A 144179-nucleotide genomic window follows, 5' to 3' on the forward strand; every position below is an offset into this window, starting at 1 on the left:
GCGGGCGCTCTAAGCAGCTACCGAACGCCGGTCCAGATCTATGGCAGTGCAATGCGAAGTCCGCTGCGCAAATGTATATCAGCCAGCCGGGGCTCCGGTATTCACTGGCTAAGATATGTTTGTGATGTGGAATTTATTATCCTTTTGATAAGTATCTGCCCTTTTTGCTGGAATAATGGCTGGTAGCTTTCTATTATGTTTGATCCGTGTGATTGGAATACTGCTGCTATTTTCTTTTGCAGATAGTCTCGTTTACTGGAACAGTAGCATAATCACTATCAAATATGGTTTTATGAACTATATTATATAGGATTCACTCTAACAGGTTATGACGGGAGTGCATGCGTATGTACTGGCATAGCTGCGTTCACGAGAATCCACGCTAGTTCCATTGTATAAGTGTTTGGTAGCCATTTTAGCAATAGTGCATGGTTCCTTTTTCACAGAACAGCTGGAGACTCCTGCACACGGCTCAGTTGGTTCATTTACATACATTCCCTTTTTCTATTGTACTTTTGAAAATATATATGTCTGTGATTGGTTGTGTTGACTCCCCCTCCCCCTGTAAACACCTTTTCAGTACAAGCTGCAGCACAGAAGGTTTTGCACCTTTAGTACATAGAATGCATTAAGGTGAAAAACCTTGAGGCTTTACAACCACTTTAAAGACCATTTGTGTATTTTATATCTGACTGCAGTTCAGAATGCTGGGTATATAAGATAAAAGTGTGCTATTTGATGACAAAAAATATAACTTGCACTATAGTGGTGAATTCAACCCAAAAATTGTTACTTAAAATAGACAAATGAAAATCAAAGAAATGTGCAATAAACTTCCTGCATCCGCATAAGTGACAAAATGTGCATCTGTTGTCATCTATTGCCACATTTATCGCATGAAACAATATGATAAATTGTCAAAACAAATTATATACTAAAACCTACACTTAGGCCCCTTTTACACATGTGCGACTTGTCATTCAACTTGGGACTGAAAAGTCGCATGACAAGTCTTAGCCCATGATTTCCAGTGAGTACCATTCATATCTGTGCGACTTCAGAGTAGTCCCTGTACTACTTTGGTCTGACTTTTATGCGTTTTGAGGTCTATAGACCTCAAAATTACACAGGCATTGCTTCAAGTCCGGGCAAAATCGCACAAATTTTAGGTCGCACAAGTGCGAAAGGGGCCTTAAAGTGTCCAAATAATTAAACAAAGTAAAATAAGGTGCTATGTTTCCAGTGTTTCTTGATACTTGAATCAAACACAGTGCTTCAAACACCAGTGCTCAAAAAATAAAGTTCACCTCTTACCAAAACTCCATGATCTCTAAATTGTAGATCATGAACAGCGTGGGATGTAGGATACTTTCAATCACCCAGGATCAGCTGTATACCGGCGCTGTGTGGGAGTAAGATTTTTATGTTCCACCATGGATGTCTCCACCAACAATCCAGATCTCTTTTGGCTGATATCTTTGTGCATAATCGCTTTATTATTTAGAACTAAACTCGGTTCCCATCCCTCTTTGACTCTTTCTTTTGTATGACGGCAATGACCTTCTGTAGGAAATCTTTAGAGGTTTGGATTGGAGAAACTGAGTGACTTCAGTCATATTTCATATTAGTTTGTTCTCACCTTGTTCCTCAAAACATTCAAATGCACAGACATTCAACTGTGGGAAGTGGGGAATTGAGTATAATCTATAATAATATTAACTCGTTCTCTTATAGGACTTTGTGGAAAGTTTTTTTTTTTTGTTTTTTTTTTTTTCTTTTTTTTTTCATCTCTGCTGAATGCCAATATAGTTTGTTGTATGCCTGTCTGCCACTGAACATGTTGTCCTCTCCACACCCCTATATCTGGGGAAGTAATCCACCAATTGTGTTTATTTATCTTTTCTTTTCTTATCCAGGCATAATTGACCTTATCACTGTGAGCCTGTACTTTCACCAAGTGTCATTCAAGTCTTATAGAACTCTTCATACAAGAGATCTTCCACAACTGGTAAGACTGGATCCTGCCTACAAATGTTGACCTTTTACACACATCAAAGTATTTTTTTTTTTTTTATTAGAAAATGAATGTGCACCTTTTAGAGGGAGTGTATTATCTTTGCAACTTTAAGCCTGCCGCTGCAGAAAAGTGCTTCCTGCTCCTAAAGTAAAACTAAAGGCAAAACTTTCTTTGTTAATTTTAGATAGGGTTGGGGTTATAACCCCTGCCAGGTTTTTTTTGTCATCTATGTACCTTTTGGGGGGGGGGGGGGGTTCCCTTCTTGTTTCATAGCCACAACAGTAGGTGAGAGGAAATCCCTGGTTGTTACCGGCTGGCGTCCGCTGCGGGATCACTTTTATGGGCAGCTGGAGAGAGGTGCCCACCCCCCGCCTGCTGCTTCCCGGTTGTATTCCCCGCTTACTGGAGCCGTCGGTAGCGAAGTAGGATCCGATCCATTCATGTCCCAGGCTGTTAAGTCGAGTGAGGGCAAGATGTCCCCTAATCCACTTTATGGCCTTGGAGGACCGGAGCGACATCATGCGTCGCTTCCTCCCAACCGGCTTAAAGGGCCCATTTTTATTTTTATTTCTGAAAAAAAGACATGTATATATATTTATCAAAACCATATACAGTGCTGCGCCAGAACAAATATATATAATATGAAATTGAAAATAAATAATGTAAACAGGTGCTATTAGTGTCCTAAAAAATAGATGATGTATGCAAGTGCTTCCAGTGTCCAGAAATTGTGATAACTTTGTATCAGTGACTCATAAAAAAACAATCTTCTGTGATCACCACAAACGCAATCCGTGATGTGCTCCACTTCACCACCACCAGAAATCAAAGCCTCTCACCTTACACACTGACCCAAGAATCAACCCAGGTCAGAAACCGCTTTTACCCCACCTGGGTCACAGAATGGTCTAGAGCAGTGGTCCTCAACTCCGGTCCTCGGGGCCCACTAACAGGCCAGATTTTAAGTATTACCTTGGGGAGATGCAGACTAGAATACTGCAATCACTGAGCAGCAAATGAGATCACCTGTGATGTAATTTAGTTATCTTGCAAACCGGCCTGTTAGTGGGCCCCAAGGACCGGAGTTGAGGACCACTGGTCTAGAGGGTCTTCAATAGGACACACATAGAGAATCTCAAAATAAGTTCCACTCTCATCAGAGGCAGATGACAGGCATAGGAGGGAAAAAGCAAACAGATCTAATGCTCTCCTTATGGGTAAATCAACTGGGAGTTTATTAAAATAAAGTACTCCCAAACACACACTTGGGTAAGTGCATATATGATAATAGCTCCGCACCGCTGAGAGGATGCAGCGTCCATCAGGATAGGCTCCGCCCTCTATACGCGTTACGTCGTTAACGATTGGACACTGACTTCCACAGTAGAGGTGTATGTATGTATATGTATATGTATATATATATATATGTATGTATGTATGTATGTATGTATGTGTGTGTGTGTGTGTGTGTGTGTGTGTGTGTGTGTGTGTGTGTGTAATTTTTTTTTTTTTTTTTTTTTTTTGCTTTTAAGGATAGATCTGAGGTCTTTTTGACCCCAGATCTCACATTTAAGAGGACCTCTCCTGCTTATTTCTATTGCAAGGGATTCTTCCATTCCTTGTAATAGGAATAAAAGTGATCAATTTTTTTTTTTTTTTTTTTTTTAAGTGACAGTATAAAAATAAAAGGTAAAATAAATAAGGAAAAGAAATTTAAAGTGCCCCGTCCCTCCGAGCTCAAGCGCGGAAGTGAACGCACATGCAAGTTGTGCCCACATATGTAAACGGTGTTCATATGTGAGGTGTGGTAGAGTGAGAGCAATAATTCTAACCCTAGACCTCCTCTGTAAGTCTAAATTGGTAACCTGTAGAAATGTTTAAAGCGTCGCCTGTGGAGATTTTTAAGTACCAATGTTTGTCGCCATTCCACAAGCGTGCACATTTTTGAAGCTTGACATGGTGGGTATCTATTTACTTGGCATAACATTATCTATCACGATATACAAAGAAGTTGGGCTAACTTTGTTTTCTTATTTTTTATTTAAAAAAAAGTGTATTTTTTGCCCAAAAATTACTATTGTAAGACCGCTGCGCAAATACAGAGGGACATAAAGTATTGTAACGATCCCCATTTTATTTTCTAGGGTCTCTGCGAAAAAAAAAAAAAAAATCTATTACCGTATTTTCCGGCGTATAAGACGACTGGGCGTATAAGACGATCCCCCTAATTTTCATCTACCGCTAATACTTATACTTAGGTTACCTTGGAGATATTATACTCGGCGTATAAGACGACCCCCCATTTTTGGGGGATTTTTTTGAGGTTCAAAAGTAGTCTTATACGCCAGAAAATACAGTATATATATAGTTTGTCATTTTCTTGTAAAAAAAATACTGATTTTTAACGTGTAGTGTCAGAAATGGGCCTGGTCCTTAAGTGGTTAAATAATCAGAATGATCCAGAATCATCTGGACTTTCATTTGTTCATGTATATTGAACACGCCAAGCCTGTAAAACTTCAATGACAGGTTGTCTGCAGCTGTTCACGGCTGTTAGTACAGCCAGCATTTACCTGCATTGATGGCTGCTGGATGCACACAAAATGGATGGAGGAATCCCCCTGTCAGCATGCACTGATTAGCAGCTGATCAAGCAGTCAGATTCTATCGAGCAGGGATGACCACACAGGTTCGATTCACACTAGTGCGGGCTGTGCGTCCAGTTGCAGGAATCGCATTGATACCCACAACTGAACCACACTGCTCTTGTGAGAAGTGTGTGGCTGCCATTCATTCTCTATGGCACCTCCACGCATCTCAGCGCACAGTGCCATTGTGGGTGTGGGAAACGCAAGGAAAGGTCAAAAAAGTCATGCGGTAAAAAAAAAAGTAATTCGGTTTCCCTGCGGCCGCATTTTTTAAAAAGGTGCAACACACTTTTAAAATTCAGTCCATCTCTTAGTTTGGCAGGTTACACAGTGTTTTGCCACTTGCTGAATGTTGTAAATTATTTCAAAATTCTGCAAAGTAAATTTATAAGGAGGGTAAAAGTTTTAGTAGTAACCAAAATGTCTCTGCTGCCCATAAATTAGTACATTTATCTGGAAGCGTTCCTTTGCAATTAATGAAATCTGATTTGCATATCTGTTAAACAATGATTTACTGTCATTATAGGTTCAAAAGTACATCTAGTCAGCTGCCCATCCCTTCCTGTAAATTATGCCAAATGTCGCAGTCATATGAATGGCAAATACTGTATATTTAAATATCAATTTCAATATGTATGTAAATGTCTCTGCTTTAGATGCTCTGCATTTTACTTTGTTTAAAGTGATATTAAACTCTGGGGGGGGGGGGGGGGGGAGACCCTTAGCCCCTAAGCCCCTATTCACATCGTTGCGTCTTGTCATGCGATTTGACAAGTCCAAACCGCATGACAGGTCACACCTTATCGGCAATGGAACTGTTCAAATCGGTCCGATGCCGACTTTGTGGTGCAGCACCAATTTGAAAAAAGTTCCTGCACTATTTTTGGCGATTTCAGTTGTCAACCAAGTCTCACCTAAAGCCGCACTGACCTGCAGCTTTGAAATTGTGGGACTTCAAAGCCGCATTCATTGTTACCCAGGTCCCCTGCAGGTTTATACCATAATGTTTCCCCCACAGTTATTGCCTTTTAGTTTGACTTGACCCTCCCTTCTAGATTGTAAGCTCTAACGAGCAGGGCCCGCTAATTCCTCTTGAATTGTATTGTAACTGTATTGTCTTCCCTCATATTGTAAAGCGCTGCACAAACTGTTTGGGCTATATAAATCCTGTATAATAATAATGTGCTACTACACAATGAATGTGCGTCTCAGCCTATGTGATCGCTGACAGGTAGGCTGGGACATTCATGACAGAAGAGACCGGTAGACTTTCAATGGGGCTGAAACTAATGGCGGGAGCTTTCCTTGGGGTTCTCTCATCTTATCGGAGTATAGGTGCATTTGCGGGTGTGAATGCACCCTAATTGTAGATTGAGGGAACAACCAGGTGTAGATGTGGAGTGTACAGACAAATGGCAACCACCCCAAACTATAACTGGCCTTTGCAGCAAGGAGCATACGGAAGGGCAATGCGCCTCAAACAAAAATTCCCAACTCACTCACCAGCTAGCCTGCAACAAAATCAAACTGACCCCGTCTAAGAGGTCATGTTTAAAAAAAAAAAAAAAAAGGTTTAGTCTCACACATTTGCAAACATTTGCATATGTGTGTGACTAAACCCCTTGTTTTTACGTAAACTATTAGACAGGGTCAATTCGATTTTGTTGCAGGCTAGCTGGTAAGCTAGTTGGGAATTTGTTTTTGATGTAGATGTGGAGTTCCTGGATGAAAATCTGAGGGCGGCAGCAATTTAACTAGATCTTTGGAGTCTGTTGAAGTGTATCCTTTTCATTCTTGACATAGATGCAAAGAGTGTGAAGTTCATGTTTTAAGGCCTCGTTCACACTAGGTTTGCTCTCCAAACACTGTTCCGCATTTGGGTCTCTCTTCAGAGAGCACTTGACAGGCAACAGGGAATATAATTCCCGCTGCAATATGTATACTCTGGTCGCTGTGGTTAGGGGTGGGAAGGTTTAAAAGCATGCCATGCCTAAACCACAAGGTTGGTGGCAAAGTTAAGTGTTTGTGTAAAAACTGAAGTGCATCTATGAAGTTTACTCTGTTTTTAACCTTGCTCTACAAAGTTAGTTAATGGTAAACTGGCCTGAAAGAAACTGGTGGCCCCCACCATCATGGCTTGGAAGACATTGATAAAAATTCCATACAATCGGATTAGCCAAGATGAATGCCTGATGGCCGAAACGCGTTGGATTTTTATTTGACTGTTGTTCACATGCTACAATAAAACCATGTTCTAGCCTACATCCATAGCACCAGCCTTTTATTTTATTTTTTTTGTATGGATTATATGGAGGTGTGCAGAGATCTCACAGGCTGGGTGCTGTGTTCTTGAGGCTTACCAGGTATTTCACAGAAAGGTAGTCTTAATAGAGGGCTCACACAGTAATTAGTGCAGCGCTAATAAAACTAATAAAATGACATAAAAAGTCCATATAGAAAATTATAAGCATAGTCCATAAAGGAGATCCAGGAGATCTGTGAAGTAGGAGTGTATAGATATTAGACACAAGTGCTCTGTGTGTCGACCACTACCACAAAGATTCACCTGAAAGCCAAAGAACAAGGGCGTATATCTCCACTCAGCAGCCTTAATACACGAATGGTACACTCCGGTAAGATAATGACCCCACAAAGAAGGCTTGAATTAGCCAGACAGAATACCTTTCCTTAGGAACTGAATGAACTCCACGGTGATATATGGAACAAGAATGGACACACCATAGCATAATACTTCATCAAACACTGGGAGCTGTAGCTCAGCTCGGGTGCCCCCATAGCAAGGACTCAACAGGAGGGAGGAGTCAGAAGCACTGAAGAGGGACCCGTGAAGAGGAGGAACTGAGCTGCTCTGTGCAAAACCAACTGCACAGAGCAGGTAAGTATTACATGTATTTTAACGAAAAAAACAATATTTTGGTAGCACTTTAACATGCTGACACAACCAGCATCTGCTGAAAAGAAGTCCTATGCAAGAGTGGCCAGTCAAAACAGCTGAAGATCAGAACTCGAAAATGTCTAGCTAAAGATGTCAGCAGCCAGCACGGAGCTCCTGGGCACCACATTTCTGGAGCCGCTGGATCGCTTATACAAGCGGTGGAATGGAACCCCCCCCACCACTGCCTTCTCTGGCTTTCTTGTCCCACCGGGGAGCCCGGGACTAAAGCCGGTGGGTGACCATGGAGATTACCATGGACCGGTACATCCTTGATCATCTCCTCTATGAAGATTTTTAAGTACGGTTGTTTGTCGCCATTCCATGTGAGTGCGCAATTTTAAAGCATGACAGTTTGACCTGTTTACTCGGTGTAACATCCTCTTTTATATTTTACCAAACAATTGGGTAGTATTGTGTTTTTTGTGCATTAAATTTCACAAATTTTTTTTTTTCCCAAAAGAATTGTGTTGGAAAAACTGCTGTGCAAATACCTCCGAATACAAGTCAATCTTAGAAGAAAACCTGTTAAGAGTCTGCAAAAGACTTGAGACTGGGGTGGAGGTTCACCTTCTTGCAAGGCTATGACCCTAAACATACAGCCAGAGCTACAATGAAAGGGTTTCGATCAAAGCATATTCATGTGTTTAGAATGGCCCAGTCAAAGTTCAGACCTAAATCCAATTGAGAATCTGTGGCAAAACTTCAAAATTACTGTTCAGACGCTCTCCATCCAATATGATAAAGCTTGAGCTATTTTGCAAAGAAGAATAAGCAAAAATGTCACTCTCTAGATGTACAAAGCTGATAGAGACATACCCAAAAATAATTCCAGCTGTAATTTCAGTGAAAGGAGGTTCTACAAAGTATTGACTTGGTATGGGGGGGGGGGGGCTGAATACAAATGCACACCACACTTTTCAAATATTTATTTGTAAAAATTTTGAAAACCATTTAGCATGTCACTTTGTGTTATGCCTCGTACACACGCAACGATTATCGGCCGACCGATCGGCCGACTTTTGTCCAGTGTTGTTTTGTTGGTTGGAATGTGCTCTAGACTGCACAAACATTTTCTCGGCCAACAAAAACCAACTTCAGAAGTGATGTCATGTGCTGGTTTACTTTCCATGTGTTTTTTCTTCTCTGAGCATGCCCAGTCTTGCTCATCAGATTTTTGTCTGCCGAAATCTGTACTGACTGATGGAAAATCGACCGTTTGTGTTGACAGCCAACAAAAACTTTATAGCCTGCACACCAGATTTTATTCAGCGGAAAAGTCTGAGTTGGTTGTCGAAAGCATCATACTAACAAGCCGAAAATCGACTGATCGGACGCTGGCCGAAAATTCACGGCCAACTATCGATGCGTGTGTACGAGGCAGTCTATCACATAAAATCCCAATAAAATACATTTACGTGTTTGGGTGTAACATGACAAAATGTGGAAAGTTTCAAGGGATATGAATACTTTTTTCAAGGCACTGTATGTATGCATGTATGTATTTATGTATAAACATATGCATTGGGTAAGGTAGATATGGAAAAAAAATGTTCCTAATTTTGTGGTAAAGTAAATTTAAATATTGTTCTGTAACATTTGCTGTTTATAAACCATTTGTTCTCACTACATCACCAGGTTGATATACTGCTGTGCTGATCATTCTTTTGTTCTTTTCAGTCAACATGAGTGCAATTTTGGAAACCCCTGAGATGCCTGCCGTCTTTGACGGGATGAAGCTTGCGGCTGTTGCCGCCGCCCTTTATGTTATTGTGCGCTGCTTGAACTTGAAAAGTCCAACTGCATCTCCAGATCTCGTATACCAAGAAACCCCTTTAACCCTCTTTCTGGTGAAATCTTGTCCTTTGCTTACCAAAGAGTGAGTAATCGGCTGTTACTGCCTGTTTTATAAATTTATTTATGGTATGATATGAGCTCACCATTCAATTATTAATGCTTCAAATCATTAGTGGTTCTTAAAAGTTAATCATTTGCAGCAGGCTACACTTTGAGCAAATACATTGAGGGCTGAGCAGTCATCTGTTTGCTGTATCTAGGTTTCTCTTTCGTTCAACAATGGACACAGCGCTACTTAAATCATAACTACTTGGTTATATTAATATGTAAAAGGGTGGGATGCGCCAACTTAAATAGGGGAGCAGCAACTAGAACTCCCTGAACTTGGGGAGAAGAGACTAGAATGTATATGTGCTAGTTCGCTCTAAATAATGTTCACAACTTAACATATAAATAAACTGTAGCAAATGCAAGAACATACAATTAGAGTTCACATTGAGGCGCTCCGACTTCGGGGGGGGGGCGACCTGTGAAGTCGCGTGCACCGCGTCTTCGGTGCGACTTGCAGGGACTTCACATAATGGAAGTCTTATGCAAGTCGCCCCAAAGTAGTACAGGACCCTTTTTCTAAGTCGGGGCGACTTGTGTCGCTCCTATTAGAACGATACTCCTGTACTACTCAATGGACCGCGACCGACCGCGACTTGTCAGGCTGACAAGTCGCCTGACAGGCTCTTGCAGTGAAATAAATAAAAATTTAAAATAAATATGGCATTACATCAGTGTTCAGACTTTGTGCAAAAGAACAAAAAGAAAGTGCTGAGTGCTAAAGTTCTTGTGCACCAGTGCATATATTAATAATATTAAAAAGTGTCTGAATTCATAATTCTTCAGGAAATATGTGCAAAAAAAAGATTCTTTTTAATAAGACAGTCTTGAAGTCCTTATTCAATTAAATCTTGTGATGCGTGATCTCTAGACTGGATCGGCCTCACACTCCATGCAATATGCAGTGCTGCATGCAACCCCAGGTGTCCACACATAAGACAGTTGGCTTCTTACCAGAAGGGGGCTTGTAATCAGCATATATAACAAAGAGAAACACCCAAATTGGGAGTTCTTCTTCACACAACAAGGAATCTCTCCAAAATAGTCGCTTGATCAGGACACAATGTTAATGAAGGAGCTTTCAAATGGGTCGATGCAAATGACATATAATCCACCTGTAAAAGATGAAAAAAATACAGCTTGTTACATATGTGCACGGCCGCCTGCCAATCTCCAATCTCAGTGGATGCCTGTTGAGGAGAAACGTGCGTCGGGAAGGAGGAGTAGCCGCATCGTCACTCTGCACGGTCCACGCTGCAGGCGGCCGTGCACATAACTAGCTGGATTTTTTCATTTATTTATGTAAGTGGAACCTTTTATCTTCAATAAACAGTTTTTAAGGGTAATACACTATCTAGCTTTCATTTCATCCACATGTAAATCGTTACCCTATGAAATATACCAAGGATCTATAGGAGACGGGGATTATATGGCATTTGCTCCACCTATTTGAAAGCTCCTGCATTAATCTTGTGTCCCGATCAAGCCACTATTTTGGAGCGTTTCCTTGTTGTGTGAAGATTCCTTCCAATTCGGTGTTTCTCTTTGTTATATATGCTGATTACAAGCCCCCTTCTGGTAAGCAGCCACCTGTCTTATGAGTGGACACCTGGGGTTGCATGCAGCACCGTATATTGCATGGAGTGTGAAGCCGATCCAGTCTAGAGATCACCGTTGCCACAAAATTTAACTTAATAAGGACTTCAAGACTGTCTTATTAAATAGAATCTTTTTTTGCACAAGTTTCCTGAAGAATTATGAATTCCATGAATTCAGACACTTTTTATTAATATTAATATATGCACTGGTGCAAAAGCACTTTAGCATTCAGCACTTTCTTTTTGTCCTTTTGCACAAAGTCTGAACACTAATGTAATGCCATATTTATTTTTATTTATTTCACTGTAACTTTGTTCTTGCATTCCCTACAGTTTTTTAATTATTTGTTAAGTTGTGAACATTATTTAGAGCGCACTAGCACATATACACCTGGTTATATTCCCTCCTTCAGGAGTAGGACTAGGCAGAACAAAAAACACCTAGCTATGCCCATGGGCCATCCTCAGCTTGGTATATAACCCCTCTCTCTGCTCTAGGTAATCCAGTTTTTAATCTGTCTAGTCAGTAGTAAGGACCTAGGGTCCCGGCTGGGATCTCTGGTCTTAGCAATTTTTTTTCTCCTTCCATACATTTTTTTTTTTTTTTTCTCTTGGGAGATCTACAATCAATTGCCGGGCTGGACGACGTGCTGGATAATCTAGATCCAGTGGTCCCCTCAATCCAGTCAGCGAGCGTGTGCAGACCGCAGCTACACGCTAGATTGGCTGTGACATAGCCTCACAGACAAGTGAGGTTAAACGTCTCGCAGGGTTGCATATGACCAGGCTTGGGTCTGAGTTGCAGCAGTCCCTTGGTCGACAGCTCCCCCTACTTTGGTGGCGAGGATTCTGTCTGGAGCATTACCCGCACCATGGAAGGGTAAGTACATTTCCCCCTCTACTCTTTTTTGGCAGTTTTTTTGGGGTGTACGCAGGTAACCTCCAGGGACAGTCGGACCTGCCTGCAGGTTTCCTCCTCACATCCCTTAATCCCTCAGTGAGCTAGGCTTCCCCCCTTTCCCCCCCCCTGTCTAAACCTAGAGTCTGATGGGGGTCCCAAGGCAGAGGATGCAGCGGAAACCCCTGGGGTCTCCCCCGCTATCCCCACTCTGTAAGGGTTGGCAGGTCCATCGGAACCCCAGCTTTCCACGGTTGCACTGACTGCGGTCTTGCAGTCCTTTTGTGTCCGGGGTGGAAGTGTCGTGTGAGCAAAGGCTCAGGAGGAAGCGTCCCCGCCTTCCGTTGCTCAGTCTGTCTCATCTGATTCTGATTCTGAGCCTGCTGCCGCTGTGGACGCGGCCCGTTCAGGGGTGCTTAATAGCACAACCCCAGATCCATCTGAAAGTGAGTATGATTCCTTCATGGTCGCAGCAGTGAATGAAAAAATGCTGGTAGACTCACTTATCACTGCAGTGTGTGAGACTTTTAAAATGGTGAATGCAGCTGATGTAGCCATGGACGTGGCTGTGTCGTTTGGTACCAATAAGTCACCTCGTGCTCTAAAGGTGTTTTCTTATGTGCCTTATTTTGACAAGTTTTCCTGTAAGGAATAGGAACAACCAAAATTACCCTTTGTGGTCCCCAAACATTTTGCAGTACGTTACCCTTTTGAGGAGTCCCTTTTAAAAAAAAGTGGACTAGTTTAACAGTAGTGGACACCCCTGTTTTCAGGTTGAATAAAAACTATGATCCAAGTAGAGGAATTCCTGTCCTTTAAAGACACGGCTGACAGGAAAGCGGAGGCTGTGGCACACAGCATGTTTACTATGGCTGATTCGACATTGCAGCCAGTCTTTGCCTCAGCCCTGGTGTCTCAGACCCTAACTGAATTGGCCAAGCTTTTGTGCCAGGGCCTGGGGAGTGAGCAGGCCCTTGTTGCCTATGTTGATTTAGCGGACCAGTTGGTCCATGGGCTGCAGTTTATTTGTGATGCAGCTTTGGTTACAGCTCCTGTGCTGTCCAAACTTTCTGTTTCAGCGGTGGTGATTAGGTGCGGGCTGTGGCTTCAGAGTTGGTCTGCAGACCAAGCTTCTAAGAAGGCTCTCATTGATCTGCCCTTTCAAAGCGATCACCTGTTTGGGACTACCCTGGATGACCTCATTAAGGGTATCACGGGGGGGAGAGTACCTTCCTGCCACAGTCAAGGAAAGGGAAGGAGCCTCATCACAGATGGGGCCCTCCTCAGCCCATAGAAAATTATTTTGTGCTTCTGGGACAGAGAATAAGTGAAATAGATATTTTTAAATCTTCCCTGCAAGGTTCCAAGCAACCTTGGTCTGGTAAACCTAGAGCTAGCTTCTCCAGACCAGCAGACAAGACCCCTTCAGCATGAAGGTCTGCCCTCACCCATTTTTGGGATGGGGGGACATCTTCGCTGGTTTCCGGCCCAGTGGCTTCAAGGAGATCCACAAAATGTTTCTTTTGGGGGTACCCAGAAAGTATGTTCTCTTCAGGGGTTTTTTTGGTCCTGAGTCTCCTTGTTCAGATTTTATTCCTGCAAAGGTTGAGGTAATGTCCACCCAAGTTCCCTCCTATCCTTGTCCAGGGAATTGAATTGCCTAGGTCTGATTTTAATTCTGATCAGGGTGGTCCTTCCTCGGACAATCTTCAGGAACCACATTCCGTGATTCACCAGCTGCTGTCACACAGATAGTTCTCTCTCCGTGTTTGCATACAGGTTCGGAGTCTGGTGGTATCCATCTTCAAGACAGTACTGTTTGCACAGTCCTACATGCAGCTCCTTTAGCAGGTTTGGCTGCACAGGAGGATAGTAAAGTTTGTGGTGAGATCCCGGGTTCATCTGGCAGACACTGACACTGGCCGTAAACGCCCCTTGAGGGCTTCCTCTCACAGAAGACAAGTTATCCCAAGAGCTAATCTACCATCCTGCTTCACAGTAGCTGGTTTTAATGGCTTAGATATTGAAAGCCAGGTACTGAGGGATAGATGTTTGTCTGGATCAGTGATCCCTACTATAGTGAAGGCGAGGAAGTCGTCTTCCAGCAAGATATACCATCGTACATTTCTTGGTGTGAGTCGATTGGCGCTCATCCTTGATCCTTTTCTGTAGCTCCGATCTTAACCTTTCTTCAATGGGGTGTGGATCAGAAGTTGCCCTTGAGTACCATCAAGGGCCAGATGTCTGCCTTGGCAATCTTCTTTCAGCGACCCCTAACCACGCAGTCCTTTAGTTCGTACCTTCATTCAGGGGGTTCGACATGTGACTCCTCTCTCTTTTGCCACCATGGGATTTAAATTTAGTGCTTTCCATTCTCAAGAAACCTACATTTGAGAATATTCAGGAGATACTCTTGTCTACGTTATCCCAGAAGGTGACATCCTTGGTGGCTATTACCTCAGCCCGCAAGGTATCGGAATTGAAGGCATTATCCTGTCGCAGTCCCTATTTGGTGGTCCTTAAAGATAAAGTGGTTCTTCGTCCCTGTCCATTATTCCTTCCCAAAGTTGTCTGGCTTCCATATGAGGACACTGTGTTGCCTTCCTTGTGTCCAAGGCAAGCTCATCGGCTGCCATCTCCAGATGGATCAGACGGTGACTCAGGCCATATTCCTTGACCTTTCTTCAATGGGGGGGTTGAGCAGAAACTGGCCTTGAGTACTATGGTCAGGTGTCTGCCCTAGCTGTCTTCTTTCAGCGGCTCTTGGCCACATACTCCTTGGTGTGTACTTTTTTTTTTCCTGGGAGTTAAGCACTTGACCCCTCCAATGCAGTCTCTGATGCCCCCTTGGGACCTCAATTTGGTGCTCTCGGTCCTCCAGAATCCTCCTTTTCAGAATCTTCGGGAGATTCCCCCTGCTTACGCTGTCGCAGAAGGCCTTTTTGGTGGCTTTCACCTCTGCGTGTAGGGTTTTGGAATTGGCGGCGTTACCCTGTTCATCTTACTTGGTGGTTCACAGTGATGAGGTGATTCTTCGCCCCTGTCTGTCGTTCCTTCTTCAGGTTATCCTCTGATTTTTCATTTGTGTGGAGACATTGTGTTGCCTTTCCTGTGTCCCAGGCCAAAACATCCGAAGTAAATTACTTTGCACGCCTTGGATGTGGTCCAGGCGATTAGGGTGTACCTGGCAGCTAAAGAGTCTTTTAGGAAATCAGACTCACTAGTTGTGCTTACGGATGGACCTTGGAAAGGGTTGTCCGCTTCCTCTGGGACCATTTCCAGATGGATCAGACAGACGGTGAATCAGGCCTATTCCATCAAGGGTCAGGTTCCTCCTTTCCCTGTCAAGGCGCACTCTACTCGGGCGCACAGTGCCTCCTGGGCCTTCCGTCATCAGGCATCAGTGACAAAGTTCCATAAAGTAGATGTGTTGGCATTTGCAGATGCTTCCCTTGGCCTGGCCTCAAGGTTTTGCAGGCTGCGGTTTAGAGGACCTTTTGAGGGTGTATTGTTTTTTTCAGGTGAGCTTCGGTTGTTTTGGTTGAGTTCCTGTTTACCTAGTTGGCTATAGTTTAGTCTTGAGAATTTTATTTTTTGCTTTTCCCACCCCGCTTGTTTAACACTGCTTTAGGACATCTCCATGGTTAAAAAGATCAGGAGCTGTGTCTGTCAATGAACGAAAGATAAAATGGATTTTACGGCAAGTACAAACAATTGGATTTTTGACTTACCGTAAAATCGATTTTCACTGATGTTCATTGATGGACAGCACCCACCCCTCTATGGAGTTGTAATTCTTCGGACACTGCTTGTAACCAAACTGAGTACCTATAGCAGAGAGAGGGAGTATACCCCCTGGGACTGCTCATAGGCGTAGCCAGACTTTTTTTTTTTTTCTGCCTAGTGTCCTACTTCTGTAGGGGGAAGTATAACCCAATGGTTTGGAAGAGCAGGAGCTGTTTCCATCAATGAACATCAGAGAAATGGATTTTACGGTAAGTCAAAAATCCAATTGTTTGCACTTGCCGTAAAATCCATTTCTCCGAGTTCGACGGACACAGCACGCACCCCTCTGGAATTCTGATACTTTTAATACTGCTTGCTACTAAACTGATTACCTAGAGCAGAGAGAGGGATTATATACCAAGCTGAGGACAGCCCATGGGTGTAGCCAGGTGTTTTTTGTTCTGCCTAGTCCTACTCCTGGAGGGAGCAATATAACCCAGGGGTTATGATTTATGGAGTGCTGTCAGTCAAACTCAATTTTTTTTTACAGAAATTAGAAAAATCCTATTACAATACCATTACTCATAAGGTTTGGGCAGGGCTTTTATTCCTGTTATTTCATGTTTTTATGCTTTTTTTTTTTTTTTTTTTTTGTAGTGGCTCATAAAAGTCCCAAATTTAGATCAATAACCGTGTTTAGTGTTCATTTTAAGTTGTTTGTGTTTTAATTTTATAAGCCTGGCATACATGAGAGAATTTCATATGCAATAATATTTTCATTCTGCATGACTAGTGACAGTTACTGCAAGAGAGATTAGGGCCTCTGATATACAAGTAGTTTTTAAAGAGACCGTGTCGTCTTAAATTAAAAAGATGCCGCTCTCCGGACCAGCCACAATAGTGTAGAAATCAAATTGGCTGCAACCTACAAGTCTCTGCCAAAGCCTACGCCCCCTGACATGTTTTGCCCCCACCACCAGGGGCTTAATCATAGAGTGGAGAGCCTGGAGCCAGATGGGGAAGGATTTATGCAGCATCAGCCGCCAAACATCGCAAGCGCGACAGGTGAGGAAAGTAGAAGTAAAACAGTAAAGTGATGAAATAGAAACCAAGGAAAAATGAAAGTACAAAGATGAAAATAGAGGAAAAAAGTAAGTGCTATGAGAAAAAATGAAAAATGTTAGGAAATAAATAAAATTAAAGAATCGGAAAAAAAAAAAAAGTGACCCAGATGTTAGGTAGAAAGTAAGAAATAAAAATAAATAAGGATCTAAAAATAAATTTAAAAATGAATGAAGAATAAAAAATGATAATCAAAATAATAAGTTAAAATAAGAAAGAAAAAAGTGAAAAACCAAAGACAAATAATAATGCTGAAATAAGAAATAGATGTTCCACAGAAAATGACGTAGCCTCATACTAATTTTGTATATAATACTTTTAGAAAAATAGAAAATATTATTTTCAAAACAAATTCTATGTGGCATATTTTTCGGGGAAAGATTCTTCCCAGAGAGAGAGCTAGAGAGTATTTAGTAGTGCACAGTTTTTACTGACATGTAAAGAGGAAGCAGTAATCTAGGTAAGAAAACCTGGAAGGAGACAGTGTTGTCTTACCCATACAGCACGAAGTGACAATATATCTTTTATTGTATGCTCTGTCTTTAAGTGGTTGTACACCCCTACAGTACTGGAGTGACCAGCCTTAGGTGATGCAGAGATGAAACCAATCCTCCTGCATAAGTTGTACCTGTTTATGTGCAGCCCTTCCCACGTACATCTACAGCTGTTTAAATTGAAGAGACAAGAACTCACTGCTCAATGTGGTGTAATTGCCTGATGACTCACACCGGTGCATGCCCCGGCTCGCCTCCGTGAAACCTTGATAAAGGAAAAGGAATTGGTAGCACTCCAGGTTGAGTCAAAATCCAGATTTATTGACTGGACATCCAAATGTGACAATCGTGACAAGGTAGATGCGTTTCACACACTGACTGTGTGCTTAATCATTACGTAATCATTAGGTAATGATTAAGCACACAGTCAGTGTGTGAAACACGTCTACCTTGTCACGATTGTCATATTTGGATGTCCAGTCAATAAATCTGGATTTTGACACAACCTGGAGTGCTGCCAATTCCTTTTCCTTTGTACAGCTGTTTAAAGTACTGAATTTACACAGCATTTCTCAGCTCCAGAATGCAGGGGGCAGGGATCTGATATCACACACTGCGCAACATACAGCAGGGAGCTGAGTGTAATCTGAGGCATGAGTGAAGGAGATGGGCACACCCCCTCTATACAGTCTCATACGGAAACATGCACAGCTGAGGCTGTCAATCACCTGCTGTGTGCTGGAGGAAAGGGGCATCTCCTGGCATTTCGGGGGTGTCAGCATTGACTGTTAGAAGTGACTCATGCATATAGCAGAGGAATGATAGTGCAGACAGAAATCGATTTTTCAGGGTTTTGCAACCAGTTTGAAGTAAACATAGACTTCAAGCAAAAATTGTCCAATCTGGCTACTTTGGCCCAGATTGAGAAAAGTATGTGGGTAGCCCATGGCTAGCTAACTAATGTCTCAGGTAACTTTTATCTAGCAATTTAGAAAACCTGCCCCATATGCTATTGTTTCTGGATGAGATTATCAGCCCCAGTGGTGTCCTCTAGCAACAGACTTCTACTCCATCCTAAGGCTGGCCAAGATGATGCAATTTTCCACGGTTGCAGGAAAGAAAATTGCTTGATTTCCCTAATAAACAGTCAGTGTTGATGGGGCAGTCATCCCTGCCAGGAGAACACCATGATTATTGCGAACGGCTATAGCTGCTAGCAATTATCACATGGTAGAAATCCGACATTCTGGTTGTACCAATCAGCCTGCCCATACATGTATCTAATCTTGGCTGGTCCCCCCTGGATTGGCCTATATTTGAACGGTCTATGGCCAGCTTAACTTTTCAATTCACATGCTCAGTACTGAATAGACAAATAAATAAATACATCCTAATTTAAATGATAAAAAAATGCATAAAAATTGTGAAGTCCATATATAATCCCACATGTGAATAGCGTCCTCAGTGAATATAGGAAAGGTTCCTCTCCATCAGTCAAATTGCGCATATAGGAAAATCCAAGATGTGATACATGAGGTATGATTTCAAACCGCTGCCGTCATCCATTCAATATGTATATAAATAGCATATTCAAAGCTCCAGTATTGCCATATAGAGAGGGAGAGGAAGAAACACTCTCATGGTGCAGTATATCAGATCATTTATTTCAAAAAGGTTGTATTACACTTACATTAAAGAAGACCGAGATCAGCATGTATTGCATAGGAATCACCGGTTTGCGATCCACCTGCATTCCAGCTGACCAGAAATTACTTATCTGGAACACCACCCAATGCTGTTTCGTCAGTCTATGTCTGACCTTAGGGGTTACCACTGGGTGGTGTTTCAGATACGTCATTTCTGATCAGCAGGAACGCAGGTGGAGCGCAAACCAGTGATTCTTATACAATACATGCTGATCCCTGTCTTCTTTGATGTAAGTGCAATACAACCTTCTTTTTTTAAATAAATTGATATACTGCACCATGAGAGTGTTTCTTCTCTATCTCCTCTATATGGCAACACTGGAGCTTTGAATATGCTCTTTCTATACATATTGAATGGATGACCGCAGCAGTTTAAAATCGTTCTTGTGACCTCATGTATGACATCTTGGATTTTCCCATATGCGCAATTTGATTCCCTGTAATAACGGTCAATTAAGTCTGGAGTGAATAGTGCATCTGCATGCTGATAGAGAGGAACCTTTCCTATACTCACTAAGGATGCGATTTATGAGTGGGATTATATATGGACTTCACAATTTTTATGTATTTTTTATAATTTAAATGAAGATGTATTTATTTGTCTATTCACTATTGTTATTTCACCATGGTGATATGTATTTTATTATGTAAGAGCGTGGTCTCTTTGTTTCTTTTCACAGTATAGGTTTTTTTTACACTTAACAACACACAGCTCTTTATTGTAGTTTTGTTTTTTGGTTATTGATTTGCACAGGTTTAGAACCCATTGGGTTCCTATATTTTCTTTTACATGCTCAGTACTAGCAGATCGAGCAAAATATTGTTGTTCCTGGAATCCTCACCAGGGGCTTAAGGACAGCAGGCCCATTTATGCTTGTTTGCCCATCCTCTTAAGTCTGAGTGGCTTTGGTCCAACTCCTGCTGTTCCATCTATTAAGTAGAAAAGTAATGTTGATATTTTGTCTATTGTAAGTAACCGACAATTCCACATTTTTCCAAACATCCTCATTCCAAGAGCTGATTTTATTTTATTTTCATCTGACCCTATGCTTAAAAAAAAAAAATTGCTGCAAGATTTGTGTAGTTTTCATTGTATGTGCTTTTACATTACTTAAAGTGATATTTAAGGTTCCTTTTTATATAACAAACGTGTGATTCTTACCTGCTCTGTGCAATGATTTTGCACAGGACAGCCCCGATCCCCCTCTTCTGGGGTCCTCCTCTGCTGCTCCTGGCTCCTCCCCCCTTGACCAGTGCCCTGAATAGCAAGCCACTTGCTATGAGGCACTGGTGCGTGCTTGCTCCCGAGCCTGGCTCTATAAGTCCATAAGACACGCAGACCTGTGGCTTGGCCCCGCTCTGCCCTCTCCTCCTTGGTTCACTGGCTGTGATTGAAAGCAGTGGAAGCCAATGACTCGGCCAATTATGAAAGAGAGACCCGGGACAGCTGAGGCTGTCGTGCACATCGTTGGATCGAGAGGGGGCTCAGGTGAGTATTAGGGGGGCTGTAGAGGGAGTAGCACTCAAAGATTTTTTACCTTCATTGCATAGAATACATGAAGGTAAAAAACCTTCCTTCAGCCTTTACAACTACTTTAAGCCTTAATACTGATTATAACAGTCAGGACTAGGATCCAGTCCCCCAGTGTGCGAGCCTGCCAGGAAGCTTTCACCTGTAAGGGCCAATCATCAGCCAGGGCATTGTCCACCCCTCACACGTATTCACTCCCCTTGCATACATGCGGCTGAAAGACAGGGAATGCCTTGGCTGGGGGTGATTGACCTATGAAAGCTTCCTGGTGGGTTTGGATTCTAGTCTGAACATGACCAACCTCCTCGCTAATCAGTCGCTAGTCATTCTTGACAAATCTGACAAATGTGCAAACAGAGCAGAAGGTATAAGGGTAGATACAGGTGAGTTAGTGCTGTTCTGGAAGCGATGGAAGATGAGCTATGAGTGATGCTGGACTTTGTGTTTACACATACATTGCTGCCTTATACATTTTTTTTTTAAAAAGTTCCTACAGCTGTTTGGATGTTAATATGTCTAAATCCTTTGTGATTTATATACATTTTGGTTTGATTTGTTAGGTACATTCCACCTCTCATCTGGGGAAAAAGTGGACATATCCAAACAGCGCTGTATGGAAAGATGGGTCGAGTCAACTCTCCAAACCCATACGGTCTGAGGAAGTACCTAACTATGCCTGATGGAGCCACGTCAACCTTTGACCTCTTTGAGCCTCTAGCTGAGCACTGCACTGGAGGTTTGTACATGCATGAAGCAGTGGATATAAATATTTATAGCCCCATTTCCAAAACAGTTGGGACGCTGTGTAAAGTCTACATAAAAACTGAATGCAATGATTTGCAAGTCTCATAAACCCATATTTCTCTTGCCTTCATTAACACAGCTCTGATGATATGAAATTCATAACCATTGGGTATACTGCCCCCTACATAAGTAGGACACTAGGCAGAAAAGAATTCTGGCTACACCCATGGGCAGTCCCAGGGGGTGTACTTTCTCTCTCTGCTATAGCAATTTTTTTTTTTTTGTTCTGCCTAGTCAGGATTATGGACCCATTTCCTTGCTGGGATCTTTGGTTCTGGCAAATATTTTTAGATATAACATTTTTTTTTCCTCCCTGGATTTTTTCCTGTGAGATCTACACTGCCGGACTGGGCAACTGGCTGGATAATCTAGATCCAGTGGTCACCCCAGTCTGGCCAGCGAGCGCACGCAGACCTTAGCTCTGTGCTAGGTTGGCCACGACATAGCCCCACTGGAGGGGGGCCAGCCTGCGAGTTAAACGCCTCGTTAGGTTGCATATGACTGGGTCTTGGCCCGAGTCGCAGTGTTCCTCCTGGTCGACAGCCCCCCTATTTCGATGGAGAGGGATCCTGTCTTGTGCAGTGCCCGCCCTGTTCCTGGTATGGTGAGTAGCTGTCCCCCTCTCCCCCTGGAGGGTTTTGGGATGTACGTGGGCCCCTCCTTGGGACGGTCGGACCTCTGGGTTCCCCTCCTCCACAGACGCCCCCCTTCTACGCTGGGGCACTGCCGGCGACCGGACGATCGACTGTGGGTGTGTGTGTGTACCTGGTGGGTTTTGTCAGGGCCCCCCGTTCTGCCTGGGTCTGTCCTTGAGGCCTGGTCTTCCTCCTGGGTCCCTGTAAGCCTCAGGGTGCCTCGTGGGGCCGCCATTTTGTTGTAGCCTGGGTTTGTCCCTTACCAGTGTTTTACACTGTTTGTGGGATCCCCCTGGTGACTCATGGAGTCTTTGGAGCACGTTTCCAAACCTGATCTCTGAGGCTGCGGGGCCCTCCGGGTCCCAACCATCCATCCATGCACTGATAGTGGTCCTCGAGTCCCTTGCCTTCCCCTGCCTCATTGGTCTCCTCAGATGCTGAATTTGATGCGGCCGTGGGTCACCCTGCTGGGTCTCCAACCACGCGCCCGGAATCCTCTGATAGTGAGGATGATTCCTCCCATGTCTGCGATCGCGCAGGAAAGGTGCTGGTGGATGCGCTGATTGTATATGCGTGAGACCCTGAAGACGGAGCTGAAGCTGAGACTGAGGTGCAGGTGCCCTTTGGCACTCACAAGCCATCCAAGGCGGCAAAGGGGTTTCCTTTCCCTGCCTATTGACAGAATTGTCGCTAAGGAGTGGGGATGACAAAAGAGTCTCCGTGGGGTCCCTAATTGCTTTACTAGGCTTAACCCCTATGAGTAGTCCCATCTTAAGAAGTGGACTGTGCCACTGGTGGTGGATCCCCCAGTTTCCAGATTAAACAAAGCAACCATGATTCCGGTTGAAGAGTCCCCGGCCTTTAAGGATCCGGCTGACTGGAAGGCATAGGCTGTGGCCCGCACTATGTACACTCTGGCTGGCTCGGCAATGAGGCCGGTATTCATCATTGCCCTAATGTCGCAAACTCTGACCGAGTGGGCTAAGCTCCTGCATCGTAACCTGGAGGGAGAACAATTCCCCCTCCCTTTGCCGAGCTGGTGGACCCAACTGGTCCAGGGGCTGCAGTTTATCTGTGATGCTTCTTTGGATGCGGCTCCCCTGATGGCTCACCTCTGTTTTGGCAGTGGTCCTTTTGGCTCAAGTGCTCGTCTGCGGATCAGACTTCAAAAAAATGCCTTGACTGATCTTCCCTTTTTAAGGAGATCCCTGTTTGGAGCTACCCTGGATGGTCTCATTAAGGGGGGGGGGGGGGGGAGTACTTTTCTTCTGCAGGCTACCAAGGGCAAGGAACCTGATTGTAGATGTGGGCCTGCCTTCTCAGCTCCATAAGATGTTTTTTCGTCCCTCTGGGTCAACTGACAAGGGCTCAAAGCCTTTCAGGGACTCTTCTGGAGGATCCAAACGCACATGGTCTGGCAAGCCAGGATCGGGCTTCTCCAAACTCGTGGACAAGGCTCCTTCTGCATGAAGGTGCGCCCTTACCTGTGCTGGTGGTGGTGGGGGGGGGGGGGGACATCACTGGTTTCAGGACCCGTGGACGTCCCGGGTACAAGACAAGTGGGTCCACGAAGTCATTTTCCAATCCCGTTCTCCAATTGGAGTCTCCAATCCCAGTGGACGCCTTCGTAAGGGGAAACGCGTCGGGTGGAGAAGCTGCGCTGTCACTCCTCGTGGTCCGCGCTGCAGAACGGCCGTGAACATCTGATACATCTGTCCGTTTTTATCCTACCCAATGTAAGTGTGTTTCCTTTTAATAAAAATCCTATATAGAGGATAATGCACTATTGCCTGTCTTCATTTTTTTTTGCTATGTGGGGAGCTATTCTGCGGATATCCTCTGGAAGTGACCCTAGGGAGAGGTGCTTATTCCTACTACCAAGAAGACAGGGCAGGATTATCTAAGGAACGCTTATTCTTGGACAGCGGGGGAATCCAGATACCTATCCCTAATCCTTTATCTGAACATTGATTATTTGATATCCGGTAAGAGTCCACCCATACTTTTACACGGGGTGAAGGATTGGTCAGTGGGAAGATTCTTTGCTGTGCCTAATGGGTCTATAACATCATCACATGTGCATGCTAAAGTTGCCAGTTGGTAAGGGTACCTGTTCCTCATCCACACGTGGTTCTGCGGGGGATTTGTGTATTCAGTATCTGCACCTTGGTTCATTTGCATCAAGAATACTCACATGCACAAGTCTTTGGATTTCATTGGGACTTTTTGCATTTGTCACATTTTTGCACAGAGACTGTTTTAATAATTTTATGTAATCATTTATGTTGCATTTTGCTGTGTAATTTTTGTGTATACTTTTGTAGACACTATATTCCACCTTGCGTTTTTTCAACTCTTACAGTGATCTTTTCAATATATATCAAGCACACCTCACATCTTTCTTCTCATTCACATCACTCCATCTAGGTTAGAGTTTCGGTAGCAGCTGATAGCCCCATCACTTGTTTGCGAACCTTTTTTTCTTTATCAGATCAAGGATGCCTACCTTCACACATTATGTGCCAGTCACCATCATTTTCTCCGCTTTGCTGTGGGAGAGGAGCATTATCCGTTTGTGCCATTACCCTTTGGTCTCGAATCTGCTCCTCGGGTCTTCAGAAAAGTGTTAGCCCCGGTGCTAGCTTTGCTACACCAACGGGGGATCGTGGTACTGGGCTATTTGGACGATCTCCTTTTGCGAGCGGAGTCTCCCTCTGCTCTGGTGGAGAACCTGGAGATCCCAATACGAAATCTGTGGGAGATTGGCTGGATTCTGTTTTTTTCAGAAGTCTCCTCTGGTTCCGTCCACAAAGCTGGACTATCTGGGCCTGACTCTGGACTCGGCCTTAGCCAGATGTGGTCTGGGCAATTAGGGTGTACCTGGCAGCTATGGAGTCTTTCAGGAAGTCAGACTCTTTGTGCTCACAGATGGACTTCGAAAAGGGTTATCCACTTCCTCTGCATCCATTTCCAGATGGATCAGACAGACGGTGGTTCAGACCTATTCCATCAGGGGTCAGGTATATTCTTCCTTTCCCTGTCAAGGCGCACTCTACTAGCTCGCTTAGGGCCTCCTGGGCTTTTTGTCATTATGCGTCAGTGATGAAGGTTTTTAAGGCAGCTACCTGGTCGTCATTGCACACTTTTACAAAATTTTATAAAGTGAATGTGTTGGTATCTGCAGATGCTTCTTTTGGCCGCAAGGTTTTGCAGGCTGCTGTTTAAGAGGACCTGATCCTCTTTGAGTGTGTTTTTTTTTTTTTTTTTTTTTCCCCCAGTGGGTTTCAGTTGTTTGTTTGAGCTCCTGTTGCTTGGTTGGCTAATGTTTAACCTTGGGGTATTTTTTTGTTCCCCCTCCTCATGTTTAACCTCTGCTTTGATATGTCCCAATGGTTATGAATATCAGGAGCTGTGTCCGTCAATGAACGAAAGCGAAAATGGGATTTTTGTCTTCCCGTAAAATCCATTTCTTTAATGTTCATTGATGGACACCGCACCCACCCCTCTGGAGTTATACTTTTGTGCTCATAAGTTTGTATACCCTGGCAAAAATTTGATTTCTTGGCCATTTTTCTGAGAATATGAATGATAACACAAAAACTTTTCTTTCACTCATGGTTAGTGTTTGGCTGAAGCCATTTATTATCAATCAACTGTGTTTACTCTTTTTTTAAAAACTTTTTAGAAACCAACTACCCATATGACCCTGATCAAAAGTTTACATACCCAGGTGATTTTGGCCTGATAACATACACACAAGTTGACATAAAGGGGTTCGAACGGCTATTAAAGCTAACCATCTTCAGCTGTGATCTGTTTGCTTGTAGTGTGTGTGTGTGTGTGTGTGTGTGTGTGTGTGTGTGTGTGTGTGTGTGTGTGTGTGTGTGTATAAAAGGTCAGTGAGTTTCTGGACTCCTGACAGACCCTTGCATCTTTAATCCAGTGCTGCACTGACGTTTCTTGATTCTGAGTCATGGGGAAAGCAAAAGTATTGTCAAAGGATCTGCAGGAAAATGTAGGTTAACTGCATAAAACAGGAAAGGGATATAAAAAGATATTCAAGGAATTGTGAATGCCAATCAGCAGTGTTCAAACTCTAATCAAGAAGTGGAAAATAAGGGGTTCTGTTGAAACCAGACCACGGTCAGGTAGACCATCTAAAATTTCAGCCACAACTGCCAGGAAAATTGTTCGGAATGCAAAGACAAACCCACAAATAACTTCAGGTGAAATACAGGACTCTCTGAAAACATGTGGTGTGGCTGTTTCAAGATGCACAATAAGGAGGCACTTCAAGAAAAATGTGCTGCATGGTCGAGTCGCCAGAAGAAAGTCATTACTACGCAAATGCCACAAAGTATCCCGCTTACAATATGCCAAACAGCATAGACACAAGCCTCAAACCTTCTGGCACAAAGTCATTTGGAGTGATGAGACAAAAATTGAACTTTTTGGCCACAACCATAAACGCTACATTTGGAGAGGAGTCAACAAGGACTTTGAAAGGTACACCATTCCTACTCTGAAACACAGAGGTGGATCGCTGATGTCTAAGGTACAAAGGCACAGGAAATTTGGTCAGAATTGATGGCAAGATGAATGCAGTATGTTATCAAAAATACTGGAGGAAAATCTGCATTTGGCAGCCCGGAAGCTGCGCATGGGACGTACTTGGGCATTCCAACATGACAATGATCCTAAACACAAGGCCAAGTCGACCTGTCATTGGCTACAGCAGAATAAAGTGAAGATTCTGGAGTGGCCATCTCAGTCTCCTGACCTCAATATCATTAAACCACTCTGGGGAAATCTCGCGTGCATTTCATGCATGACAGCCCAAACATTTACAGGAACTGGAGGCTTTTTGCCAGGATGAATGGGCAGCTTTACCATCTGAGAGGGTAAAGAGCCTCATCCACAAATACCACAGATGATTTCAAGCTGTCATTGATGTAAAGGGGGCAATACACCATATTAAGAACTGGGGTATGTAAACTTTTTTGATCAGGGTCATTTGGTTAGTTTCTGTTGTCATTATGATTTAAAAAGAGTAAACACAGTTGATTGATAATAAATGCCTTCAGCCAAACACTAACCATGAGTGAAAGAAGAAAAGTTGTTGTGCTATCATTCATAATCTCTGAAAAATGGCCAAGAAATCAAAAATTCTGCCAGGGTATGTAAACTTATGAGCACAACTGTAATTCTCCTGACACTGCTTGTAACAAAACTGAGTGGCTATAGCAGAGAGAGGGAGTATACCCCCAGGGACTGCCCATAGGTATAGCCAGAATTATTTTCTGCCTAGTGTCCTACTCCTGTAGGGAGCAGTATAACCCAATGGTTATCAATATCAGGAGCTGTGTCCGTCAATGAACATGAGAGAAATAGATTTTACGGTAAGTCAAAAATCCCATTTTTATTCACAAAAGAAAATAGAAAACATGTCAAATGAGAAAATGCACCCTTTTTAAGGGGGAAAAAAAGGTAATTTTGAAATTGGTGGCAGCAACATATGTAAAAAGTTGGGACAGGGCAACAAAAAGCTGGCAAAGTACAACTCCAGTTCCAAAAAAATGCCATGTTTACCACCGTGTAGCATCTCCTCTTCTTTTTAACACTCTGTAGTCTGGGAACTGAGGATATATCTTTCAACATTGATCGTGCCTTTCCAAATATGCAAGCTGTCTATTTCATATGCACTAATGCATCCCCTTACCATCAGAGGGATGACCGAGCAGAGGAGAGGGATCCTTAGCTTGTTATCACCGCTCAGTCCAAAATCCTGTATTTCTGATGATATTAACCAATGGGCTGCAGCTCTTATCAGTGTATTCTGATGGCAGGGGAGTCCCGCTGTCAGAACAAAGTGGGGAAGATTTCCTTATCTACCTCAAATGTGTGGATGGGGGATATCTGCTCAGTTTTCTTCTTCTTTTTTTTTTTTTTACCAATATTTTGTAGAACAGAGAGAGTACACAGATCTGCTGTTTCATATGTTATACATCCCATAGCTGCAAGTGTCTGCAGTTACAAATGTATAGTAAAAGTGTCAGTAAATGTTTACCATATATGGCCAGCTTTAGCCTTAATGCGGAGTTCCACCCAAATTGGCCACCATTGGCCCTTGCCGGGGTGGGGGGGGGTAGCTTTTTTTTAACAGGTACCTTTTCCCACTTCCGGGAGACAGCGCCGTCCCTCAGAAGTTCGGCCCCCCTCCTCCTTTGACTGCTGCCGAGCCAATTAAAATGCGCGGCGCTTTGCGCATGCGCAGTAGGGAACCAGCTGTGAAGCCGAAAGAGCGAATCGCGGCGGCAGCACCTGGCAACCCAATCTGAAAATTGGCCTGGGGTGCTGCCATTGCAGATTTCCTGGACAGGTAAGTGCCTATATATTAAAAGTCAGCAGCTACAGTATTTGTAGCTGATGACTTTTTAAATTTTTTTTCCCAAAGCTGGAACACTGCTTTAGGTTTCATTTATACATGTATTTAAAGCGGAGTTCCACCCAAAAGTGGAACTTCCGCTCTCTTTTGCTTCTCCCCCCCCCCCCTCCGGTGCCACATTTGGCACCTTTCAGGGGGGAGGGGGGGAACAGGTACCTGTTTTTGACAGGTACCCTTCCCCACTTCCGGGACACGGCACTGCAGCCGTCCGTCCCAGAAGTTCGGCCCCCTCCTCCTTCCCCCGCCGCCGAGCCAATAAAAACGCGAAGCGCGCTTCACTGCGGGGTTCCCTTACTGGCAATGGCGGCGGCAGCACCCGACAGCCGATGGAAACATCAGCTGCAGTGCCGACATCGCTGGATTCCAGGGCAGGTAAGTGTCCTAATAAAGTCAGCAGCTACTATATGTGTAACTGCTGACTTTTAATTTTTGGAGGGGAAGGCGGAACTCCGCTTTAAAGATAGAATAATTTTGCTAATTTTACTATCAATACAATATGCAAAAAAAAAAAATGCTAGCAAAGCAAATATGCTTTGCAGCAGTGGCAAAAATGTTGCGTTCAGCGGGCTGTGCTGCCGGTGAGCATCACTCATTCAAGTAAAAAAGGCTCCACTTAAAAAAAACTTGTTATGCACATGATTGTGTTGTGGACTTCTCAGGGTTAAAACGGGCAGTAAGAAAGCAACATATTGCCCCTCATCTGCCTGTCAACTGCCCTCTTAAAGTGGTCTACTAGGGATCATATTTCATGAGGGGCCACAAGGGCCTGCTGCAAAAATGAATAAGCCCTAAAGGTAAGTATTGGGTCCCTTTCACATGGGGTGGACTCCCATCAGCTCAGCTGGGATAATGACAGGTTTGTGTCTGCTCTGCTTATGCAGAGCGGACACAGACACAGTGGATTCCTCTATGGGCAGTCAGATGTAAACAGACCGCCTGTCCGTTTACACCCCACTGCCAACTGATTCAATCCGCCAGACAGATGGGTAACGGATCCCCCTCCTGTGTTTGGTAGACAGGATAGGATCAGATGTCAGCGGGTGTCAATGAACACGTCAATGACACCCGCCGCTTCATAGAGGGCAATGGATGGTTCGATTTGGGTCTGACTAAAAAAAACTGACAGGCAGACCCGATCAGTCCACCTGTGTGAAAGGGACCATAGAAACTGTAAAGTAAAGTGTAAAGAAAAGGTAGGAAAGAGGTGTGTGGGTGTGGGGGGCAGGTCATGATGATGAAGAGGGGGTTTATATCTGCTTTAAAAAAATCTAGAGAATAATTTCTTCTTTTATCCTACAGAAAATGTCACTATGGTTATATGTCCTGGAATAGCCAATCACAGCGAGAAGCAGTATATTCGGACTTTTGTGGACCATGCTCAGAAAAATGGATATAGATGTGCTGTTCTGAATCACCTCGGAGCCTTACCGAACATTGAGCTAACATCTCCACGCATGTTTACGTATGGTAAGCAGGGTTAGGGGTTTTAGAGGACAGCATTCTAAATGTACACTAGCCAAAAGGGCATGTTCAAGATATAAAAATACAAAATGACATACTGTATGTTATACAGTATAGAATGTATAAGCTAAAAAATAGCCTTGTAAAATAGCAAAAAGGTGCAAAATGACAAAAAAACGTGCTTGTGCTCGCCTTCACCAGTGAAAGATGGCCGCTCACCTCACATTCTGGCCCCTGATGTGAATTGAGCAACCATCTTTCACTAATAATAATAAAGGAGTGAAGAGATTGCACAAACCATCACAATTGCAAAATAAACACTCACCCTGCACTCTAATATACACCGAGATAAATACAAATGCACATATAAGACCTTAAAGGTCTCAGCAGCTGTTATAATCAAAAAAGGTTTGTAACAAAGGTGTAATAGATAATCTAAAGATTATAGATAAATCCACCACACTAACAGCGCTAAATAGCGCTGTTAGTGTGGTGGATTTATCTATATTCTTTAGATTATCTATTACACCTTTGTTACGAACCATCTTTCACTGGTGGAGGCGAGCACAAGCACTTTTTTTTTTTTTTTTTTTTTTTTTTTTTTTTGTCGTTTTGCACCTTTTTGCTACTTTGCACATTTTTTAGAATTGTTCTTATGGACTTGATTTTCAACCACTTACAGATCTTTTGGACTACACATAATCATTTTTAATAATTCATTATTCACACGTTTTATTCTTTGCATTTTTTGCACTGTTCGTTTCTTTCATTGTATGTTATTACATTTGATTGTGTTCTGGTACACCAAGTAGCGCATCACTTACATTATGAATATATGGTAATGTGATGTTGTGAAAGTATTTTCAGTATTTTTTAGGATTGTTGCACTAGGATTGCGCTGATTTATTTCTGGGTATATTTCCTTCTGGAGGTGAGCATGGGAGGAGGTGACAAGGGAGCTAGAGGAAAAAGGAGGTCTTGGGAGGAATGAAGAGAATGATTTAGTTGATATTTTGAGATATTAGTGATGTAGCTGGGGGCAGAGTTGTGGATGCCTTTTGTAAGTTGTTAGTATCTTGAATTTAATTAAACCCATGTTCCATAATATCAGGAACATGAAGCAGCCTATCAAACTTTCACAGTTCAAATCTGTAGTCAATGAAAGAAGAAGGCAAAAGAAAAATAGGGGGAGAAAAGGGAGACCAGGGGATCTGGTAGGTACGGTAACCAAGCAATAGCCAATTATAGAATATCAGAGGGTAGTTCGATAGGTATACAATCAAGGTTCCAGTAGTGATTGATCAAAGTCACATGGCAGGTAACTGTCTATCCAAGGCCCTATATTTTCGGGTGTTTAGGGATGAGATCATGTAATGTGGCCTCAATTTTTCTTTAGATCATAAATTGCATTGGGCTATGTTTTGTCTCAAGAACTGTTTTTTATTTTCATCTGTGACAAGTTGGTTGGGGCTGGTTTACACTTTCAATTGTCCACTTAGTGATTGTAAAGTTTGTTTTTTTTGTTCTACTTCCCTCCTCTGTGCAGTTAGTTTTGCACAGAGCAGCCCTGATCCTCTTAAGGGTCCTCTGCACTGCTCCTAGTCCCTCCCTGCTGTTGAGTGCCCCCACAGTAGGCAGCTTGATATGAGGGAACCCGAGCCGCAGCTCCATTTGTCCATTCAGACACCGAGCTGCTGTTCCGCCCCATCCCCTCTCTCTCCTGATTGACTAACTGACTTTGACAGCCACGGGAGCCAATGGCTCCGCGGCTGTGTCTCAGCCAATCAGGTGGGAGAGTCCCGCACAGCTGATGGGGGCTGAGGGCAGCTGCTTCACACAGAAGGCTTTTTGTCTTAATGCATGAATTGCATTCAGATAAAAAACCTTCTGGCTTCTGACTTTACAACCTTCTGACTTTACAACTTTTTTCAGCTGCCAAGGCAGTGGAAGGGGGTGTACACATGCTGTGGCTGCAATGCTTTGCTACAGGGCCATGGCAGAAATGATCCATTTTTTTGTGTTTGTAGTACCACTGCTGAATGTGACCCATTCAAGTGGATGGGGCTGCAGCTACATGCATTGGCGCATAGTGGTTCAGCTTTTTCAGGGTTAAAACAAGTGGTGAGGAGGGGTGACATGTCGTCTCCTCACTGCCTGTCAAACACCTCTGAAAAGCAATACTTTTCATATGTGCAGCAGTGACAGGCGCTGGTGTAAATGTATCCTTAATCCTATTTTGTCATTAGACTATTTGCCTTTAGATTTCCCCAGGGCAATGTTTGCTGACAATGGGACAACACTTAAAATATCTTGTGTCACCCTAACCTGCACATGTTATCTTAAAAGAACACGTCGACCACATTTGTTTATTGCATGCTTTATCACCAGCTGTAAGGAATAATCATTTTTTACCTTTAGTACCCAATAATAGGAATTAATACTAAAGCTGAGCTTCAGTCCTTTTGTGGAAAAGTCAGAAGCTACAAAAAGTGTAGCTGCTGGCTTTTAATAAGCACACTCACCTGTCCCAGGATCCAGCGATGTTGTCACCTGAACCGTTGCCTCTCTCCCTCTCTTCTCCCCAGCACCGGCATTTCAACTGTGGACACTTGGCTGTGACAGCTTACAGTGTCAGCCAGGTGCGCACTTCACATGTGCGCGTCTCGCTGCGCCTGCTGAATAGTCTGGCAGTCTTCTGGGCCTTGTGACGTGTCTGAGAAGACAGCAAGGAGCGGCTACCTGTCAAAACTAGGTACCCCCCCCCCCCCCCCAATAAATGACATGCCAAAATTGGCAAGGGGGGGGGGGGGGGAGTGCTTAAAGCATAACTTCCCTTTTGGTTGTAGCTCCTCTTTAACAGCACTCCATTTCATAGTGATTGTGCTGCGGCTCTCAAACGTAAACGGCTATGAACACCCAAAATTAAATGATCCATGAGACCGCAGCATTCTGTGGACAGTTCTGGACATCTTATGCCCCATACACACGTGCAGATTATCTGCAGACTTTTGTCTGCAGACTTACCTTTTCTATGTAGTGCAAGGGCCTGCCGGATTGCATACAAATTGAAAGTATTTAGGTTTGACCTCATATTATATGGTTTTGGTAAGTCTGCAGACAAAAGTCTGCAGATAATCTGCACGTGTGTATGGGGCATAAGTTTGACAAACACACTGCAACATGTATAGCTGCTTAATCACGAGAGAATGAGATTACTTATTTTATTTATTGCATGCATAAGTGTACCGGTCATTTTATGCATGCAATTAGCAGGCTTGCAATTGGGTAGGTAAATATTTCAGTTGACAAGAATTAAGGGAAGAGATGTTGTCTGATAACTGCCTTTTACAGTGGTGTTCTTGTGAGCAGGCGTGTGTGTGTGTGTACACTGCTCACAAAAAATTAAAGGAACACTTTTTAAACAGAGAATAGCTTCAAGTCTAGGTAAGTCCTGGGATATTGATCTGGTCCGTTAAGTAGCAGAGGGGTTTTTATTCAGTTGGTGTTATAGGTGAACTAGATGGGCAACAATGAGATGACCTCCAAAAAAGAAATTATTTTACAGGTGAAGGCCACTTTTTTTTTTTTTTCCCCCCATACTCCACTTTTCTGGCAATTTTTCACTGGTTTTGCATTTGGCTGGGGTCAGTGTAACTACTGGTAGCATGAGGCGATACCTGGACCCTATAGAGGTTGCACAGGCAGTCCAACTCCTCCAGGGTGGCACATCAATAAATGTTGTTGCCATAAGGTTTGCTGTCTCTTCCAGCACAGTCTCAAGTGAATGGAGGATATTCCAGGAGACAGGCAGTTAATCTAGCAGAGCTGGACAGGGCCTTAGAAGGTCCTTAACCCATTTGCAGGACCAGTTCCATTGTGCAAGGAGGAACAGGATGAGCACTGCCAGAGCCCTACAGAATTACCTCCAGCAGGCCACTGGTGTGAATGTCTGACCATACAGTCAGAAGGGTCCAATGTCCTCTAGTGGGCCCTGTGCTCACTGCCCAGCATCGTAGTGCTTGATTATAATTTGCCATTGAACACCAGAATTGTCAGGACTGCCACTGGCACCCTGTGCTTTTCACAGATGAGAGCAGGTTCAACCTGAGGACGTACGACAGATGCGAAAGGGTCTGGAGAAGCCATAGAGAATGTTCTGCTGCCTGTAACCTCGTTCAGCGTGACCGATTTGGTGGTGGGTCAGGGATGGTTTGGGGAGGCATATCCATGGAGGGACGCATAGACCTCTACAGGCTAGACAATGGCACCCTGACTGCCATTATTTTGGGTTGAAATTATTGGACCCATTGTGAGGTGGTGCAGTCGGTCCTGGGTTCCTCCTGGTGCACAACAATGCCTGGCCCCATATGGCAAGAGTATGCAGCCAGTTCCTGGAGGATGAAGGAATTAGTACCATTGAATAGCCCCTCGCTCCCCTGACCTAAATCAAATAGAACACCTCTGGAACATTGTTTCGGTCCTCTGACACTGCCATGTTGCACTCTAGGCTGTTCAGGAGCTCAGTGATGCCCTGGTCCAGATCTGGGAGGAAAAACCCCAGGACCGTATCCGTTGCCTCTTTATGAGCATGCCCCAACATCAGGCATGCATACAAACTCGTGGGGGCCATACAAACTATGGAGGACCATTTTGAGTTGCTGCAATTAAATTTCAGCAAAATAGACTAGCCTGCAGCATAATTTTTTCGCTTTGATTTTTGGGTTGTCTTTGGATTCAGCCCTCTGTAGGTTGGTAATTTTCATTTCCATCAAAGGCTGTGGCGTCCTTTCATTCCTCACACATTACCCAGTCCATACCAGTAAAAATATCCAGCATGATATTTTTCCCCATTGACATATATATACATGTTGAAATGCATCGCTCTGTGTGTAATGAATCTACATTATAATTGTATGTGTGTGTGTGTGTGTGTGTGTGTGTGTATGTATATGTATATATATATATAATCACACACACACACAAATGTGAGTACACCCCGGGGGCGCGCAGAGCAGCGATCGGTGATGCGAGGTGTCAGTCTGACTCCCTGCATCTCCGATCTCTACCATGTCTACCTACATGGCGTAGGCTCTTTACCATGTGACCAGCCGTGTCCAATCACGGCTGGTTACATAGTAAACAGGAAGAGCCGTTGATCGGCTTTCCTTAGTTCACGAGTAAAGGAGCGCCGATCGGCGGCTCCCCTGACGGGGGGGGGGGGGGGGGGTCAGCACTGGTAATCAGATCATTGATTTCCAGTGCAGACCCTTGGGGGGGGGGGGGGGTGCCACTAGAACCACCAGGGATGCCCACTCATGACCCCAGGGATGCCCACCTATGACCCCAGGGATGGCAATCAGGGCTCAGGGAGCCCCCCATTGCCCTCCCCATCAGTGCTGCCCGCCAGTGCCCTCCCTATCAGTGCTGCCCACCAGTGCCCATCATTGCCATCTATCAGTGTCGCCCACCAGTGCCCATTATTGCCCACCAGTGCCACCTATCAGTGCCCAGCAGTACCGCCTATCAGTGCCCACCAATGCTGCATATCAGTGCTACCTATCAGTGTCTATCAGTGCTGCTTATCAGTGCCTCCTCATCAGTGCCTGTCAGTGCAGTCTCATCAGTGCAGGAAAAAACTTATTTATTTACAAAATTGTATAGCATAAACAAAACGTTTTTTTTTTTTCAAACTTTTCGGTCTTTTTTTATTTAGCAAAAAGAAAAAAACCCAGAGGTGATCAAATACCACCAAAAGAAAGCTCTATTTGTGGGGGGAAAATGACATAAATTTGGTGTAGGTACAGTGTTGCATGACCACGCAATTGTCATTCAAAATGCAACAGCGCTAAAAGGGGAAAATTGGCCTGGGCAGGAAGGGGGTGAAAGTGCCCTGTATTGAAGTGGTTAAACCGCAGGCAGCAAAAGTGAGTACTCCTCTAAGTGAAAATGGGCAAATTGGGCCCACAGCGTCAATATTTTGTGTGGCCAACATTCTTTTCCAGCACTGCCTTAACCCTCTTGGGCATGGAGTTCACCAGAGCTTCACAGGTTGCCACTGGAGTCCTCTTCCACTCCTCCACTCCTCCATGATGACATCACAGAGCTGGTGGATGTTAGAGACCTTGCGCTCCTCCACCTTCCGTTTGAGGATGCCCCGCAGATGCTCAGGTCTGGAGACACGCTTGGACAGTCAATCACCTTTACCCCCAGCTTCTTTAGCAAGTCAGTGGTCATCTTGGAGGTGCGTTTGAGATCATTATGTTGGAATACTGCCCTGTGGCCCAGTCTCCAAGTAAGGGGATCAGGCTCTGCTTTAGTATGTCACAGTACAGGTTGGCATTCATGGTTCGCTCAATGACCTGTAGCTCCCCAGTTCTGGCAGCACTCATGCAGCCCCAGACCATGACATTCCCACCACCATGCTTGACTGGAGGCAAGACACACTTGTTTTTGTCCCCCTCACCTGGTTGACGCTACACATGCTTGACATCTGAACCAAATATGTTTATCTTGGTCTCATCAGACCACAGGCCAGGGTTCCAGTAATCCATGTCCTTAGTCTGCTTGTCTTCAGCAAACTGTGGGCTTTCTTGTGCATCATCTTTAGAAGAGGCTTCCTTCTGGGACAACAGTCATACCGATTAATTTGAAGCAGTGTGCAGCGTATGGTCTGAGCACTGACAGGCTGACACCACCCCCCCCCCCCCCCCCAACCCGTTTAACCTCTGCAGCAATGCAGGCAGCACTTATACGTCTATTTCCCAAAGACAACCTCTGGATATGAAGCTGAGCACCCTCACCCAACTTCTTTGGTCAACCATGGCGAGGCCTGTTCTCAGTGAAACCTGTCCTGTTAAACCGTTGTATGGTCTTGGCCACCATGCTGTAGCTCAGTTTGAGGGTCTTGGCAATCATCTTATAGCGTAGGCTTTATGTAGAGCAACAAATCTTTTTTTTTTTTTTTTTTTTTTTTTTTTTTTTCTTAGATCCTCAGAGTTCTTTGCCATGGGGTGCCATGTTGAACTTCCAGTGACCAGTATGAGAGAGTGAGAGCGATAACACCAAATTTAACACACCTGCTCCCCATTCACACCTGAGACCTTGTAACACTAATGAGTCACATGACACTGGGGAAGGAAAATGGCTAATTGGGCCCAATGTGGACATTTTCACCTAGGGGTGTACTCACTTTTGTTGCCAGCGGTTAAGACATAAATGACTCTGTTGAGTTATTTTGAGGGGACAGCAAATTTACACTATTATACAAGCTGTATACTCACTACTTTACATTGTAGCAAAGTGTAATTTCTTCAGTGTTGTCACATGAAAGATGTATTAATGTAGCACTACTCCCTTGGGAGCTGCTGATTACGGGTTCCCCTGGGTTACCATTAGGAACAACATGACAGTTTGACATTTTCCCAAGTGTTTTAGCTCAGACAGGAAACAGTCCAGTGTCTTTTTTGGCTTTTGTGTTTTTATTTGGATCTTGTATAGGAGTAGGGAATGAGTGGGATATTCCAACTTCTACAACTATGCACAATTTGCTGGGACGTCTTAATAATGCTGAGTAACGCTAGTCACAGCTAGGCCGTTGCTTCAGTTGGTCACAAGCTGTGACGCAGGACTGAATGAACTTTGAGGTAATCTGTACTGTTATACCCTAATCTTCAGGGTCAACTACATGGCACCCCCTTTACTGTAACACTCCCAGTGTGAGTTTGATCCTTGATCCCCTGGCCTCTCTGGAGTGGTCCCCTCTTTTAGGCAGACCTTTAGGCAGCACTCCTGATACTCAGGGTACTATTTTCCCCAACAGTCTCTGCCAAATACTCCACATGTCAGCACTCTGGATCCTCTGCAGCTCCACTCCACACTTTTTGTTAACAAGGCCAACCGCCTGAACCACCTTCCACAAACCTGCAGGAGGGGAGACAGCCGTCCACCTCCTCCTGGGACTTTGCTCCCACTAAAAGACTCCCTGTCACATGCTCCCCCCAGGTTTATAGCCAATCCCAGGATGCATTGCAAAAATGCCCACCCACTGAGATAGCCACAAACCCTGGTTTCCCACTGGTTAGGTTTCCTCCACTGCCCAACAAGCTCCCTCATTGGATACAGTGGGGACACTCCCCCAGACACAGTAAATCACACCTGGAAACATGTGACAGGGAAAACTAACAGAACAAGCTCCCCTGATAAGCAGAATGGGGCTAATAGATGCTTTTACCTAGCATCAGAGCCAGAGACAAAGTTTTATTAATGAGTTGTTTGAAATATCATGTGAACTAAAGTTGGCCATAGATGTTGTCCACCAGGACTTTTCATAGTCCCTGTTTGATGATGACGGTTGTATATGATCAGTCTTTTACATCTTTTCATAGAAAAGGGGGGAGGATTGGCATGAGCGTGCAGAGAGATTCTCCCTGTGTGATCATGAGTACTTATCACAAAATTCAGTTTATAAGTGGACCAATAATGGATCAGTACTTACAACCGATTCTGAAAAATGGAAGCATTGCTTGCTTTTTATCAAGCAATATAGGTCCAGCCTTAATGCTTCAGTAGTAAGAAATCCTAATGGGCACAAGTATTTACATATTTGCTATGGCACTGTAACATTGCTGATACATAGAGCTAATTCAGTTTTCTCCATCCTGATTTGAGGAACACATTAATAATCAGTCTAGCTCCCGATCTAGGATCTCATGATTCAGCCTGCTTTGAAAAAATTATCATCAACTTGTCCAGATCATTTTTCAATGATGCAACTTAAAGTAGACCTTCGATTCATATATTCTAGGGGAACAGCTGGGGGAGTCAATGGTGAAGAAGGATCTGGGTGTTATGGTTGATCAGAAGATTGATGGCATACAATCCTGCAGTTTCAAAAACTAGCAAAATCCTTTCTTGTATTAAAAGAGGTATAGACTCCAGTGAGCAAGAGAGATCATGTTGCCCCTGTACAAATAATTAGGAAGATCTCCGTATGGAATATGCAGTTCAGTTTTGGGCACCAGTTCACAAAAAGGATATGGGGGGGAACTGGAGAAAGTGCAGAGAAGGGAAACCAAACTGATAAGAGGCATGGAGGAGCTCAGCTATGAGGAAAGATTAGAGGAACTGAATTTATTCTCTTGAGAAGAGGAGAATAAACTGGTTGCAAAGCCACTTGGTCAGGGACATAAATCTCCTCTGTTTAAGAACGATATGCCCCACAGTACGCGTTTTTTTTTTAAATAAAACATATGCCAATTTCTACCTTATTTTAGAGCATCTCCCAGTGCTCATGTGACTGCTCGCTGCTCTCCTCTCCTACTCTGACAGTTACAGCGGTAGGGGCCAAGAACTCCCGCTCATGTCAGCCAGGAGGAGAGAGGTAAGCAGTCACGTGACTGCTGGGAGGCACTCTAAAATAAGGTAGAAATGAACATATTTTGTATAAAACACGTACCTACTGTGGGGGCACATGTCATTATTAAACCGATGGGAATGTATGAATATATTACATTTCTCATAGCAGCGGGGAGCAGAGTGGCACTGTCGCTGCGGATGACGGAGGTATGTAAGCTGACTGTGGTGTCGGGGGTTCAGCAGCCATGATAAACTGTGGTCAGATTACGGGGGGGGCAGGATTAGCCAGGTATATTAGGTTATACAAGGGGCCAAATTACACAGCACAAGCACTGTGCTGTTAATCATGCTATAAGCAAACTGGATCCTTTTTTTTTTTTTTCTTTGGGTAGCAAACGCTTTAAGGGTGGATATGATCAACATCTATAAATACATAAGTGGTCCATATAGAGAACATTCAGATTTTTACAGATGACAAAGGGGCACTCTTTACATCTGGAGGAAAAGCAATTTGGCCTCCACATACAGAAAGGGTTCTTCACTGTAAAAGTTGTGAAAATGTGGAATAGACTCCTTCAATAACTAGTTCTGAAAAAAACTAATTTGTAGACCGCCATTGCTCAAGTTTAAATAAGATACCAACTAAGACTGAACATGCAGTTTAGATTTTGACCTTCTAGCTTTACTTGCTTGTTCCTGGTCAGTGATTTCATCTTTGATGTCAGAGACAGCCAAGTACCTGATATTTTTAGAGGGAGGTTTGCAATGTGATGGTTAGCAAGGTGTGTTACTCTTTGTGCATGTTTCCTTTAAAAGTGTTTAAGAAACAAAAAAAACAGTTGCTGTGGGATAGCTACCATTCTTGCTCATTCTGGATGAGGAAATCAATTTAAGTGTTAAAATATTTTAACAGAACAGAAACCGTTTTTTGTTTCCAACTTGTTACGGAATGTTCAAGTAGGAAATTGTGTAAATAAATAACTTTCAGAATTAAAAAAAAAATAAAAAAAACAGGCACTGCTATTTGGAACCGCTTTAATCTGCTTTTAACATGCTTCCTCCTGGAAGTTTAACTGCTCTCTGTATGCCCATTGTTTCCACTTCAAAACAAAGCTGAAATCTTTTCTACGTACAGGAAAATGTCACATGCCTCATCTGTTTCCAAATCTTTTTTTTATTTTTTTTATTTAGGTTACTTCTTTTCTAAGTAGCAAAAAGTCACTCTGGGTTTTGGGGATTTCTCACTCTGTAGACTGCAGTTTATAGAACAGGCTAGCTGTAGACAAATGTGTCTGAGAATGACGGGTAGCAAGGCATTGTGACGTACGCCCATTCGCTAGGACGTTCGTCACGGGTTACCGGAGGAGTGTGGAGGCCAGCCTCCTGCCCACGGACTACGGCCCTGGCTTGAAGGGGAGCGTGGCTCTGGTTGGGGGTGTATGCTGGGGGACCCTTGGAGTACTGTTACTTTGAATTCAAGTCCCAGCCACCCCAAGCGACACAGACTTTGGGCCTAAGCTGCATATTTCAACAAAGAACTTCACACCATGAGAGACTAAAACAGATGCTAATGACAGAAGGCTCAGCTATGGTATACTGGGGGGATGTCTATTGACAGTTATAATAAGGTGTGTTGAAAACGGAGACGTGCAGTCTGAGAGCCTATGTCTTCTGCTTTCATCTGTTTAGAGGTGAAGTGTGTTCACACTTCTAGGAATGAGTATTCGGCTATGTTTTGGGCTTGTTGTTGAATTAATTATGATAATGTTGCAGTCTCATTCACCTGTGTCTGTCCAGATGGCCAGGTATGTTAATTACTGGATATATATTGGAAGTGAGTTGGTGAATAAAGTATCATTTGTTTTACCCTTCATCAAGCTTCGGTTGATGTTTGGGGGGAAATTGAGGGGCCAGGTCACTGCATCACGTGAGATTCTGGAGACCTAAGACAGAAATACTTGGTCCAAGTATTGGGGATCTGTTACAGGCATCTATCAGTCTGCAGTTTAATTTCTGTTCAGTTGGGACCAGGTGATATGTTGATGCCGACTCAATGAGTGAACGCCTGCTTACAATGATACAGTTGTCTGTGATATTGTTATTGTCCCCTTAGAAACCTTTACATAAGGCACATACCTTACAAAGACTTGAGCATATATAGCCTTGCTTAGTGAGCTCACAGGTCTGAAGTGATATTAGATGAAAGTATTTGGCCTTATATTGAAAGCCGTAATTTAGAAAAAATAACCAGAAAAAAGTTGTAGCCCATTAAATAATAAAACAAATTTTTTCTCCAAAACTCCGCTTCAACCCAAAGATTCCCCCGCAGTCGTTTTTTTCCTCTGCTCTGTGACTTTGGTCTGATGGTCAATATTATTCGACCCACTTCCTCTGAGCCCAGGTCATCCTGGACCTACCCCAGCCTATGACTGGACAGCGAAAGAAGTACAATGAAGAGCTAATTTCCCTGTCCCCCCCCCCCTTTTTTTTTTCTTTTTATTCTGCTATCAGCATGCTTCTTATCAGAACATGAGCTTATTGTCTTCTTGACTCAAAGGGACAGGGACTGCAAAAAGCTTATACCAGTTCAGATTCAGGTACTTGCACTGCTTGCATTTAAAAATGCTCCTAATGGTGTAATATAGTGCTATATTATTGTGTGTCTTTTATATCTGCCTGGAGTTTAGCTTCAAAGGATAACAAACTATTTTAGATTGTAGCTTACAGCCCTATGATGTGGTAGCTACATTATTACTTTTTTTATTTATTTTTTTTAGCCAAGAACATTTTTAGCAAATACAGAATATAACTGTGGATCCTGCCAGAAATGCCATGTCCTTCCTTCCTGTGAGCTGCATCAAACAATATCTTCCTTCCTAGCGATGTTCTCTACAACCAATTGCCCAGTCCCCATGTAATGGAGATAGAGATATGAACATGTTTATAGTCCATAACAGGAGCGCAGTCTAGGTTGACGACCATGCCTTCCTCCATAGATACAAAGGAGGAGTGACGGGAAATGTGTTAATTACAGGGTACAAGTTAGAGCTGCACGATTTAATCGTTAAAAAATCTCGATTTCGATTTACCCCCCTCACAATTTAAAACGGCATGTCCTTGATTCTTACTGAGCCGTTCTCTGCTCACTCACGGCTGTCAAATAAACGGCCTGTCACGGCTATAAGGGAAAGCCGTTTAACCTCTTAAAGACTAAGCCGTTTTCTGACAATTCCTGCATACAAGTTAAAATAATTTTTCTCTATCGCTCATTGACAGACGTAGTCCTCGGTGATACAGCACCTTCGGTTATGTTGCCTCCACAGGAGTAGGACTAGACAGGAAATGAAAAATGCTCTGGCCACACCCCAGGGGCAGTCCCCGAGGGTATATCCTCTCTCTCTCCGCCACAGCAAATCAGTTTTTTTCTGTCTAGTCGGGAGTAAGGACCTAGATACCTTGCTGGGATCTTCGGTCCTGGCAGGATTTTTTTCTTAGAAAAGAATTTTTTTAAGACAGCTTTTTTTCTCCAGTGTTCCTGTGAGATCTTCAAGCAAGAAAGCTGAACTGGGCGACGGGCGGGATGTTAAAATCCAGTGGTCACCCCAGTTCAGCCTACGAGCGCGTGCAGGCCATAGCTCCGCGCTGGGTCGGCCGCGACATAGTCCCACTTGAGGGGACTGACCCTGCGAGTTAAACGTCTCGCTGAAACGCCAAAGACCATGAGTCACGGCGCCCGTATTGGTCGACAGCCCTCCTACCTCGGTGGAGAGGGGTACTGTCAGGAGTTGGCGCCCGCCTGGTTCCGGTATGGTGAGTAGTATGTTCCCCCTTTCCCCCTGACGGGTCTTGTGGTGAACGCGGGCCCCTCTCTGTAATGGTAAGGATGGGTTCCCCTCTATCCTACAACATGTCACAGATCCCCCTAATTGAGTGTGATTTTTGTGTACAAGAAGCCAGGAGGCTTGGTTTGGGAGCTGACAATCTAATTGTAAAAATGTGTAAATGATTGTAGTCAGTGGCAGTACTAGAACTTTACTGTGATAGTATAAGGTATCCTACCTGTCAGTAGCCACAGGGCGATGTCTATACATGTATACTGCATTCCAGATCATTCCTCCAGCTAAGCAGATGCCTCCCGACGGCCACGGACCGCATACGCCCCGCTAGGGTCCGGTACCTCCGACCACGCTGACCACCATGAGGGTGAAGGGTTGTGAGGCCGAGATCCTTCTGCAGACATGCCACTATTCTGTGCAGGCCGCCGCCATTGTCTGGTAGATCGCACGAGGCCGCCATTTTGGTGTAGCCTCGTGTCTCCAGCATGGGGGCGGCCATGTTTGAGGTGACTCAAACACCTCATGGAGCCAGGGGGAGGAGCCGGCAGGCGTGTTAAGGGGCGGAGCCGCCTCTTTTACCCAGGAAATAGGGCCAAAGACTTCCTGTCTGTAACAAGACAAGCACTGAGCAAGCTGATGAAAACTTCTGTGCATCAGGGATGAGCCTTGGGGTCTGTCTCTCTCTCTGTGGGGTCCAAAAAGGCAGGTAACACTGAGGGGCGCTGTTGCGACTGGGGGACACAAAAAAAAAAAAAAAAAGTTTTTTTTTTTACTTTGTCATTTTTTGTCGCTGGCAAGTGTCTTGTATAATCATTGACCCTGCCGCATAGGTATCCCCACCTGATCCCCTCAAGGTGGCCGCAGGACCCTCCAGTACCCCACTTGTTTTTAATGCAGTTTTGGAGTCTTTGGTATCCCGGGTGGAGGTGGCCTGTCAGGGACGGGGATCAAGAAGCGACCCCCGCCTACCCCTATTGTTTATCAGATACTTCAGATACGGATTTGGAACTGGTCAATGCAGTTGCAGGTCCCTCTTAGGGGGCTGTTGTCTCAGGTAATATCTCCTCAGCAGTGAGGAGCACGTTTCTGCCTCCGCCATAGCACAAGAGTGGTGGATGCACTAGTTGTGTCCGTCCGGGAAACCTTTAGTCTTGAGGTTACACTGGCAGAGGTAGCTGAAACTGAGATTCCTTTTTTGGTACTTGTTAGCCTACCAAAAGGGCGAAGGATTTTCCTTTACCCAAATGGGGTCGTTTTGAAACGAACCCCTGTTATTTCCAAACGCATGGCTAGGTGCTATCCGTTTGAGGAATTCCTCTTTATAGGATAGACGGTACCACCTGCTGTCTTGCCACAGACTGTTAGGATAAAAAGACCTCGTAACTAACGAGGACCTTCCTTTTCTGCTCATATAGAGTTGTTCGTTCCGCGAGGGCGGGCGATAAGGCGAAACCCTCCAAAGCCCCTTTAGAGGGGTTTCAAAGGGTGCTGGTCGGGTAAACAAAGAGTCCGGCTTAGCCAAGCCTGAAGAATATAGCCTGATGCGCCCCTACCCATCTCTGGGGTGGGGGGGGGGGGATGTCTTCACCGGTTTCTGGAGGACACAGGATCGAGTTTCGATCACTTCCACCGGTGCGATTCTTCCCTTCTAACATTGAACGGTTTCAGGGGTTCTATTCAAACCTATTCACAATGCCCAGGAAAGAGGGCAAGGTGCGTCCAAATCTGGACTTGGGAAGAAATAGAGTCCATCCGTACAGTGGTGGCCTCCCTGCATCAAAGAGATTTCCTGGCGTCCATAGACATATAGGATGCCTATCTTTATATCCCCATCATCGCAGGACATCAGCGTTTTTTCGCTTTCCCAAAGATCATCCCTGGTTCCCACCAGGAGACTGAACTATCTGGGCCTAAGGTTGGATACATCCTGGGCAAGAGAGTTTCTCCTTGCTGGGAAACTCCAGAAGGTTCAGTCAACGATTCGGATGTTGCTGTCCGTCAATTGGCTGGGACTGATGGTGGCCTTCTTAGAGGCAGTACCGTATACCCAGTCTCATACCCGAATTCTCCTGAAGGAGATTCTTTTTTAATGGAATCAGAATTCCGATTCCCTGGACAATCGGATCCGGTTGAGCGAGCGGACCAGGAAGTCTCCGATGCTCAACCAGGGGAAGTCATTTCTTCCGATAGTATCCAGATTACCAATAAGGGTATCGGAACTGAGAGCGATCAGATTTTGTCTGATTTACTGGATCGAGCAGCTCTAGAGCAGCCCGATTCGGATCCAATCGCATATGGCCTCTTCATCCAGAGGTTTTTCCCTAGCTGTCCCTTCATTGGGACATCCCGGATGTGGATCTGTTGGCACCTTGGCCTAACAGGAAGGTGCGGAGGTTTGTAGATCGCGCCACAATCCTCTAGCGGACGCAGCAGAAACGCTGATCGCCCCGTGGGGGCAGTATCAGCTACGGCATGCCTTCCATCCTCTCAAGTTGCTGCGGGAACTTCTTCGCAGGATAGAGGTGGAGGGAATTCCAGTTATTCTAGAAATTCCGGATTGACCTCGTCGAGCCTGGTACGCCGACTTGGCGAGGCTAGTCGCGGACGCTCCTTGGAGACTTCCTCTCAGGGAGGATTTGCGGTCTCAGGGACCGATCTTCCATCTTGCTTTACAGTCGCTGGCTTAATGGCCTGGCCATTGAGACCCAGGTACTGAAGGACAAGGGAGTGTCAGCTTCAGTTATTCCTACCTCCAGTTAAAGCAAGGAAAGCGACTTCCAGCACATGGAAGTCTTATATTGCATGGTGTGAATCTATTGGATTTTCCCCACAGACCTATTCGGTGACCCGAATTTTGGTCTGTCTGCAACAAGGGGTTGAGCAGAAACTATCCTTGAGCACGATCAAGGGTCAGGTTTTCGGCGTTGGCAATCTTCTTTCAAGAAACCTTTGGCTAATCATTCCTTGGTGCGGAATTTCATCCAGGGGGTGCGACATCTGGCTCCGCCAGTGTGCGCACCCTTACCGCCTGGTATCTTAATTTAGTGTGGTCGGTTCTTCAGAAACTTCTCTTTGAAGATATTAGGGAGATTCCCTTGCTTTCATTCCCAGAAGGTGGCCTTCTTGGTGGCCATTACTTCTGTACGCAGGGTGTCAGAACTGGCCGCATTATCCTGTCGTTCCCCAGATCTGGTGGTTCATAGGGATAAGGTGGTTCTTCTTCCGAATCCATCCTTCCTTCCTAAAGTGGTTTTCGTAAGACGGACTCACTTTTTGTGATCACGGATAGCCCTTGAAGGGGGTTGCCTGCGTCTGCCGCGACCATATCTACATGGATCAGTCAGACGGTGGTACAGGCTTATTCTATTAAGGGTCGGAATCCTCCGTTCCCTGTTAGGGCGCACTTCACTCGAGCGCTCAGTACTTCCTGGGCCTTTCGCCATCAGGCGTCAGTGGTCCAGGTATGTAAAGCGGCCACCTGGTCGTCGGTACATACCTTTACAAAATTTTATAAAATTGATGTGATGGCATCGGCGGATGCCTCATTTGGCCGCAAGGTTTTGCAGGCCGCAATTTGAGGAGACCGGTGGTCTACCTCGAGGGTTTTTTTCTGTTTGAAAATTTTTTTGTTGAGTCTCATCATTAAGGATGAGCATTGTAAACTTCTAGTTGGCACCGGTTGGCCCTTCTAGATTTGGATTTGATTTCCATTTTCCCACCCCTCATTTGTGATACTGCTCTGGGACTTCCCGAAGGTGCTGTATCACCGAGGACTACGTCTGTCAATGAGCGATAGAGAAAAATGGATTTTTGTAAAATCTTACCGTAAAATCCTTTTCTCTTAGCTCATTGACAGACGTAGTACCCGCCCCTCTGTTTTTGAGTTGGGTTGGGTTAAATTCTCTAAGCACTGCTTTTGTGACATAACTGATTTTCTGTGGCGGAGAGAGAGAGGATATACCCTCGGGGACTGCCCCTGGGGTGTGGCCAGAGCATTTTTCATTTCCTGTCTAGTCCTACTCCTGTGGAGGCAACATAACCGAAGGTGCTGTATCACCGAGGACTACGTCTGTCAATGAGCTAAGAGAAAAGGATTTTACGGTAAGATTTTACAAAAATCCATTTATTTTTTGCTAGAAAATTACTTAGAACTCACAAACATATATTCTATTATATTATATTATAATATTATTATTATTATTTTTTTTTTTTTAAGCAGAGACCCTAGAGAATAAAATGGCAATCGTTGCAATCTTTTATGTCACACTGTATTTGCACAGAAGTCTTTCAAACACAGTTTTTGGGGGAAAAAATACACTTTAATGAATTAAAAAAAAAAAAAAACTAAACAGTAGCCCAATTGTTTTTGTATAATGTAAAAGATGATTAGAGAATATTATGTTCTGCAGCATACCCACATATTGGAAAAACAAGCCTCCATCCCAAAATTGTACAAAAATACTTTACATAGGTTTGCGGGACATTAAATGAGGCAAATTGATCCTTGATTATATGAAATAAACATTTTAATAAAATGGACCATTAATGGCCTCCCATTGTAACAACTTGATTAAACACCAGTAGGAAAGGTTTACTTCAATTCATGATAAATGAATATATAAAAGATATTAATGATTATACATTTCAAGGCATATAACAATTTAACATAGGTCAGATTACAATTAAAACAGGTAGGTATATGAAGAGCTGACGTGACGGAATTCATTCCTGCATCGCACATAATATATATTTGATGGTACATAGTGTTATTGGCATCTGCTATGGCATTAAAAAGCATGATATCTTGGCATCCATATAAATCAATGCATTTCGTGGTTCTGTACCCACATCGTCAGGAGTAAGATGCAATAGAGATATCTAAAGATATAATAGAAAAATATTAGAAAAAAAAAAATCCCCATGCCACAGGGGATGGCAATAGTATGTAGCATGGGGATTTTTTTTTTCTAATATTTTTCTATTATATGTTTTAGATATCTCTATTTCATCTTACTCTTGACGATGTGGGTACAGAACCACGAAATGCATTGAGTTATATGGATGCCAAGATATCATGCTTTTTAATGCCATAGCAGATGCCAATAACACTATGTACCATCAAATATATATTATGTGCGATGCAGGAATGAATTCTGTCACATGTCAGCTCTTCATATACCTACCTGTTTTAATTGTAATCTGACCTATGTTAAATTGTTGTATGCCTAGAAATGTATAATCATTAATATCTTTTATATATTCATTTATCATGAATTGAAGTAAACCTTTTCCTACTGGTGTTTAAAAACTTACAAAAAGAAAATAATGCAGCTATCTAAGCCCCAGTTCACACTAGGGCGACCTGTGAGGCGACCTGGTCGCCTCACAGGTCGCCGCAGGTCGCCTCCCATAGGGAAGCGCGGACCCATTCTAATAGGAGCGACACAAGTCGCTCCGACCTAGAAAAAGGGTCCGGAGCTTCTTTGGGGCGACCAGGAGGCGACCGCCATAGACTTCAATGTTATGAAGTCCGTGGCGGCTGCTCCGAGGTCGCGGCGCGCTGCTCGCACCGCGATTTTGTGTGGTCGCCCCGGGAAGTAGCGTCGCGTGTATGTGAACCGACGCTTAGCAAGGACTAGTACTCTTCAGTATGTTACATCTTTGTTTTTGGATTTAGATGCCCTTTTAAGGCTCGGTTTCCACTGCTGCGGCTACAGAGTCGCGCTACTTCTAGCGCGACTCTGTAGTGTTCACTTGTTCGCGGCTTTCAGTGAGACTTGTCCCTCATTATAGAAGGAAGTCGCACTGAAGTCGGCCTAAAAGTAGTGCACAAACTACTTTTCAAGTCGCCGCAACTCAAGTCGCAACTGAGAACGGGCCAAATAGAAATGAATGGCTTTTGACTTGCTGTGCGACTTGGCATGTGTCGCACTAGTGGAAACCGGGCCTTAGGGTGTCAATTCACCTTTACAGAAAAACTGCAAAGGTGACCGAACGCCTTTAACTGAATCCACATCTTTCTAAAGTTCACATTTCCATACATAACTAATGAACAGGGTTCTCTGTGGAGCTGATGTTTTACTCTCATATATATATATATATATATATATATATATATATATATATATATATATATATTAAAGTCGAAAAGCAACTGTTAACTTCATTGTTTACTTACATTTGACCAGCTTGAACCAATGTTAGTATGCACATTCTTCTTGTTGGCCAAGATGGAGATTGTGACATCACTGCCTTTCCTCTCCACCTCGTCCAATTAAAGAATAGCTTGTATTTATTGAAAAAAATACAAGCGGTTCAGTGAATGGCTGTAGTTCCTAGTAAGTGACAACCTCAGTGGTCAGTGTGCACTGGGGCAGCCACTCGGCACAGGACCCAAAAGATCACGGATATCACTGTTGTAGCGCCACCTACTACAGTGATTGTTCGCATCCACAATGGTCCCTCAGCTATGAGATATGCATACTTACATTAATCATTCCTTAAATTCCGCTTTAAATATTCTGACACAGTTGTAAGATTTTAACCTGTCATTTTCTATCCTTAGGTTGTACGTGGGAATTTGGAGGAATGGTCAACTACATCAAGAAGACGTTTCCTCAGACCAGGCTGATCGTTGTGGGGTTTAGCCTAGGTGGAAACATAGTGTGTAAATTCCTCGGTGAAGCTGTCACCAATCAGGAGAGAGTCATGTGCTGTGTCAGTGTGTGCCAGGGGTACAGTGCTTCCCGGTAAGTGATCTTCATAGCATATTTCTTGGTCACTTTATACTGTTAAAAGCATCAGAAAGCAAACTCGCCCCCACTACTATGTGGACTTGAGTCTGAGTGTGAAAGGAAAATGTTCCCCTATGATTAGCTGTAGTATGTGGGCAGGACCAGCAGAGAAAACAATTCATTAGCATGGTATGCTGATCATACTGTATTACATCAGCTCTAATGTGCAGTAATTTATGACATCTCTTCCTTTTTTGATAACATTTGGATGGGAGAGATGAAATGTTCTAAGGTACCCAAAGCCCCTATTAATCGGACAGAAGTTGCCATGTACACCTGACCTGCATATAATTAGTAATTGCTGAATGTAGTCAATGATGCACATTAAGTTTGTTTCCAATCGGGTATCTGATTCACAGGATAGAAAAGCCAAACAAGATTTATGCATGCATCCATGCAATCACCATAAAATGAGTCAGTTCAGTTGTGTTCCAAAAGGAATTACAATTTCATTCTCTTCCCTTAAAACCCCCCATACACCCAGGACGAATGTCAACCCAAATCAGCCAGTACAGTAGAAATATTCGTCCCATGTATACAGCTGCTTGTCTGATAGAAGCCAATCTAACAGCAGCTTCTGCTGAACAGGCATGTTGGATCAGTGTTTGCCAATGGCTGTGAGCGCTGACCTATGTGTTTTGGTGGGACACAATAGCACAGCAGGGGCTATTGCTATTCTAACTTCGCATAGTTAGTACTGCAGCCACTTTTTTTTTTTTTATTAGTGTTTAGCCCCCTGTGTTGGACAAAAAAAAAAAAAAAAGTATTTAGATAATGAATAAAACAGCGCTTGCCTAAATATAAATATAAAAGTGCACCAGTGCTACAATAAATAAATATTGAATAAATACAATAAAGTATAAATGAAGTGTTGAATATTCCACAACTTAAGGTGCATCAGTGCTTCAAATGTCCAAGTGCATGGATGTGCTTGAAAATCATCAATCGGTGCGGAGTGCTCCACTCCCCTCCTGTGTCCCCACTCACTGGAAGTATTGGACCCCCATGGCTGTTTCAGTCTGGGGTCAAAACAGCTTAGGGACAGTGTGGTGTACACCACTGATCCTCCTTGCAAATGTTACACTCCGTTGCCCACCAGTTAAGAGATCTTTAGAGGCTCAAACGCAAATAATGGGCTGGCATCGTGAAGTCCATAAACAATTCATAAACAATTTATTAATTGCGCATAAAGTAAAACTACTTGCAAGAACACAGTCAAAATTATGCTTTAGAGAGGTACAATCCTTCTGGGAGCGTCGTTCTGGTGTGCGTTCCACATAGGACAGGGAAGGGACGTCAATGGTTTCAGCGTAACCGGAAATCCCTTAACGCGTTTTGCCCCACCTTCCAGGGCGTCATCAAAGGACATTACTTCAACTTAACGCATGTATCATGCTTTACTCTTCATGTACATGCCATATGACTTGTGAAAAACTGTAAAATAATTATAGAAATGAGTTGGAGGATAACGGTTTCCATAGAGCTAAAGCAACAGCAATGGTACTATAATGTGATTGAATATGAGATGAGGAAAGTTCAATAATGATACCTGGGTTACTTTGCTGGCAGATTCTGACACCATGATGGTCCACATCCAATCTGTAATCAGGCTAATACACACTGGGTTTTGAATATATTTCCAGTCCACTTGTGCATTGCTATCAAAAGGCAATATTGGAAAGTCTGCCTTGTAAAAAATATAAACTGGTCAAAAGTTTATGCAAAAGGGGGAAATTGAAAGTGTTGGGAGGAATGATCCTATAGGGCTGGTTCACACCACATGCTTTACAGTGCATTTTATTTTTTTTCCTGCTTCAAAAACGCATGGACAGTAGGTTACATAGATTCCAATGGCTGAGTGCACATCATTGCAGTTTGTTCGAATGCAGTCAACAAAAGTAGAACATGCTGCATTTTTCTGCAAGGAACAGTACTGCAAAATGTATCAAAAACGCACCGAAACGCAGTACACCAAAAAATAAAAAGGGAAATTACCAAAAATGTATATAAAAAAGAAAAACACAAGACGAAATAATGCACATTGGATGCATCAAAAATGTGCATGTAGAAACGCATCTGGACTGAATGTGTGTGGAATGAGGTAGCCCTTAGAATTTGTGTCAGCAAACAAATATAGCAGCTAAGTCTTCTTTCACACTAGTGCATGTTCTCCTTCCTTTGCTGTTGCGTTAACTTAGAAATCACAATTTTCTCAGAGTTTTGTGTATAAATTCCAGGCTCTTCCTACAAAAAAAGCATAGAAAAAGCGTGTAAAAATGCACAAAAAGGCACTGAAAGACACATTATGCAGCAGCACTAATGTGAATGTGAGCTTAGAAAGTAAACCTTGGGCACCGTTGTGCCACATCTACTCCCTCTAGTGGTGAGTAATTTATTGTATGTGTACCTTTACACTATTGATTGTGTTCTATCTATATCTCATACATACTGTTACAGAATATATGAGACATTTATTTGATGTGGAATAAAACTGTAGACATCACAAAGTACAGTGCAAAGATTATCATGTTATCCTCTTGCACCGTGCAGGCTGTGGAAGCCTGGGGGGTGAAAGATAAATAGTTGTACATCCAGTCCAAGCATGACTGATAATTGTATGCGTTCGCAACGTCATTATATATTCCTAGGAACAGAGTTGAATAATAAAACCACAGGCAATGTTCTGCATTTTGCAAGTGAACCTAATGTTTTGTGCTGTATTACAGTTTTCCACTTTGCTCCTACATTTGTGAAAGATATCCACTTCAATGTAACATAAAAGATATGGTTGTTAATATTTTGCTCCTTTTTTTGGTGTCACGTCTAGGGTAAAGCCAAATTCCAGGTGTGATTAATTTTTTTTACTGCATACCAACATTGGTCTGGCTTGGACTAGTGTAAGTAAGTTTATCTCATATCTGAGGGATTGCTGGGGAAGCTGACAATCACTGTAGTGGTCAGTAATCACTGCAATCTTCCAGGTCCTGTGCAAGCAGGTGCAAACTAACCACAGGACTTGGTGGGATATACTTCCCTAACCACAGGATGGCCCTTGCTTGGCACTGCTGCGGTTCATAAATTCTTTGCACCACGAGGTGGAGGTCATGGTATAACCACCCCTTCCTGTACTGAAAAAATGACATGGCGTTCTGTGAAAGGCAGCAGTTCAGAGTGGATGACCCCCTGGGATTAGTTCCACAGAATCTGAATGGAACCTGGAAGATCGTGGCTATCACTGTAGTAGCATCAGCTTCTACAGTGATTGTCCACTTTGCCAGTGGCCCCTTGAGTGTGAGATATGCATCCTTACATTGGTCCAAGCTGGTCCATTGTAAGTGTGCAATAAAGATCATACCTGGATTTCAGCTTTAACATTCTGCAAAGTGAACTTTGAAAGTCCAATAATTTAAATGCTTGATTGCCCTAGCATGACCGGTGTGTGTCTGAGGGCCGCTTCACATCTGTGCACTTTTTGTTTTTTTTTAATAACACAAGATTGCTTTATGGAGTGCAATTCACAACTGACCGGTAATCCTAACAAAAGGTAGGGAGTCCAACAAGACAAAGCAATATCAGCACACCAGGGTAGCACAAGTCACTTGAAGTCATACAGGGGCAGGAACACTCATCAATACTATTAGTCCCAGACCAACCCAAGAGGGCAGAGATGGGGGGGGGGAAGAAAGGGGGCAAACTCATAGTGGAGAGACCTCACACAACCTCTACCATGATGTCCAGGGGAGCCAAACCTTATAATACGTCCAGGGACAACCCTAGTTCATGTAGGTCAGCTTAAATAAAGGTAGGACCGCATCCACCATGGCTTCCCAGGATGACACCGCACGAACAACAGTGGAGGTCCACTTTAATACATCTTTCTTAGCATAGTACTGGAGGTAAGAAATGAGCAGTTTAGTATGGTGTGATCGTTGGGCATCTTCATGAATCCACAAAAGGGCTAATTCTGAGGCAACAGGGATAGAAATGTGCTAAATACGTTTTTATGTGTGTTACTATTGAACTCTATGAAACCTGCATGTTGCTGAAAGTGCATTAAGCCCTCGTTCATATTGGAGTGATTTGTTGTGCGATTTGACAGGACAAATCGCATGAAAAGTCGCACCCTATTGCCTGCAATCGCACTGTTCAGATCGGTGTGACACCAACTTCGCGGTGTCGCACAGATTTGAAAAAAATGTTCCTGCACTTATTTTGGTGATTTTGGTTAAGTCGCACTGACATGCGGCTTTGAAATGTGAACGAAGGCTAAACATGCAGAAAGCAAGATTTTTTTTTTTAAAGTTGCAGCAATGTCTGACAAGTCCTATGTGCTTCGCAGAATTGGTGTTTCCTCTGTGACACTTTATTGACTCCTTCTCATTTGTGGGTTTCTTCCAGGGCACAGGAAACATTCCTACAGTGGGATCAATGCCGACGCTTCTACAACTTCCTCATGGCAGACAACATGAAGAAAATCATTCTGTCTCATAGGTATTTACTTGTATAAATAATTCAGTCAAGTCGTGTCTTGGATGCTTCTGCTGCTCTGCACAAAACTTTATGATTTTAGATCTTCCATTTAGGACATAGAAAATGTCTGATGCTTTTACAGGTGTTTGATTTAGTAGAGTGTGTGTACAAATGGGTCTGAACAATATGCAAGGAAGCCATTAAGGTTGATTTACTAAAGGCAAATATACTGTTCACTTCAAGTGCATTTGCTCTAGATCTAAGGGGAATCTCTGCTGATTTCTATCATCCAATCAGGTGCAAGCAAACATGCTGTTTTTTTTTCCTTGCATATGAGTGAGTATTCTTTGCAAAGTGAAACGTTACCATATTTACTATGCCCTGGAGCAAGTGCACTTGCAGTGCACAGTATATTTGCCTTTAGTAAATCAACCCCATAGTGTGTTAATTAGACCTACCCTACAGCAGAAAATACAGCCATATATAGTCTAGCCTAAGCTACAATGCATGATTACTTACTATACTTCTTATCTGCTGTATATGAAACGCCAAGACAATCAATATTTATTTTAATCACTTCACCCAAATGGACATTCCTGTATGTCCTTGTTTTTCAGTGGTTGTACCAGGTTGATGCCTGCACCTACATGCATCATCCCCATATCATTCTTTTTAGCTGAAAATTCTGAGTAAGGCAGAAGTGATCCGAGTGGATAATTTGCCACTTGATCACTTCTGTGGGTGGTGGAAGGAGGTCCCGCCGCCGCAGCTGCCTCTCCCGGGATCTACTGTACGATCTCTGTGCCCGGGAGTAATTCAGCTGGCTGCCCTGTACAGAGAGATGGGAATTGACGTCATTCCCCTCTCTCTGTAACCCTGGAAACTGGAAGCAATGAGTAGTTTGTCACTTCCGCCTCCGCCTCTTTGTTTACCTGTCCCCCAGTGGTCAGAGAAGCAGGCAGTCAGATCAATCTTAGTCTGATCGGCTGCGTGGGGGAACAGAGGAGAGATTTGGGGTCTAATAGACTCCAAATCTCTCCATAGAAAGGACCTGTCGCGGCCCATACAGTCACAAGGGATGTTGTTCATCCCTTGTGATGGCAATAAAGTTAAAAAAAAAAAAAAAAAGTGTAAAAAAAAAAAAAGTTTTTTATAAATTTAGTTTAAAATAAACAAAAATTTAAAGCGCCACCATCCCACTGTGCTTGCACGCAAATGCGAACGCATACATTACTCCCGCACGCACATGTAAACAGTGCTCACACCACACGTAAGGTATTGTTGTGAACCTCAGAGCGAGAGCATTTATTCTAGCAGCAGACCGCCTGTGTAACTCTAAACTGCTAATCTGCTTATCTGTAAAGGTGTTTACACTGTCACCTATGGAGAATTTTAATCACCGTAGCTTGCCGCCATTCCACCACATGCAGACACAATTTTAAAGCGCGACATGTTGGATATTAATTTACTCGGCGTAACATCTTTCACATTTTACAAAAAAAATTGGACTTTAGTGTTTTTTGTTTTTTTTTACTTCGGTCTTCGCTTATTTTTTATTTTAAAGAGAACCTTTGTTAAAATTTAAATTTTTTAGCTAGTTATGTTCATGAGAGAACTGCAACTGGCTGGTTTTCGGATTGGATATCCTAGATCCTTAAGGTCTTCCAGTCCAGCCAGCGAGCGTGTGCAGGTTATAGCCCTGCACTAGGCCTTGCCACGACAGAGCCCCAATGGATGGGGGCTGGCCCGAGAGTAGAACACCTCACCGGGACGCACACGACCTGGTTTGGCCTGAGTCGCAGCGTGCCCCTTGGCCGTCAGCACCCACACCCCGAGTGGAGAGGTAGTCTGTCCGGAGTGGCGCCCACCCGATTGTCATTGGTATGGTGAGTAGTGTGTCCCCCCGTAGCTCTGGGGGTCTCGATGTGGACCTGGGCCCCTCCCCGGGACGGTCGGACCCTTGGGTGCCCCTCATTCTTTCTGACTCTGTGATTCCTACACTGTTGAAGGCTAGAAAATCTACCTCCAGAAAGATCTGTCATTGTACGTGGAAATCATACATCTCATGGTGTGAATCGCTGAAGGTGCATCCACGCTCATTTTGGGTGGCTAGGATTTTGGCTTTCCTTCAAAGAGTGGTTGAGCAGCAGTTGGCCTTGGGTACCATTAAAGGCCAAGTGTCGGCTTTGGCTGTGTTTTTCCAACGCCCTTTAGCTACGCTTGCATTGATTCACACTTTTATTCAAGGGGTTCGCCATATGGCTCCTTTGATACGGTCCCCGTTGCCTCCATGGGATCTTAACCTGGTACTGCCTGTTCCTCAAAAACCTCCCTTTGAGAACATCAGGGAGATTCCTTACACGGTTACAGAAGGTAGCCTTTTTGGTGGCTATTACCTCTGCTCACAGAGTATCTGAATTGGTGGTGCTATCCTGCCGTTCACCTTTATCTAGTGATCTACAGAGATAAAGTGGTACTTCGTCCTAATCAGTCGTTTCTTCCTAAGGTGGTTTCTGATTTCCATTTGAATGTAGACATTGTGCTGCCTTCACTCTGTCCTAAGCCCAAGCATCCCAAGGAAATTGCCTTGCATTCTTTGGATGTGGTTCGGGCTATTAGGGCTTACCTGGCGGCTACTGAATCTTTCAGGAAATCCGACTTTTTGTCCTCACGAAAGGATCTCGAAAGGGATTGGCTGCGTCTCCTGCGACCATATCCAGATGGATCAGGCAGACGGTCGTACAGGCTTATTGCCTGAAGGTTCAGGTTCCACCTTTCCTTGTGAAAGCGCATTCTACTAGGGCGCTGAGTGCTTCTTGGGCTTTTCGCCATCAGGCGTCAGTAATGCAAGTTTTCAAGGCGACAACTTGGTCATCTGTGCATACGTTCACAAAAGTTTACAAAGTAAATGTGTTTGCATCCTCGGATGCCTGGACCGGCAGTTGGCTCAGCCTCACAGCCAGCCCCTCCACAGCTCAGCGCTCCATTGATTGCTCCCCCCACCAGCAGAGAGTTGGAGCCTTACAGTCACTGTCTCTTTGCTTAGTGAAGACTGAGAACTGAGCAATCCGTGATCTTTCATCCCTCGGTTGTCAATCTTAGAAGCGGCAGAGTACAGGTGTAGCATCCGCCTAGGGGAGTATATTTTTTTTTTTTTTTTAACATCTAGAGCAGGGGTCTTCAAACTACGGCCCACAGGCAAAATACTACCCACTGCAAGTTTTTATTAAGCCCTCTGATGTAAGAGGGACCCTGATGGGGGACTGTCCTGTATGGGGAGACTCTGATGTAAGGGGGGGAACCCAAATTTATTTGGAATTTTGCTTTGCTTTACTGAAGTTTTTTTTTTAGTTTTTTTTTCTGTTATTATAAATCATATTGTGCGAATTAAAAAAAAAAATCCTAAATAAATCCAAACAGTTCATTTAAAATTGATTTGTTCATTTTAAAACTTTTTTTTTTTTTTGACCCATAAATATTTGCGTATTTAATAATAATAAGTAATTTTGATTAATCTGATCACAGAATAGTTTTCCACTTTGCAATAGACCATTTAAATGAGATTTGGTTCAGAGAAGGCAGCTGTGTTTCTGGATAATAATCAGACATGGCTCCTTTTTTGCATGAGAGAGCTTTAACTTGTATTTTTGGATGGCACAGTGAACTGTGTTCACAGATTAGTCATTTTTGGAAGTATTCCTGAGCCAATGCAATGATGTCCATCACAGAATCATGCCTGTTTTTAATGCAGTGCTGTCTGAGGGCCTGAAGATCATGGGCATCTAATATTGTGTTTTCGGCCTTGTCCCTTGTGCAAAGAGATTTCTTCATGTTCTTTCTTGCTGCCTTAAATTTACAGCATGTTGGCTCACCGCAGACCAGCTGTCGAATTTTGATTAACCACTTTGGAGCCTACTGCCCTTCAAAAGTATGTTTTTAATAGCTCTCAAGAAGGAAGGGCAGTTCCCCTAAAACATGTTGCCTTTATTTGTACTCTTGCACTTTCAATAAATGTTTTTTGTAACTTATAAAGCATTGCTTTATTCTGGACATAGGGTGCTGCTTATTCAAATGTCAAGTGTCTCTAGATTCTCAGAATCTTTTGATATTATGTACTGTACTGTAGATGATAATATATTTAAAGTCTTTGCAATTTTTACGTTGAGGAACATTATTCTGAAATTGTTTGGTAATTTTTAGATGCAGCTTTTCACAGATTGGTGAACCTCTGCCTCTGGGACGCTGACTCTCGAAGATGCTCTTTTTATAACCAATCATGTTACTGACCTATTGCCAATAAACTTAATTAGTTGAAAATTTTTCTTCCAGCTCTTCCTTGTTAGTAATATTTACTTTGCCAGCTTTTTGTTGCCTTGTCCCAACTTTTTTGAGACCTGTTGCGGCCATGAGTTTCAAAATGACCCTATATTTTTCCTGAAATGGTACATTTTTCTAATTTCAAACATTTGATAGTAGGGATGCACCGAAATTAAAATTTTGGGCCGAAACCAAAAATGCAGAATGCCCTTGGCCAAAACCCGAAAACGAAAATGACCTTTTCCCCCAAATAATTTTAAAATAGATAAAAGAGGGGCATACACCAAAAACAGGCAGGGACGTACTGTATACCTGTCGCTGCCACCCTGAAACAGTATATGTACTGTGACGGGTTGGCAAGTGGTTAATTTAATTACCAATGGTATTTGTATTATGCAGCATGAGGGGGTTAATGTATTGCCACTGCTGGTCACTGATGCATTAGTGACCGACCAGTGGCAGTTAATTAACCCCTTTGTGCTGCATCAGTGCAACCAGTATCAGTGTTAATTAACACTGGTTGCACTGATACTGGTTGCACTAATGCAGCACACAGGAGTTAATGAACTGCCACTGGTTGGTCTCTAATGCATCACCCTCCCCCCCGGTGATGTCACTACTACTACGATCTGTGCATGAATGAAGTGACACACCGGGCGGGAGGGTGGGCGAGCGGCAGCTAATATCTGTAACTATGTGAGAGCTTCACTTCACTTCCCTGTCAGCGGACGATGTGCATAAATGAACTGAAGTGACACACCGGGGGTAGCGGCCGCTAATAACTATAACTATGTGAGCGCTTCACTTCCCTATCAGAGGAGATACCCGCCTGATAGGGAAGTGAAGCTCTCACATAGTTATAGCTATTAGCGGTCGCTCCCCCCGCCCGGTGTGTCAGTTCAGTTCATTCATGCACATCGTCTGCTGACAGGGAAGTGAAGTGAAGCTCTCACATAGTTACAGATATTAGCGGCCGTTCGCCCGCCCTCCCACCCGGTCTGTTAGTTAATTAATGCACGGATCGCAGTAGTAGGGACATCATTGAGAGGCGGGCGGCCGGCCGGCCAGAGGCGCGTCTTTTCAAACCTGCGATGCGCCCTCCTCCTTCCTCACGGCGGCCATTAATTTCGGCATTTTTAACCCATTTTCGGCTGAAATGGGATAGGCCCATTTTCGGGCCAAAAATTTCAGTGCACCAATTTGCATGGCTGCACAATACCATGTGGTTTGGTGTGGCATGTTTTTAAAAATAGTGCATGCATGTTCCAGTGCAGTTTGCAGCCTATTCAAATAAATGGAATCTCAAACTGCACTGCACAGTAACACATGCTGTGCGTGCTACTCCATTTCAGTTGTACAGTTCTACCTCCTTGCTCAGAAAACTACCCACATAGAGAAGAAGGTGCCCGGGGTATATTTTTTTCCTAAGAATGGGGGAAAGGCTAAGCTGACACGCCTTCTGGCCACCAGCCATAGGGGAAATGGAGGAGAAGCTGTCGGCTTGTGCTGTGCATGGCGGCTGCTGGAGACCAACACCATTGGTCACAAAAGCACAAGCCAGCTACACTATTCAAAGACCGGTGGTCACATTTGTTGTTTTTTTTTTTTTTTTTTTTTTTTTAATGGCTCCGATTGGCAACCTAACTTTTTACTTTCCCCATCAAGTTGTTATTTGCCCCTCCCTTTTTAAATTTTAAGCTCTCAAGAGCACGGCATTCCTAATTCTCTGGTCTTAAATTTTATTGTAGTTCTACTGTCCCCCTTTTTATTGTAAAGTGCTCTGCAAACTCTTGGAGCTATATAAATCCTTTATACTAATAATGATTGCAATCAATGGCTTGTCAGGCACTGATCACAGCTATTCATGAATCAGCAGAGTCGAGGGGACCCTTCTACTAGATGTTCATAGTTGCTGGGGCAACCATTAGCGTGAAGTGGTTGTAAACCCTTACATATATTTAGTGAAATGATTGACCTTCTGTAAAACACAGAGATTAAACAAATCCTCCTACATAAGTAGCATCGGTTATAAATTCTGCACTTTTGAAAGACCTAGAGAAGACTGCAAATAAAGCTTGTCTGAGCTCTGAGAGCTTTTTGGTGGGTAGGGACACTTCCCCATTCACACAGCACACAGGAACAGAGTTGAGGCTGTCAATCAGCTGGAGCTCCCTCCCCTGTCACCAGTTTTCTCTTGGTGTCAGGAAAACTTGTCATAAGGGGCTCAGAAGAATGAAGCAGTGGGCAGAAATCACACTAGGTGCTTTTGAGACAAGTACACACTATAAAAGGATATGCTTTGTTTCATATTCAATGTCTGAGGTTTACAATCACTTCAGAGTCCAAGGAAAGGCCAAGGACATAAGGGTTACTGAGTCTGCCAACTGCAAGCAGTTTTGTTGCAACGTAACCCTTATGTTCATCATAGCAGTAAAAACCCTAAGTGCAGAATCTCCATTCACATACACTATATTTTCAAAAGTATTGGGACACCTGCCTTTGCACGCATATGAACTTTAATGGCTTCCCAGTCTTAGTCTGTAGGGTTCATATTTAGTTGGCCCACCCTTTGCAGCTGTAACTGCTTCAGCTTCTCTGAGCACGCTGTCCACAAGGTTTAGGAGTGTGTCTATGGAAATGTTTGACCATTCTTCCAGAAGCACTTATGTGAGGTCAGGTGCTGATGTTGGACGAGAAGGCTTGGCTCGCAGTCTTTGCCCTAATTCATCCCAAAGGTAGTCTATCGGGTTGAGGTAAGACTCTGTGCAGGCCAGTCACGTTCCTCCACCCCAAACTCACTCGTCCATGTCTTTTTATAGACCTTGCTTTGTTCACTGGTGCGCAGTCCTGTTAGAACTGAAAGGGGCCATCCCCAAACTGTTCCCACAAAGTTGGGGGGAATGAAATTGTCCAAAATGTCTTGGTATGCTGACACCTTAAGAGTTCCCTTCACTGGAACCAAGGGGTCAAGCCCAACCCCTGTAAAACAACCCCACACTCTAATCCCCCCTCCCCCAAATGATTTTGACCAGTGCACAAAGCAAGGTCCATAAAGACCTGGATGAGCGAGTTTGGCCCTGGACAAGGTCCTGACCTCAACCCGATAGAACACCTTTGGGATGAATTAGAGTGGAGACTGCGAGCCAGGCCTTCGTTGCCAACATCCGTGCCTGACCTCGCAAATGTGCTTCTGGAAGAATGGTCAAACATTCCCATAGACACACTCCTAAACCTTGTGGACAGCCTTCCCAGAAGAGTTGAAGCTGTTATAGCTGTAAAGGGTGGGCCAACTCGATATTGAACCCTACGGTTTAAGACTGGGATGCTATTCAAGGCAGGTGTCCCAATACTTTTGACAATAGTATATATAGTATATATGTATTGAGACCATGTATTTAGTGTTTTGTCTGAAGCTCGGCTTTAAAGAGGAAGTAAAGTCGAAAAAAAAAACAGAGAAAAAAAAAGCCCTGTAAAGAGAAAGGCATCATGAGCTAGTATGCATCGCATGCTAGCTCATTATGTAGTACTTACCTTAAAAGGAAGCCCCCGCCGTGCCGCCACCTCAGCGACAGGACGGCGACATGTCCTGCCGTCCTGCTTCCGGGTTCGCATCCAATCGGATGGCCGGAGGCGCGATTACATCACTCCCGCGCCTGCGCGCGGGAGCCGCCGTTCACGGCACTGAGCTCTGAAGGAACGGTACGGGTGGCCGTTCCCTCAGAGCGCCTGCGCCGATGACGTTATCGGCAGTTTGCACTGTAAATATCTCCTAAACGGTGCAAGTTTAGGAGATATTTATAGCACCTATAGGTAAGCCTTAATATAGGCTTACCTATAGGTCAAAGTTATACAAGTGGGTTTACAACCTCTTTAAAATAATGATGTAACTTTCAAGATGTGCATTGCTACTAAATATACTTTTATTGCTTACTGTCATCAGTCACACAAACATTGGTCTCTCGAAGCAGTTTTTGTAGACTTCTATTTTCTAGAAGGTTGTGTTTTATCTCTGTGGGGTGGCGTCTACTCAATGTTCTCAGCTTTCCTACTCAGTATGATATCCGCTGCTGTCTGCCTTTGTTTGGGTTGCACTGCGAAATATTCTTTGTACCCTGAGAGAATACACACACCATGTTTTGCCATAACTATGTAAAAGGTAATCTATGTAAGTTCACAGCCTACTTGGGGTGAATTCACACTCTGTGCGGTGACAGACGTTTTACTGCATTATAAAATGTCTGTCACTACAAGGACATGCGCGACGGGGAAGTTAGTTCTCATACCGATACTTGTGCTTAAGTATTCGCTGATACCGATTCCTTCGCTGATACCGATTCCTTTGCGCTGCGATTTGAGCGCCTACAAAATGAATAGGCTTGAATCTAGTGATTTGAACAAGAATGCGGAGCGATGGGCTGTATGGGCTCAAATCGCAAAGGTATCTGTTTCGGGTATCAGAGCATTTGCACAAGTATAAGTACTTGTGTAGATACCTAGTATCGGCACAGATATTGGTATCGGTGCAACCCTATTTATAGTACAATATATATTGGGAAGAATTTAATAAAACTGATGCAGGCAAAATCTGGAGCTGCTGTACATGGTAACCAATCAACTTCTATTTTCAGCTTGTTCATTGAGCTTTGAAAATGTAAAGCTAGAAGTGTGAGTAGACTGTGGCTCAGGGTATAGGCATTACTATATACTAGGGAATCGACTAATATAGGGAACGATCCATATATATCAAGGGCCGATCTGCACTTTCCCCAATATATCGGAATTGGCCACCGAGGTGACCGATTATTGCCGATATTTCGGAAAGTGCATGTAGCGGAGTGATGCCGGCATTTAGAGGCATCACCCCAGTACCGGTGTCCATAGCTGACGGTCAGCTGTTTTGTAATGACAACCGATGCGGCTGAGAAGCTGCTCGGCAATCATTACAAGGCGCGGGAGGGGACATCCGCCGCCTTCCCAGGCTCGCCTGGGTCTCCCATCCCACCGGGAGACCTGTGCAAACAGCCTGCATGGCCGCCGAAGACCTGATCAAAGCCGCATGGGTCTCCATGCAAAAACCCGGAAGTGAGGTCATGACATCACTTCCTGGTACTGGCGCCAGTTTAAAAAAAATTACCGCATTCAAAACAGCCAAACTTGGCATTTTGAATGTTTTTAAGTGCAGAGGAGGGATTTTGGGGGTCTTTTAGACCCCCCCAGATCCCTCCACTAGAGTACCTGTCAAAGAAAAAAAAACATGTTTTTTTAAATGTACAAAAATATTAACCGATACGCGATGACCAAAATATCGGTATCGGCAATAAAAAAAACTATATCGGTCGTTCACTACTATATACATTACTTAACTCCAATTTAAACAAAAAACCCTTATGTGGCTTTACTTCCTAAACCAATTGACTATCTCTTCCATTTGGAATGCCAATTTGCTGCTCATCTTTTTACAGCTACTAAATTATCTATTGTCAGGGCTTGGAAAACACTGCATAAATGAGATTATGATTAACGAAAAGTTGGTTCTCATGACAAGTTCCTTCGAACCTGGTGCCCCTGAATTGATTATGCCCATCCATTTAGATTTGACAACCTTCTTTTACAAATCTGATTATAAGATTGTTGAGATTCCCTGGGACCTCTCCTTCCAATACCCCCCCCTTTTTTTTTTCCCCCAATCTATTTTTTAATGACTGATTTAACAATAAATGTATCGGCTGGTTTAGGCTGCCACTTTTAATAGTAGTAGTCTCACCCTATCTTTTCTGCTGGAGACACTCTACTGCTATATAGTGTTGTTTTTTGTTTTTTGTTTTTTTTGTGTAGCACCCTCCTAGGTAGGTGCTAGTGAGAGAGCAGAGCTTTGAGCTCTGTCTGCTTACCAGAGGAGCTGCAGATAAATCTATATTGCTCTCTGCCTATCAGGGAGCAGGATCTATTAGTGAGGTCTGCTTAGTATGGGATTCATTCAGTCTAAAGAGTGTTTCACGCTGGTCCAATAGGAAGGCATGTTGGACAGTAGGAGAAAACCAGACAAATGGGTGCATAGGCTTTTGATACAGTCCTGGTGATTGGCATAGGGCAGGTCATCTCGGTGCATTCTAGGATACTGTTTAAAAGCCAGGAGCATATGTGCTGTGTGGTCTTTGGCTTAAAAGCGGAGTCCTGTAGGGAGCGAGGCGACTGCCGCCTCCTCCTCTGTAGAGGTGTCATGCGGTCTAAAGAGGTAGTCCTGAGCACCAGTGGAGCAGTTGAGAGGAGCTGAACCCCAAGGTCCAGGAAAGCTGACTGAGAGGGGAGACATTGGAGACCCTGGGACTACAGTATCATGAGTACAGGGACTTGTGTCAAGGGGCCTGACCCCTGCTTGTAGGATAGTCAGTGGATCGGTGTCAGCAGAGGAAGAGAAAGAGGATACTGGGGAGAGTGTCCTGAAGATAATGGTTTGTTTACTGAGTCGTCTTAAGAAAGACTCAATTCAAATTCATCCATAGTGGCAGGACGAATCAACAGCCTGGCTGTATCAGAAGATGGAAGTCCTCAACATTGTGTATAGTTAAACTGGAGTATCCCACTATTTCCTTCTCCTATCCCCATTTTACAAAAAAACACAAAACAACCAAATACCCCTGGACTGATAATTGGAGTGAGCTGAAGAGAAATATTAAGAACTTGTATCTGTCATAACTGTGTGCTGGTAACTCAGGGGGACCCGTAGAGTGAATAACTGGCAGTCCTTAGGGGGGGGGGGGGGCAGTGCTACATTAGCATTGAATCCTACATGACAACCTTTCGTTTGTTTGTCTTTTAAGTGTGTGTGTGTGTGTATGTATGTATGTATATATATATGTATATGTATTTTTCCATTCTTGGCTATGCCCTTATACTTTTCAGTGGCTGTATAACATTTTCTATGTTTGTAATGTCGACATGGTCTCTGTTGGCTTGTTTTTCATATGTAAAGTTTGTTTACTGTCAAAACTTTTATAAAAGAAAATGTAAAGCTAGGAGCGGATTGGTTGCTCTTGCCAGCTGCTCAACATTTTGTCTTTTCCAGTCTTTGTAAAAATTCCTCAGTTTTAATTTTCAAATAAAATACATCCAGTTAAGTTTCTTAATTTTAGTATTTTATTACAACTTGATGCTAATCCATGCCCCTGGAGTCAAGTCCAACCCGCCTTCAGTCATCCTGTGTCCAATAAGGGCACCCTGCTCAGTCTTGGCTCCGCGGAAAGGGTGAGTGGGAGGTCACAGGTGCAGACAGAAGCACATTTTCTGGCTTGCTCCTGGCAGAACTTTGCTTTAAAAAGGTTAAAATGATTGAGAGATTTGCTTAATTTCAAACTGTTGGTGTTTTTTTTTTTTTTTTTTTCTAAGCCTATTTTTGTTCCCTTCAGACATGCTCTGTTTGGTGAAGCCAGAGTGAATAAAATCTTTGAGGATTCAGTCATAAGCCGATTGTACACAGCTACATCTCTCATGCAGATCGATGATACCATCATGAGGTAAATAAATGTAGACTACTCTTTAAATGTCACAGGATTAATATTATGACCTTTATCTTTTAGTCTTTTCTAATCTACAAACCGCTGCTCTTGAAAGAAAATATTATACCTTCCACTTAGATAATTGGCAGAAGTACAAATTGTTGATGTGTTGTATTTGGCAGTCCCATATACAGTATATACAGTGCCTTGCGAAAGTATTCGGCCCCCTTGAACTTTGCGACCTTTTGTCACATTTCAGGCTTCAAACATAAAGATATAAAACTGTAATTTTTTGTGGAGAATCAACAACAAGTGGGACACAATCATGAAGTGGAACGAAATTTATTGGATATTTCAAACTATGTTAACAAATAAACAACTGAAAAATTGGGCGTGCAAAATTATTCAGCCCTTTTACTTTCAGTGCAGCAAACTCTCTCCAGAAGTTCAGGGGGGATCTCTGAATGATCCAATGTTGACCTAAATGACTAATGATGATAAATAGAATCCACCTGTGTGTAACCAAGTCTCCGTATAAATGCACCTGCACTGTGATAGTCTCAGAGGTCCGTTTAAAGCGCAGAGAGCATCATGAAGAACAAGGAACACACCAGGCAGGTCCGAGATACTGTTGTGGATAAGTTTAAAGCCGCATTTGGATACAAAAAGATTTCCCAAGCTTTAAACATCCCAAGGAGCACTGTGCAAGCGATAATATTGAAATGGAAGGAGTATCAGACCACTGCAAATCTACGACTTTCAGCTCCTACAAGGAGAAGTCTGATCAGAGATGCAGCCAAGAGGCCCATGATCACTCTGGATGAACTGCAGAGATCTACAGCTGAGGTGGGAGACTCTGTTCATAGGACAACAATCAGTCGTATACTGCACAAATCTGGCCTTTATGGAAGAGTGGCAAGAAGAAAGCTATTTCTTAAAGATATCCATAAAAAGTGTCGTTTAAAGTTTGCCACAAGCCACCTGGGAAATAGTGTTGAGCGAACACGGACTGTATTATTCGTGTTCGTACCGAATAATTGGATTTTTTGTACCCGAACACGGACACGGACACTTTACTGTATGTTCGGGTAAAAATCCGTGTTCGGTCGTTTTATTTCCGGGTTTTGCATGCTTTGGCGCTCTTTTCATGGCGGGCTTTCAACAGCCAATCAACAATCGTTTAACTGGTGTGCCTTAAGCCATCCCAGCCATGCCTGCAAATGTCTCAGTAGCTGTGATTGGCCGTCTGAAGCATGTGACCAAGTCTTTATAAGTTCGAGGCAGCCGCAGCGGCGTCATTATGCTGCTTAGATTCAGGGACAGAGCACACATCAACGTGCTGGCTGCTGATTAGGGAAAGATAGGCAGGAAAAAACCATTTGTGTCCGGATAGAATTGAGGGACAGGTCGGAGTGTTTAGGCAGGGCGAGTTGTAGGCATTTTAGGGATAGAGTCTGCTGAATTATATAGGGTCAGTGTCTTCTACAAACTACAATCGATATTGCTGTGTGGGGGGTGGGGTCTGCACTCAATCCTGATCTACGATCTCTTCTCAATCCTGTTAGGGACAGAGTCTGCTGAATTTTAGGGAAACTGTGTTCTACAAACTACAATCGATATTGCTGTGTGGTGTGGGATTGGAGATAGGCAGGTGTCAGTGATCCACATCCATTTTTCTGTGTGTGAGCTGCAGTGAACACAATCTTTTTGGGCTGCAGTGAACACAATCTTTTTGGGCTGCAGTGAACACAATCTTTTTGGGCTGCAGTGAACACAATCTTTTTGGGCTGCAGTGAACACAATCTTTTTGGGGTGCAGTGAACAAAATCTTTTTGGGGTGCAGTGAACACAATCCTTTTTGGTGTGCAGTGAACACAATCTTTGTGGGGTGCAGTGAACAAAATCCTTTGTGGGGTGCAGTGAACACAATCTTTTTGGGGTGCAGTGAACAAAATCCTTTTTGGGGTGCAGTGAACAACATCCTTTTTGGGGTGCAGTGAACACAATCTTTTTGGGGTGCAGTGAACAAAATCCTTTGTGGGGTGCAGTGAACACAATCTTTTTGGGGTGCAGTGAACACAATCTTTTTGGGGTGGAGTGAACAACATCCTTTTTGGGGTGCAGTGAACAACATCCTTTTTGGGGTGCAGTGAACAAAATCCTTTTTGGGGTGCAGTGAACAAAATCATTTTTGGGGTGCAGTGAACACAATCTTTGTGGGGTGCAGTGAACACAATCTTTTTGGGGTGGAGTGAACAACATCCTTTTTGGGGTGCAGTGAACAACATCCTTTTTGGGGTGCAGTGAACACAATCTTTTTGGGGTGCAGTGAACACAATCTTTGTGGGGTACAGTGAACAGAATCTTTGTGGGGTGCAGTGAACACAATCTTTGGGGGGTACAGTGAACACAATCTTTGTGAGGTGCAGTGAACACAATCTTTGTGGGGTGCAGTGAACACAAGCATTGTGGGGTGCAGTGAACTCAATCTTTGTGGGGTACAGTGAACACAATCTCATACTGAAGGTTTGAGGGTGCTGCCTGTTCCATACTCCCCCTACTCCTCATCTAGCCTTTTAGGGGTACAAACAATAGTAATTGGGGCCTAGTGTGGTTGTGTACGTGTGATATACATACACTTTTTTGGGATCATATTTTCTATTCCGCTATTTAATCAAAAACCTTTGGGGATCAGTTAAATTGGGGGATAGTCTGTGTTGGTACGTGTGAGAGAGATCCACCTTTCCAAGTTGTTGGGGTTCATCTCATACTTCTGAAGGTTTGAGGGTGCTGCCTGTTCCATACTCCCCCTACTCCTAGCCTTTTAGGGGTACAAACAATAGTAATTGGGGCCTAGTGTGGTTGTGTACGTGTGATATACATACACTTTTTTGGGATCATATTTTCTATTCCGCTATTTAATCAAAAACCTTTGGGGATCAGTTAAATTGGGGGATAGTCTGTGTTGGTACGTGTGAGAGAGATCCACCTTTCCAAGTTGTTGGGGTTCATCTCATACTTCTGAAGGTTTGAGGGTGCTGCCTGTTCCATACTCCCCCTACTCCTAGCCTTTTAGGGGTACAAACAATAGTAATTGGGGCCTAGTGTGGTTGTGTACGTGTGATATACATACACTTTTTTGGGATCATATTTTCTATTCCGCTATTTAATCAAAAACCTTTGGGGATCAGTTAAATTGGGGGATAGTCTGTGTTGGTACGTGTGAGAGAGATCCACCTTTCCAAGTTGTTGGGGTTCATCTCATACTTCTGAAGGTTTGAGGGTGCTGCCTGTTCCATACTCCCCCTACTCCTAGCCTTTTAGGGGTACAAACAATAGTAATTGGGGCCTAGTGTGGTTGTGTACGTGTGATATACATACACTTTTTTGGGATCATATTTTCTATTCCGCTATTTAATCAAAAACCTTTGGGGATCAGTTAAATTGGGGGATAGTCTGTGTTGGTACGTGTGAGAGAGATCCACCTTTCCAAGTTGTTGAGGTTCATCTCATACTTCTGAAGGTTTGAGGGTGCTGCCTGTTCCATACTCCCCCTACTCCTAGCCTTTTAGGGGTACAAACAATAGTAATTGGGGCCTAGTGTGGTTGTGTACGTGTGATATACATACACTTTTTTGGGATCATATTTTCTATTCCGCTATTTAATCAAAAACCTTTGGGGATCAGTTAAATTGGGGGATAGTCTGTGTTGGTACGTGTGAGAGAGATCCACCTTTCCAAGTTGTTGGGGTTCATCTCATACTTCTGAAGGTTTGAGGGTGCTGCCTGTTCCATACTCCCCCTACTCCTAGCCTTTTAGGGGTACAAACAATAGTAATTGGGGCCTAGTGTGGTTGTGTACGTGTGATATACATACACTTTTTTGGGATCATATTTTCTATTCCGCTATTTAATCAAAAACCTTTGGGGATCAGTTAAATTGGGGGATAGTCTGTGTTGGTACGTGTGAGAGAGATCCACCTTTCCAAGTTGTTGGGGTTCATCTCATACTTCTGAAGGTTTGAGGGTGCTGCCTGTTCCATACTCCCCCTACTCCTAGCCTTTTAGGGGTACAAACAATAGTAATTGGGGCCTAGTGTGGTTGTGTACGTGTGATATACATACACTTTTTTGGGATCATATTTTCTATTCCGCTATTTAATCAAAAACCTTTGGGGATCAGTTAAATTGGGGGATAGTCTGTGTTGGTACGTGTGAGAGAGATCCACCTTTCCAAGTTGTTGGGGTTCATCTCATACTTCTGAAGGTTTGAGGGTGCTGCCTGTTCCATACTCCCCCTACTCCTAGCCTTTTAGGGGTACAAACAATAGTAATTGGGGCCTAGTGTGGTTGTGTACGTGTGATATACATACACTTTTTTGGGATCATATTTTCTATTCCGCTATTTAATCAAAAACCTTTGGGGATCAGTTAAATTGGGGGATAGTCTGTGTTGGTACGTGTGAGAGAGATCCACCTTTCCAAGTTGTTGAGGTTCATCTCATACTTCTGAAGGTTTGAGGGTGCTGCCTGTTCCATACTCCCCCTACTCCTAGCCTTTTAGGGGTACAAACAATAGTAATTGGGGCCTAGTGTGGTTGTGTACGTGTGATATACATACACTTTTTTGGGATCATATTTTCTATTCCGCTATTTAATCAAAAACCTTTGGGGATCAGTTAAATTGGGGGATAGTCTGTGTTGGTACGTGTGAGAGAGATCCACCTTTCCAAGTTGTTGGGGTTCATCTCATACTTCTGAAGGTTTGAGGGTGCTGCCTGTTCCATACTCCCCCTACTCCTAGCCTTTTAGGGGTACAAACAATAGTAATTGGGGCCTAGTGTGGTTGTGTACGTGTGATATACATACACTTTTTTGGGATCATATTTTCTATTCCGCTATTTAATCAAAAACCTTTGGGGATCAGTTAAATTGGGGGATAGTCTGTGTTGGTACGTGTGAGAGAGATCCACCTTTCCAAGTTGTTGGGGTTCATCTCATACTTCTGAAGGTTTGAGGGTGCTGCCTGTTCCATACTCCCCCTACTCCTAGCCTTTTAGGGGTACAAACAATAGTAATTGGGGCCTAGTGTGGTTGTGTACGTGTGATATACATACACTTTTTTGGGATCATATTTTCTATTCCGCTATTTAATCAAAAACCTTTGGGGATCAGTTAAATTGGGGGATAGTCTGTGTTGGTACGTGTGAGAGAGATCCACCTTTCCAAGTTGTTGAGGTTCATCTCATACTTCTGAAGGTTTGAGGGTGCTGCCTGTTCCATACTCCCCCTACTCCTAGCCTTTTAGGGGTACAAACAATAGTAATTGGGGCCTAGTGTGGTTGTGTACGTGTGATATACATACACTTTTTTGGGATCATATTTTCTATTCCGCTATTTAATCAAAAACCTTTGGGGATCAGTTAAATTGGGGGATAGTCTGTGTTGGTACGTGTGAGAGAGATCCACCTTTCCAAGTTGTTGGGGTTCATCTCATACTTCTGAAGGTTTGAGGGTGCTGCCTGTTCCATACTCCCCCTACTCCTAGCCTTTTAGGGGTACAAACAATAGTAATTGGGGCCTAGTGTGGTTGTGTACGTGTGATATACATACACTTTTTTGGGATCATATTTTCTATTCCGCTATTTAATCAAAAACCTTTGGGGATCAGTTAAATTGGGGGATAGTCTGTGTTGGTACGTGTGAGAGAGATCCACCTTTCCAAGTTGTTGGGGTTCATCTCATACTTCTGAAGGTTTGAGGGTGCTGCCTGTTCCATACTCCCCCTACTCCTAGCCTTTTAGGGGTACAAACAATAGTAATTGGGGCCTAGTGTGGTTGTGTACGTGTGATATACATACACTTTTTTGGGATCATATTTTCTATTCCGCTATTTAATCAAAAACCTTTGGGGATCAGTTAAATTGGGGGATAGTCTGTGTTGGTACGTGTGAGAGAGATCCACCTTTCCAAGTTGTTGGGGTTCATCTCATACTTCTGAAGGTTTGAGGGTGCTGCCTGTTCCATACTCCCCCTACTCCTAGCCTTTTAGGGGTACAAACAATAGTAATTGGGGCCTAGTGTGGTTGTGTACGTGTGATATACATACACTTTTTTGGGATCATATTTTCTATTCCGCTATTTAATCAAAAACCTTTGGGGATCAGTTAAATTGGGGGATAGTCTGTGTTGGTACGTGTGAGAGAGATCCACCTTTCCAAGTTGTTGGGGTTCATCTCATACTTCTGAAGGTTTGAGGGTGCTGCCTGTTCCATACTCCCCCTACTCCTAGCCTTTTAGGGGTACAAACAATAGTAATTGGGGCCTAGTGTGGTTGTGTACGTGTGATATACATACACTTTTTTGGGATCATATTTTCTATTCCGCTATTTAATCAAAAACCTTTGGGGATCAGTTAAATTGGGGGATAGTCTGTGTTGGTACGTGTGAGAGAGATCCACCTTTCCAAGTTGTTGAGGTTCATCTCATACTTCTGAAGGTTTGAGGGTGCTGCCTGTTCCATACTCCCCCTACTCCTAGCCTTTTAGGGGTACAAACAATAGTAATTGGGGCCTAGTGTGGTTGTGTACGTGTGATATACATACACTTTTTTGGGATCATATTTTCTATTCCGCTATTTAATCAAAAACCTTTGGGGATCAGTTAAATTGGGGGATAGTCTGTGTTGGTACGTGTGAGAGAGATCCACCTTTCCAAGTTGTTGGGGTTCATCTCATACTTCTGAAGGTTTGAGGGTGCTGCCTGTTCCATACTCCCCCTACTCCTAGCCTTTTAGGGGTACAAACAATAGTAATTGGGGCCTAGTGTGGTTGTGTACGTGTGATATACATACACTTTTTTGGGATCATATTTTCTATTCCGCTATTTAATCAAAAACCTTTGGGGATCAGTTAAATTGGGGGATAGTCTGTGTTGGTACGTGTGAGAGAGATCCACCTTTCCAAGTTGTTGGGGTTCATCTCATACTTCTGAAGGTTTGAGGGTGCTGCCTGTTCCATACTCCCCCTACTCCTAGCCTTTTAGGGGTACAAACAATAGTAATTGGGGCCTAGTGTGGTTGTGTACGTGTGATATACATACACTTTTTTGGGATCATATTTTCTATTCCGCTATTTAATCAAAAACCTTTGGGGATCAGTTAAATTGGGGGATAGTCTGTGTTGGTACGTGTGAGAGAGATCCACCTTTCCAAGTTGTTGGGGTTCATCTCATACTTCTGAAGGTTTGAGGGTGCTGCCTGTTCCATACTCCCCCTACTCCTAGCCTTTTAGGGGTACAAACAATAGTAATTGGGGCCTAGTGTGGTTGTGTACGTGTGATATACATACACTTTTTTGGGATCATATTTTCTATTCCGCTATTTAATCAAAAACCTTTGGGGATCAGTTAAATTGGGGGATAGTCTGTGTTGGTACGTGTGAGAGAGATCCACCTTTCCAAGTTGTTGAGGTTCATCTCATACTTCTGAAGGTTTGAGGGTGCTGCCTGTTCCATACTCCCCCTACTCCTAGCCTTTTAGGGGTACAAACAATAGTAATTGGGGCCTAGTGTGGTTGTGTACGTGTGATATACATACACTTTTTTGGGATCATATTTTCTATTCCGCTATTTAATCAAAAACCTTTGGGGATCAGTTAAATTGGGGGATAGTCTGTGTTGGTACGTGTGAGAGAGATCCACCTTTCCAAGTTGTTGGGGTTCATCTCATACTTCTGAAGGTTTGAGGGTGCTGCCTGTTCCATACTCCCCCTACTCCTAGCCTTTTAGGGGTACAAACAATAGTAATTGGGGCCTAGTGTGGTTGTGTACGTGTGATATACATACACTTTTTTGGGATCATATTTTCTATTCCGCTATTTAATCAAAAACCTTTGGGGATCAGTTAAATTGGGGGATAGTCTGTGTTGGTACGTGTGAGAGAGATCCACCTTTCCAAGTTGTTGGGGTTCATCTCATACTTCTGAAGGTTTGAGGGTGCTGCCTGTTCCATACCCCCCCTACTCCTAGCCTTTTAGGGGTACAAACAATAGTAATTGGGGCCTAGTGTGGTTGTGTACGTGTGATATACATACACTTTTTTGGGATCATATTTTCTATTCCGCTATTTAATCAAAAACCTTTGGGGATCAGTTAAATTGGGGGATAGTCTGTGTTGGTACGTGTGAGAGAGATCCACCTTTCCAAGTTGTTGGGGTTCATCTCATACTTCTGAAGGTTTGAGGGTGCTGCCTGTTCCATACTCCCCCTACTCCTAGCCTTTTAGGGGTACAAACAATAGTAATTGGGGCCTAGTGTGGTTGTGTACGTGTGATATACATACACTTTTTTGGGATCATATTTTCTATTCCGCTATTTAATCAAAAACCTTTGGGGATCAGTTAAATTGGGGGATAGTCTGTGTTGGTACGTGTGAGAGAGATCCACCTTTCCAAGTTGTTGGGGTTCATCTCATACTTCTGAAGGTTTGAGGGTGCTGCCTGTTCCATACCCCCCCTACTCCTCATCTAGCCTTTTAGGGGTACAAACAATAGTAATTGGGGCCTAGTGTGGTTGTGTACGTGCGAGATACATACACTTTTTTTGATCATATTTCCTATTCCGCTATTCAATAAAAACCTTTGAGGATCAATTGAATTGCGGGATAGTCTGTGTCGGTACGTGTGAGAGAGATCCACCTTTCCAAGTTGTTGGGGTTCATCTCATACTTCTGAAGGTTTGAGGGTGCTGCCTGTTCCATACCCCCCCTACTCCTCATCTAGCCTTTTAGGGGTACAAACAATAGTAATTGGGGCCTAGTGTGGTTGTGTACGTGCGAGATACATACACTTTTTTTGATCATATTTCCTATTCCGCTATTCAATAAAAACCTTTGAGGATCAATTGAATTGCGGGATAGTCTGTGTCGGTACGTGTGAGAGAGATCCACCTTTCCAAGTTGTTGGGGTTCATCTCATACTTCTGAAGGTTTGAGGGTGCTGCCTGTTCCATACCCCCCCTACTCCTCATCTAGCCTTTTAGGGGTACAAACAATAGTAATTGGGGCCTAGTGTGGTTGTGTACGTGCGAGATACATACACTTTTTTTGATCATATTTCCTATTCCGCTATTCAATAAAAACCTTTGAGGATCAATTGAATTGCGGGATAGTCTGTGTCGGTACGTGTGAGAGAGATCCACCTTTCCAAGTTGTTGGGGTTCATCTCATACTTCTGAAGGTTTGAGGGTGCTGCCTGTTCCATACCCCCCCTACTCCTCATCTAGCCTTTTAGGGGTACAAACAATAGTAATTGGGGCCTAGTGTGGTTGTGTACGTGCGAGATACATACACTTTTTTGGATCATATTTCCTATTCCGCTATTCAATAAAAACCTTTGAGGATCAATTGAATTGCGGGATAGTCTGTGTCGGTACGTGTGAGAGAGATCCACCTTTCCAAGTTGTTGGGGTTCATCTCATACTTCTGAAGGTTTGAGGGTGCTGCCTGTTCCATACCCCCCCTACTCCTCATCTAGCCTTTTAGGGGTACAAACAATAGTAATTGGGGCCTAGTGTGGTTGTGTACGTGCGAGATACATACACTTTTTTTGATCATATTTCCTATTCCGCTATTCAATAAAAACCTTTGAGGATCAATTGAATTGCGGGATAGTCTGTGTCGGTACGTGTGAGAGAGATCCACCTTTCCAAGTTGTTGGGGTTCATCTCATACTTCTGAAGGTTTGAGGGTGCTGCCTGTTCCATACTCCCCCTACTCCTCATCTAGCCTTTTAGGGGTACAAACAATAGTAATTGGGGCCTAGTGTGGTTGTGTACGTGTGATATACATACACTTTTTTTGGATCATATTTTCTATTCCGCTATTCAATAAAAACCTTTCTAGGGCAAGATCTTAAATTACAGAAATATGAGGAGACCGTCAAATAAGGGCCGTGGCCTGGGTCGTGGTGCTGCTGGTAGAGCTCCTGTTGCAAGGAGAGGACATGGTCGATCTGTGCCAGCTACACGCACAAGTGAAACACCTTCCTCAAGTGTGAGTAGGCGACAGAACCTGCATCAGTATTTGGTAGGGCATCAAACGCCCCTAGAAGTGATGAGGCCAGAACAAGTTGAGGCGATAGTAGATTGGTTTGCTGCTGACAGTGCCTCCAGTTCCTTCACATTGTCTCCCACCCAGTCTACTGCAGAAAGGTCAGAGTTGGCACCTGCAGCCAATGTCCAACCGTCTTTCACCTCACCCCCTTGCAAATCAGGCCAGCAGTCTGAGCCCCAAGCCATACAGCAGTCTCTTATTCTTTTTGAGGACTCTGTCAGCAGGGTTTCCCAGGGCCATCCACCTAGCCCTGCCCCAGAAGTGGATGAGATTGAGTGCAGCGATGCCCAACCACTTATTTCTCAAGATGAGTACATGCAAGGATCATCGCAGCACGTCTCCGATGATGACGAAACGCAGGTGCCAACTGCTGCGGCGTTCAGCATTGTGGAGACCGACAAGGAGGGCAGGGGTGAAGACTGGGTGGAAGATGATGTGGAGGACGATGAGGTCCTCGACCCCACATGGAATGAACGTCATGCAGGTGAACTGAGTAGTTTGGAGGAAGAGGCGGTGGTCGCACAGAGCCACCAGCACAGCAGAAGAGGGAGCAGGGTGCAGAAGCGGAGCGGCCGTGCCCTAGACACTACGCCCGCTACTGCCCAACGCAGCAAGGGAACGAGCGCACCAAAGTCAGCTCAAAGGAGTTCTCTAGCGTGGAAGTTCTTTAGAAAATGTGCTGATGACAGGACACGAGTGGTTTGCACCCTGTGCAATCAGAGCTTGAAGCGAGGCATGAACCTTCTCAACCTGAGCACAACCTGCATGATCAGGCATCTAAGTGCAAAGCACGAGCTGCAGTGGAGTACACACCTTCAAAACCAAGAAACGTCTCTGGCTCATCCTGCTTCCTCTTCTGCTGCAGTCTCGGCTGCTCCAGCCACATCTGTAGTGATACCGGCACCTGCCACCCCGCAAACAGACGATCTGTCAGCAACACCACCACCTGGGTCACCAACAACCATCTCCACAATGTCCCGTGGAAGCGTTCAGCTTTCCATCTCCCAAACACTTGAGAGGAAGAGGAAGTACCCCCCTACCCACCCGCGATCCCTGGCCCTGAATGCCAGCATTTCAAAATTATTGGCCTTTGAAATGCTGTCATTCCGTCTGGTGGAGACGCACAGTTTTAAAAACCTTATGTCGGTGGCTGTCCCACAGTACGTCGTGCCCAGCCGCCACTACTTTTCCAGGCAAGCCATCCCTTCCCTGCACAACCAAGTGGGGGAAAAAATCAGGTGTGCACTGCGCAACGCCATCTGTGCCAAGGTCCACCTAACTACGGATACGTGGACCAGTAAGCACGGTCAGGGGCGTTATATCTCCCTAACGGCACACTGGGTAAATGCAGTGGCGGATGGGCCTGAGGCGGATAGCAATTTGGCGCATGTCCTTCCACCACCGAGGATTGCAGGGCGCTTCAGTTTGCCTCCTGTTCCTAACTCCTCCTACTCCGCTTCCTCATCCTCTACCGCCTCCTCATCCGGACAGCGTAACACCTTCACCACCAACTTCAGCACGGCCAGGGGTAAACGACAGCAGGCAGTTTTACAACTTGCCTGTTTGGGGGACAAACCACACACCGCGCAGGAGTTGTGGAGGAGCATGGAACAGCAGACAAATGAGTGGTTGCTGCCAGCGAGCCTCAAGCCCGGCCTGGTGGTGTGCGATAACGGGCGAAATCTCATAGCAGCTCTGGGCCTAGCCGGTTTGACGCACATCCCTTGCCTGGCGCATGTGCTGAATTTGGTGGTGCAGAGGTTCCTTAAAAACTACCCCGATATGTCAGAGCTGCTGCAGAAAGTGCGGGCCGTTTGTGCGCACTTTCGGCGTTCTCACCCTGCTGCTGCTCGCCTGGCAGCGCTGCAGCGTAACTTCGGCCTTCCCGCTCACCGCCTCATATGTGACGTGCCCACAAGGTGGAACTCCACCTTGCACATGCTGGAAAGACTGTGCGAGCAGCAGCAGGCCATAGTGGAGTTTCAGCTGCAGCACGCACGCGTGAGTCGCTCTGCGGAACAGCACCACTTCACCACCAATAACTGGGCCTCCATGCGAGACCTGTGTGCCTTGTTGCGCTGTTTTGAGTACTCCACCAACATGGCCAGTGGCAATGACGCCGTTCTCAGCTTAACTATCCCACTTCTATGCCTCCTTGAAAAAACAATTCGGGCGATGATGGAAGAGGATGTGGCACAGGATGAGGAGGAGGAGGAGGATGAAGAGGTAACATTTCCAAGGCTTTCAGGGCAGTCATTCGCAAGGGGCTCCGAGGGTGGGTTCCTGCACACGCAAACGCCAGGGACGCAATTGTCCAGCAGGGGCACAGTTCTGGAGGATGAGGAGGATGAGGAGGAGGAGGAGCTGGAGGAGGAGATGGAACCATGTTCACAGCAGGGTGGCACCCAGGCCAGCTCATGGCCATCACTGGTGCGTGGCTGGGGGGATACAGAGGACACGGACCATACACCTCCCACAGAGGACAGCCTTTCGTTGCCTCTGGGCAGCCTGGCACACATGAGCGATTACATGCTGCAGTGTCTCCACAACGACCGCCGAGTTGCCCACATTCTAACTTGTGCTGATTACTGGGTGGCCACGCTGCTGGATCCCCGTTACAAGGACAACGTACCGTCCTTAATTCACTCACTGGAGCGCGATCGCAAGATGCGCGAGTACAAGCGCACGCTGGTAGACGCCATGCTGCTGGCATTCCCATCTGACAGCGGGGCCACAGTGGAAGCACAAGGCAGAGGAGGAGGAGGAGGAGGTCGCCAACGCAACCAGGGCACCGCCAGCACCTCAGAAGGCAGGGTTAGCATGGCCGAAATGTGGAAAAGCTTTGTCAGCACGCCACAACAAACAGCAGCACCAGCAGCTCAGATGGAACGTCTTAGCAGGAGGCAGCATTTTACCAACATGGTGGAGCAGTATGTGTGCACACGCCTACATGTAGTGAATGACGGGTCTGCCCCCTTCAACTTCTGGGTCTCCAAATTGGGCACATGGCCTGAGCTTGCCCTTTACGCCTTGGAGGTGCTGGCGTGCCCTGCAGCCAGTGTATTATCTGAACGGGTATTTAGCACGGCTGGGGGCGTTATAACAGACAAGCGCAGCCGCCTGTCCAGAGACAATGTGGACAAGCTCACGTTCATTAAAATGAACCAGGCATGGATCCCACGGGACTTTTCCGTACCTTATGCAGAATAGCAATGGATACCGACCTTACCCACCCATTGTTCCATTTTTGCTCTTTCTCACTCTTTTGGGGTGTACCCTCATTTAAAATTTGTGAAAAGAAGCAGTGTTGGCTACCTCGTCCTCCTCCTCAGGGCCAGATTAATGTAGGGGCTATTGGAGCTGCAGCTCCAGGCCCCTACCTTTTATATAGGCCCCGGGTTGGCCATATTCACTGTTACCGCTCTTCTGTCACTTGTAAACACAGAAGTCTGGCTTCTATGCTCGCTTCCCCAGGCAGCACCCTCAGAACCTCCCCACACAGCGTGAAGGCCGGACAAGGAGGGACAGTTGGCGATGCATGGATGTGTTTATGGGCTTCAGAGACAGCATCCCATGTTGAATTAGGCATGCATGGCTGCACCCTTCCTCCTCTGGGTGCATGGCAAGGCACGGCCCTAAGGCCCTTCAAAATCCTCAGCACCAAGCCCATGATGCTGTTAATCCGGCCCTGGTCCTCCTCCACCGCCGCTTCCACCTACACCGCCCATAGGTGTGCGCAGCCTATTGCATTAAGGTGTGCACCCCAAAGTTGAAATACACATGCATGTGTTTGCCAGCAGGGAGAGTAATGTATCGGGGCCATGTACCTGTAGGCAAGGAGAAATAGAGCAGAGCAGGTCCCAGGGAGATCTTTCCCATCTCCTCACTGGCAATGCTATGTGCCCTAGGTGATTAGGGTGTGCCCAGGCACACCCAGCACACCCTGTGCGCACGCCTATGTCACCGCCACATCCACCACCACCTCAACCTCCCTCCTACTCCATATGGGCCTCGTCCTTCAGAGATGAAGAAGAACATTGTTTTATTTTTCTGTTTTTTTTTGTTGTTTTAAGTTATTTCCCTATCCACATTTGTTTGCAGAGCACTTGCCATGCTCTTAATTACGTTTTGCTGCCATTTGCAGCACTCTAGCCCTTTCCTTTGGTGTTTTAGAGCCATTTTAGTGCCTTAAAGTTCGGGTCCCCATTGACTTCAATGGGGTTCGGTGTCCGGGAAAAGTTCGGTAAAAGTCCGGGACACGGACCCGGACTTTTTTTTAAAGTTCGGCCGAACCCGTCGAACACGGACATCTAGGTGTCCGCTCAACCCTACTGGGAAACACACCAAACATGTGGAAGAAGGTGCTCTGGTCAGATGAAACCAAAATCAAACTTTTTGGCAACAATGCAAAACGTTATGTTTAGCGTAAAAGCAACACAGCTCATCACCCTGAACACACCATCCCCACTGTCAAACATGGTGGTGGCAGCATCATGGTTTGGGCCTCCTTTTCTTCAGCAGAGACAGGGAAGATGGTTAAAATTGATGGGAAGGTGGATGGAGCCAAATACAGGACCATTCTGGAAGAAAACCTAAAGTAGTCTGCAAAAGACCTGAGACTGGGACGAAGATTTGTCTCCCAACAAGACAATGATCCAAAACATAAAGCAAAATCTACAATGGAATGGTTCACAAATAAACCTATCCAGGTGTTAGAATGGCCAAGTCAAAGTCCAGACCTGGATCCAATCGAGAATCTGTGGAAAGAACTGAAAACTGCTGTTCACAAACGCTCTCCATCCAACCTCACTGAGCTTGAGCTGTTTTGCAAGGAGGAATGGGCAAGAATTTCAGTCTCTCGATGTGCAAAACTGATAGAGACATACCCCAAGCGACTTACAGCTGTAATCGCAGCAAAAGGTGGCGCTACAAAGTATTAAGGGGGCTGAATAATTTTGCACGCCCAATTTTTCAGTTTTTTATTTGTTAAAAAAGTTTGAAATATCCAATAAATTTCGTTCCACTTCATGATTGTGTCCCACTTGTTGTTGATTCTTCACAAAAAATTAGTTTTATATCTTTATTTGAAGCCTGAAATGTGGCAAAAGGTCACAAAGTTCAAGGGGGCCAAATACTTTCGCAAGACACTGTACTAGTGGTCAACTGACAAGGTTAAAAGAAAATATACATCTGTTCATTTACTTTGGGTATTGTCTTTGCCTTTACTTTTCATATGTTACAAAAAGTATGTTTAAACTTTTATATGTTTGACTATACAGTGGACAAAACTATTAATTTGATCCCCTGCAGGTTTTGTAAGTTTGCCCACTTGCATAGAAATGAAGGGTCTATAATTGTTATCGTAGGTGTATTTTAAATGATAGAGACAGAATATCAACCACAAATCCAGAAAACACACGCTACAAATGTTATAAATTGAGTTGCACTTCAGTGAGTAAAATAAGGATTTGATCCCCTACCAACCAACAATAATTCTGGCTCCCACAGACTGGCTACAGTATGTGCTCGTGTGGTACGCTGTTTAGTTCTGTCAATTTTGAGAAGGTTCTCCTAACGACAACCCACTATCACTATGTGTATAAAAGACACCTGTCTACAGAATCTTTCTTCCATTCACACCTCACCATCATGGGCAAGACCAAAGATCTGTCAAAGGTCTACAATCTTGTCAGGGACAAGATTGTAGATCTGCACAAGGCTGCAATAGCCTGCAAGACCATCAGTTAGAAACTTTGTGAAAATGAGATAACTGTTGGAGATATTTTTTGCAAATGGAAGAAATACAAACCTCGGCGCTCGAGTTCGGCACATCGTGGATCAAGTAGACAGATTATTCGGCGGGCCTGGGGAGGACCCAGCGGTCATGGTGCACGCCACGTAGGTACCAATGACCAAGTAAGAGGAAGGTGAAAGATCCTAAAGAATGATTTCAGGGACTTAGGGAATAAATTGAGGAATAGGACCTCCAAGGTGGTTTTCTCTGAAATACTGCCTGTACCTCGAGCCACACCATAGAGGCAGAAGGAGATTAGGGAACTGAACAGGTGGCTGAGGAACTGGTGTAGGAAGGAGGGGTTTGGGTTCCTGGAGAACTGGGCTGACTTCTCAGTTCTACAGGGTCTTTAGTTAGGACCGGCTGCACCTTAATGGGGACAGTACAGCTCTTTTGGGGAGAAAGAGGGCCACTAAGTTGGAGGGCTTTTAAACTAGGAGAATAGGGGGAGGGCTCCGAGGTAGTCAGTTAGGAGGGAGCTAAGGACAGAGGGTATTATTGGGGGCAGAAGCGACAGCAGGTCCGTAACGTCTAAAATTGGGGGGCTCTGTGTGGACAAACCTCAGACCAAACAGAAATAAAATTAAGCAATGTTCACTATCCACTTCCACAAAACTAAGAGGGGTATATGCAAATGCCAGGAGCCTAGCTAATAAAATGGATGAGTTGGAAATGTTAGTACACGAGGAAGACCTAGACCTTGTGGGAATAACCGAAACTTGGTTCGAACCCCTCACATGACTGGTTGGCCAATATTCAAGGGTATTCTGTGTATCGGAAGGACAGGGAAGGAAAAAAGAGGGGGAGGGGTATGTTTCTATGTCAAGAATAATGTAAGGGTGGTTGAGAGGAGTGATATTATGGAAGGGATGAGTATGGAGTTAGAATCCGTGTGGGTAGAACTCCATAGGGAAGGAGAAAAGGGGGAAGTAATTGTGGGGGGTTTGTTATAGGCCACCCAACCAAAGGGAGGAGGTAGAGCTGGAATTTATATCCCTTTTGGGTAATGTGACAAAGCTGGGATCAGTCATCATATTAGGGGACTTAAACTATCCTGACATTAACTGGGAAGAGGGCACTGCACATTCTCACTAAAGGCCCATCTCTTCATGGAAACGTTACAGGACAACTACATGTCTCAGTTGGTGGATTCACCTACTAGAAAAAATGCGGGGTTGGATCTATTACTAATGACCTAGACCTAATCTCAGGTGTAGGAGTCCTGGACAACCTGGGTTCTAGCGATCACAGGATGATCACATTTAGCGTAAATCACAACATAGCAAGACAAGAGGGCAACATAAGAACCCTAAACTTCAGAAGGGCAAACTTTCCCAAACTGTGTTTAATGATAGAGAAAATAAACTGGGATCAGACCCGAGGAACACTAACCACAGAGGAAAAATGGGAATGCTTTAGGAACATATTAAACAAATGCATCTCGCAGTGCATTCCAATGGGAAATAAATTTAAAAGAGCCAAAGCCAAACCTGGCTGGCTTAGCCGTAATGTAAAAAAACGTATTGGGGGGAAAAAAATGGCATTCAAGATATATAAATCGGAGGGCACATTATCGGCTTTCCACCAATACAAGGAATCAAATAAGAAATTTAAATATGAAATCAAAATGGCTAAAATCAACTTAGAGAGACAAATAGCGGAGGATAGTAAAAAGAACCCTAAGAAATTCTTTAAATATATCAACAGCAAAAAAAACAGGTCAGAGCATGTTGCACACATAATTAACGATGATGGGAGGATGGTTACAGAGGGCACTGAAAAGGCAACCGTGCTTAATGCTTTCTTCTCCTCAGTCTTTACACGAGAAAAGGAGGGGTACACTGACCATGACTGTATGGTTAGCAGTACTTAACTGGACTTGCCGCTATGGCTAACAGATGGTGAAATCAGGGAAAGGCTGGATAAAATGAACACAAGTAAATCACCAGGCCAGGATGGCGTACATCCGAGAGTACTGAAAGAACTCAGTAAGGTTATATCTAGACCACTGTTCCTGATCTTTGCTGACAGTATGACAGGAACTGTACCAGGTGACTGGAGAAAGGCTAACATGATACCGATATTCAAAGAAGGGCAGAGGCATATCCTGTGAAAATTATAGACCGGTCAGCCTGACGTCAATAGTATGTAAACTTCTGGAAAGGATAAGGGACTATATCCAAGAGTTTGCTAAAGACAATAATATCATCAGCAGTAATCAGCAAGGGTTTACAAAAGGGCGTTCGTGTCAAACCAATCTGTTAACATTCTACGAGGAGGTTAGCTGTGAGCTAGACAGGGGGAGACATGTGGATATGGTGTACCTAGGTTTTGCTAAGGCGTTTCATACAGTTCCCCACAAACGCTTAATTTATTAAATAAGGTCCATAGGCATCGACAACCAGGTTTGCTCTTGGATGCGGAACTGGTTAAAGGGGCATGTCCAAAGGATGGTAATAAATAACGCATACTCAGACTGGTCTGGGGTGGTGAGTGAGGGTCCCCCAAGGCTCAGTCCTGGGACCAATTTTGTTAAATTTATTCATATGAGGATGGGGTCATTAGCTCGATCTCAGTGTTTGCAGATGACACAAAATTGAGCAGGGGAATAACTTCACATCGTGAGGCAGAAATCTTACAGAATGACCTGAACAAAATAACAGAGTGGGCAACTACATGGCAAATGAGGTTTAATGTGGATAAGTGCAAGGTATTGCACTTGGGGACTAATAGCATAAAAACACAATACACGCTAGGGGGGGGGGAACCTCTGGGGGAATCAAAAATGGAGAAAGATCTGGGAGTTTTAGTAGAAGATAGACTTAGCAATAGCATGCAATGTCAAGCTGCAGCTGCCAAAGGCAGCAGAATATTAGCATGCATAAGGAAGGGATGTATTCCAGAGATAAAACTATAATCCTACCACTTTATAAAACACTGGTCCGACCGCATCTGGAGTATTCTGTCCCGTTCTGGTCGCCAGTCCTCAGAAAGGATGTGTTGGAGCTGGAGAGAGTCCAGAGAAGGGCAACTAAACTAATTAGGGGATTGGAGGACCTTAATTACAAAGAGTGTTTAGAAGCTCTTGATTTATTCTCCCTGGAGAAGATGCCTCAGAGGGGACATGATGGCAATTTACAGATACCTCAACGGTGATCTGAGCATAGAAATAAAACGATTCAGTCGCAAGGAATGAATGAGGACACGAGGCCATACAATGCGTTTAGAGGAGAAGCGTTTTAACCTCAGGCTACACAGGGGGTTCTTTACAGTAAGGGCTACAAGACTGTGGAATTCTCTGCCACAAATGGTAGTAACTGCAGGGAGTATGGCTACTTTTAAAAGACGTACATCTCAAGGATCGAAACATTCAGGCATATGAGAAATGATTATGGCCAAGCACACCTACACAGGTTGAACTGGATGAACTATTGTCTTTATTCAACCTCCACTACTATGTAACCATCAATCGCTCTTGGTCTGGAGCTCCATGCAAGATTTTGCCTCATGGGTAAGGATGATCATGAGAAAAGTAAGGGATTGGCCCAGAACTACACGGGAGGAGCTTGTGAATGATCTCAAGGCAGTTGGGACCACGGTCATCAAACAAAGCATTGGTTACACAATACGTCTCCATGGATTGAAATCTTGTAGCGCCTGCAAGCCCCCCCCCCTTCAAGAAGGCACGTGTACAAGCCGGTCTGAAGTTTTGCCAATGAACATCTAAATGATTCAGAGAAGGATTGGGAGAAAGTGCTGTGGTCAGATGAGACCAAAATTTAGTTCTTTGGCTTTAACTCGACTGGGGGAAGAAAAATGCTGAATATGACCCTAAGAACACCATCCCTACAGTCAAGCAACATAATGCTTTGGAGCTGTTTCTCTGCTAAAGGTACAGGCTGACTTTGCCTCATTGAGGGGCCAATAGACAGGGCTATGTATTGTAAAAGCTTGGATGAGAACCTTCTTCCCTCAGCCAGAGCACTAAAGATGGGTTATGGATGGGTCTTCCAGAATGACAATGACCCAAAACATATACCGCCAAGGCAACAAAGGAGTTGCTCAAGAAGCAGCACATTAAGGTCATGGAGTGGCCCAGCCAGTCTCCAGACCTTAATCCTTTAGAAAATTTATGGGGGAAGTTGAATCTTCAAGTTGCCAAACGACAGCCAAGAAACCTTAAGGATTTAGAGATCTGTAAAGAAGAGTGGACCAGAATCCCTCCTGAGATGTGTGCAAACCTGATAAACAACTACAAGAAACGTATTGCCTCTATGCTGGAGAAATCCTTATTGGCAAGCAAGTACTATGTCATGTTTTGCTTTGGGATCAAATACTTATTTTATTCACTGAACTGCAACTCCATTTATAATTGTATCATGTGTTATTTTTTTTCTGGATTTTTGGTTGATATTCTGTCTCTCATTTAAAATACACCTATGATAAAAATGATAGACCCTTCATTTTTTTGTAAGTTGGCAAACTTACTTCATGTGGTGCAGTGAGCACAAAGGTGCGATCTCTCAGCTGCTGACTCTTCAATCAGATTCCCCTTTTGTGCATCCTGAAGGTGACCGCAGGGACCACCTTCCGTTTTGCTGCAACATTGGGTCATTAAGACAAAATTATCGTTAAGTCCTATAGTCTGAAGTATAGGATTCCTCTCTTCCTTGTGAAAGTACAACAGATCTTTTAGTGCTTCATAGGCTTTCCAGCATCCTCTATTTCTCAGATTTGCAGCATCACTACAGCCACCTGGGCATCTGATCACACTTTTCTTCTACCAGATGGATGTTCAGGTCTCTTCTGATGCCAGTTTCAGGTGTAGTGCCATAAGCTGATCTCAAAGTCTGTCAAGCCTTTGAACCCATTTGTTATATGGGCCTGTAGGCTTTCTTTGCTGTGTTGATCACTTCTCAGTTGGACTGCTTTTCAACATCCCCAGTCATAAGCAATTAATGGGCCTAAGCAATTAATGGGCCTTTGCCCTGTACTGTATGACTAAGAAAAAAAAGATTTTTGACTTCGTAGTAAATACTGTTTCTAGGAGTAAAGTACAGGACACAGGTCCTCCCTCCCCTCTCTATTATCCCCCCATTGCTTGCTACAAAATTGAGGCTAGCTTTAATTTAGAGAGGTTATAATATAAGGTGGGATGTCAAATTTTTATACTTTTTTGTAGTATCATGGAGACATCCTGCCCTCCCATACTTGTATAAATGGGTAAGTGGGGTATGGCGTTACTCTTATGAAGTGTGATATATCAATGAACATGTTTTTTTAAAGAATAGAAAGATATACATGATATTCATTAACAGAATAATTATCCCAATGTGTATATAAAGTGACCAGTGCAATATGTGAATATCTTTCACCTAGAAGTGCTATGCAATCCTGTTGGTATGCCTAAAAATCCTTGTAAATGGTGCCAGGTATCCAAATGCTATATTGCACCACTGATAAGTGTGTATGCTGTTAATACACTACTGTGTGATATTGCATGCAGTGTAAATTGCTGGATGCAAACCGAGCAAAGGTGTAAACTTATAAAGTGCCAAGTGTATAAATAACAAATAAATCCTAGTAGTGGCGAGTGTTTGTAAATGGTGCTGAATATCCAATTCCTATGTTATACCGCTAGAGGGAGTGTATATGTTGTTAATAAACTCTTAGTAACTGATATCCAGCCAAAGGCCGCTACTGATGATGTCAGACTGACGAAACGCATAGGGAAGGACTTGAGCGTCATTGCGTCACTTACAGGTGTTTGGTTACGGGCCGTGGAGCGCACGGGACCCGGAAATCCGGCAGGATGGAAGATATTCACATATTGCACTGGTCACTTTATATTCACCTTGGGATACTTTTCTGTTAATGGATATCATGTATATCTTTCTATTTTTTTAGAATAAACACGTTCATTGATATATCACAACACTTCATAAGAGTAGCCCCATAACCCACTTACCCATTTATATATCTGAACTTCCCCTTTTGGGGGAGAAAACGGGGTGGCAGCAACTCCAGCGGTTTACATTCTATATAATTATTCTCCGTTGCGCGGCATATCATATTTCACCATTTACCGCCCATACTTGTAGCTGCAACTCTTAACTTGAACACCCTGTGACACCTGCAGGTCACTCTATTCTTGGTGATGGGTAAGGCAGGGCATACATTGTTCGAATCTCAGCCAGTTCAGCAGGAATTGGCCAAGACTCTACTCCTAAGTGGGCATGCTGAATGTACCAAGTTGATTGATCTATCAACTTTGGTACAACCAGCTTGCTGGATTCGCTTCCAATTATGGCAAGTGGCTGCTATAGCCGCTGCCGATAATAATTGATTTCTCTTGTCAGTGCTTTGTTTGCTGTTTAGGGAATCATGCGAAATTCTTTCCTGCAACCCGTGGCTGCAAGAAAGAGAAATTTGCTCTGTCAATGGCTGGCCTAAATCTGATTGATCTGGTTGATCCAAACCATTGCCTGTTGCCCATATCATATAAGATTAGTCAATTTGGTTAAGCTGCATATATGCTCTGGTGTCCTTGAACATTCATATGTTTCATGCAAAGGTAGCACTGGTGTCTACAGATAAGTTCCACATGTTGATAGGCTTAGTTTAGTATTTGATTGTATTACCTGGTACATCCATGTGTCCTCTTTTTTTAGAAGTTATACTGTCGTGATAATTCAATCTATTCAGTGTGTAAGGAATTTTGTCAGTGCTTTTATTTGATTCTGGTCTATTTGCTTTCCCTTGTCAGAAAATTCCATGGCTACGAGACCCTTAAGGAGTACTATGAAGCAGAAAGTTGTGTTCGGTATTTACAGAATGTAAGTTTTTGTTATAGCACATAGTTGATAGTTTCAAAAAACTATTAGATGGGCACCTTAAAGACCACAACATACAGGGGTATACAATGTACGGTTAGCAGCAAACACACACACACATCATAGGTTGAACTGGATGGACTGGTGTCTTTTTTCAACCTCACTAACTATGTAACTATGTTACTATATAACATAGCTGCAATAATTGGAGTTCACCTCTTAGGTAGTGGTGTAAAGTGAAGACATTTGTGTAATAAGGCCCCTCATAAATGCCATATTTGGGTTTTGGGAAATGGAGGAGGGGTTGATTGAGGACCTCGAAAATATTTTATTTTTGAGGGAATGTCTCTGATTTGAATCTCCTGCTGGATTTATATATATCGGGTGGGTGGGGGCGGGGCTTGTATTACTTTTACTACTGTGTTTTCTGTAGTGTAAGGATCCATGCACACTGGGCTTAAACATTGTTGCTTCTACAGGAGTGTTGCGTTTTGCCTGTAGAAGCAGCTTATAGAAGATTTAAACTGCATCACAAACCAAAGACACTGTTTCATTTTTAATAATCAAAGCAAACTCCCTCATCCTTTTATTTCTCTATGCTTAATTTTGTTGGTAAATCACTTTGAAAAATATCCCCTAGCTAGCATTTCTGGCCATGGCCATCTTGAATAAGGGCAAATGATTCATGTAGCATTTACTTCCTGAAATCCTTTTGCACTTAGCTCAAGCATGCATGTATGCAGGAGAGTGTGCTTAGCTGAGAAAACCCCTCCTCCTCTCCTCTAGACTCCTGGGATATATGACATCATTTGCCTAGGCAAGAAACCTTAAAGTAACCGAAGAAATGTTAAAAGGAAAAAAAGGTTTAAAACAAGTAAATATCATATACTTTCCCTTCTATTTACTAATGCTAGCAGCAGAAGGATTAAAAATAATCTGTTAATTGGGAGACCATGCATATTAGGACATTTAGGCTCCATTCACACCTGAGCGTATCGATTTTTGTGCATTTTTTTCTTTTTTAAGCTTTTTTGCAGCTTTTTACAAGTGTGGGTTTTTTTTTTATGTATTGCAAGCATTTTACAGCTTTTGACGTTTTTGTTTAGCCAATAGAAAGCACTAGGGGGAGGCAAGGGAGAGGAAATTAGGGGTGGAGAGCTGCTATTTGAGCAGTTTGAGTGTTTTTCTGCTAGAGTCAAGAGTTTCTATTGAAGTCTATGGGGCCAAAAAGAAACTTGTGTACTTTTCTGGGCTCCAGGCGTTTTGCTTCAGGTGACAGAATGCTCATATGTGACCAGGGGCCATTCAAATGAATGGAATTTCTTGTTGGGCGTTTTGGAGCTTTAGAGCTGAGTGTTTTAGGAGTTGAAAATCGCTCAGGTGTGAACGGGGCCTTAGAGGTATATTGAAGCTTCTGCGTTTAAAGGCAGAATACCCTTCTGGTTTTGTGTTTTTTGAGAGGAGTTTTGTGGCAGAAAAAAAACGCTAAACACTCCTAAGCATCTGTACAAAAACGCTCTGTGACCATTTTTTTTTTCTTTCTACCAAAAGAGCTGGCATTTTTTTCTTTTTAAACGGTTTTTATTGAAGGCAAAAGAAACATGGTAAAGCAATATGCAGTGAAAATAGTAGGTACATGCCTAGATAAAACAAGGCGCATTGAGATACAAAACTGCTGCAGATAACATGCAAACAACATGTAGCAAATGCAATACATATATGGGATCGACCCGGCGTCCCGTCTGGGATGCAATGAGGGTACGCTCAAACTATAGGTGTGGCCGAATTGGCGTTTTTTTAAGCCCCCTGTGCATGGACACTAAAATAGGTCTATGGAGAATACAGTAGTGATTTACACTTGTAATTATTGTAGCAGGTGGGTGTTGAGTTAATACTTTACTGCTAGGAAATAAATGAACATTATGTGTAATACAACAAATTGTAATTGTAGGGAAAAAGTTAGAACCCCTGTGGTGCGCCCACAAAAGCATTTAGTATTGGGAGTCTTCAGTCCAAAACATTATTACGGATGCAACCGATCTGTCTGTAGAGGCAAATTATATTTTTTCTCTTAACATGTTTTGCTCAAGACACATGGGTAGAGCTCTATAAAACATAATAATTTCCTATTAGAAGTTCTTGTTTGCCTTTATTACAGGAGGTTTCTCAGAAGCACTGTGAACATGCTGTGCCAGTATGTGGGTTGCTGACACTTCAGTGATTTTGTGCATTTGTTAATTCTCATGAACATTTATACTTTTTCAGACTTTATACAGACAAGTTAAAGGGTGACTATAGAAGAAACTATACAGCTGTAACACTCAGTAAATGTAACGTATGATTAGCCACACGGTTCACATTCTGATATCGCTTTGATTTCAAGTCGGGTGTAGTTTTAATATTATTCCTATGCTAATCGACAGTTTATTTCTCATTCTAGATTCACATTCCTCTTATGTTGGTGAACTCAGTGGATGACCCACTAGTACATGACAGTTTGCTGTCCATTCCTAAGGCTCTGGCCGGTAAGTTTCTCTTACATGTGTAATTCAGGAATGTTGCTTTATACCTAAGTAGCTATTGCACCAAATATAGAAAGTGACTTGTTACCCACTTCAATAAGGGGCACTTTCACCCTCTTCCTGACCAGGCCAATTTTCACCTTTCAGTGTTATCACTTTGAATGACAATTGCACAGTCATTAATTTTGGTTATAAAATTTTTCAAATAATTTTGTAAAGTAGTTTTTCTACACTGATAGGCGCTGGTGAGGTGGCACTGGTGGGCCGGCACTGATAATCAGAGCACTGATGATCAGTACCCTGGTTATCAGTGTAGATGTGTCCTGTAAGCCTTACCGGTTATTGGCTCTCCTTTCCTCACTCGGTGACAGCGCATAAGGAAAGGAAAGGAAGTCTGTTTACATGTGATCAGCTGTGAATGGACACAGCTGATTGCATGGTAAAGGGCCGCTGTGATTGGCCCTTTACCTGGATCTGTGATTTGCTGTTTTTGAAGGACACGGTGCTCACAGAGCTCACCCCAGGGGCGTGTGGGAGGCATGATCTGGAAGGACGTCTGTGGATGCCTTCCCAGAACAAGAGAGCCGCATTGTAATGTTCTTTTGGCTATGGTGTTGTACTGAGGTGGTTTAAAAACATTTGCTGATCAAAAAACAGGATAACATTTAAAAATGAAATTTTATAAATGTAACCAGCGGATCTGTAATTTGTAACCTGGGCCAGACTGGGGCAGAGGCAAGTGAGGCTCCCAGCTCTGTGCTTGGGCGGAAGGTACTTTTGTCTCTGCATTGCCCCAGTTGTCTCTTGTACTGTGCACGACTGTTTAGCTGTCAGTGACCGGAGAGGGCCCCCTTATTACACTAAAAGAGCTGATTTGCAGGCCAAACACGAATGCCCCATACACACGCGTCGAAAATTGGCAGGGAATTTTCGGCCAACGTCCGATCTGCCGATTTTCGGCTTGTTAGTATGATGCCTCCGACAACCAACTCCGACTTTTCGGCCGAAAAAAATCTGGTGTGCAGGCTATAAAATTTTTGTTGGCCGTTAACACAGCGGCCGATTTTCGTGCAGTCAGTACAGATTTCGACAGGGAAAAATCTGATGAGCAAGTCTGGGCATGCTCAGTGAAGAAAAAACACAAGGAAAACAAACCAACACATGACATCACTTCTGAAGTACATTTTTGTTGGCCAAGAAAATTTGTGTGCAGTCTAGGCACATTCCAACCAACAAAACACAACTTGGACAAAAGTCGGACGATCGGTCGGCCGATAATCGTTGCGTGTGCACGAGGCGTAAACCTGAGTGCAGTGGAGCAGAGGTGGCATGCCTAGCCCTTTTTTGTATATGCACTTTTTGAAATTCTTATCTGTATAGTTATTTTGGGAACCCAGGTAAATCATGACAGCAGGCAGAGTTCTGCTGGTGAGAGCAGATGCCTTCTGTTGACTGATCTACAGCTTTACTATTTCTTTGATTAGGTGTTGCTTGGTACAGAGGTTTTGTGTTATGAAGTGTAAGGCCTCTTTCACACACAGCTGGTTTGTTGCAACTGCCTGATTCCTGCATCAAGAATCAGCAGATTCTTACTGCTGGAATAACCTGGTTATGCGATTGCCATGTAGCCACACACTGTGCATTTAGCTGCGGTTTGAGCTGACTGCGTCCAGGCTCTGTCTTCTGTTTTAAACCACTGCTACATGCGATCAGAACAAAGCCACTATCGGCCCATTTATCTAATGGCAGACTGGCAGTGGCCGCTGCTGATCGCATAACCTGATCTTTCCAGCAGCAAGAATGCAGATTCGTGCTGCAGGAATCCAGCGGCCGCAACAAACCAGCCTTTTGAAAGGGCCTAATTGTGTAAATTTTACTAAATGTTTTTTTTCTCTGTTTAATTTTCAGCAAAAAAAGAAAATGTTATGGTTGTTTTGCCGCTTCATGGTGGACACCTGGGCTTCTTTGAGGGCGCTGTACTCTTCCCAGAACCCCTAACCTGGATGGATAAACTTTTGGTGCAGTACGCCAATGCCATCTGCCACTGGGAGAAAAACAAACCACATTGCTCTGATGCGGAGCTAGTAGAATCGGATCAAAAGTAGACTAAAAGCACTTCTTTCACCTTCCCAAAGACTTGCCTAAAGAATCGCCCTTTTTAAACATATATAGTACTTTACTAACATTTACGTTCACTTTTTTTTTTTGTTTGTGATACTGTGCATCACAATATGGGTCTACCCATGTTATCTTTGCAGTAAAACGATCGGGGAAGAGGCCAAGACTCCACTGTGAGCCTTCTGAGCTCCTACATTCTATTTATGATTGGTTACTGCATTGCTTTATGTATTTGCTGGTTTCAACAGCAAGGCCATTATGTTTCTATCTATATTGTCAAATATCTAGAAAAACCTAGATTTGTTAGGTGTTCGAGTGAGACCTTCAGTGCTGATTGTAACTTACGCTTGGCGGAGATCAGAGAGAAACATTTACACCTATGTAATATTAGATGGAATCATTTCATTTTTGGAATTTGTCAATATGGGATTTATTGTGTAGCATAGTTATTTCTGCAGACACAAAAGATTGTGGAATCATTTTGTTGTAAAATGAACTCTCTAGCTGAATCAGAAAAATGTTGCCTTCGCCAGGGTTTAAGGGAAACCTAAAGTTGGTATCCACTTTAAACGAAATATGAATCCTCACTTAAAGGGATTTAATTATTAAAAAGACTCCTTTAAAAAGCCTGTTATCGGTGAAGTCTTTCCCTTACGGCATTGACTTCTGCTTCTATCAAAGCCTTCTCTCATGGCTGTCATGTTTTGAGGTTTCTGGTTAAGACCATTCTGTATTTTAACAAGAAAGGCTCACACTTATAAAATCCTTGTTCAACTGATATATGTAGCTTTTCGTCCAGATACAATTGTGTTCAATTCTACCATAGCATGTGAATGGACTGTTGCATATGTCCCCTCAGCTCAAGTAAAATTGGAGATTGCTGCTAAAGGTCCCCGTAGACTGCTCAAATTTTGGCTAAATTGGCAGAAATGTAAGCCACTGATGGCCCTGCAGACAGACACCACCTGCTCAACAAGTCTGTTTAAAAATTTGGCAGGGGGGAAAATTATCAGTTGAACGCTGGCCACATCTTATCGGATGCAATCACTTTTTGGGTATTTAGACAGCCATGGCTGTGTTTGGTGGCCTTTAGTCCAAACATGTTTTGGAGGATCCCATTGGGTTTAAGATAAATTCATTTTTGGTTTAAAGTGTAAACCGTTTAATCAGTCAAGGTCAAGTCATTCTAGATTTTTGTTGACTATCTCTTTTACTTGCAGAGTTCTACAACAAAACTTCCACTACCTGCCATGTAGAGGATTTCTTTCATGTAAATAGAGAGGTCCTCCAGGAATTGTGCTGCAGAAAAGCTCAAGGTTGTAAAACATTATTGCTTCAAAGCCTTCAATGCATACCCTCCATCTGATTCTGTTGACTTTTGCTACTTAACTTAGTCCAGCAATGCACTGATATCTTGATTCTAGCATAGTTCTTTGCTAGAAGAACAGTACTTGTTCAAAGTGATATTTGCCCTTGTAGATTTAAGATGCATAGTTATTCATTTTTTTTTCCTTGTCCTATTTACTTTGGATCTAGCGATGCCATAATGTGGGCACCATACTGCTTCTGCTGTGAATACGAGACAGTTTGAGGCATTGAGAGATTATATTTTTCAAATTGTATTTTTGTTTAAGTCAAAGGGAACCAAACATGAGCTGTTCTGTACATGAACCTGCACTCTTAGAGCCATGTTAAGTTGAGATGACTTACTGCACTTATTTTTTATTTCTTTTCCATTTTACCAAAGCCGTGAGCATATTTATAGAAGTTGTCCAATGTCATAATGGTAGTAGAAGTATTTCTTTGCTTCAGTAGGTGCACAAAGGTTCGATTGATTACACTGAAATCTCTAGTGCCACCGACTGTGCTACAAATAAATGCCATCTAGTTGGCAACAAATATTTATTATTTTGGACGTATCCAAGTGAACCATAGACCTTGACTAAAATGAGTTGACTGAAGGTCTGTCTGGAAGTCCCTAATCTTGGATATCTGGATACCAAACTATGCCTTTTTGTTTGTCACATTTTTGGCATACTACCTGCTTGAAATAATGAAAAATAAGAGATGAATTGCCATGTGCACGATGTGCATGGTGTCAGCATAACTGAGCTAGTGCTGTATAAACCTTGTGTCTTCTGGTCACGTTGAAGCACCTTAGCAGGGTCTTAGTGTGGCTTGGAATGCTTGTTGTTTAGAGTGTGTTTTTTGTTTTTTTTATGTCATAGCGCGCACTTTTTTTTTTTCTTTATGTGTACTTTGTGTTTTACTTTGCATATATGTGGGGACAAGCTTTCATATCTCCTTTTGAAAGTGAGTAACTCAGCCTTTTTTCCATTTAGGAAAGGATTCCAGCTGGATTCCTGGACAGACTATTTTAGAGAATAGCACAGATATCTCTACTAAGATTTGAGACCATTGTGATAGTCTAGGGGAGGTCTGAAGTTGGCAGTAGAGGGAAATCTGACACAAAAGGACCCTTATGATCTTCCCCGTTGTAGTTACTGGTAATGTGTAATGCTTTATCGAAGCTGTGGAGAAATTTGTATGACTGCAGTAAGCATTTTTAAAGCAGAGCTCCAGTCCCCATAACCTCTTCTTTTTTTTTTTTTTTTTTTTTTTTAAATACTACTCCCCCATGATTGTTAAAACTTCTAATATGATATTTGCATAATGTTAGTAATGTCTTCCTGCTTCTTCCTTAGAAATCAATAAAATATTACCTGATCTCGGAAGCAGGCAGGAGCCATCGAGGCCGTGAGCATCCGAAGTCGGCTTTTGCTTATTTCTGAGATTAGGTGCAGCTGGCTACCAAGCATGCACCTCCTGATCTTGCGCCTGCGCAGTAATGACACTGCGCAGAGCAGTTTCTTCATGAAAGGTTGCCACATCAGTTTACTGCTCTCACTCCTGCTGCTGCCGTTCATGGCACCATCACTACCACCGATTCCTTCTCCGCTGCTGCTCGGTACCTGGTATAATGACAAAAGAGAGCCCACAGTTTAAAAATGACACCTAACACCACCTGGTATTGCATCATTTTCGGTTTTGAAATAACACGATGCTAGAAGTGAAGGATGCCCGTTGACTCCTGGGATTGATGACACTGATATCCCAGGAGCCAACGGGAGAGCAGAAATGAAGAAATGAGGCACCTCGAGGTGGGCCGAAAGTGATGGGGATTTTTGAAGAAAAAAAGGTATTTAAACAAAACTGGGGGGAATATATATATAATATATATTTAATCTCTATATCCAAAGAGTAATGGCACAGGGATCGGCTACCAGCGGGACCGTGGTTGCTAAATAGGGTGGAACACTGCTTTTAGGTGCTCCAAGACAAAAATGCGATGCCGTAGCACTTTTCTCCGGCGCTCAGAGATGGGGCCCCCTATCTGACCTATTTAGAGATGGAATTCAACAGATCTCACACTTAGCTTCCCAAATGGTCATGGCCTTGCTGCCCTTTAAGACTGGGGTTGTCTGTAGGCACTAGAATCAAAAAAACAAACAGAAGGGCACACTGGCCTAGCACATTATCCTCAATAACAGGCTTTATTGGTTAAAAGTATGGGTGTGTGTGTATATGTATATATAGGTATAAAAAAAAGCACATCCAATCGGAACATCTGGAACAAACTGTATTCTATGACCAATGTCCTCAATATATGATGGCTAATGCGTTTTTAGGCTTAGCCTCTTCTTCAGAGCCATGAAGAGGCTAAGCCTCGAAACGCATTAGCCATCATATATTGGGGACATTAGTCATCGATTGCTCCAGATGTTTGGATTGGATGTGCTTTTTTATATACCTTTGTTTTTGTGTGTGTATGTATGTATGTGTATGTATATGTATGTGTATATATATATATATATATATATATATAAACTTTTAACCAATAAAGCCTGTTATTGAGAATAATGTGCTAGGCCGGGGCACCCTTCTGTTTTTTGGTTTTTTTTGTTCTGCTGCTTTAAGGTGGTTGTAACCCTTTACATATACTAGGGATGCACCGAATAATCGGCGGCCGAACATTATTCGGCCGAAAATAGGGAAAATGGCACTTTCGGTGTTCGGCCGAATAAATCAAAAGGCCGAATAATTTAAGCCGAACAATGTCTCTCACCTCATTGCGGCTCGCGGTCCTCTATTATGTCCTCTGCAGTAACCCTCTGATATGTATGCATTCTCTGTAGCTTCCGCCCTGACCGCGGCTCCCTTCCCGCTGGTGTCCTGTCCGGCCGCGTAGGGGGGTGTGACGTCACGCGCGCGTCCCGCCCCCTGCTCCTGACTGGCGGCTCCTTCACACTTGGTCCACGCCCCGCCCCCCCCTGTTCGCGGCATTTGGCTCTGGCTGCAGTTATAGAGGTATGTGATGTGCAGCTGAGCACATTTGGGAGAGAAGAATACAGTTGCTGGCAGCTGCACAAGCATTAGTGTGCAGACTGCCATATGTTGTTGCCACAGTGCCCTATAAAGTGCCCCTTGACATAAAATGTGGCCATCAGCGTGCCCCTTATTTTATGCTAAGGGACATGCTGATGAGCATATTTTATGTTAAGGGGCACTCTGATGGGCATATTTCATTTTAAGGGGCACGCTAATGGGCATATTTTATGTTAAGAGCAATGCTGATTTAAATGTTTTGTTTTGCCCATCAGTGTGCCCCCTAACATAAAATGTGCCCATCAGTGTGCCCCCTGACATAAAATGTGCCCATCAGCGTGCCCCCTGACATAAAATGTGCCCATCAGAGTGCCCCCTAACATAAAATGAGCCCATCAGCGTGCCCCTTATTTTATGCTAAGGGACATGCTGATGAGCATATTTTATGTTAAGGGGCACTCTGATGAGCATATTTTATGTTAAGGGGCACTCTGATGAGCATATTTTATGTTAAGGGGCACTCTGATGGGCATATTTTATGTTAAGGGGCACGCTAATGGGCATATTTTATGTTAAAAAATGCGAAACACCGCGTTCGGTATTCGGCCTTCGGCCAAGCATTTTATTATTATTCGGCTTCGGCTTCGGCCAAGAATTTCATTTCGGTGCATCCCTAACATATACCAACTGAAGTGACTGGCCTCAGATAAAACACAGAGATGAAAAAAAAATCCTGTAGGTTGTACATGTTTATCTGCAGCCTTCTATCCTCTACAGCCGTTCAGAGTACACCATGTACACAGCATTTCTAAGCTTCAAAAGGCGGCAGGCATCTGCTGTCACAAACTGCACAGCAGCGGAGCTGAGTGTAATCTGAGTGCTGTCTGGAGGGAATCAACATGCCCCCTCTACACAGTCTCATAGGGAAACGTGCACAGCTGAGGCTGCCAATAACCTGCTGTGTGCTTGGGGGGGGGGGGGGTGCATAGATTTCCAGAAGTGACTCATGCAGATAGTGGAGAAATGAGGGAGCAGACAGAAATTACACTAGATTTATTTTTCATTTCTGGGGTTTACAACCGCCTTAATGTGCAGTACTAGTATCGAACAGTATGCTCGTATCCACAGATACAATTATCCTATGGAGTCCTGCAGGGATTATGGGTTAGGAATATACCATATAACCCTATAAAGCAGATTATTTTTCCTTTTTTGTGTTTTTTGACTTCCTAATTCGGGCCTTGTGCTTGAGATACCCCCTTTTGAATTAGCACTTTCTCTTATTTTTGATATGAAAGATAGATGTTGTTGCTGCTACCCTATGTTATTCCACATTGTCGTAGCTGATAAATTCGCACTTATGCACTGACTAGGACGGTACTGATCACATCAGTCTGCTTCAGTTTTGCCTTAAGCCACTGTTTGTGGTGTGAAGAGACTGTGTTGATGCTAGAACTATCAGTATTACCAATGCCAATCAGCCCCTACTTTGTAGTTGTCATGTATTATACTTGGAAGTGCATTGGACAACACAGACAGTTCCTGTTTCAGATGGACGAATGAGGACTATTTTGCAGGTTTCATTACAGAACATGGCAGTGACAAGTGAGCCTTGTTCATATAATGTGCACAATAACCCTGCAGGGAAGGGTAGCTGTATTTTGCCTTTAACTTGTATAGGTGGAAAATAGTCCATCAGAGCTTGTTGTATTGGATATTTAGTTGTTCTTGCATGTTCATCAATTATGGGACACCCTCCAGCTCAGTGACTGTAAGGTATCCGTGTGGGAAATGACTGTCACGTTTATATTTTGAGACGTCTGTGGAAATGCACAGTGTGGCGTATAATAATGTGGAATATTTGAACATTTATAAAATTTCTAGTGGTGGAATAGGCTGTTAATGTGTTATTGTTTTTTTTTTTTTGTTGATCACCACATTTAATTATGCCTGTAATTATTTTTTATTTTATTTTTTTTGCTTCAGTATTGTAATTGCATTGTAATGTGTATTGAATCTTTTTTGGTTGTCGAGTTGCATGCTTGTTTTCTGTGGTTTAACACTCAGGGATAGAACTGCCACACACCAAAGTGTTGATGATTGAACTGAGGGACATGCTCATCACGGGAATTTAACATGCAAGCACACTTGAGATGGTTTAATTTATTTTTCTATTTTTTTTAAATTTGTGTTATGTTCTCATTTTCTGCATCTTTGAGTAACACAATAGTAATGCATACTCAGCTTTGTACTCAGGATTTATGGCATTTAAATAGTCAGTCCAGCCTGGAAAAAAAAAAAAAAAAAATTGTGTTAATGCACACAGGTTGAAACCTGTGTTTTTTTTTTTTTTGTCTGTCAATGTACTATACTTATTACAAAGGAGCCTCTTGGGTTTTCGTTTTCCTTAAAGTAGAACTATAGGCAAAACTTTTTTTCCCCAAATCGCCTTCCAGGACAGCTGGATTAAACCATAAACTCATGGGCTTTTCTGGAAGACTCCTGTAAATAGTGTTACCGATAAATCGAACTCCAGTTTTCTCAAATTGTCTTCCAGGACAGCCCATGAGTTTGTATTGTTTATTCCGGCTGTCCTGGTAGACTCCTGGATGTAGTTACCGGAAAGCCTAAATTCATTATTATCACCCATGTCAGGTTTTCTTTTTTTTTTTTTTGTATTTTTGCCTTATGTGTCCCATTGGGGAGTTTTACCTTCACTTCCTGCCCCATAGCCAAAACAGGAAGTTGGAGGAAACTCCGAATGTATGATTCCCCTTGGGGGGGCCCCCAGGTCCCCATTGGAAGATTTCCCCTCTTACATTTCTAGGGACAACCCAAAACTTGGGATTTTCTTTTGTTTTCAATTATAATTATAAACAGGACAAATAGGGGGAATCTCCCTAATTGGGGGCACAGACCACAATAAAAGCTTAATAGGCATTCTACTCCATCTCTACACTCTCCAAAACTAAAAAAAAAAAAGTTTTCCCTTTTTAGTTCAACTTTAATTCTAAATTATGAAAGACATAGTGGAGCATAGAACAAGAAGATCTGGCAGCAAGATCCCAGTGTTGAAGCCCCTGAGCACATAAGGTGTTTCGGGTCAATGACTGTTCTATCAGCATCCACCAATAAATGGAAGATCAGTTTTTGGTTGACTGTCTCCTTTTAAAGTATACTTTTCATTTGCATACACTGTGTATGTGAGCGTATAGGCCAGTTTAGGTCCCATCATTGCAGTTTATAAATGAACAGGTATGCTTTAGTTAACCGTGGTCCAGTTTTTATCAGGTCTTTGTTCCAATGTTCCTGTGAGAGCTGAAAGTTGCCTAAATGGGTCTGTGTTATATAGTCTTTAGTGTAAGTTGCCTACGTTGTGCAAACTGTCACTGGCCACAGCAGAAATCAGCTCTTCCTCCTGTTGAATTGTACATATGTTGAGTGCTTGTCATCAGGAAGGTATGACTTGATTGACAAAGTTGTAGCATAGAGATATAACGTTGGTCTATGTGCTTCCAGCGTATGTTCACACTGTCTTCACATGTTAAGTGTGAACTAGACTTTTTTGTTGTTTTGCGATGTAAATGTACATTGAGACCTTGGGTTTCGGACATAATGGCTTGCTTATAGGTAGTTGGTTCTTATCAAATGAAGTTTGGTCTAAACTGCTAATATGAAACGTTGTTTATCTATTTCTATTAATCCAGCTCTCAGTACACATGTCTTTACTACTATGCCTTTTTAGAAGGCATTCTTTTCTCAGTGACTCCCTGCCCTCATTTATACATGCAAACAAATGGGAATTTCAACAAAACTTGTATGCATATATGGATTTCTAACTTCACTTTAGCTTATAACTTTGACGATGATATAGTACTGTGCATTTATAAGTATTCCTTGTGTTAAGATCCATATCAAACCAGCAGCTGTTTGTTCATGAGAAGCGTTGGCTCTCATCTAGCTATGGACATTGATGTAACAAAATGAGTTCTGAAGTTTCATTTTCTGGATTTATCTAGACAGCTAAAGCTTCCCACTAACCGTACACTTAAAAGAGAGCTCCACTCAAAACTGTTTTTTTTTTGGTTTTTTTTTCGGGAGAATGTTGGAACTTCATCCAAACTTCTGAAATCATTTCTAGTTCATTGACAGTCACATGTAAACTCAAGCCACTTTTGCATTCCCACTCATTTGGGTAGAGAATCAGTTCTGATGAGACAAAAAAAACAAAAACAAACGCAGGCTTTTATAGTGTCTCTGGATTTTTTTTAGTACTGTGCTCCAGAAACCTGAAAATAAGTTGAATATTTAACTTTTCACAGAGAAAACGCAATAAATTCTTCCTACTGCTAAATGGTCCCATTTCTGAAGATTGGCATGCTGTGGGCACATAACACTGTGCCTATTTGAAGCTGATTTGCAGGTTTCATTAAACTTTTTACATGGTTCTTTTGGACCAAACTAGTCCAAATTAACTACTTACTTCATTAACAGTTGCTGTGCCTGGGAGCGCTGTAAATAAATGTATGTAGCCACAGCTACATACTGAAACCTCTTTAGAACGTGCCAATGAATATAATACAGGACCACATCCTAACAAATCTCTATACAAAGACGAACAAAAATGATGGATTTTTTTCAGTACCCCAAAGACGTTACACAATGTTAAAAAATACTAAAATTACAAAAAAGTACCATAGAATATCCCAAATACAATACTTTTGATTGAAAAGTTAAGTATTGTTGTTTCCCTTAGACCGTAATCCAGTTCCCCTACATGATGGTACACCTCTTGTAGAATTGAGATGAGCTACACAGGAATATTTGTACACTGGACCCTCAACATGTTTTGCAGCTAAATATACTTCTTCAGGAGGGATAGGGAGCATAAAGCATTAAGGGAAACAGTTTGCTAAGAATAAATACACAATATACCAGAGAACAATGCATATGCAGCTAGGTCTCAACATATGGTAACTCTATATTTGATCCAATGAATATACAGAGGGCTTACCCAGATCCAAAGGCCCCTTCCCCACAGGTCATCCCTTGAATCTGGGTAAGCCCTCTAGATATTCATTCATTGACTTTTTAATAAAAAATATTGTATTTGGTATATTATACTGTGTTTTTAAACATTTTTTGTAATAAATTTTGATATTTTGAAACCTTGTCTGACGTCTTTGGTCTACCCAAAAAAAAATCCATTTTTTTTTTTTTTGCTTCCTTGTCTACATACAGAAAACAGCGCTGTGTTTCAGCGGGGGTCGGGGGCGTTGGGGACTTCCTGTCCCACTCTCAACAAAATTGAGTCAGGCAGAGCACTGCTCAGCCATTCATAGGAAACTGTGCTCTGTGAATGAATACAAAGTTCCCTCTGGCTAATGCGGGCTAATGATGTCTCAAACTCTGCCTCAACCAAATAAATTATTATAAATGTAATAAAACCTAGAGATTAGCTTAACCTAGGCACAGGCAAGGGGCTGTAGCACTAGCAAAAGGATCCACTGGTTCCCCATGATCTAAAAATGGGATGGTCATTTACATGGCCATTTATTTATCTTGTTCGGCTGATAACTTTCACCCAAAGCATCCAGTGTTTTTTTTTAGCAAGGTTGTTCTAAACTAGTTATTTGCTTTTAAATTTCAGGCGAGCTAGATTAAGCTAGTATGTAAATTAACATTTCTACATGATGACTACTTCTACCCACAGTCCCACAGTACTCTGGAGGTAACTTTTACAATGACAAATTTTGGCATTGAGGGTGCCGGGTATTAAATCGCTCTGTAACACTTATGCAATGAACAGATTTGGGTGGAGTTCACTTTTGTTATGGATGGACTAGGCAAGGGGGAAATCTCAGTAAGGTTCTTTTGCCATTTGTGTCCTACTGAGAAATGCCTTCACTTCTTCACTAGTGGAGCATGAACTGCAATAAAAACTGATAGGGGTTCACCTCTTCTCTACTCCAGCCAATATGGGAAAAATAAAGTTTTGGCTATAGATATACTTGAGGTTACCCACATCCTTTGCATGCAGTGGAGGTAGTCCATGTGCGAGCTCAACTGGTAAACCACAGAATGTGTCATCCACTAAGATCTGGTAACCTCAGTACTGTATTTCTATTTGGTAGTTTAACTTGTTCTTATCATACTGAGACTAAAACAATCGAATCATTTCTAGATCTCTTTTAGCTACACAGTTTCCCTTTTTAATAGTAACCGTGTACTCTGATCATTATTGCTGGTTATATCAAATCAGTGTGTCCCTTTTTAGCATAGTAACCATCTACTCTAAATGATCTTTGATGCTGGTTATATCAAACACCAATCATTTTTAAAAGGGCAGCATTTATCGCAGTTAAAATTATATACAACAATAATAAATACAGTTTATCAATGTAAGTTTTTAACATTGTCTACAATGTTCCAAGTGCAGAATAGAAAGCCAAATAAATGACCACCTGAATTGAGTTGATAACCGCTAACTGTTCTCTGGTTAGTAGGAGCCGCGCACTAATCTAAAGCTGGGTACAGACTGTTTTTTTTTTTTTTTTCCGTTCAGCCTGCTGGTTGAAGGAAAACAAATGAACAGATTCCTGCATCCAGGCTCATTGAAATTCCGGGTTTCCAGCAGGATCTAACAATTGGCTTCTGTCAAACAGAAAGGGTCACACAGATCGAACAGCCAAATTGCAATCTGTATGTACCCGGCCTAACTCTTATATAGGTTCTGTGTGTTTTGGCAGCCATATTTGTGTCAAGGAAATTGCAAAGGCCGATCAAATGTATATTGCATGCAATGCTTGTTTTATAGCCAGTTAGGAAACTGTTGTTTGTTTTTTTTTTACAAATGGGGGAAAAAAAGCCTTTTGGAGCAAGCCATATATCTACAGAATATAGTTTCTGTTATGGTGCTGTATTACGAGTACATCAGTTTCTATATGTTCTCCAGGTTGAAGAATGTACTCCATTGTTTTGTAACCCAGTGCCCTGGATATTGAGAAATTTTTATCCAATTTATTTTTTTTTTCATTTTAAAATTTACCGTGGATAGTAATGGAGAGGGTTTGTGTTGTTTGTGTTCCTGTGATCCCAAACACAACTGCCTTAATAAGCAGGGTAATTGATGTGTACTCAAGTGCTGGCACTTAAGAATGCAGTTATTTGTTACGTCTTCACTATATTCTCCTCTAAGTTGGCTTGCTCCTACCATTATTGCACCATTTTTACTATTCTATTATTTTGGAACTTTAGATGCTGCCCTTAAATGGTTACATTGAGACACAAGCAACCTGTGGCTCTCAAGTGGTTTATTAAAATATGACCGTTGCCAGAAAGGGCAAGCTGGGAATTGTCCTTCCTGCCAAAGATAGAAAGCCATAGGTTGTCCATATCCTGGTTACATTTGTGAACTGCAAACCTGGAACTGACTGAATTTCCTTATCAAGAGATCAGATAAGGGGCTAGTCATTTTTAGAGAATCGGATTTGCAAATAGCAATGCAATTTTTATACACGTATACCCTAGGATATTTTTTTTTTTTTCTTTTTTCATTTGCTTTCTGATGATTTTTGTGCGTGATGTATGACAAAGTTCATAAAAATGAAAAAAAAACATTTTGTTACCTTTTGGACTTAATGGACCTGAATATGTTATAATAAAGAATATGTTTAATTCACATGTATGTCTGTGGCTGATTTTCTATTCAAAAAGTGCAGTCTGCCTGAATCATACTTCAGGAAAAGCAGAAAACTTGGCAACCTAAGAAATTATTTTACTTTTTTTACTGCTGTCCTAGGAGAATTGTACCAGACTCCCCCATTCTTCTAGCTCAGATTTCGGTTCAATGTTTTGGTAATATCTGTGGATACGTGCATATTGAACAAGTTAGCATTTCACTTTGCTCCTGCTGTCCTTTTTTTTAAAGCTGTTCTGGAATCAATCGTTTTGATAGTTCAAATTTCCCACATTAATGAATAAAACAATGGATAGGGCTTGCTGCTTAAACATTGTCAAAGAAGGTATTTATGTATACTATAGACTAGTATGCTTCATAGGCTAGTTCACGGAAATGCAGGAACAAACAAGGAATAAGTGCATCTGAAAGGATCTTTCATTATTGAGAGAAGTCAGTTTCACGGTAATATCACCCAAATATATAATATTTTGAACTTTGTATTGCTTTACTTTCTACACAAAAGAACTGCGTCCAAAGGTATTTAAGCATTATTTTATATAGAAAGATTCAACCAAATATTGTAAACCCTATGCATGAAGGTAAAAAAAAAAAAAAAAAAAAAAAAGAAACCTTTAGTATACAGTCTCCCTAATATTTACCTGAGCCTGCTCGCAATCCAGCGATGTGCACAAGAGTAGCTGATTTCCCATTCCTTTGCCAATGGCTCCTGCTGCTGTCAATCACAGCCAGTAAGGAGGGAGCAGAGGTGGGGCTGAGCCCAGTTCTGTGTATCTTATGGACACTACACATGTGCATGCCGAAAAAATGTGTTTCAATTTGTATTCGGAATTCATATTCAGAATTAGTTTTAGGTCTTTTCTTTCTTTCTTTAGAATTTTCTTTGAATTTACAGATTTTATTTTTTTTTTTTTTATTTGAAACGTTCGAATCAATACATTTCGAATCAGTTGAAAAGAAAAACATCCTAATCAAATGATTACAATGACTCTCTAAATCAGTGGTTCTCAACTTCTGTCCTCAGGACCCACTAACAGGCCAGATTTTAAGTATTACCTTGGGGAGATGCAGACTACAATACTGCAATCACTGAGCAGCAAATTGTATCACCTGGGATGTATTTCAGTTATCTTGCAAACCTGGCCTGTTAGTGGGTCCTGAGGACAGGAGTTGAGAACCACAGCTCTAAATAATCTTTGGCTTAACAAAAAGCAGCATTTTCTCTTTCGTTCATTGACAGACACCGCTCCAGATCTTCTTGACCCTTGGGTTTATGCTGCCCCCAACAGGAGTAGGACACTAGGCAGAAAAAAAGTTTGACTATGCCTATAGGGCAGTCCCAGGGGGTTTACACCCACTTCCTGCTATAGGTCTACAGTATTTTTCTGCCTTTTGCTCGGATCTCTGGTCCTAACCTTCTTTTTTTTTTTTTTTTTCTTTTTAAACGGAATTTTTTCTTTTATTATTTTCTCTTCCTGTGAGAACTACAATCAACTGCTGGACTGGGCGACGAGCTAGATATCTCGGATCATTACGGTCTTCCCAGTCTGGCCAGCGAACATGACCCGACCTTAGCACCACGCTAGGTTGGCCGCGACATAGCACCACTGGACATGGGCTGGCTGGTGAGTTAAACGCCTCACAAGGAGGCATAGCCCTGGTCACAACCTGAGTCGCAGCCTACCTCTGGCCTGCAGCACCCACATTCCAAGGTCTGCTTGGAGCAGTACCTGCCTGATCCCAAGGTGTGGTGAGTAGTGTGTCCCCCCCCCCCTCCCTTCTAGTGTTTTTTTGAGGTGGACGTGGTCCACTCCTCCCCTCCCTGGGTTGGTCAGACCCACAAGCCCTTCCTTCCCTCATGTCGCTCCCCCTCACTATCAGGGTCCCTCTGCAGACCGCCCTCCCCATTCACCCATGCCTACCCCCCCCCGGTGGCCAGGCCTGTTTTTTTCTGTTTGGGGGTGTTAAGCTGGGGGGGGGCGCCAGCTGTGTAAAATGCATTTTTTGTGGCGGTTGGTCCTGGTGGGGGTCCCTAGCGGGGTCCCCTCTTACTGTCCAAATGTACCTGGGGGTCTTGAGAGCCGCATATAGTCGCCATTTTGCCGTGGATGACTGCATGTATAATCGGCGGCCATGTTTGTGTAGTCCAGGGCCCATTTTCTTGTAGTTTCCCATTGCTATCAAACGGCAGCCATTTATTAATTTTAAGCCTATGGAGCGGTGAATGGGCAGTGGGCCTCTAGTGGCAGTTCCTGTACTTCCTCTTTGATCACCCCACGGTGTGCAGCCTGGCTCTCTGGCTCTGCATCTGAGGAGGGGGTAGGTGAGTCTGTGTGGGTGCTAAACAGCTCCCTCTTTCTGCTATAGGTATTTGGTACGCTGGGACTTGTGGTGCCGCAGTGGGGGGAATTGTTAATTTTTACACTTTTTGCTGGCAGTCCCCAGGTTACCCATGGAGTCACTGGAGCATGTGTCACCACCTGACCCCCCTCTCAAAGGCTGCTTGGCCTCAGTCCGCCTTGTCTGCTATGCCAGTGGACTTGCAGTCACTGGTGTCCAAAGTAGATATGGCCCTCCAAAATAGGATGAGCAAAAAGCATCCTCCGCCTTCACCTGCATCCTCTGTCTCCTCCGATTCTGAGGTGGATTTGGCCACCGTAGACATTAGTCACCCTGCTGGGTCTGTGTCCACACACCCTAAGTGCTCTGATAGAGGATGAATCCTCTTCCACTACAGCCACGCATGAAAAAGCGCTAGTGGATGCGCTGATTGTATCAGTGCGAGAAACCTTTGGAAGATGCATCTACTGCTGCATCGGCTGTGCCAGTGCAATTTGGTACCCACAGAGCCTCCAAAAAGATGTTTTCCTTTCCCGCCCATTTCGAAAACATTGTTGCGAGTCAGTGGAGTTCCCCCAAACGTTTCTCTAGAGGGTATCATTTTGAAGAGTCACTGTTAAAAAAAAAAAAAAAAAAAAAAAACTGACAGTACCACCGGTGGTGGACTCGCAGGTTTTCCGGTTGAATAAAGCCACGCTTCTCCCTTTAAGGACCCTTTTTAAAAGAGCTGAATCTCTGGTCCGATAGCTTTTTACCATGGTGGGTTCCATTCTGCGGCCAGTTTTTGCCATAACCTTGGTTTCCCAGGTCTTAACGAAATGGGCTAAGCTCCTGCGCCAAGACAACCTCCTCCTGACCTGGCGGACCAGTTGGTCCAGGGGTTGCAGTATATCTGTGATGCCTCTCTGAAAGCCGCCCCCTTAGCCTGTAGGGTGTCCGTGACAGCGGTGACTCTTCGCTGCATGATATGGCTGAAATACTTGTCTGCGGACCAGGCTTACAAGAAAGTATTGACTGATCTCCCTTTTGTTGAAGACCGCTTGTTTATGTTTCATGGAGGAGATCATTAAGGGTCTTAGTGGAGGTTAGAGTACTCTGCTTCCACAGACTACCAGGAGCAAAGAGTCTTGTCACAAGCGTGGCCCTTTATTTTTGGCCCATAAGCGGTCCTTTCGTCCCTCGGGATCTAAGGACCAGGAATCAAAATTTGCCCGTTACCCTGCAGGGTGTTCCAAGAGGCCCTGGCCTGGTAAGTCGAGAGCAGGCTCTTCTGGGACTGCAGACAAGCCCGCTTCTGCCTGAAGGGGTGCCCTCACCCGTATCTGGGGTCGGGGACGTCTTTGCTTCTTTCCAGATCAGTGGACCTCCTTAATTCGAGACAAATGGGTCCATGAGTTGATTCGGTCCGGTAACAAGATCGAGTTCCGGTCCTTGCCTCTGGCAGGGTTCTTCCCTTCCAACCTGCATTTGGCCCCTGATCTCCTACGAGGTCTTCTTGGGGCAGTACAGGAACTGCTTTCACAGGGGGTCATTGTACCGGTTTCGGAATCTGAATTCTTTCAGGGGTTTCATTCATACCTATTTTCTGTTCCCAGGAAGGAAGGCAAGGTCCATCCAATTCTGAACCTCGAGGCCTTAAACCGTTTTATGCGGGTTCAGAAATTTCAAATGGAGTCCATTCACACGGTAGTGGCATCCCTTCTCTAGGGAATTTCCAGGCCTCTGTCTATCAAGGACGCTTACCTTCATATCCCAATATATTTCGGGCATTAGCATTTCCTTCGCTTTGCCATGGGCGAGGAGCGCTATCAATTCGTAGCGTCGTCCTTTAGTCTCACCGCAGCTGTTCTGGTGTTTTCAAACATTTTGGCCCCAGTGTTAACATTGCTAAGGCAGATGAGGATTGCAGTACTGGGGTACTTAGACGATCTCCTTCTGAGAGCAGAGTCTCTGAATGTCTTAAAAGACAGTCTGGACATTTTGGTGCGAACTCTGGAGTTTGGATAGAAACTGAATTTCCAGAAATCTGTTAGGGTCCCATGCCCCTAAGCTGGACTATCTGGGCCTGACCCTGGACAAGGCCTCAGCCCGGGTGTTTCTTCCGGAGGTGAAACACCAGAAGTTGCAGGATGTGATACAGCTCCTATTGTCCAGCCGGCGGTCAATTCTCAGGACTTGTATGCAAGTGCTGGGCTTGATGGTCTCCAGCTCTGAGGCGGTTCCATACCAGATCTCTGCAAAAGGATATTCTTGCCAAATAGAACAAGAACCCACAGTCTCTAGCCAATCTGATCCTGTTGAGTTGGGGTAGGAGGGGATCCCCGATCTTGTGGCTCCGCTCTCCGGCGCTTCGACAGGGAAAATTCTTTCTCCCCCTGTACTGGATGGTGGTCACCACGGATACCAGCCTGTCCGGGTGGGGGGGGGGGGGCGGTATTGTTGGGCACAGATTGTGCTCAGGGGATTTGGACTCAGAAGTCCAGCCTACCGATCAATATCCTGGTAATTCAGGTGATCAGGTTTTGCCTTACGCAATTGGCGGTTCGTCTGCAGGGGTGCCCGATAAGGATTCAGTTAGACAATGCCACAGCCGTGGCATATGTCAATCATCAAGGGGGCACCAAAAATGTCCTAGTGGCCTGGGAAGTAGCCGGAATTCTAAGGTGGGCAGAACGGTTAGTTCCAGCCATCTCTGCTGTGCATATTCCAAGGGTAGAAAATTGCCAGGCGGACTACCTCAGTCGGCAGACTTTGAATCAGGGAGAATGGTCTCTCCACCAGGAGGTGTTTCATCGACTGTCTCTCCGGTGGGGGACCCCTGATGTGAACTTGTTGGCCTCATCTCAAGAGGAAGGCAGAGAGTTTCGTACCAAGGTCTCGGGATCCTCTGGCCGACGCCACAGACGCTCTGCTGGTTCCTTGGGGCCAGTATCGTCTGATGTACGCATTTCCCCCGATAACTCTTCTGTCAAGGCCCCTGTGAAGAATCGAGACAGAAGGAATTCCGGTCATCCTAGTGGCTCTGGACTGGTCTCGCAGGTCCTGGTATGCAGATCTAGTGCAACTGGTCTCCGATGTCCCTTGGAGACTTCCTCTCAGAAGTTCTGTTGGCTCAAGGACCGATCTTCCATCCTGCTTTACAGTAGCTGGCTTTAACGGCTTGGCTGTTGAAAGCCAGGTGCTGAAGGATATAGGGGTGTCTCAATCGGTAATTCCTATGCTGTTGAAAGCTAGAAAATCTACTTCTAGGAAGATTGATCATTGAGTCTGGGAAGCGTACATTGGTTGGTTCCTTTTCAGTGTCTCGTGTTTTGGAGTTTCTCAAAGAGATGTAGATCAGCGTTTGGCCTTGCGTACCATCAAAGGCCAGATTTTGGCCCTGGTGATTTTCTTTCAGCACCCGTTGGGCCACATATTCCTTGGTTCACACCTTTGTTTCAGGGGGTCCGCCACCTGGCTCCCCCAGGTGAGATCTCCGTTACCTGCATGGGACCTCAATTTTGGTGCTGTCGGTTCTTCAGAAACCGCCTTTTGAAAATGTATGTGTGGTTTCGCTGCTTGCTCTGTCACATACATTGGCCTTCTTCGTGGCTATTACTTCTGCATGGGGTTTCGGAGTTGGCTGCATTGTCTTGTTGTTCACCCTATCTGGTGGTTTACAGAGACAAAGTGGTGCTTCATCCCTGCCAGTTGTTCCTTCCTAAAGTCGTCTCTGGTTTCCAATTAAATTAAGACATTGTGTCGCCTTCCTTGTGTCCTAAGCCTAAGCATTCTAAAGAGATTGCCTTCCATTCTTTGGATGTGGTTCAGGCAATCAGGTGCTCACTTTTACTACATTTTAAAAGGTGGATGTGTTGGTATCTGCGGATGCTTCTTTTGGCCGCAAGATTTTGCAGGCCGCTGTTGGAGAGGATTAGTCCTCTTTGAAGGTGTTTTTTTGCTTTGTCAGGTGAGCTCCATTTGTTCCTGGGTAAAGTCCTGTTTTACCTGTTTGGCTATGTTTAGCTTTTGGGAAGTGTGTTTTCTTGCTGTGTTCTTCTCACCCCTCATGTTGATACTGCTTTGGGACGTCCCAAGGGTCAAAAAGATCTGGAGCGGTGTCTGTCAATGAAATGAAAGCGAAAACTGTGTTTTTGTCTTACCGTAAAATCCTTTTCTCTGATGTTCATTGACAGACATAGCACGTGCCCCTCCATTGAGTTGGGTTTTATGTTCTTCTGACACTGCTTGTTACAAAACTGAAGACCTATAGCAGGAAGTGGGAGTATAACCCCTGAGACTGCTCTATAGGTGTAGTCTAACCTTTTCCGCCTAGTGTCCTACTCCGGTAGGGGGCAGCATAAACCCAGAGGTCAAGAAGATCTGGAACTGTGTCTGTCAATTAACATCAGAGAAAAGGATTTCACCATAATACAAAAATCCAGTTCTTTTGAAAATGGTACTCTAATAACACACAGTCTTTGATTTAATAAATATGTTTACAGTTCAAATTCAAATGGAATTTGATGTAAAATTAACCACCTCAATACAGGGCACTTAAACCCCCTTCCTTCCCAGACCAATTTTCAGCTTTTAGCCCTGTTGCAATTTGAATGACAATTGCGCGGTCATGCAACGCTGTACCTAAACCAAATTTGTGTCATTTTTTCCCCACAAATAGAGCTTTCTTTTGGTGGTATTTGATCACCGTCAGGTTTTTTCTTTTTTGGTGCACAAATAAAAAAAGACTGAAAAGTTTGAAAAAAAAAAAGTTTTTTTGTTTAGGTTATAAAATTTTGTAAATAGATATGTTTTTTCCTGCACTGATGAGCACTGATGATGCCGCACTGACAGGCACTGATGAGGAGACACTGATGGGGTGGCACTGATGGGATGGCACTGATATGCAGCACTGATGGGCACTGATAGGTAGCACTGATATGCAGCACTGATGGGCACTGATATGTGGCACTGATAGATAGCACTGATATGCAGCATTGGTGGGCAGTGATAGGCAGCGCTGGTGGGCAGTGATAGGCAGCGCTGATGGGCACTGATTGGCGGCACTGATGGGCACTGATAGTGGCACTGTTGGGCGGCACTGATCGGCACTGATGGGTGGCACTGATCGGCACTGATGGGGGGCACTGATGGGCACTGATAGGCAGCACTGGTGGGCAATAATGGGCACTGGTGGGCGGCGCTGATAGATGGCAATAATGGCACTGGTGGGCAGCACTGATAGGGAGGGCACTGGGGGGCTCTCTGAGCCCTGCTTGCCATCCCTGGTGGCCATAGTGGGCATCCCTGGTGGTCATGGGTGGGCATCCCTGGTGGCTTAGTGGCACCCCCCCCCCCCCCCCAGGGCTGCACTGGTAATCAATGTTTTGATTACCAGCACAGACCCCCCCTGTGATCAGTGAGTAATTAGAAATACTCACTGATCACCCCCGCAGCAGCACATATCCTCTGATCTTCTCCTCACTGACAGGATCTGTCAAGAGGAGAAGAGATCGAAGCCGTTACAACGGCTCTATTTACATTACACGACGGCTGTGATTGGACACAGCCGTCATGTGATCAGGAGGGCCAATCACAGGGCCCTCCTGCCGAATGATGTCGCTCTGTGTCCGAGGGACACAGGCACATCGAGATCGCGCCGCTGCGCGTGCCCGCGGCGGCGCGATCTCTCTCCTTCTGAAGGACGTTCCGGAACGTCCATTCAGAAAGACGAGACTCCTGCCCGGCCGTATATGTACTATGGCCGGGTGGGAGGTAGTTAAATTTGAATTTAGGAAATTCTGACAAAATAAATGTTGCTATTCGTAACATTTGGTAAATGTAGTTTATACTGGAATTTGGATATTCGGACATATCCAAATCTCTAATAAACAAAGTGGTCCGAATATTGATTCATGATGAAACTAACCACACATGTTTAATGGACACACAGAGCAGGGCTCGGTAGCGAGCATGAACAAGTGTCCCTATAGCACACAGCTTTCTATGGGGGCACTCAGAAAAGAGGAGGTGCCAGTGGGGGACCTTAGAAGAGGAGGATCAGGGCAGCTCTGTGCAAAACCATTATAGAGTAGATAAGTATAACATGTTTTTAAAAAATAAAAGTTTACCTTTTATATCACTATAACAGGGTAGAAGGTCCACCTGGAGAGGAGATTGAGATCGATAGCCAAAGAGCTCCAAAAATAACATTTTGTATAAGACTTGAAGCACGTTATTTCCACATACTTGATTAGATTGTCGTTAAACATTACAACACCATAGGGCTTTCAAAGATTTCAGTGCTTCAGAATTTCATAAAACTGGAGAAGCTATGTTCTATAATTGCATAAGGGCACAGATACCACAGGGGCCATGGAGACATGGGGGTGGTACACAAAGTGTAGAATAGTAGGGGCACCTGGAGCACTTCAAAAGTGCAAAATTTTAGCTTACATGCCCATGGACCAATAAGTCCATTCCCCTAATAGGAAGGGTTTAAAGAGGATTTTGGAAAATGTGACAATGTCTGAATAAAGCACACTTAGGCCCCCTTCATACAAACAGACTGATCAGGTCCGCCTGTCGGGTTTTTTTGGCGGACCTGATCCGGTCATCCATTCTATTCTATGGGGAGGTGGATGTCAGCAGAGATGTGTCCGCTGACACCCGCCTGGCATCCGATCGGACAAGATCTGCTGAAATCAGATGGATGGCGATACGTTCGCCATCCGTCCAGCAGGTCAGATTGGATGGGATCAGATAACAACGGACAGGCTGTCCGCTTTCATCTGATCTCCCCATAGAGGAGAATGGAATTCTGATAGGTCCATCTCTGCACAGTGAGCGTAGACAGACCTGTCATCCGCCTGCTTAGCAGGGATCAATGGAACAATCATCGCTGAGCAAGCGGTGTCTGTGAAAACGGATCTGCCCCAAAGTTCCCCGCCAATTTTTTTTTATTTTTTTTTTTTTTTATTTATGGCTGCCTTTACTAAAGACTTGGATGCTTCCAGGTATGGCAGAGCATGTGACCTCCTCCCATGATGCAGTGGTCCAATTGCTATATCCAAGCACTGTCATATGGAGGGGGGTGAAACTCTGGAGAGAGGAGTATAAAATGGTCAGGGGTAAAATGCTTAACAACAACAAGAGAAGGGGTGCAATAACCTTGCACATTACCACTAAAAAGGTTTATTAAAATCCAAAGAGGTAGCATACATTATACTCCCAAACGTAAGATATATACATGCATGTAGGAAATAGGGACCAATCACCTCAAAGACACTTCTATGCTGCTGGATGGCTTGAGGGCGTCCGCAATGATCTGCCTGACGTGCTTCGAGGGAGAACCCCCTACTTCAGAGCCAAAATTGCCACTGCTTAACCCATACACTGTCACTTTTCCCTGAATAGGCAAGGTGATAGTGGGGTTGACTTACTAAAACTGGGGCGTGCAAAATCTGGTGCAGCTTTGCATGGTAGCCAATATGCTTCTAACTTTTTTTTGTAGAATCATACTTGCCTAGGTGAACGCAGCATCGCTCCAATTCTGCATCTGTCCTCCACGAGCTATAAGGCTAAGAACTGAGGGATTAAACACCACTGATTATGATGAGAAGTATTAGTGCTAGTCACTAATGCACCTGCGCATTGGACCAGAATAATGTCAAAATATTGTCTTCTATCATCCTTCGTAAACCCAATATAAATGAATAATAAAGTTCAATCAAAAAATTTAAAGTAATATAATAAATAATAACAATAAGTGAGCAGCATGTGATGAAAGCATATGAAAACGCCCTATGTGATAACAATTAAGATATAAATATTGTGCTCAAACCAGTGGCATAAAACAAAAAATATGCATAATGTGGTTTATAATCAATAATGTATATGAATATATGCCCAAATACTAAATACGATCAGTGATTTGTGACACAAAATTATATATTGTGATACAAAATCAAATAAATGAATCCAAATTAGTGATTTGTGACCAATAGTAAAAATCTTTCTGCTGTGAAAAGGAAAGTCCCAATAAAGTAGATAACAAATAATGTCCTTTTACAAGGAAACCCATGTTCATGCAGGTGAGTGTGGCTTCCACCAGATGACTCCCACCAGGACTAGGTGCACACAAAATCTGCTTACCTGAATGACTTGACCCCTATTACAGGGAGTCAAATCAGGCAGTAACACCAACTAAGCAATCCTCCTCATATCCAATCAGCTATGTGTATGGGGAACACTCAGCGATGTGATACAGGCACCAATCGGGTAAAGAGAGACAGCAGGGAAACTCTCATAATGTAGTAGGTATAAGTATTGTTTATTAAAAAATAGTAACACTCACAAAAAAGTACTCCACAATCATCCAGTGACAGATACTGGAAACTGCGGTGTGTACAAGTAGGGGACGCCGCTTCCGCATTCCACCTGACTTCCAGGAAACCGGAAATGTGGTCTTGCGATCTCACGTTCAGACGTGTTTCGTCAGCACGCCGCCGACGTCATCAGGGGGCATTACTTTAAAATTCTTTACTGAATTTTCCCACTTCTGTTTTGTGTGTAGGTAAGTTGTTGGTTTTATTTCCAGCTTAGAATAACATGAAGAAGATAACTGCTAGGATTTCTCTGGACTAAAGATAGGTACACCGCAATCCCAGAGATTTCTGTAAGTTCTGAGGGCTGCAGGATATCTTTATTCTTAAAGGGAAGTAAGTTTGATATATATTCCATTTTGTATTATCCATTACTGTGGCCAACCACTGCTTTTCTACTGCTTTAACCTCAAATTTGCCTATTTTTTTTGTCCCTTTCCTATTTTTCTTCTCTCTTTTAGTTATTCATTATTAATCCACATTAAGTTATTAATCATTAGCACCTCTTTTTAAATTTGCTTAATCAAGCCCTGGGTCAAAAGCCTACTAAAATCTCATGTTATGGTAAAAACATCTATTGCTTTGTGCTTAACTTTTTGTGATCGGAATATGTATCAAATGTCGCTGCCCCCTTATATACACATAACTATAATCTATATAGAAATATAATCTATAGAATCTATTGATTTTTAAAATAGTATATGCTTGTGAGATTCTTTAATTTTTTTTTCGTAATAAACACAATACATTCCCCTTAAACTAGAGTATATCTATAGTTTATATAGTATATAAAGTCAAAATGTTTCTTTTAATAGTGTTGAATATAGCAGTGAGTGGTTAGAAACCTTCTACTGTCTTTATTGCTGTCTGTGTCCCCACTGGAGAGATTCACACTCCCTCTTTGTCCTGGTGACCGCTGTCATGGGGACTGGAAGTGGTGGAAAGTGCAACAGTTCCAGCTATCACCAGAAGAGAAATAGATGGAAACCTTCCCGGATATTTGATGACAATTATTTAAGAGAGGAGTTTGGAAGGATCTCTGCATTTCCCATTGTAAAAAGTAAAGGATAAATATTTCCAATGGTACAAGTCAGCTAAAAAATAAAAACAGGGGATTTAATTATTCTTAACTTTATCCAAAATAAAAAAGTTTTGCTTTACTTATATTTTAGTTCAATTCTAGTGGAACTACATGTGCATGTGTTAACATCTCTTTAGCGCCTGATAGATTATGTATATGTACAAGCTTTTGAGATTTGAGCACAGGTATGTCTTGTTTCTGTTGCAACAGTAATGCAGGCTTGGCTCCATTTAATTGAATAGGACAAGGGGTATAATTTTTGCCAGGGGTACAAACCTTACCAGCTGCCCTTGCTGCTTAAGGGGTATGGTCGGAAGGCAGTAAAACCATAGCTCAACCCCTTATGTTTACTGCCCCCTCCCCTTTCTGCAAGTGTAAATAAGCCCTAAAAAAAACACATAACTGATTGTGGCACGGCTCGTCAAATCCCAGGCGCTAGGTCGGCATGGCGACTAAAAATTGTGTCCTGGCACCTGGACTTCTGTCAGCCCATAGAAAAAGAAAAAACAGAGCATGGCCGAGGAAGCTGGCTGGGAACCTCTGCCACTCCAAGGCATTCACTGGAATGCAACCCTGGACCACGTCTGTCTGATCAATTACAGCCCATGACCACCGCAAGCTCCTGCTGATCAATCACAGCCTGCGACTAAAGCAAGCTCCCGCCTCTCAAGCCTGCTGAGCAATCACAGCCGGCGACCAAAGCAAGCTCTGGCCTCTCAAGCTTGCTGATCAATCCGAGCCGGCGACCACAGAAAGCTCCTGCCTCTCAAGCCTGCTAATCAATCACAGCCCGCGTCCACAGCAAGCTCCCACCTCTCAGGCTAACCGGTCAGAGACCACAAACACAGCAAGGTCCCGCCTCTCAAACCTGCTAACCAATCAGAGCCTGCAGCAATGTACTCTGTATATGACAGTCAGTGCACACTAGGATCTATTGCAGGGCTATGTGTAGGTGCAAACCAGGCGGGGAGATAGGTACAAACAGGGCAGAGAGTGAGCGCCAGCTAGGCGTAAACCAGGCAGAAGGTTGGTGATAAATAGTGGTAAGATGAGCAGTAAAGAGGTGAAATCGGTGACAAATTGGTATAAACGCACCAGTGCGGAACATCCCAGTCACTATAGGAGATAACATTACACATATCACCCCTAGCAGTGAGTGGAAAGCAGGCAGAGTCCCGGCCATCTTATTGACTCCGATGTCTACCTATTTGGGTAAAGAGAACCTGTCACCAAAAAATCATCACTTAGGGGACTTTTTGTCCCCTATGTGATGGAAAAAAAAAAGTTACATAAACAAAATGTTAGTAACATCCAAGCACATAAAACTTTGAGGGCCCCACCCTCCCACCCCTACATATATGTATGTACAAGCATAGACGCAGCATTGGGGAGCCTATGCATGAAAATGTTGATTGCGATACATATATTACATATCGCCACGCACGCACGCAAACTGGCTCCTAGTTTCAAAACAAATTTATCAAGCCCTGGGATATGGGTTGCAACTGACCATCAAACATGCTGCCTTGAAGATTTTGTGTCATCTGAAAACAGGTTGCCCTTTATTTGGACAGCTTTCCTGTTTCATGGTAAAATCTATACTGTATAAACAAATGAACACATCTTTATTGAAGGTGGCATGCTTTCTGCATCTCAAATAATTAAATATATTCTTTATCCTTTATTATTTTATATTTTTGAATAAAAGCTTGCAAAACTCTACATTCCTGCAGCTGTTTCTGTTTCAGATGTAAGCTCAGTTGACCACTGCAAGTTATTTGGTCTACATAATTAAGCAGATAATGAGAAATTCCTAAAATTCCTCCGCATGAAGTGCCTTTTAGTGGTCAGCATGTTAAGGAGAACATGAAAATGACACTTTAAAGAAAGTCTTTGTCGCTTCTAAGTGTTCACTTAACTAACCACAAAAGTTTAGATAATACCTCCCTTATACAGCCAACTTTCTTATTTCACAATGTTATGCAAAAATTTTGAAGGATTATCACGGATTACTAGTTTTGTGTTTTACTTGATAATTACTGTCTGGATCAAAAAACACAAGAAGGAAAGAAGTAAACCAGTGTAATATTTGTGTAAGTCATCAGCTCGGAATATAAAAGCCATTGGATCATCATTGTAACTAAACAGGTTGTATTTTCAGAACTAGAGATAAGCAATGACGGTAGAGGTTTTCTCTAAGGAAGAAACATACACTGTCTTGATATGGTATTAAATGGGTTTATTAAATACAATCTAATAAAATTCAATTACAAGTATATGAAGTTAGCAGTGCTTATCGTGCCCCAATAGAAGTCTTCTGCACATGGAAGTCCAACTCACCAATGACTGGGTTTACAGCTGGAAAGTTTAGAAGGGCAGGGATCAGCCAAAGAGCAAGGATCTGCGCAAATCTGTGGATGTGCACTGGGACACTGGGTGATAAGAACAATTGAATACTGTTTTTGATACTATATCTACAAATTGGTGATCGACTGATATCGTTTTTTTATTGCCGATACCGATATTTTGGTCATCGGATATCGATATTGGCCTATATTTTTGGACATTTAAAACATTTTTTTTTTCCACAGGTACTCTGGTCGAGGGATCTGGGGGTCTAAAAGACCCCAAACCCCTCCTCTGCACTTAAAAGCATTTAAGTTTGGCTGTTTTGAATGCTCGCATTTTTTTAAATTTTCCGCCTGGTTTTTTACATGGAGACCCGATCAGAGCCGAATGCGGCTTTGATCGGGTCTTCTCTTCGGCAGCTATGCAGGCTGGTTGCCCCGGTCTCCCGGTGGGACAGGAGACCCAGGCGAGCCGCGGAAGGCAGGGGGAGGGGAGACGTACCCTCCCGCTCCTTGTAATGACAGCCGAGCGGGTTCTCAGCTGCATGGGTTGTCATTACAAGACAGCCAACGTCGGCTATGGACGCCGGTACCGGGGTGATTCCTCTAGCTGCAGGCATCACTCCGGTACATTACTTTCCCAAAATATCGGCAATATTGGTAACCTCAGGGGCGGATTACAATATATCGGGGAAAGTGCATATCGGCATTGCCGATAATCGGTCGATCCCTACTACAAATACTGTAGCTGTTGACTTTTAATAAAAAGGCACTCAATTATCCAGGGATCCAGCATGGTGCTCATCCAAACCAGTTCTTTGCCGGTCTTTGGGTCCCTGGCCCCAGCATAGTTTACTGTAGCTGTAACTCACTGCAGCTTTACAGCCAGCTGACCACTGCGTATGTGTGAGCCATGCTGCAGTGTGAATGGTCCCGCAGGGTTCTGGGGCCTGTAAAGGTGTCTGAGAAGGTTGCAGCCATGGAGTGTGGAGCTGAGGGTAAAGAATTTCTGGTGGATCTCCGACCAAAGGTGGGAACGGGTACCTGTCAAAACCAGGTACCCGCCCCCAACCCATAAAAGAAAAAAGTGCCAAAAACAGGAGAGGAGGGCATACAGCAGAACTTCCCCTTTAGGGTAAAGTTTTGCTTTAACCACTTACCGACCAGCCGGAGAACTTTTACTGCAGCAGGTCGGCTCTATTACACGAAATTACATACCTGTATGTCGTTTCGTGTAATAGCCAAGGGAGGCCAGAGGGAGAGCCAATCAGCGGATCGGGCTGGCCACCTGCAATCACTCCCTATAGAGACAGAACAGCGGTCTGCCTATGTAAACAAGGTAGACCGCTGTTCTGTCAGAGATGAACACACTGTTCATCTAGTAAGTCCATCCCGCACACAGTTAGAAAGCATCCCCTAGGGACACACTTAAACCTTTGATCGCCCCTGGTGATAACCCCTTCTCTGCCAGTGTCATTAGTACAGTAACAGTGCATATTTGTAGCACTGATTACTGTAATAATGTCACTGGTCCCCTCAAAAGTGTCAGGTGTCCAAACTGTCCGCCACAATGTCGCAGTCCCAATAAAAATCGCATAAATCTATCCTCTATTTTGTAGTTGCGATAACTTTTGCACAAACCACAAACCAATCAATATACACTCACTGGGATTTTTTTTTTACCAAAAATATGTAGCAGAATACATATTGGCCTAAATTGATGAAAACATTTAATTTTTTAATTATTTAAAAAATAAAAACGGCAGAGGGGATCAAATACCAGCAAAAGTGGGAAAAAAGAACATTAATTTTATATGGGTACAGCGTTGCACGACTGCGCAATGGTCAGTTAAAGTAACACAGTGCCGTATCGTAGAAAATGGCCTGGTCATTAAAAGGGTAAAACCTTCCGGTCCAGAAGTGGTTAAGTAAGACAACCTCTGAGGAAATCGTCCGAGATTGTCATACCTAACATTCTGCTAAAACTTTGTTTATTAACCACTTAAGCCCCGGAGGATTTGGCTCCTCAAAGACCAGGCCCCTTTTTTCAACTTGCCACTTCGTGACTTTAACTGACAATTGTGCGGGCATGCAATGCTGTACCCAAACTAAATTTACGTCCTTTTTTTCCCCACAAATAGAGCTTTCATTTGGTGGTATTTGATCACCTCTGTGCTTTTTATTTTTTGGGATATTAATAAAAAAAACTACATTTTGAGAAAAAATGACATTTTCAACTTTGTCTTTTAAAAAATATCCAATATACTCAATTTAGGTCATATATTTTGTCCAAAATGTATTAAGCTACATGTCTTTGACAAAAAAAATCTCAATGAGCGTATTTTTATTGGTTTGCGCAAAAGTTATAGCGTCTACAAACTATGGTGTAAATATTTGGAATTTATGCAGCTTTTACTTTCTGACTGCCTATCTCATTTCATGAAGTGCTAAAATGGCAGGGCAGTACAATGAAAGTGACTATGAAATACAGTCTGTCAATCGGGGGGGGTAGGAAGAAGCTAGAAGTGATGCCTGTCAGCAGAGGCCGTGGTATGTATGTATGCTGGGGGGGTGGGCATTGGTTGATGAATGATAATCCGTCATCTTTGGGTTGGGAAATGCTTGGTGATTGATTTAAGTTGGAGGGGGGAGGAACATGGGAAATGTTTTGGAAGTAATGTTCTGGGTAATGGTGAGTGTAAAATAGACAATGGGTGTCAGTGTTTAGCTTTCACATTTGCGGCAATGCTTACCACCCTCTGAAAAGTAATATGTGGTGGATTTCCTTTCAGAGGGGGGTATAACAATAGCTGACAGACATTCAGGAGGTGCTACCGCTACCTCCTGATGTGTGCTTTTACTTTCTTTTTAAATTGCTGAATACCAATTTGACATTGCGTGACCGTACCATAACTGTGAGCCAAGCGTTTGGCTCGCAGTTGCAGAGCGAACCCATTGAACTAAATGGGTGAGTTTGACAGGCAGTCCTGCCAATAAAACTCTACTGCCTCAGGTAAAATTACCACAGCTGCGACTGGATGGTTAGGATTTGGGTGCAAAAGCAGGGTGCAGTAAAAGGCAAAGGTCAGCCACCTCACTAGCTGTTTATGTGAAAGAGCCCCTAGAGGTGGAGTATAAAATGGCTGGGCAGATATCTGTCAGCTTGTGGGAGAGGAGGTGGTCTTACTGGTCCCTCAGCTCCAGCATTGCAGTGCCATATACAGAGGCACTACTTGAAGATGGCTGCAGTAACACACAGCAGGGCTTCTGCCTGCAGACTTTGGCCAGCTCTTCACACATTCATCCCCTCTCCTAAACATTGTGCAGGCTCACTCCACCAGTCCCACCCCACCCCCACTCACACACTCACCCCCTCTTCATACAGTTCTTGCAATGCAGAACACTGCCGAATGCTGCGGGGGAGGAGCTTCAGGACCTGAAATATATTGAATGTCAAGAGAAGGGATTCTGCAGCTGTTCATGCTGCTGGAAAAATCGGGACACAGGCTGGGACAAAATCAACACAGGCAGATGATTAGGGTGTGCCTAGGGACTTACCGTGCGCATGCCTATGGCTGGTAGTGATCCTTCCTGGAGACTGCAAAGATCCTGTCCATGTCCAGCTGTACAGTATAGGCTCGAAAGCCTACTACCAATTAAGCATATTAGGTGATGTGCATCTCTGTAATGAGAAGGGGTGTGGTCTAATGACATCAACACCCTATATCAGGTGTGCATAATTATTAGGCAACTTCCTTTCCTTGGGCAAAATGGGTCAAAAGAAGGACTTGACAGGCTCAGAAAAGTCAAAAATAGTGAGATATCTTGCAGAGGGATGCAGCACTCTTAAAATTGCAAAGCTTCTGATCATTGAACAATCAAGCATTTCATTCAAAATAGTCAACAGGGTCGCAAGAAGCGTGTGGAAAAACCAAGGCGCAAAATAACAGCCCATGAAATGAGAAAAGTCAAGGGTGCAGCTGCCAAGATGCCACTTGCCACCAGTTTGGCCATATTTCAGAGCTGCAACATCACTGGAGTGCCCAAAAGCACAAGGTGAGCAATACTCAGAGACATGGCCAAGGTAAGAAAGGCTGAAAGACGACCACCACTGAACAAGACACACAAGCTGAAACGTCAAGACTGGGCCAATAAATATCTCAAGACTGATTTTTCAAAGGTTTTATGGACTGATGAAATGAGAGTGAGTCTTGATGGGCCAGATGGATGGGCCCGTGGCTGGATTGGTAAAGGGCAGAGAGCTCCAGTGCGACTCAGACGCCAGCAAGGTGGAGGTGGAGTACTGGTTTGGGCTGGTATCATCAAAGATGAGCTTGTGGGGCCTTTTCGGGTTGAGGATGGAGTCAAGCTCAACTCCCAGTCCTACTGCCAGTTTCTGGAAGACACCTTCTTCAAGCAGTGGTACAGGAAGAAGTCTGCATCCTTCAAGAAAAACATGATTTTCATGCAGGACAATGCTCCATCACACGCGTCCAAGTACTCCACAGCGTGGTTGGCAAGAAAGGGTATAAAAGAAGAAAAGCTAATGACATGGCCTCCTTGTTCACCTGATCTGAACCCCATTGAGAACCTGTGGTCCATCATCAAATGTGAGATTTACAAGGAGGAAAAACAGTACACCTCTCTGAACAGTGTCTGGGAGGCTGTGGTTGCTGCTGCACGCAATGTTGATGGTGAACAGATCAAAACACTGACAGAATCCATGGATGGCAGGCTTTTGAGTGTCCTTGCAAAGAAAGGTGGCTATATTGGTCACTGATTTGTTTTTGTTTTGTTTTTGAATGTCAGAAATGTATATTTGTGAATGTTGAGATGTTATATTGGTTTCACTGGTAAAAATAAATAATTGAAATGGGTATACTGTATATTTGATTTTTGTTAAGTTGCCTAATAATTATGCACAGTAATAGTCACCTGCACACACAGATATCCCCCTAAAATAGCTAAAACTAAAAACAAACTAAAAACTACTTCCAAAAATAGTCAGCTTTGATATTAATGAGTTTTTTGGGTTCATTGAGAACATGGTTGTTGTTCAATAATAAAATTAATCCTCAAAAATACTCATTTGCCTAATAATTCTGCACTCCCTGTAGATCAGCGTCTTCTGAGCCCTCCCAGCCCTGTCACTGCTCCTGGACCAATCACAGGACAGCAATCGGGAGTGGGAGTATTCGGGGCGCATCTCCCTGCGCCCGAGGACATTCTAAAGGGCTACCAATCAGCTCACAAGAAACTGACACATGATGACAAAACCTCCACCCCTCCCCATAGCAGCAGTGTGTCCGGCACCCCGCTGCCATTAAAGGTACACTTTTTTTTATGCTGATTCTATGGTGACTAGCCTTGCGGGGGCTGCCACTGTACAGGACCCCGAAAACCAATCACCAACTTCAGGCGTTCTAAGGGTTTAAATTGTTGATTTCACTCTTTACTACCTATCACAGTTTTGAAGGCCATGAAATGCCAAGATAGCATAACCCCCCCCCCCCCCCCAAATGACCCCATTTTGCAAAGTAGACACTCCAAGCTATTTGCTGAGAGGCATGGTGAGTCCATTGAATATTTTATATCTTGCCACAAGTTCCAGGAAAATAAAATTTTTGTTTTGTTTTTTATTACACAAAGTTGTCACTAAATGATATATTGCTCACACATGCCATGGGTATATGTGAAATGACACCCCAAAATACATTATACTGCTTCTCCGGAGTACAGGGATACCCCATGTGTGAGACTTTTTTGCAGTCTAGCCGAGTACAGGACCCCAAAAAGCAATCACCACTTTCAGGCTTTCCAAGGGCGTAAATTGTTGATTTCACTCCTGACTACCTATCACAGTTTCGGAGGCCTTGAAATGCCAAGGCAGCACAAACCCCTCCCCCCAAATGACCCCTTTTCGGAAAGTAGACACCCTAAGCTATTTGCAGAGAGTCATGTTGAGTGTTTTTCAGATCTCATTTTTTGTCGCAATGTTTTGGAAATTGAAAAAAAGAGGAAAAAAATGCATTTTCCTTTTTTTTTTTCTTAATTTTCCAAAATAAATGAAAGCTGCAAAATACTCACCATGCCTCTCAGCAAATAGCTTGGAGTGTCTACTTTGCAAAATGGGGTCATTTTGGGGGGGGGGGTGCTATCTTGGCATTTCATGGCCTTCAAAACTGTGATAGGTAGTAAGGAGTGAAATCAACAATTTACGCCCTTAGAAAGCCTGAAGGTGGTGATTGGTTTTCTGTACGCGACTAGACTGCAAAAAAGTCTCACACATGTGGTATCCCTGTACTCAGGAGAAGCAGCAGAATGTATTTTGGGGTGTCATTCCACATATATCCATGGCATGTGTGAGCAATATATCATTTAGTGACAACAAAAAAAAAAATAATAAACTCGAAACTTACTTTGAACCCACAAATATTATATATTTTCTTTAAATTGAATGCACAAATACACTATATAATTCCAAATTGTTTAGTAAAATTTAAAAGATGATCTTATGCCGAGTACATAGATACCAAACATGACATGCTTTAAAAATTGCGCACACCTGTGCAGCGGCAACAAACTACGTGCATTTTTAAAAGCCTTTAAAAGTCTTTGCAGGTTACCACTTTAGACTTACAGAGGAGGTCTAATGCAAGAATTACTGCCCTCAACCTGCTAACTCAAGTCACAATCACACTAATACAAAATACAGTAAAACACTATATTACCTCTATATTAGTGTGCAATGTGACAGGGGGGAAGGGGTGATCAGGGGGGGATCAGGGGGTTAAATCTTTATTGGGGGGTGGCTGGTATCCAAAGTATAAAAGGAAGGGCCTCAAGTGCTTAACCTGGTCACAAGTCTCACTTGTGTTGTGACAGGGGGTGTAGGGGTTAACTGGGGGTGATCGGGGGTTAAATGTGCCTAGCCTAGGTGTGTGTGTGTGTGTGTGTGTGTGTGTGTGTGGGTGCTTGGTGTAGTACTCACAGTTCAGATCCGCTCTCTTCTCTCGATGAATCCAAAAATGATTTGGGGAGGAGAGAGCGGGTCTTTTCTGTGACTGTGTTTACATTACACAAGCACAGACAGTATCTGATTGGGCAGGACTGATCAACAGGTCCAGGCCAAAAATCATTGGCCTGGACCTGATGACTGATCGGTTATGAACCCAATCAGATCATCAGTGGGGCCGGGGGCACGCGGGTGTGCTCCCCAGAGCGGCGGAGGCGAGCGACGTAGGGCTACATCGCTTTGCCTGTAGGGGGCTGACTGCCGCAGTAAATAGTCGTGCGGCGGTCGGCAAGTGGTTAATAGGGTTTGGACCTTGAAGATGCATACTAGCAAAGCATACTAGCACATTATGACATTGCCTTGCAGGGTGAAACTTTCTTTTTTTTTTTTACTTTACTACCGATTTAACAATTAATAGCACTGCTAGCGCAGCATGTGTTTTCTGTACGGTTTGTCGTGTGTTCCAGAAACGCCAGGTGTGAACGTAGCCTTAAAGAGCTATTTTACTCCTAGGACCTTCCTGTTCCATCTCTCCTCTTCTGTGCCAACTTAACATATCTGTACCTGCGTAGGTGTGCTGTAGGTATGTCAGGTGCTGTCAGATCCCAGAGACCTGCAGCACATCTTTTCATGCGCTTGATACTATGGCATGCATGCACCCATCAGTACATCTGTCTCCTGGGCAAGAAAGCAGGAAGTTCCTGGCTGCAGCACAGAATAGGCAAGAAAAAAAGGAGAAGCATTCTCCAAATGTGGGAAGGGGAGGAGCCAGGGGCAAAAAAAGTAATTTTAATGGTTGAAGGTCCACTTAAACCTAACTTATGCCAATAAAATTCAATTTCTAGCAGTGAAATGGATCTTGTGCCCAGATCCTCAAAACAGTAGGTCTTACTGGTCAAAGCTGTAGCTGACAGTGTTTCTCTGTAGACCAGGGTTTCCCAACCAGGGTTCCATGTAACCCTAGGGTTCCCCCAGAGGTTGCTAAGGGTTCCTTGAGCAATGAGTAATTTCTGACTCTCAGATAAGTTCCCACTGACACCATTGATTTTTTTTTTTAGCTATCTGTAAGGGGAAGAAATTCTTACCAATGACCCCAAGTGTAAGGAGCATCCTTCCCAATAAATATCACACTAATGTATCATGCATTGTAGAGTAGATATACCATATATACGCGAACATAAGCCGAGGCACCTAATTTTACCACAAAAAACTGGGAAAACTTATTGACTTGAGTATAAGCCTAGGGTGGGAAATGCAGCAGCTACTGGACCCAACTGGACCACCACGAGACTCAAAATAGGGGCATGGTGCAGGGGCTGCGGACATGGTACAGGAGATGCAGGGCTGTGGGCATGGTACAGGAGATGGTATAGGCATGGCACAGGAAATGGTACAGGCATGGCACAGATGGTACGGGTATGGTACATCAGGTTCAGTGCTGCGGGCATGGTACAGGAGAATCTCCTGTACCATGCCCGCAGCACTGCATCTCCTGAGGAGCCTCACTTACAATTTTGCCTTACATTTAAAAATGGCGCCGCCCGGAGCCAACACGTCACAGCGCATGCGCCGTCTGCCCGGGAATAGCCAAACGTGTATGGGCTTTTCCGAGCGGCAGCGGCGCATGTGCACTGACTGAGGAAAAGGTAAGTGAGACCGGGACTTGAATATGAGCCAATGGGGGCTTTTTCAGCATAAAAAAACATGCTGAAAAAGTCAGCTTATACTCAAGTATATACGGTAATCGTTTTTAGCAGGGGTTCCCTGAAACCGGAAAGTTATTTCAAGGGTTCCTCTGTATTAAAAAGGTTGAAAAAGGCTGCTGTAGAGCAACATGCTCAGGCTTCCTTCAAATTTGTAAAGTTTTAACTGCGATGCCTCTGAAGGCAGTTTTCTCTATCAAGAACTATCATAGATGTGATATATTTACCATTGATTACTCGGGTCACACAGCTCTCTATCTATTCATTTTACATGTATATGTTCTTTAACATTGCTGATATTAGCTTTCTTATAAATGCATTTTGAAAAACAGTTGATCTGTTTTCTGTACAGTATGACTGGATACAGTAGTGTAGTTCTTTTCAAAGGTATAGATTATGTAGTTAAATTAGTCTCTGGGCTATAAATCTTGCGTGGGCTGCATTCCTCTGTGATTTGATTAAATAACCCACTTGTGAGCAATTCAGAGGCTCTGAAAACCCTTAACGTCGAACATTCTGCCTCGTATCTCCGTGACCACATGTCAGACATCCTGTTTGATTTGATGTGAGGCCAGGTGATGGGTGAATAATGCTTTACTTGTGTGGGGAACTGTTATACTGAATGCACAGACTGCCATCTACATGTCTAATTCACAGAATACTTCCAGCAAGAAAAAAACATATATTCTGTGACTGTTTCAGGAAATGAGACTCCTAACAAAGAAGAGTCTCATTCCTGAAGGATTTTGTCCCTATAATGTGAAGCTAAACGTTTAGGAATATGATCAAAAATACTGTATGACGGCCCTTTACACTTCAAAATTTGCTGTGAATATTGATTAAAACCATCATGGTGCCATTTGAAAAGTCTTAGGCAGGCCATAGACGATTCGAATTTCGTTCGAAAATCGTAAATGGCAGTGTTATCGAACGATTTTCGTATCGTTAGTGTGGTATGTAAAACGTTCGATTTTCGTACGACAGCAAAAATTCACATATCCAACATGTTGGGTTTTTTTGCTAAAATCGGCCGAATTTCGTATCATTAGTGGGGGAGTTGTATGATTTCGCCTAACAAAACACAGAACAGTAAGGAGTGTGTCCGGTAGAGATGTGGTAAAAAGGCACAAAAAAATAGTGTTTTGTCGTACGATTTTCAGCTCACATTGATGGTACACTCGATGATGTGCACGAGTGCCGCTTTCGTTTATCGAACGATAAATCGTACGTAATTCGAATCGTCTATGGCCTGCCTTAATGATGACAATAATTGAAAGTCCACTTGAGCAGCAATTCGATGGAGTGAAGCCCATTTAATGATTCACCAAGCAAATATTCAGGTTGCCTGCTGTATTAGTTAACCACTTTACCACTGGAGGATTTTGCTGTCTTACGTCCAGGCCACTTTTTGCGATTCGGCACTGTGCGAATTTAACTGACAATTGCGCGGTCATGCAACGCCGTACCCAAACAAAATTTACGTCCTTTTTTTCCCATAAATAGAGCTTTCGTTTGGTGGTATTTGATCACCTGTGCGATTTTTACTTTTTGCTCTATAAACAAAAAAAGAACGACAATTTTGAAAAAATGAAATTCCCCCCCCAAAAAAATGTAAAAAATCTTAATTTTTTTTATCATTTTAGGCTAATTTGTTTTCTGCTACCTATTTTTGGTAAAAAAAATCACAATAAGCGTATTTTGATTGGTTTGCGCAAAAGTTATTGCGTTTACTAACTAAGGGAAAGATTTCTGTAGTTTTTGGTGTTTTTTTTTTTTAACGAGTAATGGCGGCAATCTGCGATGTTTTTTGCGGGACTGCGACATTACGACAGACAGATCAGACCCTTGACTGATATTTTTGACACTTTTGGGGTTACCAGTGACATTACTACAGTAATTAGTGCTATAAATATGCACTGTTACTGTAAAAATGACACTGGCAGGGAAGGGGTTAATTTTTATTGGTGATCAAGGGGTTAATGTATGCCTGGTGCTTGCTGACGTGTGTGGGGGGAGGGGACTATGTGACATAAGGACAGATCGCAGGTTCAGCTATGCTGAACCCTGCAATCTGACCCTGCCTGTCACTTAGGAGATCCACCCGCTTGTGTTTACACAAGCAGGCGGATCTCCACACTCGATTCCCCGACGATCGGGGAAGAGCAGTGGCGATCGGCGTCGCTCCTCCCCTGGCCCGACTCCCGCTGTGACTGAAAACAGCGGTAGCAAGCCTCCGGCGGCGCGCGCGCCGCCAAGAGAGGGGAATGTCTGGCGACGTAGGTCTATGTCGCCAGACGTTATCGAGCCACTTTGCCGCAGTAGAGCTCTAGTGAGAAGCGGCAAAGTGGTTTAAGTGTTACTAAACCCACAACAGTAAAATCAGTATGTATATGCAGTAAAGCATGCTCACTGTGGAACCTAAGGGGTTAATCCTGCACATTGTGTTAAAAGGTTGTTTGATCCTGTCTTCTCTGATCCTTCCCTTCTTCCACAATCCCCAGTCCAACTCCTGATAGAACAGAGCCTTTGGAGTCACTGTGCACATGCTCAGTTTGGTGTGTATTGCTACAGAGTTTGTTTTTTTTCTTGGGAGGGTACATTGCAATCAGCACAGGGCCAATTGGCACTGCCTAGACAGAGGTTCAGGGGTCCTGCAGCCTCATAGGACAGACAGAGGAGAATTAAAACTCCTCCTACAAGCTTTAACCAGACACTGATATATACTGCTGATGAGAAAAAGTATTTAGCAGTTTATATTTGCTAAAATAATTGCATTTCCATGTTCTGTGTACTGTGGGGGGATCAGATATAGTGATGGCAGAGTCCTGGCTTTAGTAACACTTTGCTCAAATAATTGCATTTCCATGTACTGTGGGGGATCAGATAAAGTGAATGCAGAGTCCTGGGTTTAGTAACACTTTAACTGCCAAAAAAGTGGGACCACAAACCAGTTCACTAGTTGTAGATAGGTAGCATACCACCCCACCATAGCTTGTGCTCTTCCCCTTGGTGACCTCCAGTATCCCTGCAAAATCCAATGGGGATTCCTCTGTGTAGGCAAAATATCTTGACTTGCTAAAGAATTCCTTTGCTAAAATGAAAGTATAATGCTGATATCGCCACAAAAGGTATTCCTGGTTCTAAAAGGGGGAGGGGGGTGTTGCTGCCACTCTGCAGCCAGGACTAATTTATCCATTGTCCCAATGTTTGCTGGTACTCAAGTACCCCACAATTATTTCCCACAGCAGCCTGGCAAGAAATATCAAGCAATTTTGTTTCCTATTTCTCAAGCAATAAATTTGAGCAGTCATTATTACAATCCAACAGGTCTGCATAAGTGTGTCCCCTCCCCTTGTATGTAAGGTATTAGAAAATACAAGGAGACAAGCTTTTATGAACCTGTTGGATTGTAATAGGAACTTCTCAAATTTAGCGCTGGAGAAAAAGGAAAGAAATTGCTTATTTATCCAAGAAAAAAGAGAAGGAACAGAAGACTAGATCATTTAATGGGTGGACTTTACTGGCAATAGCATGAGACCAACTCAAAAGGTTAAAATATCATAATAATTTTATTCATAACATTGAGTTAAAAAATTATAGAATGTTTGCAGAACATCCAAACATGCAAATGAAAAACACATTCAAATCGTACAGATGGCATATAAATACAAAAAAGGAGCCTAGTACAACACCTCCCTTGAATGGTACATTCTGGGTTACAATGCCCTAAGAGGGTGTCTGTAACACTGGGTCACCTCCATTGGTCTATCATGACCAACGGAGGTGACCCAGTGTTACAGACACCCCATTAGGGCATTGTAACCAAGGATGCACTAAACAATGGCGGTGTTGTACTAGGGTCCTATCTTGTATTTATTTGCCATCTGTACGATTTTAATGTGGTTTTCATTTGTATGTTTAGATGTCCTGCAAACATTTTATAATTTTTTTAACTCAATGTTATGAATAAAATTATTATGATATTTTAACCTTTTGAGTTGGTCTCATGCTATTGCCAGTAAAGTCCATCCATTGAAGGACCTACAGTCAGGTCCATAAATTTTGGGACATTGACACAATTCTAATCTTTTTGGCTCTATACACCACCACAATGGATTTGAATGAAACAAACAAGATGTGCTTTAACTGCAGACTTTCAGCTTTAATTTGAGGGTATTTACATCCAAATCAGGTGAACGGTGTAGGAATTACAACAGTTTGTATATGTGCCTCCCACTTTTTAAGGGACCAAAATTAATGGAACAGAATAACAATCGTAAATCAAACTTTCACTTTTTAATACTTGGTTCCAAATCCTTTGCAGTCAATTACAGCCTGAAGTCTGGAACGCATAGACATCACCAGATGCTGGGTTTCATCCCTGGTGATGCTCTGCCAGGCTTCTACTGCAACTGTCTTCAGTTCCTGCTTCTTCTTGGGGCATTTTCCCTTTAGTTTTGTTTTCAGCAAGTGAAATGCATGCTAAATCGGATTCAGGTCAGGTGATTGACTTGGCCATTGCATAACATTCCACTTCTTTCCCTTAAAAAACTCTTTGGTTGCTTTCGCAGTATGCTTCGGGTCATTGTCCATCTGCACTGTGAAGCGCCATCCAATGAGTTCTGAAGCATTTGGCTGAATATGAGCAGATAATATTGCTAGAAACACTTTAGAATTCATCCTGCTGCTTTTGTCAGCAGTCACATCATCAATAAATACAAGAGAACTGGTTCCATTGGCAGCCATACATGCCCACGCCATGACACTACCACCACCATGCTTCACTGATGAGGTGGTATGCTTTGAATTATGAGCAGTTCCTTTCCTTCTCCATACTCTTCTCTTCCCATCACTCTGGTACAAGTTGATCTTGGTCTCATCTGTCCATAGGATGTTGTTCCAGAACTGTGAAGTAGATGTTGTTTGGCAAACTCTAATCTGGCCTTCCTGTTTTTGAGGCTCACCAATAGTTTACATCTTGTGGTGAACCCTCTGTATTCACTCTGGTGAAGTCTTCTCTTGATTGTTGACCTTGACACACATACACCTACCTCCTGGAGAGTGTTCTTGATCTGGCCAATTGTTGTGAAGGGTGTTTTCTTCACCAGGGAAAGAATTCTTCGGTCATCCACCACAGTTGTTTTCCATGGTCTTCCGGGTCTTTTGGTGTTGCTGAGCTCACCGGTGCGTTCTTTCTTTTTAAGGATGTTCCAAACAGTTGATTTGGCCAAACCTAATGTTTTTGCTATCTCTCTGATGGGTTTGTTTTGTTTTTTTCAGCCTAATGATGGCTTGTTTCAATGATAGTGACAGCTCTTTGGATCTCATATTGAGAGATGACAGCAACAGATTCCAAATGCAAATAGCACACTTGAAATAACTCTGGACCTTTTATCTGCTCCTTATAAATGGGATATTGAGGGAATAACACACACCTGGCCATGGAACAGCTGAGCAGCCAATTGTCCCTTTACTTTTGGTCCCTTACAAAGTGTGAGGCACATATACAAACTGTTGTAATTCCTACACCTTTCACCTCATTAGGATGTAAATACCCTCAAAATAAAGCTGAAAGTCTGCAGTTAAAGCACATCTTGTTTGTTTCATTTCAAAACCATTGTGGTGGTGTATAGAGCCAAAAAGATTAGAATTGTGTCAATGTCCCAATATTTATGGACCTGACTGTAGTTTTGTGTTCCATCTCTTTTTTCTTGTATATATTTATGGGATGTGGCATGGGAAGCGGTCACCCCTTTTTGCTTATTTATCTATTCACTGTTTCACAAAGAAGTGAGGGAAACATACAACAACCTTCTAGCCTTCCCCACTCTATTTAAAGCTATAAAGTGTTATTAAACCCGAAACCAAAATGCATTATATTGCAGCTTACCAATCCTTTAAATGAAGTGGCTGCATTCATTTTCTGTTTTAGGCATTTTTTTTAATCCTTTACAGTGGGGAAAATAATTATTTGATCCCCTGCAGATTTTGTTAGTTTGCCTACTTACAAAGAAATGAAGGGTCTATAATTTTTATCATAGATGTATTTTAAATGAGAGACAGGATATCCTACCAAAAATCCAGAAAAAAACATGATACAAATGTTATAGATTTAGTTGCAGTTCAGTGAGTAAAATAAGTATTTGATCCCCAAGCAAAATATGACTTAGTACTTGATGGAGAAAACCTTGTTGCCAAGCACAGAGGTAAGACGTTTCTTGTAGTTAGTGACCAGATTTGCTCACATTTCAGGAGGGATTTTGGTCCACTCTTCTTTACAGATCTTCTCCAAATCCTTAAGGTTTCTTGGGAACTTAAAGTTTTAGCTCCCTCCATACATTTTCTATAGGAGAAACTAGGCCTCTCCATGGCCTTAATATGCTTCTTCTTGAGCCACTCATGTTGCCTTGGCGGTATTCTTTGTGTCACTGTCATCCTGGAACACCCATCCATGACCAATATTCAGTGTTCTGGCTGAGGGACAATAGTTCTCATCCAAGATTTTTTTTGCCTTCCTCTGGATCAACTGCGGGTATAGGATTGTGTATATGGGATTGTATGGTTGGGTTTTCTTTACTATTTTTTGTTTTTATTGGTTGAGCCAGATGGACTTGTGTCTTTTTTCAACTTGACTAACTATGTAACTATGTAATACATGGCCCTATCCATTGGCCCCTCAATGCGGCAAAGTCTGTCTGTACCTTTAGCAGAGAAACAGCTTGACTGTAGGGATGGTGTTCTTAGGGTCATAGTCAGCATTTTTCTTCCTCCAAACACAGCTAGTCCCCCCTCCTCAAGAAGTCACATGTACTGTCATGACAATGAACATCTGTTTCATATCCTGACGGATCAGGGATATATCCACCTTAACTTCATCGATCTTTGATGTTAAAGTGGCCTGGCATGCAGAGATCGCCTCCAGCACCGTCGCTGTGTCAGCTCCCGCCGCCGGTCCTGTGTGCACGCTCGGGTCAGCCCCATCTTGATGGGAGGCCTCGCCAACTTGCCTGCGGAATTTGTCGAGTTTAGCCACGGCCTCCAAACCTTTTTTTGGTGGCAACATGTCCAGCAGGGAGGGAGGTAGGTACCGGGGAAAGCGGGGTATCGTAGCAGGCTGTGGGGGTGCAGGATATGTATATTAGGATCTTCGGTTGACGGAGCTCCAGCTACTCACGTCTCACTGCATGCTGCGCCAGGCCACGCCCCCCGACAATGAACATCTAAATGATTCCAGGAAGGATTAGGAGAAAGTGCTGTGGTCAGATAAGACCAAAATTTAGCTATCTGGCATTAACTTGACTCGCCCTATTTGGAGGAAGAAAAATGCTTACTATGACCCTAAGAACACCATCCCTACAGTCAAGCACAGAGGTGAAAACATGCTTTGGGGCTGTTTCTCTGCTAAAGGTACTTCCTGACTTTGCCCACATTGAGAGGGCCAATGGACGGGGCCATGTGTTGTAAAATCTTGGATGAGAACCTTCTTACCTCAGCCAGAACACTGAAGAGGGGTCATAGATAGATCTTCCAGCATAACAATGACCCAAAACATACCACCAAGGCAACAAAGGAGTGGCTCTTAAAGAAGCACATTAAGAGTGGCCTAGTCACACTCCAGACCTTAATTCTATAGAAAAGTTTTGGAGGGAGCTGAAACTTCTAGTGGCCAAGAAACCTTAAGGATTTAAAGAAGATCTGTGAAGAATCGTGGACCAAAATCCCCAGGGGTGTTACTCCACTATGCAGAGTTGAGCAGGAAGTGTGTTGCTGGCTGGATCAGGAGGTGTCACAACCCTCCTAACTGCCATTTTTTTTTTTTTGCTGGTTAGCTTTGTCTGTCAAAGGAAGCTGGAAAATAACAGACTTACTGGTTAGATAACCAGGTGAAAATAAAAGGGAAAAAGCCTAAAAAAGAAAACTATCCTCTTATGGCAAACATCTGAAGCCCCTCACCTGTGCCGTAAGCTTTAGGACGGAAACATAGTTTCTCTCTCCTGAATGCTCTCCTCCCGTCATAATCCTTTGGGAGCATGGCTTCAACCTACTCAATTGACTCACTTTCTAGATAGAATGCCAAGCGTTGACGCTTTGACTAGGCCACAAACAGACTTTGAGTCATTGCTATTCCAGTCTACCAGACCAGAACACTCGCTATGCCAGATTTATTAGCTTCTGTTACAGGCCTCTTATCCAGCTCCACCACCATTCCTATTGAAATGGAAATAAGAGTTGAATGTATCCCCTGATGATATGGATTGGGGCAAAAGACTGGCGCTGTTTTTTAAACTGTCTATCTCATCTCTTCTCATGCCCAAGAAAGAAATACCGGTACCTGAATTGTGTCTAGGTGGTATTGCTGCCTTACTAGCCTACATAACATTTATCCTACCATATCTGATATGTGCTGGAGATGTTTACAGGCCCCTGGCACTATGTTGCAAATAAGGGGCATATGCCGTGCATTATCCCTTTTTCGGATAAAATACACCTATATGACAAAATCCCAAATGAACCTTGTATAACCATACTTTCTATGTTGCCAGGCTCCTATAAAATAAATCAAGAAAAGCTTGATTCGACATTTTTTTGCGGCTGCCTGATTGGTTATTGTTAGGTTTTGTCGCAAACCTTCTGTTTCCTCCTTGGCTGATTGGACTTGCGAAATGGGCACACCCTTATGTGGACCATGTTGTCACACTTCCGGGATTTTGAAGTTTTTGTAGCAGATACATTTGACAATGCTTCTCCTGGGACCTCTTTTGTGTAACAATCACAATACCTCCTGTGCTTAGGAAAATGGCCCCTCCAAATGGATATGCTTAGATCTTCATTACTTTTGAAAATGGATAACCACGGTCTTGCTGCCCTCAAAGACTTGGGGAAGTCTAACACTGCAACTATACAAAACACACAGAGGGCGCACCGACCTAGTGCATTATCTTGAGACAATTTATTGTATAAAAACAGCGGTAAGTATTATACTCACAAAAGTAACAGTAAAAAGCGCATTACAGATCTCAGTAAGTTCCATCCAATGCGTAAACATGAATAAATAACAGTCACTGAAGACCCTGTGGGGTTTCAAGGAGTTCCTCTTCTTCACGTGTAGATGGCTTCCCTACATTGTGGGCCCCCTTTCCCCTTCCCTTTTTTCTCTCCACATCTTCTTCTCTCTTTCCCTTTCTGCCTCCTCTACTTTACTTTCAGCTATCCTATCTTTCACCTTGGCTTTTCTTATTTTTGACACTCTGGAATGTGCTGTTATAGTTTTTTTTTTTTTTGTTTTTTTTTAGTTTTTTATTTTAACTTTAGCCCCACTCTATTTTCATGTCATATTTACCGTGATCTCTAACATTATATTACTAGTGGACTACTGATCTAATTTTATGTACAGATGCTATGTTAGCCTTGCTGTGTCATAGGGACCCTTATTTTATCAAAACCCTGTGATGTTTTGCCTTATATTACTATGATCTTAATGTATACTATATACACCTGCTAGCAGTGGATTGGTACCCTCACGTTTATGCTCTGTTTAAAAATGAATAAAACAGATTCAACATAAAAAAAAGAAAATAAATGCAGCCGCCACCTTTGTGGATAGTAATACAATGTAATACCTTTTTGTTTTTGGGTTTAATATTGCTTTATGTAAACTTTCATATATGTGATAACACATTTTAGGTCCTCCACTATGGGAAGAAGTGGGAGCTTTTCATAGTATTCCAAAGTACATGACCCAAACCATTATTTAATGATTTAACAAGCAGCAGCTGTGAAATATGGTTTTTGGCTGCACATTATTTTAATTTGCTGATAATGTATGCATAATAAATCCGCCAATAATCACCTTTTCACTTTAGATGAGCAACATATAAGAGCCATCGGGGGCCTTTCATGTTGCTCTTTCATGCTGGCACAGGAAAAACACAAACTATTACATTTGAAACACGCGTGAGACATTCTTTATGGCAGACATGAGAATATGTCGCCTTTCCTTCCCCCAGCACATGCTCTTGTTTAACCTTGAAATTTCTGAGCACGTATGTATAATAGAAAGAAGCTGTCCGATGTGTCTGTAAAGGATCATGAGAGGATTCATAAAAAAGATTTGGGAACACCTGGAAATCTGTATCAGGTTGGCTGGTATCTGTTTAAAGTTCAAGAGTCAAAAGTTCCCTCTGAAAAGACTTTGGATTTACAGCCTCAGTACATAAGACATATACAGTATTTCCAGCCTTGTGGTCTATATAAGAATAAGTGCCAAGCCACTGCAAACACTGTACATATTTTTAGTTTTACAATATTTATTCAGCTTTTTTTTTTTTATGCCTCCACCAATTAAGTCATCTCAGAGCTCCGTCTTCCTATGAATTACTTGCATTTATTTCTGTTTAAGGCAGTTGAAACCTTGCTGACAACCTTTGTCTAGTTTTTGGACAGTAACGTAAAAGCCAATCTCTTGAGGTTCTCTGTTTCATTCATTGGACTTAAAAAAAACACTTTGAAAAAAATGCAGCAAACTTTTTGTACAATGCAGCAAACTTTTTCTTTTATATGGATGCCTTTAGTCACCAGATGATGAATACTATTGCCTTCCCATAGCCCAACTTTTATCTCATTCAAGGAATAAGTTAAGGGAACCTGTGGTAAGGACATAGAAAATCTACCATTGCTTTCTTCTGGAAAGGCAGATTTCCCGGTTGCTTTTGTTTTCCATTAGCTTCAATACTTTGTGGAGCAAGTATGTCACTTTATACAGTGCTGCCAATTTAACCACTTAAGCCCCGGAAGATTTTACCCCCTTCCTGACCAGGGCCTATTTTGCGATTCGGCACTGCGTGACTTTAATGGACAATTGCGCAGTCGTGCGACGCTGTACCCAAATGAAATTGACGTCCTTTTTTTCCCACAAACAGAGTTTTCTTTTGGTGGTATGTGATCACCTGTGCGATTTTTTGATCATGCGCTATAAACAAAAAAAGAGCATCAATTTTGCAAAAATAACAATATTTTTCACATTTTTTATATGAAATTCCCCAAAAAAAATGTAAAAATCAAAATTTTTTAACCTTTTCGGCCAATTTGTTTTATGCTACATATGTTTGGTAAAAAAAATCGCAAAAAGCGTATTTTGATTGGTTTGCGCAAAAGTTATCGCGTTTACTAACAAAGGCAAAGATTTTTGTCATTTTTGTTGTTTTTTTTAATGCGTAATGGCGGCGATCTGCGATTTTTTTTTTCGGTACTGCAACATTGCGGCGGACAGATCGGACCCTTGACTGACATTTTTGACACTTTTGGGGTTACCAGTGACATTTCTACAGTAATCAGTGCTATACATATGCACTGTTACTGTAAAATTACACTGGTAGTGAAGGGGTTAACTTTATTTGAGAGGGAGGGGCTGTATGTGTCCCTAGGGCCCTTTTTCTAACTGTGATTGGCTGTGGCTTGAAGTGTAGGAACAGTGATCAACGGTCCTACATAGTAGAACCGTATGATCACTGTTTCTACACAGGGGAGAATGACAGGCGGCTTGTTTACATCAGCCGCTTGCCTTTCTCCCTCTGCACCGATGATCGCCGAGTGACCGGGGGCGCGCGCTCGCTCCCTAGACCCTCACAGGCTAGCGACGTAGTACTACGTCGCTCTGCCTGTGAGGGGCTGACTGCTGACGTAAATAGTCATGCGGCAGTCGGCCCTCGGCAAGTGATTAAGGGACAATCTTCTGGTACTGCACACCACTGCAAACCTTCCGGAAAATAATCTATTCACTGATTAGGCGAGTCACAGGCCTGGACCTCCCTTACTCCCCAAAAATCATTCTACTACATGTTGAAACAGATAATTTCACAATACCACCCAAACATTTGACCAGACACTTGATAAACACAGCACAAGCTCTGATCCTCAGACTTTGGTGATCTCCCATGGTTCCTTCTCTCAAGGAGTGGATAGAACATGTAGACTATATTCATGATATGGAATCCATCATGCACACCAAACTAGACAAACTCACTTCAGTAATGCATGGCAGCCATGGAAAGACTTCCAATCCTCTGAAACCTATAAAGCCATCAAAGAACTGAATTAAACAAACTGCCTTTGATTAATTTTGAAAAGAAATGCAATGACTATGTGGCTCCTACTTTTTGGACATCTTGATACACAATCTCCTCTTTTAGTCCCCATCAGTTACCTACCTTTTCCCCTCTCTTACGAGTCCTGTTCCCTCCCTCCCATTTTCTCTGCGTCGCCCCCCTTGGATTAGAATACCAGTTAATTATCTCTTCCGCTGATACACATGACATCTAAAGCAGATGGTGTTCCTGCATTCTCTGGGCAATTATACGGGGCACAAAGATAGGCGTTTTGGAGGTAATGCATTTTTTTTTTATATATTTTTTTTCTTTTTTTTTCCTTCTCTCTCATTATCCCCTTCCTCTCCCTCTCCTCTTTTTTTTTTTCTTCTTGTACACTTCTACTCAACAAGACAGTCCTTGAACAATATTGTCTCTGTACCACTTCAGGGTTTGCAGAATCGAGTACATTGGAGCTCTCATCCCTACACGTAACACTCTTTTTCTTCTTCTTTCCAAATGGTTAATTATCTTTAGCATGCTTAACCAACCATCAATCTAGATCTTGTATTGTTACCCTAGCTTTCAGTATCCGTGCATACAAGATCTGTCTGAATTGAACTTTCTGGGATGTTTCTTTCATGTATATAAGCAGTATTATTTTGTTATATTTCACATTAACCACTATTTTTTGAAAAAATTAAATGTTAAAAAAATAAAAATATATATAATAGTGCTTCCATTTAGGCAGTGCTTTATAGATGTATTGCACATTCACATCAGTCCCGGTCCTCAAGAAACGTATCTAAAGACTGTAACTAAGGCAGGCCATACACATAATAAATTTATTTACTGCAACCTGTAATTCACTAAAATTCCCTCCGGCCGGGTCATTGTCTTCTCCCAGCGGGGGAAGCTGTCCTTGCCGGGAGAAGACAGTAATTATCGCTAGTGGCTATAGTAGCCACTAGCGTTGAAGCAAGAGAGTCCGGTAGGCTCGCTGTATCAAAGTTGATTGATCGATCAACATTCAGCCTGCCCATTAACGGTTCAAATCTCGGCCGGTTCCTGCTGAACCAGCTGAGATTTGAAACGTGTATGGCCGGTCTAACATACAGGTCCTTCTCAAAAAATTAGCATATTGTGATAAAGTTCATTATTTTCTGTAATGTACTGATAAACATTAGACTTTCATATATTTTGGATTCATTACACACAACTGAAGTAGTGCAAGCCTTTTATTGTTTTAATATTGATGATTTTGGCATACAGCTCATGAAAACCCAAAATTCCTATCTCAAAAAAATAGCATATTTCATCCGACCAATAAAAGAAAAGTGTTTTTAATACAAAAAAAGTCAACCTTTAAATAATTATGTTCAGTTATGCACTCAATACTTGACCGGGAATCCTTTTGCAGAAATGACTGCTTCAATGCGGCGTGGCATGGAGGCAATCAGCCTGTGGCACTGCTGAGGTGTTATGGAGGCCCAGGATGCTTCGATAGCGGCCTTGAGCTCATCCAGAGTGTTGAGTCTTGCGTCTCTCAACTTTCTCTTTACAACATCCCACAGATTCTCTATGGGGTTCAGGTCAGGAGAGTTGGCAGGCCAATTGAGCACAGTAATACCATGATCAGTAAAACATTTACCAGTGGTTTTAGTACTGTGAGCAGGTGCCAGTTCGTGCTGAAAAATGAAATCTTCATTTCCATAAAGCTTTTCAGCAGATGGAAGCATGAAGTGCTCCAAAATCTCCTGATAGCTAGCTGCATTGACCCTGCCCTTGATAAAACACAGTGGACCAACACCAGCAGCTGACTGAAGCTGACTGTGGGTACTTGACACTGGACTTCAGGCATTTTGGCATTTCCCTCTCCCCAGTCTTCCTCCAGACTCTGGCACCTTGATTTCCGAATGACATGCAAAATTTGCTTTAATCCGAAAAAAGTACTTTGGACCACTGAGCAACAGTCCAGTGCTGCTTCTCTGTAGCCTAGGTCAGGCGCTTCTGCCGCTGTTTCTGGTTCAAAAGTGGCTTGACCTGGGGAATGCGGCACCTCTAGCCCATTTCCTGCACACGCCTGTACACGGTGGCTCTAGATGTTTCTACTTCAGACTCTCCACAAGGTCCTTCTCCACAATCTTCCTCAGGGTCTGGTCACCTCTTTTCGTTGTGCAGCGTTTTCTGACACACTTTTTCCTTCCCACAGACTTCCCACTGAGGTGCCTTGATACAGCACTCTGGGAACAGCCTATTCCTTCAGAAATTTCTTTCTGTGTCTTACCCTCTTGCTTGAGGGTGTCAATGATGGCCTTCTGGACAGCAGTCAGGTCGGCAGTCTTACCCATGATTGCGGTTTTGAGTAATGAACCAGGCTGGGAGTTTTTAAAAGCCTCAGGAATCTTTTGCAGGTGTTTAGAGTTAATTAGTTGATTCAGATGATTAGGTTAATAGCTCGTTTAGAGAACCTTTTCATGATATGCTAATTTTTTGAGATAGGAATTTTGGGTTTTCATGAGCCGTATGCCAAAATCATCAATATTAAAACAATAAAAGGCTTGCACTACTTCAGTTGTGTGTAATGAATCTAAAATATATGAAAGTCTAATGTTTATCAGTACATTACAGAAAATAATGAACTTTATCACAATATGCTAATTTTTTGAGAAGGACCTGTACACATACTAGGGCCAATTAACCTATGTGCATGGTATAGCAGTGTGGGAGGAAAACAGAGTAACTGGAGAAAACTCATGCAAGCACAGGGAGAGCATGCAAATTCAATGTAGGTATCACTGTTGTTGGGATTTAATCCGAAGACCCAAGTGCTGCCAGGCGTTCAGTTCAGATACTAAGGGGTTGATTTAATAAAGGCAAATAGACTGTGCACTTTGCAAAGTGCAGTTACTCCAGAGATTAATAAATGAGATAAAACTTCACTTTGCAAAGATTACTCAATCACATGCAAGGAAAAAAAAAAACAGCATTTTTGCTTGCACATGATTGGATGATGGAAGTCAGCAGAGCCTCCTCTCATTTACTAAGCTCTGGAGCACAGTCTATTTGCCTTTAGTAAATCAACCCCTAAGAATGTAAAGCCAGGTAACTATTATTCTTAGGAGGTCCGCAATGCCAGCCACCATATCTCAGTCACAGTGCAAGTTTATTTTAACGTGGTCTTTTAGTAAAACTGGCCATGCAACAGCAGGTCTTGACTCTCACACAGGGGCAGACTGGCAACCTTCAGCCCAGGGGGCAAGTACAAACCAGAGGCCCATGGTGCAGTGGCTTGGCCTGCTCCCACTCTCCCTCTTCCCGTCCTCCTCCTGACCCCCATTCCAGGCTGAAGCCCTGCTCCAGGTACTCTTTACTCACCAACTGTACCTGGGTTCCCAACCTGGCCAGCAGGGGGTGGTTGGGGGGAGCTGGGACAGCTCGGACGGGGCTTGCCAGGGGAGGAGAGTCTCAAGTGGGGCATGGAAACGGCCTCTGCTCAGACACAATTTTCACCATCCCACACTTCTTCATCCCACACTCAGTAGGTCAGTGGCAGAGGCTTTTTACTTCTCT

The 144179-nt window shown here is 43.3% G+C and overlaps 1 protein-coding gene and 2 long non-coding RNA genes across 3 annotated transcripts; 2 read left to right on the forward strand and 1 right to left on the reverse strand.

The window, feature by feature from the left end:
- Positions 1-1921: 1921 nt before the first annotated feature.
- On the forward strand, positions 1922-93952 carry ABHD2 (abhydrolase domain containing 2, acylglycerol lipase). Its single transcript, XM_082255405.1, has 10 exons — positions 1922-2008; positions 9299-9497; positions 21159-21334; positions 29782-29949; positions 49699-49882; positions 54326-54418; positions 66121-66228; positions 88882-88951; positions 91389-91473; positions 93379-93952. The coding sequence occupies exons 2-10, from the start codon at positions 9304-9306 to the stop codon at positions 93573-93575; spliced, it is 1275 nt and encodes a 424-aa protein (XP_082111531.1). The 5' UTR covers positions 1922-2008; positions 9299-9303; the 3' UTR covers positions 93576-93952.
- Positions 93953-104317: 10365 nt separating this feature from the next.
- LOC309553465 lies at positions 104318-104587 on the reverse strand. Its single transcript, XR_014225172.1, has 2 exons — positions 104510-104587; positions 104318-104467 (listed from the first exon to the last, which is right to left on the reverse strand). It is a non-coding gene; the product is annotated as an uncharacterized lncRNA (long non-coding RNA).
- On the forward strand, positions 104362-104821 carry LOC309553464. The gene is made up of 2 exons (XR_014225171.1): positions 104362-104476; positions 104512-104821. It is a non-coding gene; the product is annotated as an uncharacterized lncRNA (long non-coding RNA).
- Positions 104822-144179: the final 39358 nt, after the last annotated feature.

Source organism: Pelophylax lessonae, assembly GCF_965119305.1.
Source record: "Pelophylax lessonae genome assembly, chromosome: 4".
NCBI classification, from domain to species: domain Eukaryota; kingdom Metazoa; phylum Chordata; class Amphibia; order Anura; family Ranidae; genus Pelophylax; species Pelophylax lessonae.

Excerpts from the sequence above, each read along its gene's own strand:
- ABHD2 (XM_082255405.1), top strand. The coding sequence starts at position 9,304 with ATGAGTGCAATTTTGGAAACCCCTGAGATGCCTGCCGTCTTTGACGGG. Across the intron at positions 21,335-29,781 it reads AGCTGAGCACTGCACTGGAG|AAAATGTCACTATGGTTATA; the intron begins GTTTGTACATGC and ends TTTATCCTACAG. Across the intron at positions 91,474-93,378 it reads CATTCCTAAGGCTCTGGCCG|CAAAAAAAGAAAATGTTATG; the intron begins GTAAGTTTCTCT and ends TTTAATTTTCAG.